Source organism: Ochotona curzoniae, unplaced genomic scaffold (genome assembly GCF_017591425.1).
Source record: "Ochotona curzoniae isolate NIBS_2020 unplaced genomic scaffold, NIBS_Ocur_1.0 contig_2927, whole genome shotgun sequence".
Classification (NCBI taxonomy): domain Eukaryota; kingdom Metazoa; phylum Chordata; class Mammalia; order Lagomorpha; family Ochotonidae; genus Ochotona; species Ochotona curzoniae.
This window is the reverse complement of record NW_024465654.1, coordinates 5,172,674-5,303,927: the sequence shown is the minus strand read 5'-3', so window position 1 is coordinate 5,303,927 and position 131,254 is coordinate 5,172,674. Positions and strand designations below refer to the sequence as shown.

Here is a 131,254-nt window from a genome sequence, read left to right as displayed (position 1 = left end):
CACCAATGAGTATCCTTAATGCATCGTTTAACCTTGAGAGAGATGACTGCAACCCTGTTCCATCAGGAAGCACAAGTAAGCCTGTTATCTACTACTTCTCATTCAATTCTCCATGAATGAGGAAAACTCCTTTCCTAGCTCCAAGAAAATTGATTCTGTATATATTGAAACTTGAAGTTGCTCATGGTTGTTTATTACCAAGGACCCTTTTATGTGAATGAGTAACATTAGAAAAAATATTATGTCAAGGCCCAAAAGTGATCAGAATGGTCACAAAGGTAGCCATTCCAGAAGAATTCTGATGCATTTTCTACAGCCACTGCTTACTGTCTCTTGAATGAGTAGGAACAGGATGAATTCCTAAATTACTTACTAGAATTCATTTTTTCAAATAATGAATCTAAAATGCTAAAGAAACCCCAATTAAATTTGTAAGGATTGTCAAAATTAAAAAAAAATGCTAAAGAAGACACACTCTATTTTACTCAAATTCCATTAAAATGCTATTTATTTTCTTACTCATGACATAGTTTCAAACACACATCGGGGTGCTAAACTTCAATAGTTAGAGAAGCACTTTAGAAATGCACACGAGAATAGCAGTATCAAGGGCGGGAAACCAATCGTCCACAGCACATTTTCAGATTGTGTGAGGGGTATGGGCCGTGGGGGGTGTTCAAACACACAAAGTAAGAAATCAAATTACCTGGAGTACTGAAGGTTCCAGACGCAGCGTGTTCTGATGAGCTTGTAACACCTAAAACGGAGCATGATTAGCCTGTTGGCTGCATGTCATCTTACTTGATAAAGTTTGGCACTTTCAAATCTGATAGATTGAGCCTCTTACAACAGTGCTCATACTAGCCGACTCGGATCATGAGAAGCTTGGAGAGAAAAACACAACAGCAGCTGTACGACCTGCTGGAGTGACCTGGATAGGAGGCCTCTACACCACATTTGGGTCTGAGAAGCATTTTAAATTGTCAATTTCCACAGTAAAAAAAAAAAAATCATAAAAATAGTTTATCAACATAGTAATAACAGAAAAATATTAGAAAGTTAAAGTGGCCAGAAAAATAATTTAATTGAATGCAACCATCTTTGCCAAAGCTCTCCACTCTCACAAGCCCTGGAATTCACACCTTACCAGTCTCCACCACGGAGACCATGGGCGACAAACCAAACAGGGATCATTGCAAATGAAGGAGAGGCACTTGCTTCCTGCAAGTCTGTCTTCTGTACCTGTACCTGCGGTGGTGTCTGAATTCTCAGCATCACGACGTTTTCTGGGCCGGCCTTCATCTCCACTCAAGTCTGACGACGAACCAGAAAGAGACTTCTTTCTTTGAATGGAGCCACCAAGTAGCGGATCACTCAAGAAAAAGCCATCTAGGGTGAACAACGGAATACTGCATTCCACGCAGCATCTCCACACAGACGAGACGACTGCTCTGCTGACAATACTAGTCCAGGTCCACTCAGGCCTGCTTTCTAAGTTCTGCCACTTCGGCAGCTGTTGGGACAACACCCACCACTGGCTGCCATAATCACCACACTCAAGCCTCTCAAGACCTCAAGGCAGAAAAGAGCAGAGAGCTGGGAAGATTCGCAGAGGACGTGGACTGGCACCTCCTCCCAAGGACACAGCAGGAACACCCAGCACTGCCTCCTTCCCATCAGTGAGTTCTGGCCAGCCCCTCCCCACACCACTGAAACAGCACACTGTCCTTGGCTGTTCCACCTGAGGCAGGATTAAAATGAAGGTGTCATACCTGAATCGCCTTTTGACAGTTCTGCAAAGAAGAGAGGAAAATCAGGTATAGCATTCAGTTCCTTAGCATAACTGTTAAGGGTGTATTTGAAACATTTAAAATCGTAAGCCTGGTGTTGGCATTGTGACACAGCAGGTTAAATTGCTTCCTGTGAAGCCAGAACCTCATAGGAGGACTTGCCTGAATCCCAGATACTTCCCTTCCAATCCAACTCTGTACTAATGCACCTGGAGAAGCAGCAGACAGTCTGAGCACTGGAGTTCCTGCCGCCCATGCAGGAGACCTCAGTGGTGCTCCAGCCTGAGGCTTGGGCATGGCCCAGCCTTAACCACCATGACCAGTTGAGGAATAAATCAGAGGAGGATGGAAGATGTCCATTTTTCTCTTTATGTGCCTCTCTTTATTTCTACTTTTCAAACAAACTAAATCATTGATAAACCAAAAGTGAAATCTCATTCCATCTTAATCTTGAATAAGATTGGACTAGGATTGTTAGGACTAGGATTGATTGTAAATTACACAGACCACTAAAGAATTAATCTTGGAATATAAAAATCAAAGTATGGGCCTGGCGCGGTAGCCTAGCAACTAAAGTTCTTGTCTTCTATGTGTTGGGATTCCATATGGATGCTGGTTCTAATCCCAGCAGCCCTGTTTCCCATCCAGCTCCCTGCTTGTGGCCTGGGAAGGCAGTCGAAGACGGCCCAAAGCCTTGGGACCCTGTACCCAATTGGGAGACACAGAAGAAGCTCCTGGCTCCTGGCTTTGGATTGGCTCAGCTCGGGCTGTTGCAGCCCCTTGGGGAGTGAATCATCATACGGAAAATCTTCCTCTCTGTCTCTCCTCTCTGTATATCTGATTTTCCAATAAAAATAAAATAAGTATTTTTTAAGAATCAAAGTATGTTCTGCTGACACACATGTACCTCAAGTACACACATGCATTTTTCCTAAAAGTTCAAGAAGTTTTGCAAGAGCAAATAACCAGGACTGCTTTCCCATTTCTGATCTTACCACCCTCAAACACTGAGGGAAGATTCAAGTCTTTGCTTTGGACCTTACAAGGATGCCTGTTTGTGAGAGCAACGGGGCTTAGGTTTTCACGATCTCGAAGACTCGAGCAGAGTGACCCAAAGTGGAACACTGTTGGCCTGTTGTTTTCACATATAAACAACCCAAGAGAAGTTGTAAACAACCCAAGAAGACCAAGTGTGGCTTTACTTACCTGGTCTTCGCTCTGCTGTTTTACCACCTGAAGAAAGAAACAACCACGGTTACAAGCGTGCTTTACTTCATAATCCTCCATATCATACAAAGGCGATGAGAACACTGTTCTTTTTGTTCCCATCCTTCCTTAAAATTCAATATAAGCAATCCACTTCTAGTGTATGACAACTGGAAAAACTGAAGAATAGGTTTTATTTAGGAAAATCCTTTTTCTATTTAGTAAAACCCTTACAAATGACCTGGGTAATATATTTTCCTGTCAACACACTTAAAATCAGTATTTTTAAAAGGCAATTCAGTCTTGGAAAGCTGTGCGGACAAATGAATTAAACTCACGAGAAAATATTATCCAATACTTTCTTTTTTTTATAATATTTAAGGTATTGAATTATAGTGTACTTTCCTGTATAAATCTTTGCCTAAATCTTTTCTGGAGAGCGTTCCTAAGCAGTGAGCCATACGAAAGTGGGAATAAGACATGGGAAGACCACTAACTGCACAGATTGTACTCCAGCAGCACAGAATAACCTGGGCAAGTGTGAATAATGTGATTACACATACTGAAGATCTTCATCTTTTACAAGATTTTTCTTTTTCCACTCATCTGGGAAATTTTCTTATGTGCTGTACAGTTACAATCAATAAAATACATATTTTCCTGCTGACTATGGACATGCACTTCAATTTGATTCTAACAATCTCCAGCCCCCAATTTTACCACCCTGTAACCTTCTAAAAATGAATGAGGTTCACATTACAGCATAAATCTCACTGAACAAGGTCAACAAAACCTCAGGTATACTTACGCACTGAAAAATTCCACACCCAGCAGTACTGCAGGGGTACCCCCTAATTCCCACCAGGATCCCATGGACGTATACAAAAAGCTTTGGAGTCTTCCTGAAGCTTCACACCCTATGTCAAGTCTATCCTCTAACTCACTCTCTATCCTAACCAAGAATTCACTTTAGAAACACTGCCGAGTCCTAGGCTGACTGAGTTGAACGAAGTGACTTTCTTTTCTAGACTCTTTGCCTTGTGTTCAAATGATGTTATTTTTCCTGCCCTTTTCAGAAACAGAACTAAAGGATATGACATGCATTTATTTCTACAATTTTTTTCATTTTGCTCAATTTCAAATTTTATCAGAATCAGTGAAGTTATTTATCAATTAACTTCAAAAATGTCTCAGAAAACTGTTAGCTTCAAAGTGTTTTCTGTACGAAATTCTCTTGCAATGCTCTATCTGACTTTCCATTGGTGATCGGCTCATGATTTGTAAAGAACAGTTATCAGGTGGGTCTTCAGTGTCAGTGGGACATGCGCTTCATGTGCAGTCATCAAAGCAAAAACTGACCAAACCAAGTGCGTGTGCGTGACAGCAGAATAGGAACCTGTATAAACTGTTGGCTGATATTTCTATGCCTCCATAAAACATAAAGAAACTCACACACACACACACACACACACACACACATACAGTCTCACAGACACACAAAGTAACACCGAGGCTCATACAGAAACACAAAGTAACACAGAAATACAAAGACACATATACACAGAAACACACACACACAAAGTAATACAGACAGATGCACACAGAGCCTGTCTTCCCTCTCCACAGGTACTCCTTGCACAGCTTCACCAACCACAAATGGGGAATTTCTAAAAAGAAAATGTACTGAACAAGGTCTGACTTCTTCCCCCCATCACCTTGTCCCATAATTACAAAATGCGAGAACATTTACAGAACATTTACATTGCATCAAGTATTATAAGACTTCTACGCATGCTTTACGGCATATGCCATTTAATACAAGGAATTTGAGTATCTGCGAATTTGGGGATCCTCAAGTGTCCTGGAGCCAACACCTGCTGGAGGTTAAGGAGGACTGCACCAACAGCCTTGAGCTTACTGAGGATACAGTCATCCTAAGTATGATGAAAACCCACATTTTCTACTCTGAACTGGAAGGAGTATTACCCAGGGAGAAAATGTTTGAAAGACCTAACAAATACAGGTCCATGGCATTTGAAAGGATGCATTTTACAAGTGCTTTACCTTCACCAAGGACCCAAAGAGCCACAAGCAAGTACAGCAGGATCAATTTCATGGTGGTGAGCTGGGACCTAGAGACAGAGAACGGTCATCCTGGAGAGGGAGCAGGTCCGCTGGCCTTCTTGTTTGCCGCACTTTTATACCCACCCAGAGCAAGGCCTCCCATTATGGCCCACGTGTGGTCTGTGTGGTGAAGACAGGGTGAGCGAAAGTAAACACCGCAGCATGCCACAGGTGAGGTCTGCTCCAGCCCAGCCCAGGTCCCTTTGCTGTGACTTCTTCTCTCTGGGACCAAGGCCAGCTCACACCCAACCCAGGTCTGGCCATTTGGCCACCCTCAGCAAACAATAAAGGCAGGAAGCAGAAGCTCCAGGATTAAAAACCAAATGCACGAGTGATGCACATTTATCTGTACCTCAGTAAACATGCACAAGTCTTAATGCCTCGAGAAACTCAAACACTGAGGTCAAATATTGTAACTGTCTCACCCTCAAAGACAAAAATGTGTTTTTAACATTTACATTTCTGGAAACAAAGAATGCTTTATGTATCTGTATATTAGCAGTCACTTCCTTAGGAAAAATACTTAATAGTAGACTGTACTTTAAAAAGTTAATGGAAATGGAATTATTAGGTATGGTTATTTTTATGCAAAAATGTAGAAATCCAGGCAAAAAGAGTGTTCAAAAGTTTATGGAAATCTCTATTACCAATAAACTGCATACATTTACATTTTGTACCAAACTAAACTTTGCCTTTAATTCTGTTTTTGCACACTCTTTTGAACTCTCCTTATATCACTATCAAACAAGAAAGGGGAGCAAAACAACGGGACATGTACATGCCAAGCACAGTAGAAACTTTGTTACTCACAAGAACACAGGTTATTCTATTTTTACCATGAACTTTAGAATCAGACCTCTAAGTTGAAGATGTAAAAAAACAACCACTTAGAAGAAGAATGTTTGGAAAACAAAAGCAAAATGAAGAGAAAATATTCTTGACTGAGTTACATACCTTGATATTCTGGCATGGAGGAGGAAGTTCATGTCAGGATGGAAGTTATCTGTCTGTGCTAAGCAGGGTAGAGAAACCTAAAGGGGTCACTGGTGCTAGCCAGACCTAAAAATGATTTTCATGTCACTGGTTTCTAATTTTCTCCGAACTGCCATCAAAACAAAAACAAAAGCAGAAACAAACAAACAAACAAAAACCCAATCAGAAAAGATTCAGCTGCTGACGGGACAAAACTCCTTAGTTGATATTCCCCATAAAAGCATAAGAAACCCAAGGGAAAAGGGAAAGCATCAAGCACCATACTCGCCCACACCCGCCTTTTCAGGACTAATCTGAAGGCCGTAAACGATGCCAGCCTGCTGAGGAGGCCTCACTGTTACACCGTGACGTGTTCACACACATTCTGCCTGCATTTGCTCAGTCTCCTTGCCAAGTTCTTAAATTATTTTGAAAGAGAACAGATTCTAACAGATGTAAATGTTTTAAGTGAATCTTCCTATCCAAGGCAGCACATCCAGTGAATGCCAGTCAATGTGGAATCTGACATCAGCAAAAAGCACGCAGGGCTTTCCTGTGGGCCAGGGATTTGGAAGGGAGGCAAGCAGGTCCCACAGGCTCAGGGAGGCAGTTCCTGCCACTGTGGACCAAGAGCAGGCTTCCCACAGAGAGGAGAGAGAGAGAAGAGGCAGAACACCCACACAGGACAGAGCATTTCAACAAGCAGGCTTCAGGTGCAGAGCCTTGGAAGCTTGAAGAACTTGAAGAAGGTGAGATTTATTCTTGTTTAGGAGAACCAGGGAAAGTGTCATGGGAAGAATAGTTTCAAGTCTGGGTCAGGCAAAGCTCAAAGGACTTGGACATGCAGAATGAAGGAGAGATTCCAGGTATAAAAAAAAAAATGCACTGTGAACAAAATCAGATGCAATTACACACAGTCCGAGACTTATCAGGCTCCTTCCTTTCCAGATAACTTCCATCACATAGCTCTAGCAATCTACCAACTCCCTGGGGGACCTATAATCCTCCCATTGTCGCTCCAACCCCTCATCAAGGCAACACCTATTACCTAGTCAACTGCTCCCATCAGTCATGAGCCTGAATCCCTTGAGTGAGTCCTCAAACTCTTTTAACTTTTTCTAAACTTGCTTGCAAAACTCCAATCATGGTATAAGTCAAGCTCCTTCTTTCCAGTATGTACATGATGGGGTAAAATCATGGAGTAAAAATACTGCATCATAACGACTTGCTTCTCTTGATGATATCATCTCACAACTTAAGGCAGCAAAGGGATCATGTCTCAGTAGCTTTGAGTTGAAGTTTTCCATTTAATTTCTCTTCAACACTCTCAGCTAATGGAATTATTTCTAATTTACTGGAGAAAACAAATTTTCTCAGAAATACTCTTCAAGTGTCCAAATCGACAGATACCCACCTACTTGAATTTATGTACAAATACCACCTGCTTTCTTCTAACAGGGATGAACTCTATGCTACCATCTAAGTTTGAGCCTTGCATCTATATACTGGATTCCACCCAAAGACTCCATGCCAGCAAGGACACCATCAAGGTATTCTTCCCCTTCTGGGTTATTTTCAACAGCACAAATACATGTTGTTATTTTCTCCAACTCCAAATTAACAAAAGTTGTACTACATGAATTATACCTCAGTAAAGCCGTAGTTTTAAAAGGCGTTCTGCTCACTTCCCTTCCAGTTCTATTCCCTTTGATGGTGGAACTTCCTGGCTGTCTCTCATGAACTTCCCATATTCTGTCAGGTCTTCACTCCATCACTCCTCACACTGTGCTCTTGTCAAAGACCCTAGTGATGTCTTCAGCCTCAACCTACTAACCTCTCAACAGCATTGAACACAGTTGTTCTATCCCTCCTTCTGGCATACATTGACTTCTGAGGTTGTCATTTCTTTCCTGTTTCATTTACCACTCTTAACTACCTATGTTCAATAAAGATGAGCATCCTAAGATTCAAGTTTGGGCTCCTTTTCAAATTCACTTCCTTGGGGACTGTTTAAATCTTTAAATCTTTATTTAATTTGACAGGCAACATTACGGGGAAGGTGAGGGGAAACAGAGAGAGAGAAAAAGAGAGAGGAAGGAAGGAAGGTAGGTAGGTTTGGAGGGGAGAGGAAAAGGGAGAGAGAAAGTGGAAGGATGAGAGAAGAGAACTGAGGTGGAGAGGGAGGGACGGCGGGTATGAAGGAAAAAGGGACAGAGAGAGAGACCTTCCATCTGCTGGTTCACTTCCCAAATGCTCGTAGCATTCATGGCTAGGCTGGACTGAAGCCAGAAGCTTCCTCCAGGTCTCCTACATGGGTGCAGAGACCCAAGTACTTGGACCATCCTCTGCTGCCTTTCCAGGCACAGAAAGAGGGAGCTGGATTAGAAGTAGTGCAACCAGAACTCTTAACAGGCACCCACTTTGGGTGGCAGCATTCCAGGCAGCAGTTCAATTTATTATGCCACAATGACAGCCTAGGATTGCTTAATTTTGTGACTATCTTTTATAAGCTCATGGACTCTAATTTTAAATATCCAGCCTGTGCTCTCCCTAGCCTCCAGGGGAAAGACTAAATGCATTCATTTGAATCTCCACTGGGATGTTCAACTTCAGTGGTCCAACATGAAATGCCAGATCCATTCCTTTCGCACATGATTCTCTCAGACTATTCCATCTCAGCAAATGACTACTCTGTCCTTCCAGTCACCACAAATACAGGGGTATTTGTAAACATCTTTTCTCTTTACATAGCCCCAATCACCCATAAAATCTTGCTCATTCTCACTAGACAACAAATATGTACTGTGTTAAGGCTGTTGCACCATGTGGCCTGGTGGTGGTGACAATGCCAGTTAAGATGCAATGTCCCATGAGAGGACCAGTCTGCATATCCTGCAGACTCCAGGCGCCAGCTTCCTGGTAGTATGAATCCTGAGGGGTAGTCGTGATGGTTCAAGTTAGGTGGGTACGTACCGAGCTCATGGGAAACCTTCCTGGAGCTTCCAGCTCTTATTTTCAGCCTGGTACAGGCTCAGCCATTGAGGGAATGCAGTGAGTCAGCCAGTGGCTGGGCACTCGCTGTCTCTCTCTCATCTGTCTCTCTTTGCCTCTTGAATATATTTTTTTTATTATTATAAGGTTAAAATTGGTAAAGACTTATTAGAAAAGTCACCAGAAGTACAGGCAGTCAAAACCCAAATAAACAAATGGGAATGTATCAACTAAGAAGATTCTGTATAAGAAAGGAAATGATTAACAAAGTGAAAATCAACCAACAAAAGGGGAGAACATCTTTTTGCACTACCGAACAGAGAGGAGACTCATGTCCAGGATTTACAAAGTGCTTCAGACACTCTGTGACAGCAAAACAACCTGTGAAGCAATGGGCAAAGGGAATTAACATACACGTTTCAAAAGGACAAATTCAAATGGCTAATAGGCATTTGAAAAAATGTCCAGGTCCCCTAACTATCAGGGAAATACAAGTAAAAACTACATTGAGGTTCCACCCAAGTCACATTTGGCCTGCAGTTTGACATCTAACAGCACCTGCTGGCAGGGACGTGGGTACAAAGGCAGCCTGCTCTACTGTTTCTGGGAGTATAGGCTAGCATATCCAGCTTTGAGGTCAGTATGGAGAGTGCTAAGACAACTCAAAATGGATCTACCATTATAACCCAGCTATCCCATTTCTGGGAATATATCCAAAGGAAATGAACTCTGCATATGAGAAAGTGACCTGCAATACTATATTTACAGCGACACAATCCAGGATAGCAAAGCTATGGAAACAATGCAGATGCCTGTCAGAAGAGGAGTGGAAAAAGTAACTGTGGTACATTTGCACCGTGGAATACTACTCAGCCATTAAAAAGAGTGAAATTCTATTTGCAATAAAATGGCTCCAACTAGAGACCATTTTACTCAGTGAAATAAGCCAATCCCAAATGGACAAATATCATATGTTCTGATTTAAGGAAACTTTGATGCAAAATACAAAACCAATAGATATATATGTAAATATGTATGCACATATACTCACCTAGAGGAACTGCATAGAGGAAATTAACATACTAGGAAGTAGAGAGAGATTGCAGTATGCATCTCTACTCCTGAATGAAAGAACGACTCCCAATGAAATTATTAAGTATACGCTGACAATACGATGCTGGATTCCCTGTCATTGTCTATGCCTACAAAATCATAAGACGGTTAAGTAGCAGAATGATGATGTGCAAGTTTCTGAAAGACCACACTACTGCAATAATAAGGGGAAAAACAGTTATGGGACGTGGGGAGAGGGAATGTGGAGGATGGGAGGGGAAATCCCTGAGCTTATGGAACTGTATTTTGAGAAATAAGATTACAGTAAGTCTAGGGCAACTTCTCCTCAATACTCTCCCGACGCCCTTCATCCCCATCCTCTGCTGTCCCCCCGACCTTCACAGTGGATGGCTGGCAGTGTCTGCTAATACACTACCCACTGTGATCCATGCTCAGCTTGTCGGCCAAAGTGACCTACACAGACTCAACCATTTCATGTAGCCTTTTTCCACTCAGAACAAAGTTACATATATTATAAACATGAATAACCATAAGAAAAGCTTGGCTTACAGTGGAGACAAAATTCAAGATTACCATAAAATTCAAGTGTGTATATTTAGATTTTTGCCCTTTTGTGACATTTATAAATATTTTCACTCAGAATCCGACAGACTAAACATGAAAACGTTCTACATTTCAAATCCACTATTATTGATGTCATAAGTATGTTTTTTGCACTCACATTTATGTGTATATGCTAAATCGATTTGGCAATTATTTAATAGGATCCTTTAGAAGAAAATGCCTTTTCTCTATAAGGTAGGATTTTTTTCCCAGTACTTATTCTTAGGCAGTTTGTTTTCTTGTAAGGACACTAAACACTTTAACTCTATTGTAATAGTGTGACTGGATAAAGCACGTAGTACGAAAACTCAACACTAAGCACTGTACACAGCTTAAAAGCATACCCACCAGGAAGAACAGCCCCATGTACCTTCTCGATTTAAAAGGATGTGGCTTCGGAGCTGCACACTTAGTGATGTGCTGTCAGAGGAAAGTCAACAGAGCCGAGAACAATAGCTTCAAGGACAAGTGGCTTGCTTTTGTGACAGTGTCCCAGAAGGAAATACAGAAAATGTTAAACATCACTATTGGGAACCGGTAACAAGAACTTCCCTAATCATGCATATATAATAACTGGAAATTATACTTTTAGTTTCACATGAACAAAAGCATATTAAATTCGCTCTAATTTTGCTTCTCTTACCCAACGTGTTTGTAAAAGCCCACCTATTTCTCTTTGTTATTGTCTATGTTCGCTTTGGTGGGTCAGAGCGGAGGACATACTCCTGATGTACAGTGCCACAGGACTTCTTAAGTACGATGGTATCAGCCACAGCTTTGTGCATATTCTTCAAGAAGTTTAAAAACATCTAATCCTAGTTCACTGAGATTTTAATCATGAATGCTGGATTTTGCCAAAATGTCTTAATTTGTAAATGTAATCATCTGATTTTTCTTTAATGTCTTGATTGATGGGTTGGCTTAATTTGTTTTCAAAGTAAGTAAGTAAATCTGACTTGGTTGTGGTTGTAATACTTGCAGCACATTTTATAATTTCATTTGCTGATTTATTTTTTAGGAGTTTTGGACATCTACAGGGAAGCTGAGGGATCTGTGTGAATCCCTTATTGCGTGGGCTTGCACGTAACTTGCCTAGAAATGAGTGTAAAAGGTCACCAAGGTGTAACTTCATCTGTCTCCCATCATCACATTCTCTTTCATCTAGACATCCAGGAATACGAAGGGCTTTCTAAAAGTTCATGAAAATGTCTGCATTTCTAAAAAAAAAGTGCACATTACTTTCCCATGCATTTTGTAAAGCAAAGTTTGATTCGTGCTATTTTTGCTACTTATAGGACTCCTACATTTTTACAGGAGGAGGAGTGAGTTTTCGGGCTATTGCAGTAACTCAGTCAAGTTCACTGAGCTAGCAAATGCTCAACCCGCAGTTTTGACCCAGGTCTCTCCAGTTTCCGGCCTTACAGCTTGGTTCTTTTTCTTTGCTTTTTGAAAGTAACTCTGAAGGTTAGTATAGTAAATTACATCTCTACCATAAAGGCTGGACATCCAAATTGCTCAATAAAACTCAAAACTGAGTTGCAATCTGAAGTTAAAAGGGACCTCACATGATTGTATCAGTCAAAATAAAGGTGCACTAAAAACATTGCATAAACTTGCTTTTCACTGGTGTGCATAAACTGTATAGGAAACTAGAGTTGCATTTCAATCCCCCAAATGCATTATTATGTATTTTCAGATATTCCCAATTCTGAATCCATGCCTTTCAAATAATGCAGGCTCAACCTGCACACACTGCTTAACCCTGTCATGTGTTAGTTATCTGGAATGGTTTCCTAATCCCCTACATAAAGATGGGGAGCACCTCCTGTGACACACAGAATCAGAAATTCATTTTGTGGTTTATTCATCTACAAGACAAACCTGGTACCAAAAGCATCTCTCTCCTTACCAACCTCAGGCCTGTAACAACGCTTTTAATGACCTTGGAGTCTCTCCTTACACAGCAAAATGTGTTATTAGCATGAAAATACACCTTTCTCTGGAACTCTCAGTCATCCAGGAGATGCTGCATGTATTAGGTGGGAGACGCTGTTACACACGCATTTCTGTATGAGAGGAAGCTTGCGAAACGAGCTCGTATTGCCGGGACAGGGCACCGTGTGCAAGTCCTGATTCCAGAAAGTTAATTTCATACTGGAGTTGAGGAATGCCTATTCACTATGAAACAATCTCCTTATCAATTCACTTACAAAGAACCACTTCCAACAGTTTATCACCCTTTAATTTTTAATAATCAGTGGTAACAAGGCCTTGCTGATAGTACTGCTTGGGTAAACATGGTGAAGCCATATCAACAGGTTACACTCCTTCAGATGCAAAGCAGGGTTTTCCAGCATGAGAAAGTTGACTCTTGCAAGGTAAGCAGTGTCGCATGGCCACTTTCTGCCCCCTTTGCTTGTCCTGGGCCGAGACCTCTATAAGCAGAGACCTTGCAGGCAAAGCTGCAAACCAATCTGCCCCGCTCAGGGTGCCAGCCGACTGCACCTTTCCGGTCTGGGGCATCTCTGCTCTGATCTTACAGCCAAGGTGCCAGGAATATCACACATGGCTTGACAAGCTGCAAACACGCAAGTACCTACAGACTTTACAAAGCCACAGTCAGATGGCGTCGTGTACTGCCCTGGCTGGCCACTTTACAAAGCCACAGTCAGATGGCGTCGTGTACTGCCCTGGCTGGCCACTTTACAAAGCCACAGTCAGATGGCGTCGTGTACTGCCCTGGCTGGCCACTTTACAAAGCCGCAGTCAGATGGCGTCGTGTACTGCCCTGGCTGGCCAGCTGGAGAGAATGCAGATAACGCTGTGAAATCTTCCGCTGTAGGATGTTTCCAGATTGCTAGTGAGTCTCCACAAACAGCACCATTTCCTCAATCAGATGCAAAGTCAGATGCTAAGTCACAGGAGTTCTGGGCCCTTCTGGTCTCTGGTACTTCAACACCTGAATATTTACCTTTCGTTTAGAAAAGTCCACATTCTTTGTTGGATTCCGTCAATATATACCTCTGTTTCAAGAATGAGTTGCACTCCAGTTACAACGGTTGACACCTAATAAATGTGGTGCTTGCTGCATTTAGACTCAGAGGTTGTTTCTTGAGATACCCTGCCTGAGCTTCATTTGTACAGACAGCAGAGGAAGACACTTGACTGCACACAGCTGGCAATGAAGTACAACACCAGTCTTCTGCCTTCACGCTGCCAGGTAGAGGCCTGCCTGGGTGCTCAGCACCCCGGGGAGTCAGGGCACCTTTAGGAGCCCCAAGCTAAACGACAGATGGAATTGTTTGTAGCCTGGGCCTCGGCCTTTGACCCTTTGCAAAGTGGGAAAGAGCCTGTTCCCAGAGCCTAGGTGGGTGGTGCCAACAAGTCCACTGAGCGGCCAGCTGGTTGCCGGGGGCACTGTGGGATTAGCTGTCTGGTCTCGACCAGGCTCCTGGCAGCCTCCGGAGTGGCCTCAGAGCCTCAGCAACGCTGGGCTGCATCTGCCCGCGGCCCTGTTGCTGGTGGCTTTCTGTACACAAACATGCCCCCAGGGACTAGGGACACATCCTTTTAAGAGGGGGTTGCATTAAAAAAATTAATTTACTTTTATTTTAAGGCAGATTTATAGAGAGAAGGATAGACAAACATCTTTAGTCTGTTGGTTCACTCCCCAAGGGTCCTCAACAGCCACAGACAAACCAATCTGAAAAAAGAGCTTCTTCTGGGTCTCTCATATAGGTGCAGGGTCTTCCACACAGGTGCAAGTTCTCAAGGCTTTGGGACATTCTCTAATGTTTTCCCAGGTCACAAGCAGGGAGCTGAATGGGAAGTGGAGCAGCTGGGACATGATCCAGTGCCCATAATGAGATCCTGGCTCATTCTGGGCAAGGATTTAGCCACTGAGCCACCACACCGGGCCCAAGATGGCTCCATCTCTGTGGTTAGAGTTCCTGCGTGCCACTTCTGCACCATTTGGGCACTGGTAGTGGGCAGCGTGGTTCCTAGTCCTGTCCATGTCTGCACTGTAACCCACAACTCCAGTCTATTTATCATTGAAAACTCCGCCCCAAGGCAGCCTGCATTAGGTCAAAAGGCCTGTTTTGCTGATGATTAATAACAATTTATCACTATCATCAAGAAAGACTTCCAATGAGTGCACTTATTTTTTGTATACACCATTTATTATAAAGTTATTTTTTGTCTTCACATTCAAGAGCAAACATTACAAAAAATTGTTATGAGAATTAAAAATATGTCATGCCTATCAGACTTCCTCCTGAAGTCCTGGTAATTTTGTATTACAGAAAATATCCCATAAATTTAAATTCAAATATCCTATAAATCCTCAAGAAAAATATTTCTTTGGCACTTTCCTAAAATGCAAATATTCCATACACAAATCAAAGCAAACTTTCAGATGAGCAGGATTACACAGATATGCAAGTAAAACATTACCACCAAGTTGTAAAATGCACAGACATGCTTTTTAAAATGTTTATTTCATTCAAATACAGTGTTGATTTACATATTTTCCACGATTGTCATTGTTTTTAAAAAACCTGCCTATATAATATATATACAAAATAATGAGAGACAAACCAGGAGCAGAAACCTCCATCCCCAATTTGCACTTTTTTCTTGTTAATAATGTAACAAGGCCCAGGTCCCTTTGAAAGTTGGGGCATTTTTCAGGTTTGTGAATTTCATTACTCTTAATATAAAGAAAATTCCAAAATGTCAGTTCTAAGAGTAATAATCTGACTCTTAATCTTATTAATTAGATTAGTTGTCCTATTAATCAGACTGGTAATCTTATCATAGGGAAATGTTTAAAATGATGAATACTGACCAGGACAAAAGGATTTACCAGAAATGTTTTTCTTAAAGCTGAAATGACACTCAAATTATTTTATTAAACAGGGAGTCTGCCTTGATGCTCCTCCTGTGGGAAGATATTTAACCAATGTGGGTATCATTTGGGAGACTAGGTCAGTGTGTGTTTCAACCTATCGCAGCCAAAATCACTTTCTTCTTCAGCAACATGCAGAGTGCTACATAGGACAGTCAAGGACACTTCAAAAAGTTGGTGGGGGGAAAATATCAGAAAAAGTTACATTTATCTGGGAATCAGATATTTAGCCTAGTGGTTGAGCTGCCCGACCTTCCAAACTGGGGTAGTTGGATGACTTCTCAGGTCTAGCCCCTAACTCTTTCCTTTGTAACAACAATCATGGAGCAAAGAAGGCATGGCTCAGGTGGCCTCCCACCATCCATTTGGGGGACCAAGTATCTGGGCCTGGCCCCAGCCGCACCCCAGCTCTCATCACTGCAGACGTTCGGGGAGCATAGATATAAATGGCTATTCTACCTCACTGTGTTTTCACATCTCTGAAAAATATCTGATGCAGAAATGCTTGAACCCATGCATACAAGCAATCTCAAAAATCCACGGGGATACATACTATGGAAAAATATGTATACTTTTAAAAACCTGTCACACTCAAACAAACTTGCCTTTTAATTCCCCGCATACTTTGGGAAGCGTCCTCGCACTTGTCAGGGTTTCTGTGTATGTCATGAAGGGTGTGTAAGGTGATGTGTTCAGAGGAAACGGGAGTAGAAACCAGAGATACACCTGCCGAGAGGGTGCCTTCCCACTGAGAACCTTAGTGAATGAAGCATCCCAGTGCCTTGAGGAAATGAACAGCATACTTACACCAGCCAAGGCTGGAAGTTACATTCTGGTCAGCAGAACCCACTCGTCCCCAGGACAGTGCTTGCCTGATGTTGTCGGAAATCTCGGGTAGCCACCATGCAGCCATGTCTGTCCCACACATCACCAGGAGGATGCTAGGTCATGTTCTTCCATCAGACTTTGGTGACTTCTTTCAGGTACAACCAAGTGCTGTGAGGCGACCTGCTTCATCTGGGAGCAAAGAGAACTGCCATTCCCCCACCAAGGGTTTTATCAGTGCAACTCCACTTGTCTAAGGCAACACATTTAAAAGCAACTGGAGGAAGGATATAGGAAAAACAGCTCTATTTCATTCTACTTTGTAGAATCTTAAGAAAGCAAGCAGGCACCAGTCCTGTCTGAAACCCAGAATTTAAAATAAAATTAGCCTCCATCAAGAAGAGGAAACAGAGCTAACTTTGTAAACTATCCTACGAGTACTGCGAGTATTTCATACATTTCTTTTCATGATTTAACTTACCAAATCAATTAGCATATACAAGACTATATAACACTGGTTTTTTAAATAGTCCCTTAAAACATACTTTCACTAATAACTATTTTTACAAAGATTTAAATAATTAAAAAATCAAAATACTTAAAGGAGTTTGCATAAAAACTGAAATTAAAAGATAATTGACTTTGGCACAAAAAAATTGAAATCCATGCCTTTTTCTTCACCTAACATGTTTCCACGAACTTCCTGGAGACCCCTTGAAAGCACGGATCGCAATTTTCTACAATGACATAAACTTATCTTTTTCCTTCCAGTCTCCACATCCCTTGTGTACACAGACGCTCCTTCCAGGGCGGAATTGCCCTTCTCAGTGTAAACATTTTGAAATCAGTATTTACAGGAGAACCAGAGTTTCTCGTCCTTAGATTCCTTATCTCCCTCTTACTCGACAGATGTTCTTCTCATTTTCTCAGCTAATTCTTTCCTCACTTCAATGTGTTTCTCTAAATTTTGTACTTCGTGCGGAAGATTGGTGTCCCAAATAGACAAGCAAGATTGTATTTCTAGAAGAAAAAAAAGATCACGTTTCAAAAATCCACTGCAAAAAAAGCTGATTAATTTGTACGTTTATATTTAGTTGACTTCAACAAATGTGTATAGCTTGTTTCCTTAAACAGTCATGGAAAATGGGGTAAATCGACAAGATTACTTAGGTGCAAAAGTTTTTGAAATCCATGTACAAAAAGGGTTTTCAAAATGTCCATGGAGAATAGGCGGTATGAAAACAAGTATACGAGGATTTCAAAAAGTTTTCACCAAAATAAATATATAATTGTATTTTTATAAAAACTTTTTGAATTGCCATCATAAATACAGCCATCAATAATATACTAAATTTCTATCACTTACAAAGTGACAAAACAATGGGGAATGCTCATAATACATTATAGAAATGACTAAATTGTAGAAAGAATGTGGTAAGCCAAAGCCTATCACTTGATTTTCTGAAAGGGGAGGAGCTTCCCCAGCACTGGCCACAATTACACCTCTCCTAGAAATAACTAACTTGTAAAGAAAAATGTTCAGATTCAGTTTAAAGTTCAGTTGCTTGTCCTTGTTTAAGGCCTGGTATCCCTACCTCATCTGATGGAACAAATTACCACTGCAACTGAATTCTCCAAGTTTAAATGACATCGTCTATGAAGACATTGTATTGTAAAACTACTGTGTAATGTTAACTTCAAATTCAAACACCCTACAAGTTGTCCTCATTCCTGCCACTGCACCATTTGGCATCCCAGTAAATGCTACTTTTGGGTGACTGCCTACCTTCAGCACTTTTCCGGTTGTATCCCAGGACCAGCATGACATTCTTAAGGCTTCCTTTATCAAAACAAAATACAGAAGCTTTCTGTTAAAAAACATGTAATGAATTTTACTACAAAAAGAAAAACAAAACCACTTGGAACTGAATTTTCAATTTTGTTTTAGCAGATACTTCAAATATATTGAGTAAAAAGTATTCCACAAAGATCACTAGTTGTTTGCTGTTGTTTTTTTTTTTTTTGTAAGAAATCTGGTGATCCATTCCTTACAACAACTTGAAAAAATCTTTTCCTTACATGAATGGCAGAGTTACAGAATAAGGAGGGAGGGGGACAGAGAGAAAAGAGAAAGAAAGAGAGAAGGAAGGAGAGATCGAGGAAAGGAGAGAGGGAGAGAGCTTGGTCTTCCAACATCTGTTCCACTCCTTAAATGGGCTGGGCCAGGATGAAAGCGGGAATAAAGAGCTTTGTGTGAGTCTCCCACACTGATGGCTAGGGTCCAAGCACTTGAACCATCTTCCACCACTTTGCCAGGAACATCAGCAGGGAGCTGGACTGGAAGTGGAATAGCTGGGTCTTGAACTGGCAACCATACGGGATGTCAGCATCTCAACGCAGCTGCTTAACCCACTGCAGATGGCACTTGCTCTGCTGCAATGCTCAATTGCGTGAATTTGAATAAAGCAGCTTAGTATTCCTGATAGACAGATGTAATAACTGTGGTGCTAGAAGGCTCACACCTAGTAAGCACTAGGATGGAGTGTTGATTAGATGCATGTTTGAACTTACTGTCCTTCCAAGTGATTCACTAATTTCAACTTACTGTCCTTCCAAGTGACTCACTAATTTCTTAGACAAATGGTCATTAAACATCTGTGTTCCAAACCCAAGGCTAGAACCTGGGAGTCATGGGGCGGGGGTGTCAACAAAATCACACACAGTCAGCCATCATGGAGTCTGTAAACTAGTGAAAAACCAGAGTGGAAATCAGTCCCCCTGCCCACTACTAATGCACTCCAACTGTGCCCCAAGAGCCCGGGGGTGACTGGACAGCACTGCTGTGACCTCCACCTACTTCTCCGACTATTTGAAAAGCAGAATAATAAAGTAAAACAAAACCTTAAGGGGCTGGCACAGTGACACGGCAATCGAATCCTCCTCCCGCACCACCAGCATCCCATAAGGGCGCCAGTTAGAGTCCAGGCTACTCCACTTCTGATCCAGCTCCCTGCTACAGCCTGGGAGAGCAGTGAGGATGGCTCAAGCCCTTTGGCCCCTGCACCCATGTGTGGGAGACCTGGAAGCTCCTGGCTTCGAATCAGTTCAGCTCTGGCTGTTCTCACCTTTAAGGGAGTGAGTCTGCTGATGGGAAGTCTAGCTCTCATTCTCACCGTAAATCTGCCTTTCAATTAAAAACAAATGCATCTTTTAAAAAAACTTTAAAAAACAGGAAAACTCAAGTAAAAATTCGTAAACAATAAACAAGGTGAAAAATTTGTTTATATGTATATAAACACTAGTTTCTGTGATCAAAAAATGAAATATGCTCAAAATGCCAGGTAATTGTGTTCTTGCCTTAGGTACAAAAGAAAAGCAGCAGGCGATACCCAGAGCGCTGGGTCGCAGCAACCTGCACCACCATGACACGCCCCCCTCCACCAAGATTCACCCCAGTTCTGCGCTTCATCCCAAGACCCTCGAGCTCACTCTGCGAAGAGAAGGCTCACACCGAGCAAACAGGCAGATGTCCAGTCCTAGAAAACAGCAAACCCCACGGAACGGGAAGGCCACTTGCCTAACTGCGCGGTCGTCATGACTCGCACAGAGTCACAGAAGTTGTAGATGATGCGGATCATGCGCCGTGTAGAAAGATCCAGCAGCAGGATGTGGCCGCCGCCGGTGCCTATCCAGAGCGCCGTGTTCTTCTGCAGGCAGAGCGCCTTCACTCGCCCAGAGTACAGCAGTTTGTGCTTCAACTCCTGGTTCACCATCACCACTGCCTCCCTGGAGACACAAAGCAATCATGAAAAAACACTTGTGTAACAATGAAGATAGACCTGCTTCTACATATATGTAAGCACAAGCAACTACTCAGGGACTTCAGAAAGCTCATGAAAAACAAAGTTCATTTTGTTGTAGAAGAATTCCGCAATCTATGCATGTAAGAATTCTTCAAGAAGCATTTGGAAAATGGGGAATGAGATTGAGGTGCCCCAAGTGGACCAGCTACGTGTGAGGCCAGCATTCCACAATGGAGGACCAGTTCACATGCCAGCCATTCTGCTTCTGATCCAGCTGCCTGCTCATGAGAAGGCAGGGGAAGATGGCCCAAGTAGCTGGGCTCCTGCCAGCCAGGGAGCAGGCGTGCGTGGAATCCCAGGTCACTGTGGCCTGGCCCAGCACCGGCTGTTACGGCTACCTGAGGAGTAAGACAGGGAAGGGAAGATTTTGCTTCTTTCTCTCCGTGTCACTGTGTCTTTCACATAATAAATCATAATTTTTAAAGTGAATTATGGGGGGAAAACACAGACTTCAAAATCCTATTGCACCAAAATAAACTTATATTTGAGTTCCACTTTCTGTAAATTCTTTAAGTACTTTAGTGTATAATATTTTAAATTATGAATGCATGGTGCTATTGTGTCACTGGAATTTTGGAGTAATTTTGAAGAATTCCAAAGGCCCACATGACACCACTTGAAGCTTAAATTATCAAAAACAGTAGCTCAACTTCACAAAATTCTGAAACAAGACACTAACTGAATGAAAACTGAATGGCTGTCCAACATAAGAAAAAAATAAGTAGTTCCAAAGGCTTTCCACCATGTTTCCATGTTACAAAAGAAAATGCAGTCACAGCCATTTGTATCTAAATCAGATCATAAATCTGAGTTTTTGTGTGAGCCACTGCACAATCTAATTCATGCCCGAAGCGAGGTGATCCTGAAGAAAAGGAGCCTCTCCAACTCTAACCTTCAGCAAGAAGGAAGGGACCCTTTGACCAAGCAGGACTGCCAGCCATTCAGAACATGGATCTCCTCAGTACCCACAGAAAAACAGACATTCTAGAAGGTAAACTTGGCAACATCCTTTTGTGGACTTCGTAATCTATTACATTCTCCAAGGCACACGGAACCTTCACGCTGAGGTCAAAACTAAACAGAAGTACAAAGTCACTTGACTGATAGGTTTCTGGGCTGCCCTCCCTCCTCCCCAAACCCCTCACCACACACACACACACACACACACACACACACACACACACACACAGGCGCACACACAGGCACGCACAGGCATCAAAGGACGCTGAGTTTGGGATTTGTCTCTCGCCCAATCAGAGGCAGCTCTGTGCAGTCATTCTCTGGCCAGTATCTGCTACCCTGACCTGTAGCACTGAACCTTTGCCCTATTGTCTACATAAGCGTGGAACACTCAACACTGTCACTGCTGTATGCACAGCTGGAACCCAGCCTAGCAGCGAGCGCTGCTTTCCACAAAGCGGAATATTCCAGAAAACATCCTCTGCAACGCCAACAAGAAACCCTACCTACTAGGTCCTTGTTCACTTGCTCTCACCAGATGAAATTTCCTGGTTATCTCAAGTTGGGGCAGACACACACTGACAATTTTGCTTCTGTCTTTGTGGGAGAGGCAGAAAGAAAAATCAAAAGACAGACACACAGTTCCTCCCCAGCCCACCCTGGCCCTGTGAACAGTGAAGACAGCAGCTCTCTCAACAGGAAACAAAGAACCCGGGCGGTACTTTAAGAAGTGCACGCAGTCTATCAGCTCGCACAGTTTTTCCGTTTTCTTATCCCACACTTCCACAACAGGGCTGTTTTTCTTAGCAATGTAGAGAGCCGTGTCCACCGCCACTGCTATGATGTTGGAGTCACCGAAAGCTGCATAAGAAAACCTACAAAGAGACAAGGTGAGGCTCCGTCACTCTACTGACCCATAACAATGACCTCCCATTAGTTCCCCTCACATGGAAAAACTAACAAGATACACAGTGGCACTTTCATGTTCCCTAACCACACTCAGTTGAATATTTACCTCACTTTAACTTTTCTTATCTCTTGCTATTTTATGCTAACTTCTCTCGATAATAAAATAACTTCATGAGTATAAATAATGTTTATTTCTGGCTTTAGTTTTCATGTCAGCCCTATCTCGTTCTTTGTAGAATGGTTACCATGTCTTATCCACCCAAAGGAATGACACGGTAATAGCTTTCACTTCCATGTGGTGCAATAACATCCTTGCTGCCAGGAATATCTGAAAAATTAAGTGCTGGCATTCACTCCTGGAGTTATAAAATATGACATGACCAAATGCATGTTAGCGGTAACACCTTCAAATCCCTAGCATTCACATAAGCCAGTTAATTATCAGGAAAGCAACCAACATCATCTAAACCTAAACACAACAGCAATTGCTGTTTTTCCCCCTTGAACATACAGGAAAACGTCAGCCATCTGCCACTTGGCCAGCCACAGACACGGCACTCTGCATATTCCACATCCAGACTGCCTTCAATGGCAGCTTCTCTTCTACCAGACCTCCACCTCTGCCCTTCTGGCATCATGCTAACGTAGAACTTCTCAAATACAAACTTTCAACTGCTACGAAGCGCTGCTTCTTAAGGACAGGGCTGTCTTTTCTGCCTCATATCTATGGTCCAGGAAAAGGTCCCAAAGGGGTGAGTGTGTGCCATGGCGTGAGCTCCCTGACTGGGACACCCAGATGCCACACTGGAGTTCCTAGATATAATTCCCAAATGGACTTCTCATTCCAGTTTCCTGCCAGTGCACAACTTGGGAGGCAGAAGGGGATGGCTCAAGAACTTGGGTACCTGCCACCTACATGGGAGGTTTGGACTGAGTTTGGGGGCTTGGCTCAGTGCCAGTTATTTAAATATTTATGGTTTTGGGCCCGGTGGTGTGGCCTAGATGCTAAAGTCCTCACCTTGAATGTGCCAGGATCCCATATGGGTGCCAGTTCTAATCCTGGCCACTCCACTTCCCACCCAGCTTCCTGCCTGTGGCCTAGGAAAGCAATTGAGGATGGCTCAAAGCCTTGGGACCCTGCACTCATGTGAGAGACCTGGAAGAGGTTCCTGGTTCCCAGCTTCAGATCGGTGCAGAACCAGCCACTGCAGTCACTTGGGAAGTGAATCATCGGACACAAGATCTTCCTCTCTGTCTCTCCTCCTTTCTGTATATCTGACTTTGTAATAAAAATAAATAAATCTTTAGTAAATAAATAAATAAATATTTAAGGTGAGGACTAGTGAATCAAAGATCTCTCTCTCTTCCTCCCTCTTCAACTAAAAGTGAAACAAAAAAATTAAGAGTGAACACAGATAGGCATGGCTGTGATCCCTTCTCCCGGGAGGTGAAAGGCAGCTTGCTGTCCATGAGAACTGAGACAGTAGTTCTAAAACAGGAGTGGCAAAACAAGAATCTAGCGAGGGACAAGAACAATGACGAAGGGCCTGGCAGACCGTCTGTAGGAGTTTAGACTTCACACAGAAGCAAAGGGATGCCACTTCTGAGCTGCCTGCAGGAACATGGTTCCTGGGGGCTGAGAACTGCACAGACACTGCTATTCACAAGTCAAAGCTAACAATAACCACCACTTAGTGCTTTCCAGGTACTTCCTTGAGATTGTTACATTCCTTACATGAATTCTGCTCTTTCATCTCTCAAACCTTGCTTTGAGACAGAGTATGCACAATCTAAGGAGCAAAGTGCAGATTTGAAAAGTTCTTGCCCAAGTTCACAAAACCAACACACAGAAAGCCAATATTCAAACAATGGTTCATACTCTCACCGTCCTGTGGGGATTTAGAGTGAAGGTCACACTAAAAACCAGCTGATTTGTTTAAAATACAATTGAGAAACTGCAACAACAAAGTGGACTATGTTTGCCTTAGCTGTCTTTCTGTTACTGTAATTGACTATCACTGGCACAGGAAGTGGACTGGAATCCCATGGTGGCACAGGAAGTGGACTAACCCTGTCTGGTCTTGGTTCAGAGTCTCCACGCTCAGAACTACATCTCATTTTAGTTACTTCCCCAAAGCTGTAATCCAAATAACATTCACAAGTGACTTTGGGGATTAAGTCTAACTCATGGGACTTGGTAGATCTATTCATGCTGCAGGAGCTTTATGTTACTTTGTGATTATTTGAGCAACCCTGGTATCTGTGACTTAGAGTTGGTTTCTACATGATTTTCGAATCTAGAAAGTACTTTGTTCATGCACACCATATTCCCTACAATCAATACTTGACGCAAATTAGTCAAAGCTGTAAAATACAGATGTGTGTCTTTCAAATCCATGTTTAACTTGAGATATGATATTTTTTAAAATTTAGACTGATAAAAACTCCTAAGATAACAATGTTTTACACATTTTGTCCCCCAAACTGACAAAGATGTGTAATATTTTACTGCTTCTCTTTCTGAAATTTCTAAATTTCCTATAACAATTATTCCATAAGTGAAATAAAGTAGGCAATTTTAAAGATGTAATTATTCATCAGATTTTAATAATAACACAATTATTAAAAATCAACATCAATAAAATGGCAAATTATAGACAGAGAATAACTTACAATTGATTTGTCTTGGTTTCAATGAGTTTCTGGACGGTGAAATCATGAGACAACGAGAAAATCTTTGTGCCGCATCCTCCCCACACTGTGTTTTTTTCCGTTGAATTCATGGATTCACTCAGACACATCAGTGGGGTGCTCACATTGCCTATGCTGAGTATCTTCAAAGGTGCGGCCCCTTCACACTGGGCCAAAAAGAAGCACAGGACAAGTCAACCATCTGCAGGATGAGACACTATATGACATATACCTGTCAAAATCTACCACAAACATCTTTCAAAGCTATACAAAGATTCATTTAAAGTCATAAACAAAATGTTATCATTATGACAACTCTCCTGTCTTCTGCATGTAAATGTCATCCAAGAAATAATGTGGCGATTGCAGCAGACTTCTCTGCCTCCCTTGAGGTACTAAGCCATTGAGTGCAAAGAGTAGGAAAGGGCAGAAACTCAAAGGATCAGATGGAATCACCCCATGAATGCACAGTTGAAGGCATAAGTATCTTCATCACTAAATGAAATTAGGAAAGCAGGAAAGTGAAATTATTTCTTCCATGTTGAAACATTAGTGCCAGCAAAGAGTTAAAACCTAAGTCGTCGTCATTACTCCCACAGTGTAAGGAATTGCCTTCTGCACTCATGAAGAAATGAGAGTGGCAATCACTCTATTCTTTAGTTTATTCATATAAGATACAGTCCATCAGCATGATTTTTTTCAGAGGAGTTAGCATGCAACACTTTATGAAGTGATAAAAGGATAAACAGAATCTGTGACCCTGGCTTTCCGGGAGCTTATCATCGCACAGGAGGAGACGCATCTCACTGCATCAGGCTCAAAAGAACCTCAGCATTTACCTTCACAGTCTTGTCTTCAAAAATCGCTAGCTTGCCATCAGCAGTTCCCACCAGAAGAAAGTTTTTTTGCCTGCTAAAAGGAAAAAATGTCAAGACTGTAACCAGAAGAATATTTCTATCAATTACAGTGTCTTCAAAGTCCTTCCCTCTCGTCTACACTTCCTTCTCATGTGTGGACCCTGGACCTCCTGCTCCTCAAAATATTGACACTTCTGAAGACTTTCCATCCTACATTTTTTCCTCTGCCCCTCTGAGATTAAATTCTTTTTGCAGGTTCTTTTCAGCTTCAGAATCCAGGAATGCCTCCCTGCCATACCTGGGATCCATCTCTTTGAAAGGCAGGGGCCCCAGCCTCGCAGCTTCTGAGGGTGAAGACAGTGAGCTGCGGGCATACAGGACTCCACTCTCCACCAAGCTCTCCAGGCTTTTCCACCTTCTGTCTCACTGTAATTGAGCTAGCTTCCTCTTCTTTTATGATAACCTTGGATAAAGAGTTCCCTCCCTGTTAACCTGATAAAGTGGAACTCTCCTTTGGTGACAAAGGATTCAAACTCAAAAATTGCCAGTGGGGTTTAAGTCTCAGGTACCAAAGACTGGGGCTTCGCACTTTTCTTACTTTTCCCAGTATTGACTTACAGCAGGGAAGCCTGTGAGACAGAATTCTCTCATCCCTAACCATACAGCAGCTGACCATTGACTGACACCTGAAATTCTGCCACCTCACTAAGCTGCTTTGGGATAAACTCTTGGCATCTGATAAACGCTGAGTCATTCTCACCAATGAATGATTCTGCATTTGTTTGATTCCTTTCCAGTCATGCTGTTAGAAAACTGATATGCTCAAACTTGACACATAAACAGCCATTGATTAGGTAGACAGACAGATACGCAAAGAAATCTTTGAAAAGGCCCTACTACTGTATATTAAAGTGAGAAAAAGAGAGCGAAACAAAAGCAGCAGCAGGCCTGGTGGGCTTAGACAAATGGCTGACATACCTGATCACTGTGTGATTTCACAATTCCATTTAATATAGACAAACCAATAGCAATAGGTTTAATAGGATCAGTTCTGCCTGGAGTTTGCATGAAACTAACACATCTCCCGAGAGTCAAACGCACTACTCTACCTTTGCTTAGGGAAGGCATTGCAGTACAAGCAGGTGACAGAGTCTGTCATCTTCTCCAGGTTGTGTCTCCTCCTCCCATCCTCCGTGCTGATGGCCAGAAGGGTCCCAGACTGAGTTCCACACACAATCCAGCTTTCCTTTTCAACAGGAAGGTAGACCAAGGCCAAGCACAAGACTCTACTGTCAGTAACTTCCTGTGAAGAGAAGGAAATCCGAGCTGAAGGCTTGGGTGTACACAGAACCTAGACTGCGTACTCAAAAGAGCTTGGCAGGAGTCGGGATGAGGGCCAGTGCCACAGCACAGCAGGTAAAGCTGCCATCTGCAGCACCAGCAAACAAATGAGCACCGGTTCAAGTCACTGCTGCCCTACTTCCTGTCTAGATGCTTGCAATGCACCTTGGAATGCAGCAGGAGATGGTCTGAGCCCTTGGGCCTCTTTGCTCACGATTCTGAACTTGGGTCAACCCAGCTGTGGCCACTGGGGTCACTTGTACGGTGAATAGCAAATGGAAAATTCTCATGGTTTCTTTCCTCCCCTCTCTCCATATTTCTGTAACTCTACATTTAAAATAACTTGTTATTTTTTTTAAGTTAGCAGAAAATTCAATGGGAAAATGCGTATTTCAGTGGAAAAAGGTGTGGAAAGCATGATTGTTTTTTCAACACATATATTTCCATGAACTATTTTTGAAGCCCATTCATACCAGGTTTCAAGGCTTTTGTGCTTGGAAATGAGCTTTCTGTTCTATTTTCCCTGAATTTCCCAAAGCTCCTTCTTAGACGAAATTAGAACATTTGGTTAACAACATACTATTTAAAATAGCTTCAACTTCATTAACAATAGATGGGATAACCAGGAATTGTGTTGCGTATCTAGAATTAAAAGGGTGAAAACTACTTTCCACATCAACTCTCATGAAGACCACAAGAGGACTACTGACCTTTGTGAGCAACACTGGCACGTGTTCATGCCATGACAGCTGAAGCAGCATGCTTCTGGCTTAGTCTGGACATGCACATGCACTGTCATTACAGGTTCCTGAGGTGTTGAGGTGACTCGGAGGAACTGTCCTGATCTAGCGTCCTCTCACAGAGCTGTGCCCTTAGCCATGGCTGTCCTGGGTGCGGGAGACTGAGCTGCCCACAGGGCCATGAAGCTGACCGCAGCCCACCATGCAACTTGTACGTTGTCCGGTCCTGGGCAATCCAGGCCCTGCAGCTCCTGTGGGCACTGGCAAGGGGTGGCCTTGCCTGGAGACCCCAGCCCACCTGAGCCTCTTTTCCCCCATACACTTTCCTCTCCTTCAGCACCGTGCCAGATTATCCACCTCAGACGCTGTTTCTGGGGACCCTGACAGAGGACACACACACACACACACACACGATGAAACAAGGCAACAAAGGCATGGCCCAAGTTCCTATGACACCCTCTGCTTTCACGGCAAGTCCACCTAGGAACACCTTCACTGGCTGCTCAGTTCGCCACAGAGCAGAGGGTGGGGGCTCCTAAAGGCCTCCTAACCACAGGGGTGTTGTCTTTACCTCCGTTGTGTGTCCTTCCGTGTTCAAGTCGAGAAACGAGAGCTGTCCCCTGTCAGTGTGGCTGCAGCCCAGCCAGATGCTCGCACTTTTGCTGCCGGGGTTTGAAGCCACCAGGCACTCAACAGTCACACTCTTCGGGATCAGAATGTGTCTCATCAGACAGATCAGCTCAGCTGAATTCAAAATGTCAAAGACCTGAGGAGGCATGCACAGCACAGATCAGTTACAGACACGGTGGACACCCCCTCCAGCCAACGCCAGCTGGCCCTGAGCACCTGACCAGAAGCAGTGACGTTTACATGACGCACGCCACACACTCTCTGTGTATGCCTGTTTCACTTTCTGCTTGGAAAGGAAATCCGCCAAGTTCCAATTGCACAGAATTTTAGCAGAGAAGGGAGTTACTGCGTGGTTGCGTGAGTATGCACATGTTTACGACAGCTTTCCCACATTGCGCTACACAGACTTCTTATATATGAAATACATGTGTGTGTGTGTGCATGGAGGTGTGTGCTGTTCTACGGACAACACGAACACAGTTTGACTCGGGATACCTGGGCAGAAGTAGGCCTTTCTTGAGGATTCTCTCTCAAACATTTTTTAATTAACTTCTCAGCCATGGGCCACGGGGTGCAGCCGTACTCCTTAACTGGATCTGAAACGTGAAAGACGTTTACAAATTACACCATGCTACAACACTCAGCCAGCCAGGTCAGTGCTTCATCTCCTCAAAACGCGTGTTAGCGCCTGAGACATCGTAAAGGAATATGTTGATGTGTGAATTTAATTTTGCTAGCTTGTTCTCCACTAGAGATGTAAAAACAAAATATCTTGATCTGAGTATAGAGGGAGACATGAGCACTCACTGGAAAAAAACAACTGATTTTCCGACCACATGTGAACTTATATACACACTGAAACACACTGCTCATATGCTAAACAGCCTTCCATGGAATTAATTCATTTTTTAAAAATTTATTTATTTATTGGAAAGTCAGATATACAGAGAGGAGGAGAGACAGAGAGGTAGATCTTCCATCCAATGATTCACTCTCCAAGTGACCGCAACGGCTGATGCTATGCCGATCCAAAGCCAGGATCCAGGAATTTGGGTGCAGGGTCCCAAAGCTTTGGGCTGTCCTTGACTGCTTTCCCAGGCCACAAGCAGGGAGCTGGATGGGAAGTGGAGCTGCCGGGATTAGAACCAGTGTCCATATGGGATCCCAGTGTGTTCAAGGCGAGGACTTTAGCCTCTAGGCCACGCCGCTGGGCCCGGAAATAATTGTTAACACTCAAAATAGCAAAGTAGCAAAATAGCTATGGAGAGTCAAGGACCAGCAAAATGTAATGTGTGTGTGTGTGTGTGTGTGAGAGAGAGAGAGAGAGAGAGAGACAGAGAGAGAGAGAGGCATGCCATGCTGCTGGGTGCAGAGCAGACACTGGGCAATCACTGGAATGCCAGCTGGCTGAATAGGGACAATGCCTGCCATGTGTAAAGATGATCCCAATAGAAATAAGTGTCCATTCCTAAGTGTTCCCAGAAAGGGGACATCTGAAGCTCCACGTCCCTGCACCGACACACAGTGTACTCCCAGGCATACTTATACACGAAGGGAAATCAGAAAGCAGGAGGGCGTTGAAACCAATGTGAAAGCATATGGTGCAGTGGCAGCCAAGCTGATGGTGAAGGAAGAGTGCCAACGTGCTATGACTTCTTGGGATCACGAGGTGACAACAGACACTGAGGTTTGAGCTCATTCAATACTCATTTACTAATTCTGACCAATATTTACTAGTACAAACTATGATAAAAATTCAAGACATCATCCCTATGCATAAATTATTGCACTCCCAGAAAATGAAAATATTCCAGACTTGCAGAAACATGGCACCTCTTCACAAGAACCAGAGATATCTAAACGTTCATTCCCAAGATATTTCCTTTCTGAACATTCTTCCAAACATGATACCATATTAATTTGATTTTTTAAAAATCCTTAAGCAGCCACTTTTTTCCATGTGATTTTTAATATAGCACAGAAGTTAAGAACATTCATGCACTACACAAAATTCTCAGCTGCAAAATAAATTGAACAACTCAAAGATGAAGCTACTGACATTACAGAGAAGATGGGACTTACCGGGCAGCTTTCCTTGTATTGCTAATTCATCAAACTCATTGGGAAACTTCAAGCCCTCCACTATCCTACCTCCAGCGGTCAGAATGTCATAAAGCAGCAAACCAAATGAATAAACATCAGCCTGTTGGTTATAAATGACATTTCCTCTGGCAACTTCAGGTGCACGAAACCCTAAAAGCAAGCAGAGAAATCAATGAACACACCTCAATCCTGGGGCCGCACACCCAGCAGGCACATGCTGAGGCCTCCTGCCAAGAAAGTCTGCAAAGGTGCGCTTCAAAGCTCGTCCTGCCCTCTCTACAGAAGAGCGGGACCAAGTCAGCCCACAGGCCTGAGAATCCTGTAGGTAACAACCCCTCAGTCAGCAGGATGAGACCTGAGGGTCTATTACAACGGGTGCCATCTTCACTGAGGCTACTGGGAACAATAATGGGGAAATATTTAGTCACAAGTTATTACACAGAGTTTCATGATTAAAGAAACCAAGTCCAATAGAGATAAAGATATAAATCATTTAATTCAATTCTCGTAATAATTATTCCAAGGAGAGTGATTTATAAAGAGGGAGATTTGGGCCAGCATGGTGGTATAAGGAGAAGCCAGCATCCCACACAGAATACTGGTGCAAATTCTTGCTGCTCCACTTTGACTCCAGCTCACTGACAGCGGTCTCAGAAAAGCAGCAAAGATGGCCTGGGTGTCTGGGCCTCTGGCGCCACGTGGCAGACCCTTGTGGGGCCTCTGGCACCATATAGGAGATCCCTGTGAAGCTGCTGGCTTCAGCCAGCCTGGCACTGGCCACCGCAGACTTCCTGGGGTAAACCAGCTGATGGAAGACTGTTTCTTCCCTCTCTTTCTAACTCTGCCTCTCAAAAAAAGAAGAAAAATCAGGAGTTAATTTCAAACTTGACTCCAGTAACTTGTGCCCGTCTATCATTTCAATGCCCTTCTTTTTCCAGCACTTATGACTCTAAAAAAGTCACAAGTGAAAGCTGCCAAACAAGGTTGAAACTAAAATTCTTTTAAAGCAAAATCTCCTTTCAATGCATAATGAAGTGAAGTTATAGGTATAAAAATATGGAGCATAATGACTAATTATTACCTATGTTTAATAACATTGTGTAGGCTCTAAGATTCTATGAAAGGCCTTCAAAAAGTTCATGAAAAAGTATTTTATGAAAAAAATGCGCATGGATTACACAAGTTTTTGGCACTAAAATAAACTTACATCAACTTGTTATGTCATGTCTGAACAGGATTTCGCTTGAAGCACTACAAAGTCTAAGTCATCAATTTAAAAACAGCCACTATCAGAGCAACTTGAAGTCAGTTCAAACTGAAACAAACATGGAACTTACCATGAAGCTTGGCTAGGCAGACTGAGAGCATTCATGCTTTACAAGACGTTTACAAGGACAACACACCAAATAATAGTTTACAAGTGAGGAACTAATTTCAAGAAGAAATGGGACAACGTGAAGTGTGTCAGCCATCCGCTTCAATGTACATGCCCTCCATGAAAATGACCTGTGATTACAGTACAAACAGTAGGTACTGTAGCTCTGGCTTACACAATTTCACAAAAAATTAAATGGCAGCCAACTTCCTGGGCCATTAGGCATCAATATTCTCATACATCAACTGCAGACATGAACAGAGCTTTCAACAGTGAGACAGTGCACTCAAAATCCTAGAGCATTAGTGCCAGGGATTGGAAATGGAGCTCAAACATCCCTTAGCCAGCACAAATCTCAAGACAAGCTATAATCAAAGCTGCGGTCACCAAGACAGTGAATTAGTTCAGTCAAAGCCAAAGTGGACTGATTGAAAGCAAAGATTTTGGGAGTGCTCGAGGAATTCCGCTTGTTGACTTTCTGGAGGGTCAAACGGAGCTGTTCAAAGCTGCACCAGGAACATACTTGGGACACTTGCCCACAGGCTCAGTCTCCACCTGCTCTTTGCACTTGCCAAACAAGGGCACCTTTATTAAAGTCTCCCCAGAACATCTTCAGGCACCCACCTTACAGTACCAACGGGGCTCCTTTCGGCTTCCATTTCCTACCATAAATAGCTTGGAAAGGCCTGCTGCTTTCTTCATCTAATGAGGTAAAAAAGACTGCACCGATGTGGTAGAATTCCTAGGAATCCAGTGCTTGAGGAATACTGGCCTCTCTGCTTATAAAAGCACCCTGAACTTGATGGAGCATATATTGGGAAACACAGTTTATATTTTTAGCTTTTACTTTTCAACTCAGGTTTCTTTTTTGACAAATGTGTTGAAGCACCTTCATATAATATTCACATTACTTATATATTATACCACACAATGTATTACTTATTAAATTACATGAATGACATTTTACCCATAGGTAAAACTATCTGAGAATAGGGGCATTTTCCTGTATAAGCAGCATATTTCTTGAAGATCCTAAGAATTGTGTAGGTATGAAGACAGTTTTAAGATGGGGTGGCTAGCTGGCCTACCTGGTAAGATACTTCCTGGTTCTAGCTCCTAACTCCCCTCTCTGCCAGCGCAGACCCTTATAGGCAACAGGGGTGGGGCTCCTGCCACCCACCCTGGCAGCCAGAGCACCTGCTGCGTCCTAGCTCCGACCTGGCCCAGGCCTAGCCACTGCAGGCACTTGGGGACAAACTGAGACAGGCACTCCCTGCCTATTGCTGTCTCTTCTTCTTGCTAGTCTCAAGTAAACCAAGACATGGACAAGCTGTTAAATGTTGGCTCTCGAGTATTTTACCAGTGTGTCCATGACATAATAATCCACAGCAGCTCCTAAATCTTGGCAGCTTTAGCTTTCTGCAGACACCTCTTAGACACCGTTAATGCACATGGGAACCCGCAGCGGTAGACAATGAGGCTTCCAATGGCAGGATCCTTTCAGAAATGGTAAGTCTTCCTACAGCCGCACAGATAAGGAACGGTGACCACTCACAGGTCCGTGAGCCATCTTAATCTTAACCATGTTAACCTTCTTAGATTTTATTTACTGTTTGCTCACTATATTGGTTACCGATCTTAGTAAGATTACTACAATGCTCAGCCTATCACTTCCTTGGAAATCTTATTATTAGAAACAGAATTAATAATTGGCAGAGCTGAAAGCTGCAAGACTCAGGTCTAATTTGCAGCTGTCCCCCCCTTCCCACCTCCAAGACCTGTGTCCCTAGTGCTCTGGAAGTTGGTTTTCAGGCTGCACAGAAGGTCGAAGGTTCTTCCACAGCAGGTCAGAGGACACTGAGGAGGGTGATTGTAAAGACGCCAGCTGGAATGCTTACTTCAGTATGAAAATGCTTTTAACCTTCCTATCCTGTCTTCCAGAGAAGTCTTCAATGACATGATCCCAGCATGGGAACATGATATTATTTATATATTCAGGAGGAATCTCAATTATAAAACCTTCTCAATTATAAGACTTTGTTGTTGAAGTCCCCCAGTATCTCCTGCTGCTTCCTGATGAACAGCACTCAGCCATTAGTTACTGGAGCAGCTTACGACTTGGTATGTGTTTGGTAAACTGCTTGCAAATGCATGAATAAATGAATGAAAAATACACATGATTTTTCCCCTTGGAGAATCATAACAACCGCAATGTCAAAATAAAGGAGCAACAGGCTCCAAATTGTCAAAGGGTTATTTTTAGAAGTTTTTCATAAATATTAACGTTTTAATCAGGAATGATTCAACAAAGTCCTCCAGGTCAAAAAAAAAAACCATGATACATTTATGAACTAGATTGGAATTTATGTCACTGAATGCAGCAAAAATATGTATGATCTCCTTTTTCCTTTCAGACACACCTGAGTGGAGGATGCTGCATAAAATCCACTGGAGAGCAGCGTGTGGCCAAGCAGGAACGTTCTGTCTCCCCAGAGATGCCTGCCTTGCCAGTGCATCAGAGTCCAGAAGCACAGCCAGAGCACACCTCAGTCACCCACCGCTGTCACCTGTCACGGCGGTCACCCTCACATCCACCTGACCGAGCTAACACCGAAGCTCCCTGAGTGCTGGATGGTCTCTGGCATCGACCCTTCCCAGCACACAGCCTGCGCCCCAGGCTCTCACCAGACCCCACTGGTGCCTGCCTTTGCTCTCAGACACAGTATCTGCAAACCTCACAGTGATTTGCATGGAGCCTTCCCCACGCTGGACTTCCTGATGAGCACGGGAATTCAAAGCTAAGAGGTCAGCAGGCACGCCATTCCTGTTGGGAATGCTGACTCCTGGGACATCCTGAGAAATGGGTAATTGGAAGAAGGGCCTGCTGTTCTTCTCACCACCTCTAGCCCGAAGGCACTGGCTGCAGCACGCACGTGAGCAGGAGGCAGGACTGAAGGCAGGGCTGACACTTGAAGCCAGCCACTCAGACATGGGAGGCAGACATACAAGGGGTGACGCCACACCAAGCACCTGCCGAAGATTCTGGAAAATGTAACTATATCGGAGGTCCTCTCCTGCTTAGGCTCCATGTTACAAAAGCCAGTTGACTTCAGCGTGTGTGTGGAGGGGGTAACAAAATACACCGATAAAAATCACAGTATGAAGTGATTACCTTATGCACAGTGTCTGCCCACACTGTCACAGGCATCATGTTCCTCTTACTTTCCTGGATTCACGCCTAAGGCCACCAGCTGCCCATCGTGGATACAGCCTTATCCAGCAATCCTTGTTCCCACCTAGGTCCACCCTGCACCCCTGCCCCACACTTGACCTGCCCCATGGGTCCATCCTGCACCCCTGTCCCACACCTGGTATGCCCCCCAGGTGTCCACCTATGCCCTTGTTCTCCCTGCCATTCCCTCAGGGTGTCCAACCTCACTCACTTTCCCCACCTGTCATGTCCTCCAAGTGTCCATCCTGTGCCCTTGTCCCCCACCTTGCATGCCCCCAGGTGTCTACCCTGCACCCCTATTCCAGACATGGCCTGCCACTCAGGTATCAAACTGCGCCCTTGTCCCCCACCTGCCATGCCTTGGGGTGTCCAGCCCTCACTCATTTCCCCCACCTGCCGTGTTCCCAGGTGTCCACCCTTTACCCCTGTCTGCCACCTGCCACGGCCCCTCGTTGTCTACCCTGTACCCCTGCTCCACACATGGCCGCCACGCAGGTATCACCCTGTGCCCTTGTCCCCCACCTGGCATGCCCTTCAGGTGTCCATCCTGGAACACCAAGGTCCAGCACCCTTGTCACCCACCTGGCGTGCCCTCAGAGGTCTTGATGCCCATCCTGCAGCAGTACTGGGAGATGCCATAGTCGGCAATCTTGGCAATGACGGCAGCATTGGGGTACAGGGTGAAGAGAAGAACATTGTGTGGCTTCAGGTCCCGGTAGATGATCATGGCCGAGTGCAGGTACCTGCCAGGAAGTGCAAAGGATGCTTACTGCAGTATGGTTACTCACATGACTATCACTTCAGTCACGATATGCTTGAACCCCCAAAAGTTCACAGAAAGTAGAATTAAAATATCAGCTCATTTTGACACAAAGATTTTTAAGCACATGCAATATTTTTCTTAATATGCATTTTTTGTGACCTTTCCAAAGATCCCTCAAATGCATACATTTCTCCCACCCTCAAAGTGACACCAAAATACACGTAGCTTTCAATTCCATTTTCTAAAATTTTTTTTAAAGATGTATTCTATTTTTATTGGAAAGCCAGATATATAGAGAGGAGGAGAGACAGAGAGGAAGATCTCCCATCCAATGATTCACTCCCTAAGTGGCTGCAATGGCGGGAGCTGAGCCAATCCAAAGCCAGGAGCCAGGAGCCTCCTCCAGTTCCCTACAGGGTCCCAAGGCTTTGGGCCATCCTTGACTGCTTTTCAGACCACAAGCAGGGAGCTGGATGGGAGGCAGGGCTGCCGGGATTAGAATTGGTGCCCATATGGGATCCTGGCACATGCAAGGCGAGGACTTTGGGCACTAGGCTACCGCACCGAGCCCGTTCTCAGAAATTTTTGAGGTCCAACTGCTTCATGCAAAGCATCATTTTCAACCAAGCTTGATGCTCTTGGCTAAGAGGTATTTCAGAAGGAAAACAAAACCTACAATTCCAAATACTACAAAGAAAAAGTTGTAGGAAAAGAGTCAACTCTGACAGAATAACATAAAAGATAAGACTGTCTCGGCAAAGCTTGATTTTCCAGCTTGCTCCCTCTGCAGCAACAATTCCTGAGGAGAACTCTGAACTCGTTGGGTGCACGTACGGATATCACAGGTATTTTTTTATTATTATTTAAACTTAGCAGTTTGTAGTATTCAAGCAAGATTTTACAGAACTTCGTGCATTCAAAATAGTCTGGTAACTCTAACAAGCCATGCATTGACAACTGAAGAGCAGAACAGTCTTAGGCGGGTGAGCGGAGAAATCCCCAGTAACTAGCAAGTGAGCAATAACTGAAGTCTACATCCTCCCTAGTGAGGCCTGGGAAAGGCCAGATCCGGAGCCTGACCAGTAAGGTACAGGCTGAGCTGTCATAGGTCAGCTGACTTTTTCCTGTCTGTTCAAAGCTTTCTATATTAGCCTATCTGAGCTAATTTGGAGCTCCTGAGCGACCCTGACTGTCAGTGCAAGAGAGGCTGGGGAGCCAGAGTGGGAGGTCACAGGTATTCCCCACAGGGCTCTGTTATAACTAACTCCTCCTGGTACAGTTTTCGTTTTCTTCAAACTCTGTAAAAGTTTATCTCAGCTTGAAAATTTCTCTCTACATTAGTCATTTGTTCTCATCAGAATGTTTCCTAAAACTGAGAAGATTTTATACTTTTTCAATGATAACATCAGAATATAAGATTTCTTTATTAACGACTAATTAATCTCTTATTCTCTCAGAAGACACGACTTCCTGTAAGCTCGGTTCTCCCACAAAGTTAACAAAGAACACTCAGATCGAGTTAGAGAGAACAACGTCTTATAAAAGATGATAGGGGCTGAGGCCAACGTTGACCTAGGCAGTCCTAAGCAAACTTAGGGCAAACAACAGAATCTCACTACCAGTAATTACACACTGCACACAACCAAGCTAATCCATTCTGGAAACACAGAGAGCTTGTTGGGGCCCAGTGACCACCCCAAGAGTGTGCTCTTTATACGTCTATAAAGCTTGATGTTTCATAACTCAGTCTTCTCTGTCCCTCAACGCCAACTTACTATGGTCTTCCACGGGATTTCACGGTCGTACCAGGCCCACCTTCAAAGAACAGTTCTGCACAGGACTTAAGGGAAGGTCAAGGCCTGTGTGTGTTTGTGGTTTCTGTCGAGGTTCATGTTCCATGGGTAAATATTGACTCCATTACTGAGTCTCAGTCACTGCCATGAGTCAGGGAACACAGCGGGCTTGCCTGAGCCTCTGCCACAGGTGTCCCCTCCACGGAAGTCCCTTCCAGGATGCAGCTAGCACAGCTGACGTCAGGCCCATTCTTTTCAGCATGCATAGTTCTGGCTGGAACCCAAAACGAACGTCCTAATGAAGTTGACCTTAACGCTAAGTAACGGGCTTAAAAGAAACGTTTGCCGAGGGCTTTACCGAGGAGCTGTTAGCCACTCTTCCTGCAGAAGGGAAAAGCACGGAGATGAAGAACAAAACGCTAAGCCCAGACATCACCAACGGCACCCAGAGCCTTCCTACCACATGCCGCTCTCGATGTATTAACAGAACACAGACCCAGAATATTTTCCAAAAGCTAAAAACCTGTTTGAGTATCATCAGTGAGATGTTATCTAGCCTAGTTAAAACGTTCAACTATAGAATTCAATCTTTAGAAAATGTGGTCTTAATAGCTTTTAACACATATGCAAAATAGCTTTTGAAACACCAATAATTACTATTTCTCTCCTTACTGACAATAATTCAGACATCATTTATGTTTTGTTGACTATAAGTATTGTCAAATATTTTATCAAAATAAATTAGTTTATATTCAGTTAAACAGTCATGATTTAAGTGCAATTATCACAAGAATGATTAAGAAATGTCTTCATAATTCAAATGCTATTTCATCTTAAACAGAATTATGCTAACAGTAGCTGCATTCATCCGTCTAACAAGTATGTCTCAGGCACCTGCGAGCACCAGGCCTGGGGCAACACCCAGCCGGCTTTGCAGAGGTCAGGCGCTCAGAGATGGCTGCGGACATGTCAATGGTCAATCCAGAGCAGCACAGGGGACAACAGCAAAGAGGCAATGGCCGCTTCTTCCTCCCCGGCACTCCGCAAGTACAGGGCCACCTGCACCTGCCTCACTGCTGCACCTCACCCGTGCTGCTTCAGGGAGCAGCCGAGCTTCACCGCTGAGACACATGCAAGTCTCCCAAGGGACCCTCTGTGGGAAGTGAGGAGCACAAATGCCAGGACAGAGACACAGATGGACAGGAAGGCCGAGCCCTCACGGGTGTTGGACATGTAACATGGTGTGGTGTCACCCACAGCACAGACAACAGTCTAAGTACCCCAGCACAGGAAGAGTTGGGGTGGAACAGCCAAGTATACCAGTGTCACATGCCCCAGTGTTCTCTACCAGTGCTCCAGATGGATCCACACTGCCCACAAGTAAAACAACTACACACACACACACGCACACACACACGCACGCACATGTTTGGTGAGCCAAGGAGGCGGGCAGGGGGGCAAGAAGCACTGAGAAAGGCTCTCTCCCTGCAGCCAGCAGGTATTCGTGCAGCCCACAGGAGCAGGACTGCGATTTTAGAAAATCTATTAGATAAGTGCCTGGAGGCAGTGAACAAGGCAACAGGAACAGCGTGGAAATACATGTACTGACTGACAGGATGATGCAGGGCTGGGGCTGGGGTTCAGTTGGTTAAGCCACCACCTGTGACTCCCAACCACGCCACTTAACTTTCTAAAAAAATATGCATTTAATTTTTTAATAGGGAAGGCAGAAAGAGCCGAGCCGATTGGAAGCCAGGGGCATCTTCCTGGTCTTCCATGTAGGTGCAGGGTCCCAAAGCTCTGGGCCATCTTCTGCTGCTTTCCCAGGCCACAAGCTGGGAGCTGGATGGGAAGTGGAGCGGCTCGGACACGAACCGGCATGCTGGTGCATGCAAGGTGAGGATTTAACTGCTGAGCCATCACGCAAGGTCCACAAGCACTCCGCTTGTGACAAGCTCCCTGCCACGGCACCTGGGAGGTAGCAGAAGATGGGTTCCAGGCTCCTGGCTTCAGGAGAGCAACGAACCACTCACACATCAATCCTGCTCATCTCTCTCTTCTCCCCACCCAACTCTGCCTTTCAAGTAAATAAGCACATCTTTGTTTGTTTTGTAAAGATCTCGGAAGGAGGGATCATGTGAAATGCCCCTGTGCATCATGCTGACCCAGCATCCCTTGCAGGACCCCAGGCCTGTTGCCCTCCTGCCTTTATCTACTTCTGTACAACAACCCATCTGGGAAAAGAAATCTTCATGTTCAGTTCTGAAAGTATCCTTAACATTGGCAGGAGACCGAGCTAAAGCAACTCACCCTGCTCTGTGTCCCTAGAGCTCTAAGGTGCTCCACCACTGAGCAAAAGGCAGCTGACCAAACTGGCTTCCAGGAGCCAAAGTAAGTTATTTCACAGGTGAGGCTTTCCAAACAGTGTTGTACAAAAATCAGCAATTCATTAACCTATAAATGAACACTTTAGGGAAGATGGGGAGGAAGGCGGGAAAGCTGAGACCTGGAGACGGTTAAGCTAAGGAAAATGACTCAAAAACACAGCAGACCAGGTTCCACTTTCCGGAGTTAAACCTGATGCGGAGTCCCTCTGGTGGTCAGAATCAGCAAAGCAACCAACCTAAACCACTGCATCCGGCTTCATTTCCTAACCCGCACAGATTCAGTAGTTCCCAGGCTCCTGACTTTACAACATGAAGTATTAGTCGCCACTTACACACAACCATGCGAGATCAGAACCATACAGTCACAGCTCTTAAGTGTGTTGCGCAGGAATTCATTCTGTCCTTCCTGCTGCCAAGAGTACAGCCACATGGCCTGCCCCAGGCTCTACCCAGTGCTGCCCGCTGGGCAGGGTACATCAGGGAGGCCATGAGGAAGAACCCTTGCATCCACCTCAGAAGGCTGAGCAGATGCTTGCCCATTTCGTCCTCTGACCTGTACTTTCAGAGGTCACAGGTCAGTTACCGAGGTAAGACCACACGCTCCGGGCTGACCCATTCAAAGGTAGTATCCGCCCAATACTGTTTGGCAAAGGTCACTGGGATCCCATGGGACTGCCTACCAGGGAGTTTGGTCACTTTGGCGAGAAACCCAGACACAGCACTCAGTTACCTCAAGCCGTCGGCCACGTGGAGGGCGATCCGATGCTGCAGCGTCCTGGTGAGGCTGGCCTTGTCCTGCTGTAGCAGCCGATCCAAGGAGCCCTTGGGAGCCAACTCCATCACCAGCATGCGAGGGCGGATGCCAGCCGCCAGCAGTGAGACCAGGCTGGGGTGGTGCAGGTGGCAGAGCACCACCAGCTCCTGCAAAAGCCCAGAACTGTCAGTCATGGCCCGCTCCTTCTGCAGGTGCACCGGCACGGAGACCCAGAGCTCCCAGGCTGACTGGATGGCAGCAAACTTTCCAGAGCTGCCTTGGGCTTTTTGATGCTTTCCAAGTTTTCAGAGACAAACAGCTACTTTACAACTATTGCTTAAACTGAGTGTTTTCATTTGGATTCCGCTGGCCCTGCTTTCACCAAGGTACTTACTGATCTCCAACCAAGAAGAAGCCATGGAAACTAGGAGATCATGGGGACAACCACGGAAGTGAGAACAAGCCAAGCAGCCCGGGGACACAGGTCACAGTGTGCAGGAGGGAGCCCTCACAAGGCAGGAGACTCCACCCCACAACTGTGAGGTTAACGGAGGAACCCCTGAAGACAGGGCAGAAGCAGGCATTTCCTCTTGAGATGCAGAAAAATAATCAGAAGTCCCTAAGGCAACATTTAAGAGTCGCGATATAATTGAGACTCAAATTAAAGCCCTGTTTTTACAAGCTGCTGATAGACATGTGGCAATAGAGAACTCCAACTGACTTCAGTATCTGGAATATTCCTAATCATGTAGGGGAAAAAGGTTAGTGGGAAAAGGTTTTATTTCCTTATTGAAAACTGAATACTTCATCTCTGTACAAATAATCAATTCTAACTGGCATTTACTGGCTTTTGCTGTTAGAAACAAACTGTTGACCAAATGCGAAGGATTTCATTGTGATTAGAGAATATAAAAGTTGCATGAGAACAGCAGAAGCAATACAGAACTTAATGAAGTTGGTGGGAAGGGAACAAGACAGAATACTGAAAACCTTCCCGTCACACCCAGCCAGAAGTCAGCACCTGCTCATACAAAAGAATATTGAAAATGTAAGTTTCATGCGTTCTTTCAACTCAGGTAGCCGCATTGTGTTGTAAAATAGAGAGCTGTTGCCTGTGACACGGGCATCCCATGTGGGTATCAGTCAAGTCCCAGTTGTCCCAATATCAACCCATATTCCTGCTAAAGGAACACAGTGAAAGATGACCCGAGTGCTTGGGCCCCCACACCCACGTGGGAGCCCTAGAGGAGGCTTCCAACACCCCCATTTAGTCTGGCCACATCCTGGCCACTGTGGACATTAATGGAGTAAACCAGCAGATAAACATCTTTCTCTCCCACTCCCTCTGTAACTTTGCCTTTCCAGTGAACAAGAAAGAAATCTTAGGGAAAATTTTACTTGAAAATGCTACTATATTAGGAAAAGTTAAAAAGCCAAATGACTGACTGTGGGGAGATAAACGTAAGAGAAAGCTTCAGTGTATCATCTTCCCCATCTCTTATAGCAGAAAGCCAGAGGAACTTTTCTAAGTAGACAAACCCAGAAAACAGAAAACAAGCATCTCAGTAAGTGTGTTGCTTCTGACTTCTGACCTCTAATCCAAGCAGCGATGTGAGGTCTCACTTCCCATCGCTCCTCCTACCATTCTGAACACTCAGAAGCCACTCATCTGGGGCCAGTGTTGTGGTGTAGCAAGTAAAGCCTTGGCCTGAAATGTTGGTATCCCATGTGGGCACTGATTCAAGTCCCAGCTGCTCCACATTCCAGCCAGCTTCTTGCTAATGTTCCTAGTAACACAGTGGAGGACGGCCCCAGTGCTCAGGGCCCTGTGACCCACAGAGGACAATCCCAGTGCCCGGGGCCCCTGACCCGCGGAGGACGGCCCCCACTGCTCCGGGCCCCTGACCCACAGAGGACGGCCCCCAGTGCTCGGGGCCCCTGACCCACGGAGGACGGCCCCAGTGCCCGGGGCCCCTGACCCACAGAGGACAGTCCCAGTGCCCGGGGCTCCTGACCCACGGAGGACAGTCCCAGTGCCTGGGGCCGGTGACCCACAGAGGACGGCCCCAGTGCTTGGGGCCCCCCGACCCATGGAGAACAGTCCCAGTGCTCGGGGACCCCCGACCTACAGAGGACGGCCCCCAGTGGTCGGGGCGCCTGACCCACAGAGGACAGCCCCAGTGCCCGGGGCCCCCCGACCCACGGAGGCCGGCTCCCAGTGCTCGGAGCCCCCCGACCCATGGAGTTTGGGCAATGAACCAGTGCATGGAAGAGCTCTATCTCTTGTACTTTCTGTAACTCTGCCCTTTTAAAGAAACAAGAAAATCTAATAATAATAACAATATCATTTTTCTCAGAAAAGAGGGCACACTTAATGCAAAGACAATCGATGCTTTCCACGCAACAGAAGTCCAGGTACCATGTCTAAACTGGGACCCAGTGGCAGGAATTTGCTCGGCCTCAGCTGCTGCAGAGACCAACGCAGCTCCAAATCTGACTGACAGGAAGTAAATACAGAAGCCTCCCATCCTGCATTTCTGACACTGTGGGGTGTGCCCTGGCTGCTGGCAAGCGTTCCTGCCAAGAGGGAGCTGGTGGCTTTCCATACTTGTCACGTCACACATAAGGCTCACAGTGACAGGGCTCAACACTGTCCAACAAGAAAAGCAGCACACAGAGAAGACAAAGCCAGCTTCCTAAGGAAATGCAGGCGCACCGCAAGTTTGCACGGCCTGGGCTGAGGGCAGTCTGTCCTCGGGACACGCACCTGTCTCAGCAGCCGGAGCGACGTGTGCTTGTTGAAAATCTTCACCGCCACTTCTTCTCCCTCGTAGGCCGCCCGGTACACGGATCCGAAACTGCCATCGCCTAGAAGAGACAGAGCTGTGAGGCGAGGCAGGCCCAGCAGAGGGCGCAGTGAATGGCGCCCGCTGGAATCTTCCTACCCACTGAGATCCACCTGCTCCATGCACTCCAGGCTGCTCTCCTGCCTTGCCACTCTCCCAGGACCAAGTCATCAGCACTGGCATGTCTGCATGCGGGGTGGTCTCACCCACGGCCTGAAGCCCTCTCCTGCACACCACCCGACAGCACTCCCTGCTTTGTGCTTCCACTCTCAATCTAAGCCACACTCCTTCCACATCCCGGAAAGCTGATACACACAACTGACAGTCTTCTATGTCACTCCAAGTTGAAGATGATGTGACTCACTCCAGAGACCCACAAACAACTGATGTCCACCCTCTGGGCCCAACGCAGTCCAGACCTCCTCCCATTGCCACAGCCACCTCATCCACTCTGCGTACACATGGGGACCCCCTGGGCTCGTTACCTGTAACTCATTTTCTCCTGTAAAACAAGTCCCCCTGATTCCAATGTAAGACAGCTTTCCTGCCCAGAAACTAATGATCCCACAATGCCTGCCAACCGAAGCCACGCTTGCCCTGTGGCCCTGAATTCCATTTCTAGTTGTCTTGCTCATTCTATTTGTTCAGGAGCAGAAGCTTTCCTCCTGGCCTGGTTGATTAATGTATCTCAGCAGCGTTTTAAAACACCAAGGGACGTGCAGGTGTTTGGCCCAGTAGCTCAGACACTGCCTAGCATGTGCATACTCCTTATCACAGTGCCCAAGTCCAAGTGCCAGCTCAGACACTGCCTAGCATGTTCACACTGCTCATCCGGCGCCCGGTTCAGGTGCCTGGGATGTTCATACTCCCTGCCCCGGGTCTGGGTTCAAGCACCAGCCCAAGATCCCAGCATTCTGCTAACACTCTTCCTGGACGGCAGCAAGCGGTGGTTCAAGTGACCGCACGTCTGTCACCCACAGAGGAGACGTGCAGGGAACTGCCCAAGCCCAGCCCCAACCACTATGGCACCTGGAAAACAAATTAGTGGACGGAAGATCTTTCCCCTTCCGTCTCTATATTGAACTATTCACCTATTCACTTATCAAAAAAAAAAAAACTTTCAACATGTTTATAATCTAGTAGAAAAACTCTTTCAAAAAAGAAAAAAAAAACAAACATGTGAGCATTGTGACAGAGCAAACTGAGCTGCCACCTACAACGCTGGCATATCATACCAGAGCAGTGGTTCGAGTCTTGGCTATTAGTCTTCTATCCCAGCTCCTTGCTAATGTGTCTGAGAAAGACGCAAGAAATGGCCTAAGTACTCCAGCTCCTGGCACCCATGTAGCAGACTGAGAAAGTGTTTTGGGCACCTGGCTTGTGCCTGGCCCAGCACAGGCTATTACATCCATTTGGGACATGAACCAGCAGATAAAGTCCCCTACCCCCACCTCCGGTGTCTGTGTGTTCATCAATATCCCCTTAAAATAAGAAAACAAATCTTTTTGAAAATCCTGTGCAGGCTCAGACTATACACAAGTTGGTGGCCATTGGGGTTTTCTTTAACTCCCATGATGACAGTGACAAACAACCAGGGTGAAGAATTGCTCTACATGAACCAGACTAGACACAGCTTTGGGGACAGGCTATGACCTTCAGGGCTTGCCATGCCACCTTCCCAACATCTGAAGAGCTGACTGAGGCCCTGAGGACTAACACACACAGAGGTGACCACAATCAACCTCACAGTGGTCACTCTGCTATGACGCAAGTCAAATCTGCGTATACAATAGGTTCTAACATGGTGTCTGGGGGGTGTTGCGAGACGCATTAGAGTAATGAACCAAGAAGAGTCTACAAGGAAATGCAGAATGTTAAAATTTGTTGCTTCTAAATGGGAAGCATCTGTCCTCATACTTTTGTTTTTCAAAAATGTCTTCATTTTTATTGCATAGGCAGATCAGATTTATAGAGAAGTATCTTCCATCCACAAATGGCCACACAACTGGAGCAGAACCAATCCAAAGCCAGGACTTTCTTCCAGGTCTCCCACTTGGGTGCAGGATCCCAAGGCTTTGGGCCAACATGTAATACTTTTCCAGGCCATAAGCAAGGAGCTGGACAGGAAGTAGAGCAGTTGGAACATGAACTGGTGTCTATATGGGATCCTGGTGCTTGCTAAGGTGAGGATTTGGCCATTAAGCCACTGTGCCAGGCCCTGTCTTTTTATCTTGAAAACACTCATAATGACCTTAGGTGATCATATGTTATTTTATGCTTAGGCCACTGTCCTAAACAAAAAAACAAAATCATCCTGTGAGTACACTTCGACTACCTCCCTGGTCTGCCTCTCCATGCCTGGCAGCACCATCCAGCACGCCCACAGGAACTCCCACAGTAGTCCTACCCTCACCTCGAACCCAGTCTGAGCATTGCAAATTCTAGAGCTGCAACATGATGTTACTGTAAAAAACAGCAGTTCCAGTAAAACACCAAGGAAGCACTGCACAACAATACCAAGACACCAAACATTTACGAAGCTCGAGAATGATGGTGCACATTTCCGAAATTTCAAGGAGATGAGCTGTGTTCTCGGACCAACACCAACAGGAACTCCTCTTACCTAAGAGGAACTCTGGCGCCTGTTGGAATTCCAGCTCATCGTTATTCAACATAATGTTCCTAGGTAGATCAGCCAGGATCAAGTCGGGGGCAATCTGAGCTATGGGAATGGTGAGTCTGGGTTGGTCAGGATTTACCAGGAGGTCTCCTGAAAAACATACACACGTGATTTCAAAAGAAGAACCCTTTAGGAACATGCATACACTGGCTTCTTTTTTTTTTTCTATTCAAATCATAATCACAGATTTCCTGTCATTTCTTATCATTCCCTTCAGTTTTCTTAACAATATTAGATTGCTTGAGAAAAGCTTAGAGGTTCTCCAGGTATCTGAGTAGAATTCTAGAAACCTGTTCCTAGGCTCATCCACTAGTACTGGGCTCTTGCTCTGCTACTTGTTTTCTGGCAGGGACGTGACCTGTTCTTCACCTGTGCTGCACTCGTGAGGCAGTTATCTTCCAGCAGACACGGCAGGGAGGGCCTCACTGCACTCTCTACTGCAACCCTGCTGAGTTACAACTTCCGTTTCCCTGAAGAGGGCATGCTGCCCCACGAGCCAACATTCGAACCCACAAATCCATGATTTCTGAATACAGGACACAACATCCCATCAAGAATAAACACAAGCACAATCTGTTTTCGGAATTGTGGTATCAAAATCCAACGCAGTCATTTTAGATCCATCCCTCCATTGAAAGAATACATTTGGTGTAATTCAAGCAGTCACTTCACAAACAGCGAAGGGTCACTTTAAGCATGAGTAAGTTGTACCAGAACACACCTTCTTCGGCTTTCTTCATCAAGTCATCCAGCAAGATTCTTTGATGTTCTTCACCATCATTGAAGCTATACAAAGCCCATTTCTTCAGCAGAGTTTCTCCTTCACCACAAATGTCAATCTCCAGCAAGCCAGGAAACCATTCCTCCATGAGAGAATCTATGTGGTCCACGACTTGGCCCAGCAGAATGCAGCCTGGGTAGGGTGCGAAAGGGGTCAGCCTCCTGAATGCCCTCACCCTGCCCCAAAGCAGCAAAGCCCGGGCTTCTGGCCATACCTTTCCTGCATGAAGGCACAGTGATCTGTAAGCAGCTCTCTGGGTGAGAGTCCACGACTTCGGATCCCACGAGGCAGTAAGCTTCCGGAGACCAGTTCAAGTAGATGCCCTGGCGCCAGTACATCCTGTTGGGGCGGAGTGCGCGCTCTGAAAGGGGGTCACATGGATGTGGGGCTCAGTGAGGACTGCACACACCACAGCAGCCTCTGAACATTTGTGTTTGTGTTGAAAGAATCTGGCTTTTCAATGGCATCAATCCTCATCTGTGCCTACTCTCCATCCTCTTACTGTGCAAATGCACTGTAGAATGCCACAGGTAATATTTCTGGTTTATGCTGATATTTAACATGCTTAATAAGGGAGTACAAACAAGCTAATTTTTTTTTAATGTATTGATTTGAAAGGTAGAGACCTGCCTCCAAATAAGAGACATGCAGAGAGAGAGAGAGGGAACCTCCACCAAGCAGCTCATTTGTCAGATGCCCACAAAAGCCAGGGGTTGTCTAGCACTGCCAGGAGGCAGCAGCTCCACCTGGTTCTCCCATGTGCATAGTAAGAGCCTAAGGAGTTGAGCCATCACCCACTACCTGCTCGGCTGCATTAGGAGGGAGCTGGGCTGGAAGCAGAGCAACCAAGCCAGGACTCAAGCTGGTACTCCCTGTGGGATAGTCATGCTGCCAGGGGCAGCTTAACCCACTCTACTGCATCAACTTATCCCATCATTTTTAGAAAAGATGTTTTAATAATCACACTAAAACCAAAAGTTCCTCAGCTTTTAGTGGTGTGTAACTACGTATATGTGAATGCATTCTCAGCAATATAAAGCTTATTTTTCAGAAACCAATACTACTTTCCTAAAGCTGATTTTCACATACAAAAGTGGAATTTTCCCTTTGGTGCACTAAGATGTATCTTTAAAAAAAGAAAGAGAGCTAATTTCACAAAAGTTTTTGTTCATTTTCTGTGAATCACTTAAGGATAATATCACAGAACTGAGAAATTACAGTTCCTACACTTGTGGCCAGAACCTGTTAGGTTTTCTAAGCAAAACTCCCTGACTATGCAGGGACCAGTTTATTTCTGTGTTTCGTTGTTGTTTTCTACAATGATTGTGTAACGGGATGTGTATGTGTAAACCGGGGACTCCAACTAACCCCACCTATTAAAATCACTGTTCACAAGATGTTAATGTTGTTTGGGAGTGTGCCTAAAACACGTGAGGCAGTTAGCTTCCAGCAGACACGGCAGGGAGGGGCTCACTGCACTCTCTGCTTCAACCCTGCTGAGTTAGAACTTCCATTTGCCTGAAGAGGGCATGATGGTGTGTGGGCCCCAGGAAAGCTGTGCCTGACACATCAGAGAAGTCTGAATTTGCACTGGCCAAACGCGGCTGCTGGAGCTCCTCTCCCTCAGTCCGGCGACCTTCCAAAGAAGCAAACTAGGAAAACAGGCACAGTAGATTCAGTACGCTTTGTCCCTGTTTTTCCTAAATATTTTCCTCTAAATACATACCTCTTCCTGAAAGCATGTAAGGTGAAATCTCAAGCAACCGGTTGATTAACCTTGACCAAAATCCCATCGGGAAATAAGGCATTTCATAGAGTCGGATGATGATCTCGGAGTTCTCGCAGTGCGGAAGCTCGATGACTGGCCGGTGGTCAGACAGACTACAGGGAAGAGGACACTACCTTTAGGAAGCTTCACAAGCAGCCAGCCATGTGACCCAGGCGCCTCACAGCTACAAGTCCAGGCAGGCGACCACTGCAAGCATGCCCACGTGCTCTGGAAGAGCCTTCACCCCGTGTTCTGTGTCAAACACTCAACGGATCAGTTTTCAAAACAGATGCACAACTTTGTATCCAAATAAATCACCATAGTTTTTTGTTCTTTATTCATATACAAACAGTGGTATTTCATAAAACTTAAAAAAAATGTTTTGGAAAATAGTATCTAGATTTAGCATGACGGGGCTGCCACCCATCAATGTAATTCCCACCTTTCAATATCAGATCACGTAATCATCTTTCCAAGCTGCTCATAAAGCTTTGAGGAAAACATCTACAACACAGGAGTACAATCTAGAATTCCCCGGTGCTAGCTTGCATTATCTCAAACCTTGCTGAACTTTTCCAATACAGCAAGACTCTAAGCACCGTGTAAGCAGGGACACACACACAAAAAAAATCATCTTTGGCATTTACCCTTAAGTAACTGAAGCAATAATAAACCAACTATTATATAATTAAGAAGCCATTTTCTATGTCTTTGAACTGCCAAACACGCTGCTTTAAGCAAAAAAAAAAAAGAGTAATATATCTATTAGAAACCAATTATATCTGACCATTAAAACAATACAGTGTATCAATACAGTGTGTCATGCTTACAGTATGACAATGGTGAGGTGTACCTTACCTGCTTGGAACCAGCAAATACTCTTCTCCTATTGGCAAGGCAATCTGGAATTTTTCTAGGAGTTTAACATACTGTGTCATGTAGTTCTTTGGAAATCTCCTTTTCTTCGAAAGAAATTTCTCCACGTCTCTACGTGTAATAATTCCCTTAGGATGTTTAGGATAGCCTTCCACTTTCACCGTCAAAATCTGAAGGATTTCAAAACACAAATATCAGTCACTAGCATTCACTTAGTGAAATGTTTCAAATTTAAAGTGACATGATTTGCTAAATTTTTAAAGAAGGTCTTGAAACTAAACAACACTAAACCAGTCAGGTTTTCCTTACCGAATACTGTGCAGGAGCAAACCACATCTGTTATAAAAGTCCACAATATGAAAGTCAAGTCATGAAGTAGCTTCCCTTGTCATTGGTTAGCAAATGTTCAAACCATCATGCATTCACTAACACAATGCACATCACCTTGTCCAGTGCAGGTAATCAGAATAATTTAAGTACAGCATGGGACCTAGCAGCCCTATAGGACTTGAAGCCAAGTAGGACATCCATCCCTCCCCAATTTTTTTAAATTAAGAGCGGGATTTCAGATTCCTCTGAAGCTCAGGACTTCCCTGGCTCTGAGTTACAGATCAGCTCAACATGCCGCACTTGTACTGTGGCCTTGTCTGTAACAGTTCTGTTGGTGCTACAGGTTTGCACAGAGATCACTTCAGGGCTACCTACTAGGCAGCGGTTTCTGTGCAGGGACCAGGACACAGAGTGGAACAGCCAATAAGTCTGCACCTTGCTGGAGCCAGCTCCCACAGTTTGGGTCAGTAATAAGAGTGGGCTGAGGACTAGGAATCCACTGTTGCACAAAGGCACCTGGACAGTTCTAACACAGACTGCAGTAGGAGCTTGGACCACTGTCACAGAACTTCAGACTTCATGACTGTAAAAGGGAGAGTTTTTCTTAGAAGGCTTGGGGTAGGCTTCGGACATGACCCCAAATTCACCCTGTATGTGCTGGCAGGCCTCTTCTCCTTCAGGTACCTGGCCAGTGCCGGGAGGAGAACAAAGTCTGTATATTTTGAGAAAAAGTTAAGACACTGGCACACATCCTCACCCAGCTCCTTGGCCTGGACCCGGGCGAGGTCACACCGCCAGTGAGGTATGTAACTTTGGGCTTTATTAACCTTTGTCTGAATTCGCCTAAAAGTCCCTCAGCCATGCAGTAAGAGAGCCCTCTCTCTCTTTCTTGGGAGGCTGTCATGGTTGCAGACAACGACTGAAACGACCCCATGATGTCGAAGGGGATGATGTGTTGAGTCCTCCCCTTCACTCTGGTGATGTATAGAATGCCTTCTGCTCTTGCATTCTGCTCCGGTGATGTGTGGTATGCTTGAGAACCTTTGCTCTCGCTCCTCTACATTTACTTTTCGCCATTCTTTTGTGCTTGATGTTTATTAAACATTTAACTTTATAGGTACTGGAACAGCTCATGGACGTTTCTCCTCTAACGAATCCGACCCTCAAAACATTAGACCGTGCACGGCTCCAGCCAAAATTATGTTGCTGGGACAATGACTACATTCTGGAGCCATTGCTGTGCTGCAGTGGGGTCAGCCCCTGCCTCTGCCACTGCATCCCCCAGGACTACCGGTTGTAGGGTTGGCTGCGCCCCTGCCAAGCCAATTCCCTACCTGGGAAGGCATCAGAAGATGGCCCAAACTCATGGGACCCACCACTCACACTCACACAGGAGACCTGGTGAAGCTCCTGCCTGGGGCAGCCATTTGGAGGGCACCAGCAGAGGGAAGATCTCTCCATCCCTCCAGTAACTGCCTTCTAAATAAATAAATAAGGAAGAGGGAAAAGTGGAGGAGGGGGCAAAAGGAAGAGGGGCTGGGGGAAAGAGGAGGACTGCAGATGGTTGGGGGACACCCAGGTGGAACCTGACTCGTGGGCCGGGCCTGCGCTGCCACCTGAAGAATGGCACAGCAGCTGGAACCTCTCCCACGGAGATCAAGGTGTAGTCTCCCTCTCCATCAAATGAGATGAAAAAGCAGAATTGGCCATTAATTCATGAAAATCATGGTCTAGGACTCCTCCCGCACTGCGGACTCTACGGAAGACGCAGTTGGCATAAGCACCTTCCGAGGTGAGCAGTATCATTGGCTGTCTGGGTGTTAAGTGCTAAGACGTTCTCTGACAATTCACTTCCTGTCTCCAGCTACACTTTGTTCTCTTTGTTGTTCTCCAGACCAGCAGCTTTAGTCATTTCCCCACATTTGGAGGCTACTCCCTCAAGGGAACGGACTTTGTTCTGTCCACGGCCACAGTCCAGCACCGCAACAACATGAACGTGACATATGCTAAAAAAAAAATATTGTAGGATGAATGGATTCTGAGAAATGAGATTTGGGGCATTTTACCCTAGTTCACAGACACTCAAGTCAATCCACTAACTCTTCTTGAAAATGTAGCTTTGGATAAATTATTTAATGCCTCTGCCCATCAATTTCCTCATCTCCCTGCTATGAGAAGTAAATAAAAAAATCTTTGAAAAGTGTATAGGCACACCTTGAATGTTAGCCATTTCTACCTGTTATTCTAATGTATTGTACTCAGACAAGTTCAATCTGTGCTGAATTATTCCTACCCGATCTATATAGGATGCTACCACTGTTGAGAGCGGTCTCCAAGAGTCCCCTCTTCTCCCCTTTGAAGCTGAGCTGGCCTGCAGGCCCCTCTGGTCACTGAGAGGATCTGGCAGAATGGACGTTTTGTCAGCTCTGGCCGTAGACTTTAAGATGATTGTCCACTTGCACTTCACCTAATTACCTGAAGTCCAAACTCGCCACCAGAGGGGCACCAATACCCATCAATAAAGGACAGACTTCCAGGCCTTCCAGCCCAGCTCAATAAATGAAGGCCAAGGAAACCGCCTGGGCCCAAACCCTCACAGCACAGAAGCAGCCTGCGGAGTCTACTCAACCCAGAGAATGGTGAGAAATAATAAACTATTGCCATCCTTAAGTCCTTAAGCTGTGGGGTGCCTTATTATATAGCAATTACACCTGCAATACTACCTTGATCATATTACCTTCAAAAGGTTCCATAGTCCTTTGCCTGGTAACTTGAATGGCTGGTTTACACCCTTACTCAAGGAAAGAGAAGGTCCCAAATTCCTGTCCGTTCCATGTATTTTGTTTTTTAACGCAAGTTTGTTAATGCTCCACTTAATTCAGTAAGCCCATTTCCTATCTCTCTTATCCAACTTTCTCCTGTGTGGACCACAGCATCTCTAATAAGTTGCAGAGCTCTCAGCTCAGGGCAGATATGGGGAGAGTGGGTGTGGCCCTAGAGCTCCCAGTCCAGCTTCACTCCCAGAGCCACAGACCCCGTTTATTTCTGCTGGTATGGGACAAGCGGCTCTTGTTCTCCCTTGACTAGAATTCTCATTTCCTACAAAGCTGGGTGGAAAATGATACTGCATTTCAACTTACCAGCATAAATACAAACTACTGCATTTATTTTTAAGCTCATGAGAAATATAAAGTGTCATTTCTCTTGATATTTTAAATCTGTCTTTCAAAACAACTTTGAGCTATTCAAATCCTTGACATAATTTTGACCTAAGTTAGCATGATATGCTAATGAGAAGAAACTTAATTACCCCACATGATCTGAAGGAATTCCATTGTGGTCACAGCAGGGATCTGCATTTGTTTAAAAAAAAATGATTTTTGACAAAAATGTCTTCCTCATTCTATTATCATAGACATGCTCACCCTCATAATACTCACATGCACGCAGCTTGAAATGCTTCCGAGCCCTGAGACATCTCTGCTGGGGGCACTGCAGCCCCTCGGCCCCGAGCTTAGTGCCTTCCTGACAGCTAGGGTGTGCCAGCCAAGACACCACCGGCTGCTGTGGCGTGAACTCCCTTGGGCCTACTTAGACATATGTTTTATCTGCCTCCGTGACTGACACTCTTTCCAAAATTAAAAAAAAATCCTAGTGTGTTTTCAAGATTTAATTTTCATTTCCTAAAACACTGTGGCTTACTTTACAAAATAGGTCAAATATAAAATTAGATACAGATTACTGCTCACTTGTAGTGAACCAGAAAGGCAACAGAGAAGACACAAAGAAACAAAGGCATCAAAAGCATGAAGCCACACCAGAAGGCCAGGAAGTAGTTACAGTCTTCAGAAACAGGTCAAGCTGAGCTCCCGAGAGCATGAGCGCTTAACCATGCTGTAGCACTGGCTGTCACCACTTGAGATGAGAAAAATCACATTTTAATCCTTGAGTGAGTCTAATGTCTCTCCATGTTAACTAGATGGAGGCTGCACAGGCTCTGGAACCCCATCTTCTTACATGCATTTGCCCAAGGATTCTCAGGATGCCTTCACCCAACAGGGCACTGAGAAGAGCAGCAGGGGGTGGAACTGCAGAAGCCTCTGCTTGTGACTTGACAACAAAGGCTTGACAGTGAGCCAAAGATGACGACCTCCCTAAGCTCCTGCTTCATGCTGCCCTCCACATTTTCCAATCCTGACTGCTGTCCGTGCAATCCAGTATGTACTCTCAAAGGTCCCGGGCCCTGGGTACCAAGTGCTCGCTCTGCAATCACAGCCACCACATCAGGAACATGCCAGTCACCTACCTGGGCCATGACTTTGCAGAGCCATTTGGGTTCCACAAAATACAAGTCACTCAACTGCAGTGCCGGGTCTTGGAAATGAAGAAGGACGCCTGGAGAGAAAAAGCCACTCAATCCATTCAATAATAAGACATGGCACGCAGAAGGCGCAAACGCCACAGAACTTCAGACAAAACAGAGGTCAGCCTCCTTATCTTCCCAATGAGAGGACTTCCAAATAGCTAGTAGTCAAGCTGGGACTAGAAGCCATGCAGCCTTGTTCTCAAGCCCTAAAGTCTCCACACTGAAAAGAAGCCTTTTGACCCGCATACATCATCAGAGGTAAGCACCGGCACGCATGGAAGAACATGCATTGGATAGACTTAGCACTCTCCTTAGGGCTTCTACATGTCCAAGCATCAGACAAACCATATGTAAACACAGCCCCTCTACCCGAGGACAAAGAGAAAAGGGGACAGCTTTTCATCCATGTCGAACGCTGGCGCTCATCAGAGTACTGGGATTTAGCCTGTTTCCCAGACACACACTCTCACAGTATAAACAGGCGCCCACATTTCCAGCCAGGCAGCACTCACCAGGGACACAGCCCTCCGTGATTTCAGGTGGGCATCTGTCCTCCAGGGTGGCAGGGGAAGCAGGTGCAGCCCTGCAGACACACAGCCACCCCAGGGGCAATTCTCCACGCAGTAAACAAATAGCTACAGACACACACACTCTAAACCACTCAGAGGCTGTGAGAGCTAACACACAGCTAGCTCTAGAACCCACAGTGCTCGCCTCCTGCTCAGCGACCACTCCTTTCTCTTTACACGATTCCTCAACTTCTGTCCTTATGAAACGATCGTCTTTCAGTGGCCTATTAAAGTACCTCATATTCTCTTAAATGTTTAAGTACATATATGTATACAAGCAAGTTGTTATTATAACTTAGTACAGCCAGGATCTAGAAGCAAAAACAGGAGCCTAACTGGCATACAGACCTGATTCATTGAGGAAATGGATGGCGTGAGGAAGCTCGTTTTCGTCCAACTGCAGCTGACTCTCTTTCACCAGCTGTAATAATCGTTTCCGGTCAATTACAGGAAATTCGCTTGGCACATTTTTACGTTCGGATAAAATGATTTTCTCAAGTTCGACGTAGCAATCTGGAATCAGCTGCCCAACAACAGGCTGATCTCGGATCTATTAAATTACAAATGACAAGTTGTAAAAATCTGTTTTAATTATGTATGTGTCAGGCGGCTGGTGAATTTAGCGCGAGCTATGTGTACAGAGCTGTGTGCGTCATCCTGGAGTGTATTTTTGGATCAGTCAGAATGTGATGTTAACCTAATTAAATTGCAAGACCAAAAATAAAGAAGATGAAATTCAAACTAAAAAAAAACTATGGACAAAGATGACAATTTGGAGGGGAGGGGAACCTATCCAACAAAATACAAAGGAAATTCTGACTCAGGACTCCAGGACAGTTCATGACGGACACCAGCACACACCAATTAGGCCAAAGGAAGGATTTTTGGATTCCTAAGTCATTAAACGTAATATGCAATAGACAAATTAGCACAAGAAAGCAGTAAGTATTGCATCAGCTCTCAGATACTAGTTAGTAAACAAAAACACACCCGAACGTTACACACTGCATTTTGTGGCTGCCATCTGCAGAAGGCCACAAGGGTGGAATGACAAGCGGCACCAGAGGCCTGCAGACACCAAGTCCGCCCACCTAGGCTGTCTTCTTCGGGGGCCCTGCGCTGAGGGAAATGCCCAATCATGACCAGCCCAGGGGCTGACCGAAAGGGAAGATCATCAGACCCTACAGCTAGAACCTTCACACTCCTAGAGGTACATCCATCCAGAAGAGCTCAAGAGGTCCTCAAGATGTCAACTAACCTCCAAACCATTTGTTCTTGAAAATCTGATGCTAACCAGTTGCCGCAATGCCTGCCAGAGCCACCAGATGGCCCACTCTCCCCATTTCTGAGCCCGTGAAAACCAACATGGTTTTCCTCTGACCACATTTGTCAAAATTTGTATTTAAATTCTCATACTTATTTCAAGCAAACATATTTTACCCATCCCAAAGATAAAAATGTAACTTAGTCTTTTTCTAGTTTTACCTACAACCCTGATTGCTGTAGTCAAACATTACAGCCATTTTTACCTGAAAAGCATCATTTCAAAGATTGCTTTTGTGCATTCTTCATCACAGAAAATTAAGTAGAATTCTACTAAGCTCTACTTTGCATATTCCTTCTCCCCATTATTTATAAACTGACATGAAATGTAACTTCAAGTTGAAACTTGTATGTTTTAATTCAAGGAAGGAAACTTGTATGTTTTAATTTAATACGCAAGGTCCTACTGCACACAAACCAAGCACAGAGCAAGACACAGGGGAGGTCGCAGGGCCACAGGGGCTCACCCTTTGTTAACCGAGTACCCCAGACTGAAAGGAACAGGACAAAAGCTTGCTTTTAGACCAGATCAGTCAAGCCAAACATGAAAAAGGCGACGTGCAAGGTGAAGCAACTCAAGAAAAAAAAGGTGTTCGTGCTGCGTCCGGCTGTCGGGTCCAGGGCAAGGATAAGGCTTCCTGCCCCTGAGCATCTGTCGGAGTTTTCAACCAACATGCTGGAACGGTGCACAGATGAGCGAGTCCTACCTCTCCTTAGAGGACAATGCCGGTCCGCAAAGCCTTGTATTAACCTGTGTGGAGCGTCATTCATTCAAAGTGTTGGCGGGGGGAACTGGCCTGCCCGCTGATGGTGCTAGCTTGCTTTCAGACAATAGCAGTGTTAATTTAGCTAGATGATCGTCCTAGCTATAGAAGTGGCTTTAACTAAATTCAGGCTTTTTCAAAAATAGGTAAATTCTGACAGCAAGTGATAAAAAGCTAAGAAAATATCCTAATAACAGATGATACAGCTATACACCCCAGAAGAAAAACCACCTGATACAGAGATGAACTCGATGACCAAATTTAGCAGCCATTTCACTCTGTAACCACATACTCCACCAGAAAGTAATCTGCAAATAACATGAAATTCTTACAGATATATGGACACATCCATGTCACTCATCCTTGCAGTAACCACACAACACACAAACTGTCTCTGTGGGCATCAGAGCACAGCTCAGCAAGCCGGGTCTGCGAACGGCAGCGATGAGCGAGCCAGCCAACATAGAGAAGACGACGATGACCACAGAATCCAGCACTCTAGCCATGGCATTTTTAGGAACAGAGGGGAGTTTCATCACCACCGTCCCTGGCCTCTGCAGGCCAGCTGGGACACAAGATGCTAAGTCATGACCTCTTTAGCCAAGTGCTGCTCAGCCTGCCCGAGCTACCCTGCGTGAGTCCCTCAAGAGTTCACTGACACTGGTGCGCATGACAACCGATTTATTTACATTTTATCATATCCTGTTGAACAGGAGACAACTCTGGAAATTGAAAACTTAAGTCCTATAGTGGAAAACCCAGTTTGTATCAAGCAAGCATGGTAGACACTGCTGTAAACCAAATGAATGATCCTGACTGCTCAATGAGTGCATTGTCTCACAATGTTGAGGGGGGAAAATTACCGCCAGAATGACAGTGACAAGGAGACACATGCAGGGGCAACACGGACCAAGATGGGCGTAAGGCAGATCGGTGAGAAAAGGGCAGAGCGAGGTACCAGCCCGTGAGCAGAGTGAGGTACCAGCCCGCGAGCAGAGCAGACACGCGTCCAAGGCACCCTGACCTCCCTAAGCTGCACAGGGACTGACGGGCCACTTTCACACACCAGCCCACAGGGCGGCACCCCCTCGACCTTAAAGTTCAGGCTCTCGTTGACGATGGTCTTCCGGAGTTTGGCCAGAGCGTCGGATTCCTCGGTGGCGTTGACGAAGTGGTAGTCCCGGATGGCGGGGAATCCTCGCTTATTCAGGAGCTCCTTGGTGATTTTGCCAATGCAGGCCTTGCGCTGCTTCTCGTCCGAAACGTCCAAGTGTGTGCCCACGAGGATCACCGGTGAAGACGACGCTCGTGCCTGTGGGGAACGCACCAAATCAGATACTCCTCCGCTTCTGCTGGCGCGCACCTTCTGGGAAGCCTAAGGCCCACCGGAGAGGGCTGAGCCACTCTGCCGGAAGAGACCCTGAGCCGGAGAATGCCCCGAGGCAACAGCGCTGAGGCCCGAACTTCCAGAAGCAGCAGGCCCTCGTGAAGGCCCAAGGCTGGCAGCACAGGAGGGGAATGAGGTCTGGGGAGGAGGTCCTGATCAGGATGGGCCAGACCCAGACCCTGCCCTGCCTTCCCAGCTGCAGGCTCCTGCCCTCAGCCAGGAGATGTCAGTAAGAACGGCCTGTCCTCGTGCTGGCCTCTTGAAAAGAACAAAATGAGTCCACTTGTAAACTGCCCAGTACAGGGTGAGTGCGGCAGAGAAGGAAAGATACGTCCTTGCTCTTCAGAGTAAATGTACCAGTGAGGCTCTGAAAATCATTTTAAGCCCCTTCTTAACGCAGTTCTTACAGGGGTTCATGTAACTGGTAGAGCAGTTTTCCCTCCGTTTTACTGTCACGCTTCAAAAAGCACTGTGTGTGTGTGTGTGTGTGTGTGTGTGTGTGTGTGTGTGTACACCTCTCAAGGAAACAAGCATGCAATAAATCCCAAATGGTATCAGAGTTCCATAATGCAGTTTATGTTTTCTCTTCCTTCTCTCTCAATTTGATTTCCAGAATCCATTCTGAACTCATTCAATTTGGAGTCTAAATGAAAGGAATGAAAGCCACTAATGCAGTTTCATTGTTACTGCAATATCTGCTCACACACATAGCCATCACAAAGTCAAGAACAGAGGAGTTCCCAGACAGATGCTAGGCGTGGCGGTTAAAACGCCCTGTGGGATGACCCCAGCCCATCTCACAGTGCCGGGTTCTAGTGCTAGCATCACTCCCAATCCAGCTTCCTGCTAATACACACGCTTGGATGCAGCAGTGACGGCTCGAGTGCTGAGTCCCTGCCGCCCACATCGGAGAAAGAGTGAATTCCTGACTCCCAGATCTGGCCTGGCCCAGCCCTGCCTTAAAGGAAAGAGAAGAGAAAGGAAAAGAAAGGAAAGAAAGGAGGGAGGGAGGAAAGAAGGGAGGAAGGAAAGAAGGAAGGAAGGAAGGGAGGAAAGAAGGGAGGAAAGAAAGGAGGAAAGAAGGGAGGAAAGAAAGGAGGAAAGAAGGGAGGGAGGAAAAAATAAAGTGCAGTAGAGGCCTGAGCAGCCCAGTTGGAGAAGCACCATCACGGCAGGAAGCTGTGTACGGACTCCATGCACACACTAGTGCATCCCTCCAGTGCACTGGCCCTTGTGCTGCCCCAGCTCTGAAAGCAGGTGCAAGAGTGTGGCAGCCTGGGCCACAGGCACAGGGGAACAGCTGAGAGAGGACTGTGGACCTGCTCAAGGGGTGGGGTACGAAGGACCTCATAAAATCTGCCACTGTGGACAGAACTGTGGAGGCACAGATCACTGTTCCTTGTCATGGTTTATGGCAAATTAAGAGTATATTCTGTTTGTGATCAAAGAGAGGCCAATCAACATATTTCCAAGTTTGACAGTATAAAGGGGTTTCATGTATCAGTCACATTCACCAATATAGAACACATTTTAGTTTCTAAATTCAATTTAAGACAAAGAAAGACAGAGATACACACACAGACACACAGACACACAGACACAGAGTTTGAGAGAGAAAAACAAGAAGAAAGAAAAAGGGAGGGGAAGAAGGAAAGAGAAAATTCTGATCCATTGGCTTACTTCCCAAACATGCTGCATCGAGGACTGGGTCATGCCAAAGCCCACGGCCGGTCGTCGCCCACTCTGGTGCCAAGGCCCCTCCTGAACCAGCCCTGCTGCCTCTCATGATGTGTGTTGGCACAAAGCTCGAGTTGAAGCTGCAGCATCAATCCCAGCACCCCAGCACAGCATTCAGTGCTACCTTAACCACTTGGCCAAACAGCTGGCCAGGAACACACTCCTTCCATGTTATGACTTAATGGATTTGAAATTCACACAACACATTTTAGTGCTTCTTTCTTTTCAAATCCATTTGAGGAGAAGCAACTTTATGGCCAAAACAAATCACCACACGCATGCACGTGCACACACACAGACACGCACTTCAATTTTCAGAGGATCAGATCACCTTTATGTTGAAGAGCCAGGGTTTCATGGCATCAACTTCAGCCTGTCCCTTGCTGAGGTCATAGACAGCAAGATACAGTGCACGCTGTGTCATAAAGTGGGGGTGCGTGCTGTAGAACTCCTCTCGCCCTAAGGAGAGACGGAAGACAATTTTTAATCTTTCAGACAATAGACCAGAACCTTTTTCATAGAAGAGATTTGGAGACATAATGCTGTGTACAGCCAAGAGGCCACACACAGAGGACAGCCATGGGTCCTCCTAGAGAGTGCCAACCTTCAGCAGCTGAGCTGGCCACCAGCCAAGCACCCAGCTTCAGCTGCCACCCACTATGTTCTAACATTTCCCTCCATGACGTCTGCACTCTGGTGGCAAGGGCAAGATCGGTGGGGGCGGGAGGGGAGGGAATGGCTTCAGAATAATTCCAGAAGACCCATGAATCCCTTGCTGTGTGGGAACTAAAAACTCAGCTTTCAGATCCATTCCGAATAAAACGCCAGTGAACGGCCCCCTGAGACAGACACCTGCGAAGTCCCAGACGTTCAGCACAAGGTCCCTTCTCCCTCTGCCCCTGATCTGAATGTGCCAGTCCTTCACGTCGATGCCGACAGTGGCGCCTTGCATGCCAACGTCCGCTCGCTTGGCTCTCATCAACTGCTGCAGCAACGTGGTTTTGCCACTCCCAGTGTTGCCCACGATCATGAGCTTCATTCGGTTGTAGGGCACGGCCTTTTTTAGCCGCTGTTGGAGAAACCTGGTTTGTGAAAGACAAACACCACACTGCTTCAGAGGCTACTGTGAGAGTGAGGAGAGTTTCTGTGAACGGCAGACTTTCCAACCTCAGACTGCCGCAAAATACAGCACACAAAAGTGCACCTTGCTCATAATAAATAATACACACAACCCAGGCAGCACCTGTGCTTGTAATTTTAATTTAGTTGATGATGTTGGGAAGCATGACCAAATACTCTAGCACACAGCTGCCTTCCCAATGCACTAGCATGTCATCTTATCAGGAGACAATGCAAACGCCAAAGAACATCTTTGATGTTCACTAGAGTGTGATATACATATATATATACATATACACGAATTGTGTGTATGTGTTACATACAAATGGATTTTTAAAGAGTATGAACAAAATCCTAAAAATTACAGAACACAAAATTTTACAAAGTCCATATGCCAGGGAATTAAGGTAGAGTGTGTACATGCTGTCATACTAAAGTTTGATAATGGTTTGAAATCGAGATCCTGCAGGTTACCTATGTGTGTGCACAAGCCACACACATACACGCATATATGTAACATATGCATAGAGGGTATGGATACCGAGAGGCTGGTTTCATCATAAACACTGCTACACTGCCATCGATACCACATGCTATCTCTAACATGTTGAAAGCATCAAGATACTTTTAATAATAAGTAGTATAAAAAACATTTTAGAATTGCAAATGCTGCTGGAAGCTAAACAAAGCCACTTTTAATATAATAGGTTTTAATTGTTGTTAATAATATATCAGATACAGAAAGACATTTTAAACTATGTAAAAGTGTTTTCACAGCTTAAGATCAGATAAGTAAACTAAATCCTGAGGGTATTTTAGGGAACGTTAATTGATCCATTCTTTTTCTAAAAAGTATCTCTATGTAGACACAGACATATCTACATAGATACTTTTTCTTAACAGTATATATATATGTATATATATATATACTGATTTGAAGTCAAGAGACAGGGGCTTCTTGCATGTCTCCCACATGAGTGCAGAGGCCCAAAGGCTTGAGTCATCTTCCACTACTTTCCCAGGCTAGAACCAAGGAGCTAGACCAGAAGTGGAGCGGCTGGGACCTGAACCAGCATTTGTTATAGGATGCTGACTCTGTGGGCAGAGGATTAGCCTGTTTTGCCACTGCACTAGTCCCCAACTAATCCATTCTTAAATCGTTGGATTCTTGTAACACGACCAAAATGCCACAAAACACTTCCCAATTTATTTAGTTAACAAGAAATCATCTTTATTTTTTTTAAAAAAAACAGCCGTTCTTAGAAAGCAAAGCAACTGTGGTGGATATTTTTCCTTTTCTAAAACCGTTAAGCACATACAAAAATGTTTCATTTGCTCAGTGAATTGTTACCTGCATAACTCACTAAAAACAGTTCTACAAGATGTTTAGTAAGAATGTAGCTGATTCTTATTACATGAACACCTCCAGCTTCCTGAGGGAAACTCAAAGGAAACAAAGGCACCTGGCCCGCTCAGCACAGAGCACTAACTCTCACCCTCCCACCTTCAGTCAAGTCGGGAGTCTCGATAAGTCCTCCCAAAATGAGCAAGGTGCTAAACGGGAGGACTGGGCTAGGCATGATTCACTGGGAACGCCACAGCTCCACCCTGCCTGCTGGGCTGTGTGTGAGGTGGGCAGGGCCCCTCTCAACGGCCTCCATCACGGACACACAGGGCTTGGGAAGTGATGACCAGCCTGTGAAACAAGCTGAGCAACTCTGCGGGTAGGGAAGGAGTTGATGAATAGGGAACAGGAAGACTGACACGTTGCGGTGCACCCCAAAGGGCTTACAGTCAGTCATCAAAGACATAAGCTGACCAGGGAGAAACAGCACCTTCCAGGGGAAGCGGAAGCTGAGGTCCAGGGGAGTCGTGCCTGGGTAGACGGACACAGGCTGGCTGACTGCTATGGGAAATGCAGGGTTGCCGACTCCTATGCTCTTCAGACACTTGCACCCTTTAGACTTTATTTATACGGAGCAGAATGATAAAGACACCATGGACTCCAGATTAGCATTGTCAGAATGAGAAGCTGTGGCAGCATACAAGTGGATACAGGAAAAGAAAGGGCACGGAGGGTGTCAAAGTCACAGAGAAAATCCAAAACAGATTTAGTAAGAACAAGTGAAAATTAAATGATCTAACCTGATGATGTCTTTGGCTTTGCATCCTATATGTTTGAAATCAAAATTAAGACGCAGTTCATCCAGAGGGAGATCCCATATTTTGCTCAACTTCCCCATTTCGTTGGGAAAGGATCTGAGTTCCGAGTTGTAGCTGACATCCAGGGAGGTGAGGTTTTCCAGATAGCCAATCTCAGGAGGAAGCTTAGGGAGACAGAAAGGGAGAACCTGTCGGTGGGAAGCAAGAGCCACGTGCTGCCAAGAGACCAACTGCAACAGGAGACAGAGACGAGGCGGGCTCAGGAACTCTGCAGCCTTCCCACGCAGCTCTCACACTTCCCAATGCCATAACCTCCCAGGACACAAGTTCAGAACCGAAAAACATTCCTACAAAAAACTTATTTGTACTTTCTAGAAGCTCAGTATGCTCATGAGGAACAGCATCACGTCATCCCTTCATAGCACTGACTGAAGGTGGGAGGTAACCCAATCCTGTACCTGCAGCACCCTTGGGTCCCTCAAGCTGCTGTGTCCTTGAGCACACTCCCAGGCATGTGGGCAACAACAGCGAGGGGTTGTTTCCAAACACAACCAGGCATGCATATTGCAGCTGGCATCCCACCCCAACTGGAATTTCTTGGTTCCAAATGTTTAAGCAATGTACATGTTTATCACAGAAAATATGCAAATATGTAAACCATTAAATATTCCAAATATATCCCCAAAATATTCACAGCTATTGTGAACTTCATAGTATCGGGTTGGTTGGTAGTTTTTATAGGCACTAGCCTTAAATTGGGGGTAAAAAAGCATTTCCTGAGATAAATGGATCATCAACTCCATCTCTGACACAGGGACTGGAAGGCTCATGTGTCTGGGTGAACGCATCATGGTGATGGAAGGGACAAACACAACGGAAAACTTCACATGTCACATAGACATACATTCACAATGAAATACATGTGCACATCATGAATTTATACACTAAATACGTACTTTATCATATTTATAAAGATGGTGGGGATTCTTTTGGAGATGAGAGAATGAAGGCATGTGAGTACATCACAGAGTGGGATTATAACTGATTTAAAATGTGAGAAACGCACTGAACAGATTCTAAAGCAGGCACGCAGGACACACGAGTTACGAAGCACACTTTAAAACCAGCAATACGCCTGGACAGAAACAGACGGCCTCTCACCTCTTTCAGTTTATTCTGGGACAGGTGCAGCTTCTCCACTCTGGACCAGGCTTGCGCCTTTTCACTCAGGTCCAAGACGCTGATCTGGTTAGAGCTAAACAATAGTTCCCTTAAGTTGGAGGACGCCCAGTGTGCAGGGCCTGGCAGGTGCTGAATCTGATTGCTGCTCATGTCCAGGGACCGCAAGCTGCAACAGAATGTCAACACCGTCACTGCAAAGCTGCAGGAGCTTTTGCAAAGCACACTGAGAGCATCCTGGGTCGCTTTCAGCACACTGAGAGCTGGATGTAACTTCAAAACTCACATTCCATACACCAAGACATATGCAAGTGTGAGCACACATGTATGTCTAGAAGTCTGGGGGAGGGGGGAGGGGGAGGCCCATCTCAAGGGGACTCAAGCTAAAGCAAAGGCAGAGCACTATAAAGTAAATGTATGCCTTATTTCCCTACTGCAAGTACTTAAAAATGCCCAATCCTCAGAGACAAAGACCCAACATCCTCAGATGTTGACATGGACAAGAAGTCACAGGCAGCAAATGCAGAGTCATGAGAAGTCCTGCCTCTTCTACGAGACTGACGGGTGGGCAGCTCCCACTTTGCTCGCCAGTCAAGTCGCTCCTTTGCTGAGGGGGGTCTGTGGAGGCAGCTCACACTGTCTGAAAGCACACCTGCCCATCTCAACCTCCTCAGCACCGCACCCCTGAGCAGGAGGCCTGCCTGTCGGGGGCCCTAGGTGTAAAATGAGGGCTTTCATGCAGGACTGAGCTACCCCAAATTCTTAGGAAGTAAGACACGTCACACATGGACATTAGGGCAGTCGGCGAATGTCATATCTGATTACCTGATGGCTACACACCAACCACTTTTGTCCAGTGCACCTGAAGTTTGCGGAATTGATACTAAGCTCCAGCACTCTAGTGGGTTAGACTGAAATGCTGGTTTTGCACAGCAAATGTCTACGCTCCTGCTCTGAAGTGGCAATAGACTGAACTACTCTTGTAGAAACCCATGGGGAACAAGGTCGTTGACTTGACCATATTAGAGGCTGCAGCATGTATGGCAAGCTACCATTGCTAGCTTTTCCAAGAGCAATGCCACGTAAGCCTGAGCCAGGACTTAACATTGGCAAGCGCAGGCTCTTTTAGGAAACACAAGAAAACTTGAGAAATTCCTGAGGCTGGCGTCTGACACTAAATGTCCTTGGAGTGTGAATACTGTTCAACTCTTGGGGAAGAAACCTTCTTTCTGACACGTTTTCTTCTTGTCAACTGTATTTGGCTGTCAGTCGCATTTGGCTCTCAATCATGAGGATGAAGCAGGGGCCACATCTACTCCACAGGGACTCAGATGGAGATGTGGATGGGCCACAGCAGAATGACCAACGTTTAAGAACCGTGACCCGGGACAAGTGACTTCACGTCTGTCCTGAGCAACAACCTCACTTCCCAGGATGGGTAAAAGCAGAAGTGCTCTCACAGGGTGACTAGGGAGAGGTAACCCTAACTTCCTATAGGCAACCTCAATAGGATTTCTGAATTATTAGTATTTTAGTACCCCATCAACTTCTGACAACTATTGATTTTTTAAAAAGTGCAAGTGATAGGCATAAACTGATACAATTGTAACAATACAGCAATCAAACAATCATAAATTATTTCAGGACAACAGCCCATTAAAATAAAAAGTAAGAAGTTTGGACTCCTAGGGCTGATTTTAAAATAAAATAGACAATAAACTTACTGTGGAAGATTTAAGATTGCTTCTGGAACACTTGTAAATTTGTTCTGAGATAACTTGATGCTTGTCACAGAGGAAGGCAAGAAAGGCATATCGGCTACAAGAACGTTGAACAAAGAAAATGCAGATTTTAAGAAGCAGCTACCAATGAGCTGTTGCTTAATTTCCATTCTTACACCGACAATAACAAATCTCCCTGTAAAAATAACGCTGATGGGCCCATGTGGTAGTGCTGCGTCTTAATCTTCCACCTGCAGCTCCAGCATCCCATGCGGACGCCTGTCCCAGTCCCAGCTGCTCCACTGTTGATCTAGTTCTCTACTAATCACCTGGAAAAGCACTGAGGGATGGCCCAAAACCTTGGGCCCCTGTACCCATGTGAAAGCCCCCTGGGGAATTCCTGGGTCCCAGCTTCAGACAGCCCAGTTCCAGATGCTGCAGTCAGTTGGGAAGTGAACCAGCAGATGGAAAATCTCTCCCTCTCTTTCTCCACCCCTCCCCCATAACTCTGTCAAACAAAATACATAAATCTTAAAATACATATATGTATAAATTAAAAACTAACACTGTGACTAAACAATAAAACAATTTATCATACTTAACAGGATCTTTTTAATCTGAAAGATGAAGCAACTGTCTAAATTCATCTGACATTTGTTCCAAGTAGAATAAAAGCCAATCTCAAATTACATGTCACAAATTACTAGATCATAAAGTAAACTAAATTGCACTTCTGTAACTAACAAAATATTTTCGAATACTCTATTACTATACAACACAGCATAGGGATAAAAATTTGTCATTTCCATCTAGTAAGGTGTGTTTTGTGAAAAAAAACAGTGATAGTCACTCAGTAAAAGTATTCCTTCAATGTATGATCTTGAGAGATTATGCAGGGGCTGGCACGGTGGCTCAGGAAGCTACTCATCCAGCTGTGGTGCCAGCATCTCTTATGAGCACTGGTTCGAATACTGGCTGCTCCACTTTCAATCAGCTCTCTACTCATGGCCTAGGAAAACAGTGCAGGATGGCTACAGTCCTTGGGCCCCTGTACCTGCATGGCAAGAAGCTCCTGGCTCTGCATTGGTTCAGCTCTAGCTCTGCAGCCATTTGTGGAGTGAACTCATGGATGGAAGAGCTCTCTCCTCTCTGTAAATCTGCCTTTCAAATTAAAATTAAAAACCCTAAAAAATTGCTATACTTAATTGACTAGTGTTAATTTTTTTTAAAGGACTACAACATCAGTCAAAAGAATGAGAATACTATGTCTATTTCATGAATGTTTACGACGGACATCCAGGGTGAGACATGTGCAAGAGACAAACATCTGTGTAACACAGTTTGAGAAACCTGCTTTCTCATGTGTCCAACACACAGCCATGTCAGATGAACTCTAGAGATGCACTCCTCTCCCACAATGTGAAAACGGCTGTAAAATGACCTCTTGGCATCCTGATAGCTAAAAACATGGGCTATGCTTTGTCTAGAAGATCCTGATGGGTCCCAGTGTTTGAGAACACAACTAGAGAAGCTGTGCTCTGAGAACGAGCCAAGAGGGTGAGTGGAGCTGACTCCCACTTAGCAATCCAAACACTGCATGAAACACACTCATGGAATCAGAGAGGCAAAACTCCCTGGCCCAGGGATGATCTATCTGCAGGAGTCAGGATCCTTTTCACAATACGCCCTTGTTCCAAACCACTAAGGCAAACGAGAGACTCGGCTCAATGCTGTCCCCTCCTTGGTTACTCAGGTGCATTTCACACCTACTTTGTCCCACACATGGACCTTCCCAAACCCCAGGGGCCTCAACAGCATCTTCAGCATCACAGAGCCAGCAGGCCGACTGAGAGGATCCCAGCCACGCACCCTTGTGGCACTCTGAATCTTTGCACATCACTTGGCACAGCATCCTTTTAAGCATGCCCTCACCTCTCTGCTTAACTTAACCACAAATCCCTACAGAATGGAGACTAGGCTTGTGTAGCAAGCATACCTCTCTATCTCTGGTCTCAGAGTCAGGATGATATCAGGGTTGGTGTTCAGGGAGCTGGGGCTCAGGGAGTGGGCAAGGGAAGAAATTCCTATGCAAATTCCCATGCTTTTTATATCAACACTATGACTTTCTGAAGTGCCTGACAAATAGCCGCTTTGAAGTAAATGGTCAAACTGTATTCTGCCACTTAACAATATTACACTGGGCTAGTGTTGTGAGGCAGCACACGGCACTGCTACAAGCAAAGCCAGCATCCCCTGTGGGTGCTGATTCAAGTCTAACCTGCCCCACTTCTGATCCAGCCCTCTGTTCATGGCCCGGAAAGGCAGCAGAACAAGAGCCCTGGCACGCAGCCCCCTGCCACATGTGGGAGGTCTGGATAAGTGCCTGGTTCCTGGCTTTGCCTGTCCAGCTGCTGAGGGTACCTGGGGCATGCAGCAGATGGACGATCTCCATCTCTCCGTGTCCTCTCTGTAGTCATAACGTCCAAATAAGTAAGTCTACTGAAAAAAGTCAATTTATGTATATATATGTGTGTACACACACACACACCATTTTGCTGAGTCAGGTACAGAGTAACCATCTGAATAGGAGGGTGGATGTGGTCTCTACGAAGATAAAATGTGGAGAGGGTACCTGTTTATTGCCATAAAGTATCTATTTCCTTCAGACCAGAATGTCCAGACAGACTGTAAATGGGTTTATTCCTGGTTTCTCTCACATGCTAATAGAATTTAGGCAAATTTGTGTTTTTTCAAAATAAGTGATTATGTATTATTGCAATATCCTGCCAGAGCAGGAGCTGAATGAACAGAAACTTGCAAATTTGACAACTGTTCAATTTACATTTTTTTCTAACACTACCATCAAAAGTAAATGTACTTATAATATAAAAAAAATGCTACTAAAACTTAGGGTTGAAACTCACTTTCTCAGTTCGGGCACTCAAGTGGTTGTAGTTGACTAAATTAACAACCAATCCCAGTCTGAGTACTATCTGTAGAAGAAACAACTGTTGTTTTAACCCATGAGCATAGCAACCTGCTCATTATTTTTTAATTATGAGCCCTTTTTGGAGTAGCTTTAGGTTTATTCCAAAATTGCACAGAAAGCAGGAGTTTCCTCTCACTACCAGCTCCCCACATACTCTCCTGATACAAATAACTTGCACCAGCTAGCCCACAACCTTTCTTTAAACACCAAGGAACCAATACTGAGGCATCATGAAAGCTCAAACTCTTTGGTCCTCATCGGGGGGGATACTTTGTGTTCCATACTCAGTGAGTCTGGACAAATGTATCCCGACTTGTATCCATCTTGATAGAACCTCAGGGAATAGCACCACTACCCCAGAAATCCTCTGTGCCTTGTCCATTCATCCTCCCCTGCCCCTCCCCGCTGCCTTCAACCACTCATGTTTGCACTGTCCCCACACTTGGTCTTTCTCAGACTAAGAGCTGGGATTCAACAGCTGGTGGCTGGTTCTGGTAAGTTCTTCTCTGCATATGCTAATGTTGCTAACATTGGCTGTGTCTGTTCCCAGCGGGGTGGCTCATCTTGTGTTGCCAACAGAGGTAACTATTTTGGAAACTCCAGTTTCAAGTGCTAATATTCTCTTCCTATGCCCATCCTCTGTGTGCCCACGTGACTCTACTCCACTGCCCATCCCACCACAAGAGACTCAGAAGGCCAGTATAGAACAGACGACACAAAATGCTCACCAAGGAAATTCATTCTGGCACTGAAACTCTCCACTTTAGGACAAGCCTCCAGAAAGTTCTCTGGGAGGGATGAAATGAGGTTTTTACTGAGGTTTAAAATCTTCAGCTCCTTCAGGCTCAATGGAGAACACCTGCCTGCTATTTTATTTCTAGTCAGAGACAAAAAAAGGAGACAAAAACGAGGATTAGATCCTATCAATTCACATGCTTTCAATAAGACAAAACTTTGTCCTCAAAGAATGCACCAGAATAATTTTAAAATTAGTGTGGAAATTTCAATCAATTGGCAGAAGCTGCAACACATTTTACCTCAATATTCTATTATTACATTTTTGTTGAAAATTTGTGACTGCAGCAATGTCAGCATTTTCTCAACCCTAGAAAGCCGAACGTAAGGCATCCCTTATTTAGCAAACTCTCTCCCTACTCACCCTTCTAAGATGAGCTGCTCCAATCTCTCCGCCACCTCCGGGAGGCTCTCCGGGATAGCTGACAGCTGGTTATAGGACAGATTCAGCTGCCGCAGCGTCAAACACCTCACCGTGGGATCCAAGACTATGGAGGGCCCAATCTCATTGCGAGAGACGTCGAGGTTGGAGATGCAGCTCATTTTCAACAAGTAAGGGGGAAATGACGTAAATTTATTACTGTGCAAGTCCAAGTGTGTCAAACACTTCAGGGTCTGAAAAGACAGTATTTGAAGAATCTAAAATGAACCAGCTGAGAAACTGAAGTTCAGGAAATATTTTTGCAGTCCTAGCTCTGGAGTTTCTAGCCATCAAGAATTCCCCCCAAAACCTGAAAATGTAATCCACACTAGAATTTCAGGATCTGGACTAGCCCAGCTACCTCTGCTAGAATATAGGTAACACCAAGAAAATACAAGAGGTAGTCTGCCAAGAGCAGGTTCACAAAAACAGTACTTAGAGTTTAATGCACCTTTTTATGGTAAGCAGTGTCTGTAAACAGCAAAATAAATCCAAACAATCCCCCACAAACATGTGAAGCGGTACTCATTTAACAAGCAGTGCAACGCTGAGAATAGGCTTTTCTCAATACTGGCCTTTAGAAACAGTTACACATGTTTTTAAGACTTATCTTGTTATTTATGTGTAAAGTAGTCTGGTTTAAAGAAAGGGAGAGACTGGGCCCAGCGCGGTGGTGCAGTGGTTAAGGTCCTCGCCTTGCATGCCCGGGATCCCATATGGGCACCGGTTCTATCCCAGCAGCCCCGCTTCCCTTCCAGCTCCCTGCCTGTGGCCCAGGAAAGCAGCCGAGGACGGCTCAAAGCTTTGGGACCCTGCACCCGTGTGGGAGACCCGGAAGAGGCTCCTGGCTTTGGATCGGCATAGCATCGGCCATTGCGCTCACTTGGGGAGTGAATCATCGGATGGAAGATCTTCCTCTCTGTCTCTCCTCTCTGTATACCCGCCTTTCCAATGAAAAAATAATAAAAATAAATCTAAAAAAAAAAAGAAAGGGAGAGACTGAACCACAGCATGAGATCATCCCTGCCGTGGTTCACTTCCTACAGGCCGCCACAGCCAGGGCTGGGCAAGAAAGCCAAAGCCAACAGCCCCACTGGAGTTTCCCACATGGGTGGCAGGATGCAGGGACCTGAGCTGCCACAAGTTTGAGTCAGCTGCTCCACTTCTGACCCAGCTCCCTGCCTGTGGCCTGGAAAAGCAGTGCAGGATGGCCCAAAGCCTTGGGACCTTGCTCCTAAATGAGAGATCAAAAAAATCTCCTGACTTTTGGTTGGCTCAGCAACCAGACATGGCAGCTGTTTGAGGAGTGAAGCAGCAGACAGAAGATCTGTTTCTCCTCTGTAAAAACCTGCCTTTCCAAAAAGAAAAAATAAATCTGAAAGAAAAATTCTTGAAGAGCACATGGAATCCATGTTACAAATAACTTTCACCCTTCACTGTGACATAGCAGTTAAAAGCCACCACCTGCAATGCCTGCATCCCAGAGTGCCTGGTTCAAGCCCTAGGTGCTCCACTTCAGAGCCATCTCCCTGCTAACAAACCTGATGGAGAAGCAGTGTGAGGTGGGCTAAGTTCATAGACTCTTGGCAACTATGTGGGAGACCCAGATGAAGCACCAGGCCCCTGGTTCTGGCCTTGCCTAGCTATGGCTGTTCTGACTCTGGGTAGTGAAGCTGTGGATGGAAGATCTTTTTCTCTCTTCCTTCTCCCTCCTCACGGCTTTCAAATTAACACACAAATCTTTGAAACAAGTCATCATGATGTAAGTTTTGCTGGACCTCTGAATTTAGAGCGCAGGAAATGAAGGCTTGGAACACGCAAGCAACAGTCCTCGCCGTCAGTTACTCCCACTCAGAGGACCTGAAGCGCTGTAAGTCAGCCACCCTGGGACCTGCAGGTAGCCCTGCTGGACGCCGACACACACCCTGCGTTACCAGGACATAATCCAGAATCCCCTCACAACCACGTTTATTTCGTGGGAGTGGAAGGTTGTCTCAGCCCAGGGCCCAGTCTACAACCCAGGGAACACGGGGCTCCTTGTGGCCCTTCACGGAGCCCCAAGAGGGGCCGCCACGCGTACCTCACAGAGCGGCTGGGGGAAGCTGGCGAGTGCATTCTGCTGCAGCTCCAGCCTCTCCAGGTGCTCCAGGTGGGTGCTCAGGCAGCCCCTGTGGCTGAGGGCGTCCACGTCCCGGAGCTCGTTGGCCGAGAGGTCAAGAGACGTGATGTACTCCCTCTCGGACACCAGGGAAGACGTGCTCTCTGACTGCCTCACGTGGGGCTGGAGCCTGGTGGACCCTTTATTCCAAAGCAAACAGCACAAATGTGAGCAAAGGATTCCAATCCACCAGGTAAACGCTACCCATGAACCTCTCTTCTGGGCCCTGGAGATGCAGTAGAAATGCATCTGGGGACATCTCCAGCCAGCGGAGACCGAATAAATACAAAATACTGCGTCAGCTGGTGCGTTATACAATAGCAGCAATAGAGAATGGAAAAGGGGGACCCAGCACAGCGGCCTAGCAGTTAAAGTCCTCGCCTTGAAGGCGCCAGGATCCCATATGGGAACTAGTTCTAATCCCAGCAGCCCCACTTCCCATCCAGCTTCCTGCTTGTGGCCTGGGAAAGCAGTCAAGGATGGCCCAAAGCCTTGGGACCCTGTGCCCACATAGGAGATCCAGAAGAAGCTCCTGGCTCCTGACTTCGGATCAGCTTAACTCGAGCCATTGCGGTCACTTGAGGAGTGAATCATCGGATGGAAGATCTTCCTGTCTCTCCTCCTCTCTGTATATCTGACTTTGCAAGAAAAATAAATAAATCTTAAAAAAAAAAATAATGGAAATGAAAAGAAGGCAATGGAGAAAGACACTCTTGGGCCTGTTACCTGCATTTCAGGTAACTTACAGAATAATGGCTGATAATGTGTATGAATGGTATGTTTGTAACCTGGAACTAAATTTCATGTTTCTATAGCCTGTGGAGTCACAAGGAACACAGATGGAACATTATACAATGAGATTACCATCAATAAGATTTGGACAAGCACTGTGCTCTGCTCAAAACGCTGACTTTCTGTAGGTAACTCCTAAATACTTACTGGACGATTCATCGGACGACCAGATTTTTTTCCGCCTCTGTACATCTTCCTGATCAAAAAAGGGTCCCTGTTAAACAATGAACAATGGACTTTAAAAAGCTGCTGTCATTTGTTTTTCAAGAGAGAACATTGTTAGGTGGAAACAATCAGGAGATTGTAGAGGTAATAAACGGTATTCCAAAGCATGGGGTAAAAACAGACAAGTATACCCAATGACTAATCATGAGAGAAAACTTTTACAGTTCCAAATTGACCACAGAACGCATCCACTTTTCCTTCTTTAAATCAAACACAGCACAACTGGAAAGCAGGGGGTCGAAATCAAAGAGGTCCAGTTGTAGTATCTCATCCACCACCCCACTGTTCTAAACTGAGCTGCTCTTGTAAACTTGAACTGCATGCACTGTGGACAGAGGGCTCAAACACCGCCATGCATCTGAGGATCTGGAATTAGTATCAAACAGTAGCTCAATTTTGATCAACATCAGAGCATAGGCTAACATTTCCATGAGTGTCCAATACAAGCGTGGAAACACAGTGGTCCCCACAATGAACCAACTTAGAACAATCAAATTCCCCTTGTCTTATATGACATTCATTCAGCTCTTCCACAGCTACTACACAGAAGGGAGGTGGAAGTAATGGTTCTAAGAAAAAGTGATTCTCAGTATACCAAAGACTGTTTTGATCAACAGCAACATCACGCGTTCCACCTTTCTCAGTGTCTTCAGGCTCCTGTTTGGCTTCTTAGAAACCACACGATGACTCCTAGCTACTAAGGGTACGAGGTACATGAGCACACAGGACAGGCCCACCCTGGGGTCCACAGACTTGGAGCTTTGGGAAGAGAAGGGTAGGAAGCCTTGCTTTTGATGTAGTGGTTAAGACAGTGATTGGGACACCTACAACCCATATCCAAGTGCCTGGGTCCAAATGCAGGCTACACTCCACACCGCAGCTTCCTACTAAGGCAGTCTCCAAGCAGTGATGGCTAAGGGGTCGGACCCCAGCCACTCACACGGAAGACCCAGCCCAATCCCTTTGCACACTAGAACGTGGCTTGCACATTAGAACGGCTGTTGTGCTCGCTCTCACTGTTGTCCTTCTCACCTCCCCCGCTTTCTCTCCCTCCCTCCTTCCCTCTATCTTCTTCTCTTTTGCAATTTTTCCAAAAAAAAAAAAACCAAAGGTAAAACCATTTAAACATGTTTTCACTCAGTACATATATACCCCAATAAACTCACACCGTATGAGCTCAAAAGTTCCCAGGTGTAAGTTTAATATGACTAACTTCTATTTTTTTTTTATATTCTGCACACAATTTTTACATCAGGGAATTCCTCCTAATTGCTCCTGGCTTAGGTACAAGCTATTAACAGAATGCCATCCACAAAAGACACAGTCACAATCTCACTCACCAGTGAACTGGAATGCCTGGGCAGATTCGGGGAGCAGCGTTGCAATCCAGGATCCCGGCAAAACTCTCCCACACTAATTGAATTTGATTTCTTTTTCATAAGAAGTGAGCCCTCACTTCCTGTTTTGAGACAGTAAAATAGCATGAGGGTGAGGAAGACAAGTGGGCTCCATCATAAAGTTGTACATAGTTGAACACATCCATAAGGGAAACTTCCCAGCCCATTCCCTTTGTAATGTCTTTACAATGATATGGCACACTAGTATTTCTTTCAAGCTGAGCTGCATCTCTCCTCTTCCATAAATAATTAGTGTCTAGTCTGTGACAACCATTCCCTAAGTACTGGATAATGAAGATCTGCAGGTGCAAAGTACATCCATGCCTCAGAAGATCTCAGCGGCCACAGAAGCCCCCGCTCTAGCAAAACCATCTGATCACCGTGACCTCTGTCTCTCTGAAGTCTTCTTTAAAATGTTTTAAGTCCTGCTGCAAACACCAGAATCATATCTGAAATTGCCTGATTGAACATCTCTATTCCATTTCACATACCATGGTTTCTCTTACAGAAAAGCATAGAGATAAACAGGAGTTGCCAAGAATTGCTTTATGAAAGAAGGGGACAACTTTTAAAATATGAGTTTTCAAGAAGCTGAATATGTAAAAGCTTATTATTAAAGCTAAATCATATGGAAATATTTTTAAAAATAATTTTAAGACTTACAATATGTTTTTTAATTGGAAAGTCAGATCCACAGAGAAGGAGAGACAGAAAGATCTTGCAGATACTGGTTCCTTCCCCAAGTGGCTGCAACAGCCTCAGCTGAGCTGATCTGAATCAGGAGACAGAAGTTTCCTCTGGGTCTCCCTCTGAGTGCTGGGTCCCAAGGACTCGTATTGTCCTCTACTGCTTTCCCAGGCCACGAGCGGGTGGGGCAAGAATAATATGGGATCTCTGAGCACGTGAGGTGAGAATTTAGCCGCTAGGCTATCATGCCAGGCCCAAGATTTACAGTTCTACCACTTTTTCTTTTGCAAACAGAGCATTGATTTCAAATGTCTAAAACAAATTATACAATCAACATTAAAAAAATGACAAAATTCAAGATAAGTTTTGACACACAAAAAAATCCTTTCCTGGTTCATTATTAAAATTTAACTGGTTCTGTGATTTATTTTTATGTTTAAATATTCTAATAAAATCAGTTCTTATATTTATATATCTTAACATTAGTTTTTATAATTATTTTATGCTTATGAAATATCCACAAGCATATTATAAAAAGAACATTATGTATTTTATAATTTTTTCATGTTAACATGTCTGTTTTCCTTCATTTAAAATATTCAAAGAGAACCATTTCAAACATTTTGGAGTAATACGCATGAATGTATTCTCATAAGAAAAGAAACAAGAAAACTACAAATCACTCTAAACTACTGGGTGCAGGCCCTGGGGGAGAGACAGTGCAGAAGTGTGAAGGTTCCAGCAGAGGGAAAGTGGCCACAGAAGCCTACAATCGCCTGGCCTTCTGCCTGGTGGCAGTTCAAGGGCTGAAGGCACAAGCAAAGGAATTGAGAGAGAGCCTGCACCAACCACGGAGGCTGAGGTCGCTGTGCTCCCAGAACAGGGTTCAGCCAGAGCTCCTGTCACCTGCCCCAGGGTTCCGGCCAGCTGCAGGAAGAAGAAACGCAAAAGAGAACCACTCACAGGAGGGAGGAAACGATACTAACCACAACCTGTGTTAATACCAAGGGGTTACTACGTCATCACACACACACACACACACACACACACAAGAATCCTCAAAGATTTTACTCAAAAACAATCAAAATATGCAAAGCATAAACTGCTAAAACTACAAGACTTTATACATCCATAATACAAAGTCAACATGTCTTCCTTAATTACAAGTCAGAAGAACTATCAGTCCAAATACAGAAGACGTGAAAAACACTGCAGTTTCACCCCCACTGACCCAACCCCAACTGCGGATCACTTGCTTGTAACTACACACACCAAGTGTTTGATACGTAGCTCAGTTTATTTCCATAAAACTGAAAGGGCAGGGCTTGTCTGGACTGGTTCTCTTACATTACACTGAAATCAGTAGCAAAAAAACTACCCAGACAACTCCTCAATATTTGGAAAATCCCCCAGTCTTCTAATTAACCCATAAGTCAATGAAGTTGTAAATGAAATGTTAAAACTGAATGAAAACACGGCAAAGTTTTAGGACGCAGCTGGTGATGCTCGGTGGCACATGCATGCACAGCCACGAACATAATGGCCTAAAAATCAGTGTCACCAACTTTATCGTTGAGCATTCATAAAAAGAACAGCCAACTGATAAAAATAAGCAAAATTCTTGCAAAATTAATAAGAAGTCACAGAAAATGAAGTCAATGCAGCAAAATCTGATTCCTTGAAAACATTAATGAAGTTGATAGCTGAGCTAGAATTAATAAGGAAAAAGGAAAAGCTACAAGTAAGCAATGTCGAGAGTGAAAAATCAGATGTCTCTATAGATGCTACAAATGCTGGAGGTTAAAAACAGAATTACTTTAATGAACATAAATAATATAAATCAGGCAATGTGTGAAAATGATTCATTCATTGAAAATCACTAACAACCTGATGGGATAAATCACAGGAACCATAAACACAATAAAGTTACTAAATTTGCTATTAAAATTTCCTTCTCCCAAACCCCAAACCTAGACGGTCTTCACTGGCTCATTCTATCAGACATTTCAGAAGGAAATGCTGCTGCTTCACAAAGTCCTCATGAAACAATGGAGCCAGGAACTCCTCAAGCTTATTTTACAGTCCAGATACTCTTAATAAAGAAGCCATTCATAACAGTTGCAAAATTCTCTTAAACATTTTTGGAAAATAAACTGTAATGGTACATTAAAAACTATAATATTCTATAACAAATGGGATTTATCCCAAGAAATCAGATTTAAAGAAAAATCAACATTGTTGAGCACATTAGTAGATTAAAGGTTGAAAATAGGAGCTTTTCAACAGATACAGCCAAGCATCCTCCAATACCCACTAGTGACAGAGAAGACTAGGACACTATCCTGAGCAAGCAGGTTCCACAGCGCATGACAGCGTCCGTGGAAATGCAGACGCTGTAGCCTGGCAGGCTGAATCTCTGGCTCTGCACGTGGGAACCAAGGAGGGACATCCTGGCTCAGCACCTCCACTCCACACAGTGTCCGAGGTCTCAGCACAGCCGCAGCAGAGGCCGTGAGGAGTGGAGATCAGGAAGTGAGACGTCACCCCATCCTAGCTACCAGCAAGTGTTACAGCAGCGAACACAGAAAATCCTACAGAATCTAAGGAGCTGCTTGAAGTCATAAATGAGCTTGGCAAATCCACACAATAAAATGCTAACACAAAAATCAATCTGATGTACTTCTTTTAAAAATCTATTGGTTTACATTTCCCATTCCATTTGTTTTTTCATTTTATTCATTTTTAAATTTAATTTTATTCATTTGAACGGTAGAGAGTCTCATGACTTGTATGAAGAATATACAAAGAATTTTTTTTTACAACAAAACGAATGAAATGCAAAACATTTGGACAATTGACCAAGGAAATACATGAACTGCCTAGTGGAAAATCTCCTCAGTATCATTAATCCTGTGGGACATGACAGCAAACTCCATATGAGCCAGAACTTAGCTGCACTGGAAGAGCTAGCGTTAGATTACCTGACAACACGAGTATTAAGGACATAGAACAATTCTAAATCTTGGGCATTAATGGTGGGCATACAGCAGGGCACAGCCACTTGGGAAAGTAGCCAGACACACCAGAGTACCCCCTGGATAATCCATCTAGATGAAACTGAGGGAACATTCCTTTCTCTCAATGGTGAAGGTAAAGTGGGTCAGTGGTGGTCAAGGCCATGGGCAGAGGGGCACAAAGGCTCCCAGATGAAAGACACACTGCACAAACTGACAGCTGACCACAGGAATACCTAAGTTGTCAAGATTCACAAATACTTAAAATGAATGTATCTGATTCATTAGAAATTGTTTCTCAATAGAGCTGAGTGTTAAACATACTGAGATGGGCTTTAGGCACAGCAGTCACAATATCTGACAGTCTATCAGCATGCCTGCGTTCCAGGCTTGGCCTATTCCTCATTCCACCTTCCTGCTGGTGAGCAGCCTGGGAGGCAGTGGCTAGCCTGGCTCCCTGATACTCATGTGTGGGACCAGACAGGGTTCCCAATTGCTGGCCTCAGTCTGACCCTCCTTGCTTTAGCTGTTATAGGTAACTGGGGCGTAAATCAATAGATGGAAAATCCTTTCTCGAAATAAATAAATAGATGAGATTCAAAGTACTACACTCCTTGGAGTTCGGCAGCAGAATTTTGGAATGGCTTTGCTTTGTCGCTCCTTTAGCTGGTTGTCAGGGTCTTTCGTCATATTACACTAATAATGAAGTTCTGCATGCAATTTCCATCCCAAACAGAGCTCTACCACCTGTCAGCCTTAACCATTGTCATTAGGTATCTTTAACAACACTCTCTCTTAAATATTTTCTCAAGTGATCAATGAAAAATTTTAACTTTAATAAAGGTGAAACATATGTTCACTAACCACTTTCTACACGTGATAGTGTCCCAGGTACCTAACCTACGTGCTCTTCTCTAAACACTGCTGGCCAAGCCTCACTTCCCAAGTCTCAGCAGGGCCATGTGCCTCTCATGGCCTCAGAACTCTGACACTGGCAGAACATAGAACCCAGTTCCAGCCTGCCCGAGTGAGGGTTGTCATGGCAAATGGCATCACCAGTACCCAGCAGCTGCAGTCACATTTTCTTGGGGTGCTGCTTCAACGGAGTCAGTGAGCATCGCAGCTTCTGACTACGCACAGATGCTTTCCTTGGGTTGTTCAGGTAAATCAAATCAGGTTTCCACCTGAGTCCTCACTGCTCATTGCTCATGTGTGCATACATGAAATGGAAATAAACGATTTTGTGAAAAAAATACCTTCACTGTCCAGATCGTCACTCTGACCAAACACACTGTCCATCGAGGAGTCGGGAATGAAAGCCCACTCATCGAACTTGTCCAGGACACTCTCAGAAAAGTTTTCCTCACCGCCTGGGGAGGCTCCCTCCTCCACCGTACTTTTCATCTGGTATCGCAGAACCATTCTCGCTAGTACAGCTCCTATATCTAAATATTAGGAGACATTGCAGCAGTTAGAAATCAACCATTAGAAACAGCCTAGATCACACCAAGCTTCCTCAGAAACTGAGAGCTTTTTCCTGATCCTCCGCCTGTATAAAGGCTTAATTAGGTCTGTAAACAGAAATACTTATACACATTGATAATGTCTGCCAAGATGGACTCCCAATGATTACTGTTGGGTCAAAAAGGTGTGTGTACACATGAAAAATATCAACTGATACTTCCAATTTGTTATTTTTGTAACATTTTATTTCTGAGTAGTATGTTTTAACATTTATTTTTGTTGGATGGGCAAATAAATATACAAACAGGAGGAGACACAGGATGAAAGATCTTCCATCTGTTCGTTCACTCCCCAAGTGGCAACAGCTTCTGCAACTGAGCCAATCCAAAGCCCAAAGCTTTGGGCCATCCTCCACTGCTTTCCCAGGCCACAAGCAGGAAACTGGATGGAAAATGGAGCTAGCCAGGACATAAACCAATGCCCACAAAGGATCCTGGCATTGAAGGGGGAGGGTCAGCCAATTGAACCATTGTGCCAGGCCTTTTGAATAGTGCTGGCACTATGCTTTACTGGATTGAGCTGCTGCCCGCAGTGCCAGCTCCTGTAAGTATGTTTATTCAAGTTCTAGTTGCTCCATTTCTAATCCAGTTCCCTGCTAACATGCCTAGGAAAACAGTAGAGGGTGACCCAAGTGCCTGGGCTCCTGTACCCATGTGGTAAGCCAGGAACAAACTCCTGCCTTCTGGCTTTATGCCATTGTAATCATTTGTGGAGTGACCCAGTAGATCAAAGATCTGTCTGTCTCTCTCTGAAATTCTGTCTTTCAAATAATCTTTTTTTAAAAGCCCAAAGTTTAAATTTATTAAAGAAAAACTGAAGTAGTAGTTCAAAGAACTCAAAAATATCCTTCAACCTACTTCCCCATTAGTACATTGAGGGCAATTCAAATTTACAACAACCAACCACGTATGAAATTTTTGTTTTCGCACATGGTTAGTCACACAAGTTATTACCAAGTTTTGCCAATACTTTAACTATCTAACCACTGCAGGCCGTGTATAGAGCAGTGCCTGAGCTAAGACTCTGCACTGGCAGGAACTGACCCTGACTTCACAATGTTTATAATCTCCCAGAGGAAAAAATGACACATGTGTTTCAGGAGCAGGGAGAAGAACCATCCATCCACACTTCATGGGGTCTGAAACATGTCCCTATACAAAAGCAGCAGGTGTGAGGAGACAAGAAGAATGAGAGGACGGCCAGGGCAAGGCAGACTCTGGAGTAGGAAAGGATACAGACACTGGGATTAAAAACCACCACTAAAAGAAGAATTGTACAAGATATCCTTGCTAAACTTACTTGTCTGCTTCCTTAAGTTAGACGTCTTATCTGGAAACAGAGGAACAAGCCAAGAAGGCTCAATCTTGCCGATGCCAAATCCCCCAAGGCAGATGCTGTTGTTAGCCAGATCCAGGGCCAGCCTCTTCAAGAGCAGGCTGATGACCTGGCTGTCGCCCTTCCGGATGCTGATGGCCAGTGCCCTGCGCACATCCTGCTCCCGGGACCCGCTGTTGAGCAGCAGCTCCACCAGTCTGGGACTGCTCTCTTTCTCACAGACCTGTTCCGAAAGGCAAAGAAACAGATCACGTGCTTGGGAGTCTTCCCTGTGGGGTGACCTTCTACCACACATCTCAAAGCTTAGTGGAAACAAACCAGAAGGACGCAAAAGGCACCTTGGGAACAGATGGAGAACACTGAATGAGGTTAATGCTAGAAATGTGAGATTAGTGTAAATCAAGTAATCTCTCATGGAAGAAGTGGCTAAGAGGGGACAGAATCCAAGGGTCACCACTGAGACCGAGTCATGCCCAGGCTCCAGACGCTACATGTACTGTCCACACATTCCACAGCTCCTGTGACTTAATGGGAAATCAGCATGCTACAGTGGTCAGTGCAGTGCCCAGCCTGCCCTGGAGGCATCAAATAACCGAATGAAACAACAACAATGGAACCCTCACAGCCACAGGCAAGGACATTGCCAGGTTTCCAGTGCCTGGGCTCCTGAGGTCCCATGTGAATCTCCACAGATGCTCTTGTCTGAGCATGGTGCTCACACAGCTGGGGCTCAGGGAGGGTACCCATGGCGAGGGCTGCCAAGACTTCAGGGGCCTCAACACAGGACAGAACAAGACCCACCGTGTGCCTGGGCCACTGCAGACTGGCTTCAGAAGCATGATGGGACGGGATGCTTTAGGAACTAGGAGACTGTAGAGACACTGCATGCCCGGCACTGGGCAAAATGTTTACACACAAGTTGGGGAGATGATGACCTCAGGGCCGACCTTTCCCTGGAATTGAGGTGTTTCTAAGGGATGTGAAGCGACAGTGCTGTGTTGGAACCGCACACTATCTCCCCAATCACCCACCCTGATGAGAAACAAGCGCATGAAGTCCAGAATTTGAGAAGAAGATCAAGTGTCATCCATAGGAGGATTTGAACAGATTAAGATGATTTCTGAGGAGTTAGTGCTACTGCACTGAAATGCTTCAGTATGCTCATTTCTAATGAGAAACTAGAAACTTAGCACCTCTAACTAGCATGTAGTGTTTTTCACACAAAAAATATACAATAAAAATAAATTACTGAGGTGACTGACTTGATTATATTTAATAAGAGAGAAGTGACTCTTTTCAATGTCACTTGCTTACAAGAAATGTGACTAAATTGAAATAATTTGAATATCTGATTTGAATACATAAATATAGTGAGGCATGAACTAAGTTATATGCTCTGTTAGTTTCATGTTGATTGCTAATTAGCACTGCTAATCTTATAGTTGACAAATCAACTGAAATCCATGGGCAAGTGTGAAATTAAATAAAGTAAGGTTTTAAAATTAAATCATTTGAAGACATAGTACCCTGCTTATTAATTCTAATAGATGTTGGATCACTGTACAACTGCTTGGTTGAAATGTCATTTCATGTCTAGAAAATATAGATAGAGCTACTCTGAAATTCATGCAACTTAGAAAACTTCTAGCACAGGTAGCACATTTGACAAAGTACTTGTCAGCTACATCCTGGATGCAAAGCAGCGGAGGAGGAACAAGGACTGACATAGATGAACATTGCGTATTTCTGCTTACACACAGTCAACCCAGAGTATTTGGGAGGTGCACACATCCAATCACAGACTTGCAGAAGGGAATTCTGTGTATGAAGGCTTGCATGTGTAGGAGGACTTTGTAGAAAAAAGTGAAGACGGAGCAAGGTTTGAAGGAGTAGCACAGCTGATAGATGTAAGCATGCGCACAGATCAGGATGGAAGGAGAACAAAAGGACAATTTACGACATCATACACATTTAGGGGTTGGCGACAACACAGGGTCTCTGCTCCTGCACCTCCAGGTACAATGTACAATCACAAACACCAGCCCTTGGAGGAATTTACAGGCAGAGAACCTAAACACACAGTGGAAAATGCCAGAAAACAATCAACTCCCTGGAAGTGTGGATGGCGTACAGTATGGCTGGAGAGCAAGCCGGAGATGAAGAGTAAGGGACAGAGCCACCACTTCTCAACCTGACAGGCAGGCAGACAAGTCCAAAGCAGGGCACGTCTGGACACTCTAAAATTCTGCCAACGTGAACCACAAGCCACCTGCCAAATTGTGCAGTGCAGACTACTGCAATGCACAAAACAGTCATTTCTCAAAAGAACACAGGAACATGGCCAACATGAATATGAAAAAATGCTCAAGATCGGTAGTCATCAAAGGAATGCAGATGGAAAGTAACAAAAGATACTGAGGTGTTGGTGAGGAGATGAAGAAAAGGGAACACTTGGCATTGTTCTGGGGGAGCATAGGTTAGTGCAGCCAAATGGGAAACAGCAAGGAAGCTCCTTAATATATTAAAAAGAGGACAACCACATGATCCAGCAGTCCCACTAATGGACACTTATATTTAAGAGAATTGAAGTCTGGGCAAAAGACATCAACATTCCTATGTTTATTGCACTGCCACTTACACCAGCTAAAACATGTCATCAAACCAAGTGTCCATCAACTGAAGAATGGGTAAACAAAATGTGGTATCCAAACACAGTGGAATATTACATAAGAATGAAAAAGTCCTATTGTTTATGACAACCTGACGAACCCGGACAGCACTATGTAATGTGAGATGAGCCAGACACAGAAAGACAAACAACACATGACCTCACACACATATGGAAACTGAAAGAGCTGATCCTACATAGGTGGGGTACTGGTTACCACAGTGGCTGGCCGGGAGGACAGGACACGGAGATGTTGGCCAGACAGTACATGATTACAGTTAACACAGGGAGTTTTTCTAAATGCTTACAATAGGCAAATATAGAGACACAGAAAATACACAGGTGACAGTTTGGGAAAAGGAGGTAAACTACACTTGAGAAAGAAGAAACAAGGAATAAAGGAGGGTCTTTGCACATGATGAAACTGTTCCAAAGCTGTGACGATGGCCACACAACTCATGGTCATAATTACATTCCATGACACAGTTTTGTAGGTCCAGTGCTTCCCCAGTCGTTTTCCCTCCCATCATCTTCCCCCATAATACCACAGTAGCACAGTCCTTTAAGTTTAACTTTCTGAACTCTGTAAACTACAAACTACTGGGCTGTATAACAGTTGGATGCTCTATATAGTTTGTGAAGATTATAATTTATCTCAGGCTTCTTAAAACAGGAGACTAGGACGTTTGTAAGAGCATCCTAGTAACAGAGGCCAAGTAACAGAGAAGAGACAGAAGCAAGGCCTTTGGTATTTACCTGGCAGATTAAGGAAGTGCCCTCCTTGGTTTGGTTGGCGTCCGCTCCCAGGAGCAGCAGGCACTCCACCATGACACTGCTGTTCTGGTCGCAGGCCCGCTGCAGCATTGCTCCCTTCAGCTCATCATCCAGGGCTAACTTGGCAAAACTCTTGCAACAGAGGTTCAGGAGCTAGCCAGAAGGGAAAAGGACATGAGAACCAGCTACACGCACAAGCCTGAGCTTACGGCTGGAACAAGGTCCTACCTGTTGGTCCTTTTGTTCTGTAATACTGGAAGACATCTGATGGAATATCACGGAATCAAATGAATGGTGGACCAACAACTTGGAAAAAGACACTGACAGTTCAAGTATTGCCAAGATGGCCAGGAACCCCTAAAAATGGAACCCAAAGTTATAAAAAGAAATCACATAAACAATCATGATCAAAAAAGAAAAGGAGTAATACAAAACTGAAGCTGCTTGTGGTACTTAATTACCACTACATTTACTTAATTACGCATTCATACATGTTGCCTTTGTATTTTGTCCCCTAAGCCTTCCAACAATCCTACAAATACCCCTTACTTTCTTACTCTTAAGAAATACAGCAGATACTGGGACACAAAATTAAGCTGCTGCCTGTGACCTTGGCACCTCACATGGATGACGGTTCATGTTCTGCATGTTCAACTTCTGAGCCAGGTCACTGATAATGGCCTGAGGAATCAGCAGAAGATGGTGCCTGGACCCTCTAACGGCAGGGGAGGCTCTTGGCTTCAGCCTGACACAACCGTGGCCACTGCAAGCTCTGGAAGAGTCAATCAGTGAACGGGAGATTGCTCTCTCTCACCATCTCTTAAATAAACCTTTATTAGAAAAAAGAAAGTCCTGCAGGTACACAGAGAACAGAAGGAGGCCATCACAGGAGGTCTTCCTGTAACTCAATCTGCAGGAATAACCCTGCTTACATCTGCCCCTCAGCTTGTCAGCCTTTCTCCCACAAGGCTGCTGTTGACTGCAGTTTCCCAGTTTCTTGGCAACATCTCCAATGCCTGCAGCAGGATGTTGTCTTTTGATGTGGGGATGATACTGTGGACCCTGCAAGCATAGGGGCACAGGAGGCCTGGTGGGGCATGGGGTCTGTCAACTACCCATTAGGAGGATTCCTGGTTTTCATTTTTGTCTCACAACCAGCCTTCCTGCATTGCCATGTCTTCACATTTCTGTTGAGCAGCCAGTCTTCTCCTGTGAGCCTCTGGAAATTCTGAGACACTGGGTAAGCATGCGGATACGCCTTGTTCTCCAGAAAGTTCATGCAGAAAGCAAGCACGGGATGACAACTCTGCCTTCTCCTCCCAGAACCTCCCTGGTTGTTCTTGCTGGGGCCCAGAGTTACCTGGCACCTGTCCATCTCCCATCTTCTTGACACCATCGATGTGGAGAACTAAACACCCCAAAAAGCCATCAAAGCTGAAGCCATACATTACTACTTTTATATTCATTTGTTTATTTAAAAGCAGAGAGGCACAGAGACAGATCTCTCAACCACTGGTACACTTTGCAAATGCCTGCAGCAGCCAGGATTGGACTAGGCCCAACAAAGGAACCGAGAACTCAATCCAGTTCCCTCACACAGGTGGCAGGAAACCAGATGCTCAAGCCACCACCCACCCTTGCAGATGTTCATTTGCAGGAAGCCAGAATCACTAGAAATGACATTCAAACCCAGGCATTCCCATGCGGGGCGTCAGCATGGCCAGCAGTCTCCTAGCTGTCAGCCACACATCTGCTCTGTTGCTTCTCGTAACCACCTGTAGCACATCCCAAGAGGGAGCTGCCCTATCTGCTCACAGCAAAGTTAAAGTTTGAATCCATAGAGTACCATTTATTTAGGGCAAACTTGCCAAAGGGCATCATATTTTATTTGTTTTGCTTTTACTATTTTAGCTCTTCTAATACAATGTATTCATGAAACCTCCTAAATGCTGAAATGGCTATTTTGAGCTCATAAGAGGGCAGGTTTCTGCAACTGTTCACTAAGACCCACTAGCCAGAGTGATCAAAGGCTGTGTGCTTGCCCAGCTCAGTGCAGAGCTGCCTGCAAACTCGAATATGGCAGCAGAGAGGTGAAGCACATATGTCCTAGGTATACAATTAATTATGACTTTCTAAAGAAACTATGACATCCCAACTACAGCATCGAGACCCTCCAGTGGACGCTCCAGGCCGCACACATTCAGCTGCCTTCCTCCTGCTCAGCTCTGCCTCTGTGCTTCAGCCTAGCCTGAGGCAGGCTGCAGAAAGTTTACAATACCCATTGTTGCTTTCAACTGGAGAATGTTGCGTGCTCAGCAGTTTATAACTTTGTTTAAAAAAATCTTTACATCATCTCAACTTACTGATAATTTCTGTGCAAAGGGTACAAGCCTAGATATTTTTATTCCTGGTCGAAGCTGTCATTTAGAAAATACTTGCTGAGTGTGGTTTCTGAAAGATGCCAACTCTGTTATTAGGAAAACCACAACCATGGCAGAAACTCTTAGAGAAGCTCTTTCTTTTGTTAACATACAATAAAAGCCAATAGAATCCAATTCTTAACCTCCCCTGCACTTAAACCTAGCTCGATATCTTGGAATCCTTACAAAAACATTTCTTATGCCCATGTTTTAAATGCTGTTTGGTGAAGACACTTAATATATTATTTTGCTGCAAGTGAAACAAAAAGAGCAAGAAGCATAATCACAAGAGGTAAGCATAGCACCACAGAGCAGAGCAACACTGGACTACACACAGCCTCTTTATCTAAACCCTAAGAAAAGCCAGCAATTAAGAAATCAGCTGAGAGTCCTTCAAGTTGCACATCCAATGGATAATGAAGATACTATGAAGGACAGATGGTTTCTGGTTCACTGCAATGCCCATGAATGCAAACCAAAAATTGAGCAAGCTTCTGTATCCAAAACCCAAGGCCCGGAGTCCCAGCAAGGGCACGGCACTGACCTTCACCTGCACCTCAGGAACATCCTTAAATCGCTGTAAACTGGAAACAAGAATTTTTGCCAGTTGATGCCCAGCTCCTGTGCACACATTCTTCTTGGTCATCAAGCATCCTATGAGACTTAAACCAAGACACTGAATTTCTAGAAGAAAATACAAATACACACAAAAAATTCATTGTTTTATATCTTAAAACTAAACAAAGACATTAAAGACATCCAACCAACAGCTGGTGGTCTCTGAAGAAGTGTTCCAAAACCTGAGCTCAAAGGCACTGACCTTGGTCATCCGGGTACATCTGCAGCGTGTGGAGCACCGAGTCAATGGCCCCATCCAGGGACAGCACCTCCAGGGCATCAGGTACGTGTGCTATTGAAGCTATTACTTTCAATCCACATTTCTGAATCCCAGGATTCCCAATGAACTGAAATCAGAAAGGAGGTAAGGCCTCTTGCCATCCTGAGTTAAAATTGGGCAGAACCAGTCAAGCACAAATCAAGCAACCCCAACACAAACCAATACAATTTACTTTGTCTACCATGTTACTATGTACTTGTATGGATCATGAAAGACAAGAAATAACAAGGGAACACAGCAGGCGCTGTGATCAACACTTCACAGGCATTTCTTCCCCACACAAGCACCACTGCCAGCAGAGCCTGAGTTCAACCAGAGCACAAGGACTGAGTGGTGATTCCCAAAGCCAGACCGACTGCAAATGCCCGCCATGAGAGCATCAAGTCACAGCACAGCCACAGATCTGACCACCTCTGCGTAGGTGCCCAGGTGCCCAGGAACTGCCATGCTTCCTCTCTCCCCAGCCGACCTCCTCTCTCCTTGGACAAACATTCACCCCTTTCCCAATCCAGTCATTTGATGCTACTCATGGGTCCTGACTCAGTTTCCCTATGCTGTGCCCTGCTCCTCACCCCATGGCTGCCTAGCATGGATGCCACCTGACCTAGCAGATGAACAAGGCTTGTGCACTCTGGCCCACCCTGGGGTCTCTTTCTTGTCACTCTTTCCACAAAATGGACTTCCTGAGGAGTGAAAGTACAGCCATGCCACAGTCACTTCTCAGGGTCACAGACCTGAGACCCAGGTTGACTCACCTCAAAGGAGGAGCTAACAGGGCTCCCATCTAGTTCCCTGCTTGTGGCCTGGGAAAGTAGCAGAGGACAGCCCTAGGCCTCCAGGGCTGTACACATGCAGGAGACCCAGAAGAAGCTCCTGGAAACAGACTGGCTCAGCTTCAGCCATTTTGGCCAACTGGGGGAGCGAATAAGCAGACAGAGGATCTTTCCATGTCTCTCTCTCTCTCTAAATCTGCCTTTCCAAAAAAATTTAATTAAAATGAAGCTTAAAAAAACACATTGAGGGCCTGGTGCAATAGCCTAGAGCCTAAAGTCCTCACCTTGCACATGCTGGGATCCCATATGGGCACCAGTTCTAATCCCAGCAGTCCCGCTTCCCATCCAGCTCCCTGCTTGTGGCCTAGGAAAGCAGTCAAGGACAGCCCAAAGCCTTGGGACCTTGTACCTGCGTGGGAGACCCGGGGGAGGCTCCAGGCTCCTGGCTCCTGATCAGCGCAGCTCCAGCCAGTCTTTAACAAATATATATTTTTACTCAAAATGTAGAGTGAGAGGGAGAGAGAGTCTCCATCCAGCATACTCCCTTAGAATAGACAATAATCTGTGCAGCTCCAGGCCAAAGCCAGCAGCATGCAACTCCATCCAGGTTTCCCATGTGGTTGACAGCAACATTAACAGGAAGTGCTAAATGGTAAAAATATTTACAGACCGGAACATTACGAAGAAATTCAGATAAGCAAAAGATGAGTGAAAAACTATACCAAAAGGACTTGAGTATATAACAAAAGGACAGTCTGTGTAGCTACAGGAAAAATATGAAGACAAGCTGAGGAAGTACTCACAGAGCTGTAAAATAGAAACCAAACACTATATACCCAGCCCACGTACACATGCAATAACCCATAAAGATATGTACATTGCCTAACGGCAGTCTGTACAAGAAACGGCAACAGAAAACTCGTATTCTCATCCTTCACACCCAGAGTCAGAAAATCCCTTCCCATCTAAAGCTCATCAAATTAACCATGCCCTCAACAGTGGGTTAACCACAGCCTACACCACAGACAACTCACTGGAGCACCAGTTCAAGTTCCTGCTGTTCCACTTCCAACCCACCTCCCTGCTACTGTTCCTGGGAAAGCACCAGAAGATGTCCCAAATCCCCAGGCCCCTGTATACAAAGAAGGAGACACAGATAAACTCACAGCTTCAGGCTGGCCCAGCCGTGGTCATCACAGCCACTTGGGGAGTGAATCAATGGATGGAAGGCTATAGTTCTCCATTCTCGTTATAACTCTGCCTTTCAAATACAACTTCCACTTAAAAAATTAACTGGAATGTATTGTTTATTATTATTTTATTTTGGTGCTCTTTACATAATTAGGGCACAAAGGGTCAAGGGCTACAGGAATATGAATAAGACCACTGCTTCCACATTCTCTTTTTCTTTTCTGTATCTCGGGGAAAGGGGGAAATAAAGGGAGAAGCCCCACCCAGCCTCCCAACCATCCCAAGGTCCCTGACGTGGGGCATGCTCCAAGGACATTGCTCAAGTGGTTTTGATAGTTCAACAGTTCTGAATTGCTGCCAATCGTGCCACTCCAATCACGATGAAATCTTTCCAGAATCTACTGTTGACATGGAATACATCCTATGTTGTCAGGCACTGTACTGACACCTTAACATGAACAATATCGTAGATCTTCCTAATAATTCTAACTGAAAAAATCATCTCTTATCACAACAAAACTGACATTAAGTAGCTTGTGGAGGATGCAATGACTGCCCATGTTTACTCGAGTCTCTTCCTGAACCATCTCCACGTACCACTGACCCACCTGCTCCAGTGCCGCAGTCACCCCATTCCACTGCCTGAAGTCTTAAGGTACATTTGCTTTTCTGGTGGAGCCAGAGAACAGACTATATCTTTCCACATTTGTCCTTAGTTATTCATGCATATTCACTTTTTTCATTCAAATTTGACATTAGTTTATCAAGTTTCAGCTATTTTTAACCAAAGCTTCATAGAGACAAATCAATTTTTATTTTCAAAAATATCAGTAAATGTATTTTTTCCTGCCTTCACTTTGTCTTTTGTGCTTTAGTTTACCCTTTCTGTGGTCCTGTTGGTGTCTAACTTCCCTCACAGTTCCTTGTAGTTTTGCTGCTGCTCCTGCAAATGACCTCTTTTACTGCACGGGATTTACAACTGAAATAAACACCTCCAATATTTAAACAAGTGTCTTGTGAGGCTCTCAAGTTCTTGTCCTGTGTCTACTTCTTTGATACAGCATGAATGCAGTAGAGAATGTTCCAGAGATTTCACAGCAGCCTCACTGTTGATGTACTGCCTGTACCTAGCACTGATTCACTTCACTAAATATATCTTGGTCCCCGATTGCTGTGGTTTCAATGCTGAATGCCCCCAACCAGGCCCCCTGCATGAAGGATTTGTCCCCCAGATAATGCTACAGGGAACAGTGACAGGGGTTTGGTGGGGAACAGTGGGCCTGGGAGGGAGGGCCTGGGGTCACGGAGGGTATTATCTGCTCCCTGGTCACCAGGTGAGCCTTCCTTCCCGGGTGCTCTGCCTTTCTCCACGGGCCTCTTGCCAGATCCACAGCTTGGGCCACACCATGTGGACTCTGAACCCTCAAGACTGTGAGCTGAACAAACCTCTCCTTCTCGCGTGCACAGCTTATCTCGGGCATTTTACTGCAGTGAGGCAAAACTGACTCACAGGAATTTGCATTTCTTATTTTGAATTCTGATCTCCAAGAGCATACTTTTTCCCCTATTGTCCACTGCTTCTACAACATTAGGACATTACATCTCTGATGCTTTGCAATCACAGAACGCTGGCACTAGCGAAATCATTCTCATCTTCTAAAGCAATTTTCTCAGCCACAGTAAGTGTTTTGAAATGTCCCCAGGGTCAACATGACTCGGGAAGCCTATAGCCCATCTCCGAGGGCCACCCCTGCTGATCCCAGCTGCCTGCACACAAGCACCTTAGGGGACACTGGCAATGGCTCGCATCTGTCACATACAGGGGAAGTCCAGACTGAGCTCCAGTTCCCAGTGGCTGCTCTCATCTGGAGACTGAACCACAGGATGAAAGCCTGACTCCTCCCCTCCTTCTATTTCATTTTTAGTCCGCCTTTCAAACAAGTATATAAAATGCCAGCACATCTCTTATCCCACAACCTGTATGACAGTCACCATGTAGTTTGAAGTCTCGTGTCAAGGCTTGGGTGGTGGCATGGGGACACAAGGAGGCAGTTTTCAATCAGTTCTCCTGGATGTAGTCAGAGCAAGCTAAACAACCCTCTTACGGCAATTGGCCTTACAGCTGTGTCTAGCCTGCAGCACACCCTAGGCCACACTGCCACACAGCACTTCAGCAAAGGCTAGCCAATGGAGCCAGTCTTCCAGGAGGCTCTGCTGGAACCTCTTCTTATCAGTACGCACTTTGACTAAAATTCTACTACCTCCTCCTTGATCTGAGAACATGTTCCCACACCCCCTGCAGCTCCCGAGTGCTAAGGGGGTATGGTTGACACCATGCAAGTGTGTGACTCCCCAGCCAGGTCATGAAACAAGACAGAAGGTGCAATCACACCAGTTATGTTCCCATCATTGCCCACCTAGTTCCTCCAACATCCTTACTTCAACAGGTATTTCCAGAATTAAAGATGACCCATTCTAATAAGCATTTTCCTATACTCAAAAATCACATGAAGGGTTGAATACAAATGACTTATGCAGATCAGAGATAATTACATTCCAAAATTCAATTTAAATTGAGACATCTCAGAGATCTCTTTGGAGACTATCCTAATTAATTCATGACATCTATCAAAGTACTCTAAATCACAAGGAATCATTTCAATTAATTATTTCAGATATGCATTTCCTTCCATGAAAACATTAACCCTAGCCATTCTTCCCACCTTTTATCCTTGTCTCTTTTATAAAGCCAATTTATCTTAGGTTAACTTAATTCCATTGCACAATCTGACCTCCTTCCTCTTCTTTGTTCACACTTAGCATGATTTAGTGATCCTTTTGCTATGATGCTCACAGAGCCGTAAATGCCTAGGAAATGGGAAGAAACTGGGACAGCAAGCAAGCAGACCCAAAGACAACTTTGGTGTTACTTTCTATGTTCATAGACTGATCCTGTTAGCAGAAAGCCAGAGGGGTAAAACAGAAAGAAAGATCAGCAGGCTAGACAATGGTTTGCTGGTTTAGTTCTGATCCAGCTCCCTGCTAACATACCCAGAAGGATGGCTCAAGTGTGTGAGTCCCTCCAGTGCTACACCACTTGGGCAATGAGCCAGGAATTGAAACTTGCTTGCTAGTGTGCTCTCTCTCTCAAAAATTACCTTTCAAATGAACAAATTTTTTAAGAAGAGGAGAGGAAGAAAAGTAAAGAAAGCAGCAGGTTGAGACACACATCCAGCTCCCAGGTGGGTTCATGTTTCTAGCCAGCACCAATGGTGGTGCTCTGCTTGAGGCTCAGCCACCTCGGCCAGCACACACTCCTACACTGCTTGACACATCACTCCAGGTCTCAGGCCCGCAACACAACTTCCTCCAAGCCTGGTAAACATAACCCAGAAAAGCTCCCTAGTTTCTCTAATGTGCTAAAGAACCATATAAAGGCACGGAACCTGTATTCTACGTACCCTGTTCAAAGCTGCCAGAACCAATTTGTGGATGTCACTCCTGAAACACTGCCTTCTCACCACATTTAGGTTCCGCTGACATTCCGTCTCCTCTCTGGAGTCTTCCGGTATGCCTACACACAAAAGCACACAGGCAAATAAACAGATGCGTGCTTTCTCATGAGGACTGAAGCTGAGCACACAGCCACTTGCTAGAAATCATCATTATGAACAACGCAGTGATGCGCGGCTCCATTTTGAGGGAAATACCACTGATTTTAAGCAATCGGCAAAGGTACTTTATCAGCAAATACCAAAGAAACAACACTGTATGGATGTTTATCACATTTAAAGTAGCAAGATGTTACCACAAGGCAGGGACTTCTGCACCAAGCAATCTCTCCTGCGTGAGTACACCATGCCTTAAGAAACCAGAATGTTTCCTATAACAGTGGCCAACCAGAGAAAGTCCAAATGCAAAAGGCAGGCAAAGAACAGCCAGAAAAAGTGTAGGAAACATTACAATCATGTCTTCTATTATTCTATTAGATGTGCATTAGTGCTATGATAACTAAGTTTAAAGGAAAAAAAAATTGTTACCAGGCCAAGTGTGTTGAAAAAGCAAGTGTGTGATTGAATGTAATAGATGAGTGAACTTTTATTGAAGCAATGTTTCCTAAATCTGAGACAACATAAATGATAAGAAACATTCATAACCCTTCATTATAGTCATTTGTACAACAGTAACTATACATTGGCTGTGATGGCTTTTCCAGGATTTGAATGACCACAGCCCACCAAGGGCTTTACCTCTTGCCATGAACACAGGGCAGCGGCACACTGGACTTCCACCTCCAGGCCTTCCCCTCAGCTCTACTGCTAGTCTGCGCCCACATGCCCCTTGAGGAGCCCAATGGCAGCAGGCCTGCTAAGCAGCACAGGCCTCCAGCCCCAAGTGCAGGGTCTCTGGGTTTTCTGAAGCAAACTTCATGTGGTCTTTGGCACATGGTTGAATGTCCATTATTCAGAGCATATAGTTTCCTTCCCACAAAACTCCCCTACACTGTGTGCACTGCAAATCCACAGTCCCACCATATTCAGATCTCAAGGGTCCCAAGCACTGCGTATTACACACATGCTCAACAAATGCACGGAAAGTACCTTCTCTACAATGAGGCTGCACAGGCATAAAAGCCAGCTCTATTATACAAGATTGGCTTTAAAAGCCTTCACAACCCTGTTACTCAGTTTCCACATTTGTAAAGGACTTCACACTATTAGGTACTAACACTGTTATTAGTTACAAATGAGTAATTAGCATTTTTAAGCACCAAGTTGAATCCTCTGTAGAAAATATTTTCCTTTCCTTTTACAACTCTCAGAGGAGTTTTATAATCTTCCTCTTCATTTTCTGTTTCCAAATGGTCTATGTCTCTTAAAAACTTTTACATGATTTCATCTACAGCTAAACTAAGTCAAGCAATAACCTACTAAAATAACTGCACTTCATTACTGATTTATAAAAGCAACCAGTTTGGGGGCCCGGCGGCATGGCCTAATGGATAAAGTCCTCGCCTTGAACACGCTGGGATTCCATATGGGCAGCTCCACTTCCCATCCAGCTCCCTGCTTGTGGCCTGGGAAAGCAGTCGAGGACGGCCCAAAGCTTTGGGACCCTGCACCCATGTGGGAGACCCAAAAAAATTTCATGGTTCCCAGTTTTGGATTGGCACAGCACCGGCCGTTGTGCTCACTTGGGGAGTGAATCATTGGATGGAAGATCTTCCTCTGTATCTCTCCTCCTCTCTGTACATCTGACTTTGTAACAAAAAAAAAAAACAAAAAAAAAACAACAACAAAAAAAAACAGTTCATCACTTTAGCATGCTATTTTAAAAAGAGGAAATAGCAGCACTAGATCCAAAGAAACTAAAGAAATATGACACCATATGTAATGCTAATCTTAACCAGATACCAAATTATGCAAGCTTTCTGTAGCAAACATCATTATATCTAAATATCATTTGATCCACACTTATGCCTGGATATCTTGTAAGAATCTCAAATTGTTCAAATAAAAATTAGTCTCCCGACTCCTGGGGTACTGACTGCACAGCTATTCATTAAATATGGAGAGCACATCATATTATGCTATGGTATGACACAAGTGGTACACTATGCTACTGTACAGTACAATGTGCCATGCCATGTTGTGCCATGCCATGTTGTGCCACATGGCTGTAGTTGTGTATGGTGTAGTAGCAGGCTATGATAACCAAAAGGTGAACAGATGATTAAGCCTTTACTTAACCCAGAAATGTAGTTATTCACTGATGTTTATAACATTTGTCTAGTAATATATACTTGCACACACAAGCAACAGGCCTATAGTAGTTATTTCCAAGATCATTCCTAGTGCATTTAATTGATCAACTCAGGGTTGCTCCAAGGTTAGTTAAAAAATAGAAGAAATACTATATACAAAATTTACTTTTGTATTAATTGAGTTTGTCTTACAAACTAAAAGACTTGGTCATGAATGTCTTTTGGCTATCTTTATAACTCAAATTCACCCTCAAAATAACAGGGCTGACATCTTTAAAGATAATCTAAAAAGTTTGCTATTTCTGCTATCGTTTTATGTAACCTACAAAGAAAATTAAAACACAGTGTTATAAGGCAAGGTTGTATCCGCTATATTTCAAAATTTAACTAAGAACTACGAATGGAACACCATTATTCAACTAAACAAAACATTGACTGAATATTTATCATTCCTCAAGGTATTAGGGAAAGCAATCTATCCAAACAAATATTCCTTTATGTTTAGAGAAATAAATTACCTACATAACCATAGAAAATGGTAGCTTTCATTAAAAGATGGGACTTCCAAAGAACTGGGAATTTTACAAAAAAAAAAAAAACTTCCTTCCTATTTAGTGTCACAAAGTCACAGGTCAAACAGGTCTGGAGAACCCACATGTACACAGGTCTGGAGTATCTCCCTGACCACCAGGGGCCTCCTGCCATCGTCCTGTCTGGAGTCTCTCCTAGCAGCGCTCGTTATAAACTGAAGATCTGGAGGTGAGCCCACAAGTTGTAAACAACTTTTAATAAATGTGCACTGCTTTTCCCAAGAAAGCTCACTGCTCAGTGCTGCCTCCCACCGCAGGGACACAACCACTAGTTAGGAGCACTCTCCACTTCTCTCCCCAGACCGGCCCTCCTCCACCTGCCATCTCAGCATCACCAGCTCAGCCTACCACTCTGAATACATTATTGTTGTCTCCACTGACACAAGATTTTGATGAGTATAAAAAGTTTGGGACTTAAAGGCAAGTTTGTTTATGGTGCAAAAAAACTTGAAATCCATGATTCTGGACATATATGTGTAGCCCTCAGTGCCTGTAACAGTACAGCCATGCTGTACTGTCGCTTATCTTTCAAAATGCATAACGATTACAACATAAGAGGCACCTAATAAAAATGTGTTGAATGATTAGAGCAGCTGGTAATTCAAACGTGCTTCAGGGATCAGGTAAGGTCACAGTAAAAGGGACAGGAGAGTAGAAGCCACTGAGGTTGGTAAGAGGTATGTGGTTATATGGCAGAAAAACTAAAACAGCGTGAGAAGGAGTGGGATAAAGCAAGAGAGTAAGTATGGAAACGAACTATCACTTCACTTCAGGAGAGACAGATAATCTTCAACGAAAATCAGGTGGCACCCACAAAAACACAATTACCAGTCAGATGTCGCCCTTAGAGGTAAAAGCTGTACAGTTGGGGCACACATTTCGTCTGCCAGTTGATATTCTGTTTTTAAAATGTACTTATTTGAAAGTATAGAGAGAGAAATCAACTTTCCACCCACTGGTTCACTTCTCAGTTGGCAACAATGGCCAGGGATGGTGTCACAGACTGAAGTCAGGAGCTTGATGCAGGTCTTTCATGTAGCCTGCAGGGGCCCAAGCACTTGGGCTCTTACCCACTGCTTTTCCCAGGGCTTTAGCAGGAAGCTAGATTCAAAGTAGAACAGCTTGGACAAGAACTTGTGTCGATATGGCATGCTGGTGTCACAGGCAGCAACTTAATGTGCTATACTCCAACAGTGGTCCAAGTTGATTCCTGAGACACCACACACCCCAGCTCCTGATTCTGGCTGACACACAGCCAGGGGAAGCAGGGGGCAGCTGTCTCATCTCAGCAGTTGGGTCACTGCCATCCACGCTGGATACCTGGATTGAATCCCAGTGTTTTGTTCCCAGTCCCCGTGGGTCTGCGAGTAATAAGCCAGCAGATGGGAGCTTGCTGTTCTGTTCTTTCATTGTGCGCATGTGTCTAGGTCTCTCAAATTAGTTTTTAAGATAAAGTCAGGAAGCTCCTCATCGTACATATTAGCTATTTCCTATGTAGCAAGTTATTAAATTCTCTCATGTGGCTTGTTATAAATTAATCAAAGGAACTCTTACAGCATTATGTACCCTCTAATTTTATTTTTTAGTTTAGCACAAAGGTTTGCCTTTGGCTGGTAGAGGCCAACCCTTTAATTCCTGTGCAGAAGGTGGATATCACTGAAAACTCCAAAGTCCATGCTCCCTGCTATCTCTTCCTGCTGTCAGTTACATGACTTACCTGGCATTATAAAATGTAAAATAGCTCGAAGTGCCTCCAGCTGCACGGGTGATGATGGCTCATGGCTTCTCATAACTGTGATGATTTTGGGGACCACCGCTGACATTGTATCCAGGGAAATATTACTGCAGGAATAAAATCGGCATGCTTATTAAAAACACATTCTAATTGTACACATACCACATTGCAATAGACGCAAGAGAACAAATCTATTTTAATTGGAAAGGCTGCAGGAAAAAATGTTAGAATTTGATGGTAAAAGCATATTACTGGTTAATTAAACTTCCACCTCAAGCTTAAGAATTCACAGAAAAATGGAAATGATTTAGTTTCATAAAACTAGCACTTCCTTCTGATCCATGAGTGTAACTGACCCATAGTTAGGGGACTCACACCATCACTTTCCAGATGAAGGACTTGGGAAGATTGAGCTCAAACCCCAAAGTCAAAGGAAGTATCAGAGTCAAGGCTGACACACCAACCACCAAGGCCAGGGCCCTGGGCAATCTATCAACCTGATCAACTCCCCAAGCCTTCTAATGAGACTTTTAATAATATCTACTTTGCATAAAGTCATGGTTCCTCCAAGGTCTGAAAGCTCTTTACATTCGAGCAACCATCGCTGGCCTGGATTTCAGCAACCGCCTAGGCTGGAATAGAGTCAGTTATGCTTGGCACTGTGCATTGCGATGAAACTGGACCTTGCACACATCCCAGCCGAGTCAGAGCTCTGCACGTGTTCCCTGAGGTGAGGCTTCACTGCCTGCAATCTGCTGTTTACACAGGAAGCACAGTCCTTGCTGGGAGTCTCCCCTCTGGTCAGCCCAGCTGGGTCACTCTGGGTAACTCTTTCTCACAAACACTGACTTTGGGGGGGGAATCATGCTGGATGTGAAGTGATCTGTTTGCATATCAGTCTCTCCACTGAGACAGGGAGTATGGGTGGGGGGCAGCAGCAGGAGGTGCTTTGTCAACTGTAATCTCCTTGACTAGAAGCATGCACATTTCACACACACAGCAACAGCCAGGAAGCAGCTGTGCCTGTCTGACTCCCAAAGAAACGGCCAGAAACTTTATACTCCTTGGCCATGGTTTACTGCTGCATTTATCAAGGATTCTGGCTCATTTGCAAAGGTTTACCAGTTTCTAGCTCCATAAAAACAAACAGCTGAGACGAGGTGTTCTAAAGCAACCTTTACATACAAGCAAATGACTTGGAAAGGCAAGGCGTGTAAACATGGCTAGAACCGGACTGACAACAGCGGAGCCCACTCTTCACGGAGAGCCGGGCTACACACAATGCACCATGCCACAGGCAAGTCACTCTCTTCCAGCAGCTCCATTCACAAGATTTGCTGAGTGCTTCAGAGGCAACAGGTATTATCCAAGGGGCTTTATAAACTTAAATTTTTACGTGATAAAGTCACAACATGATTTTTAAAATAAGATGTTTTTGAGATGCAATGTTTTAAATTTGTGTTTCATTCAAAGGCTTTTTGGCCCCACTCTTGTTCAATGAATAAAAAGCAAAAAAAAAAACAGCAATTCAGCAGGAAAATAGGCAAGGGCTATGATTGATAGTAACAATCAGCTCATGCATACGGACCGTAAAATAGCCACAAAAGTCATTAGAGTGGCACCTAAATCATATCATTTCACTGGACAAATATTTAAAACAAAGTTTGCCAAAACACTTTATTTAAAGCAGCCAAACTGATACAGACAGGCATTTCCTTCCTTCCTTTTCTAATTTTAGCTCCCCACACATACAGGAGAAAACATACTCAACTGTTACTCCTTTTTCACAGATGAGGAAGCTGAAGCTGAGCACCCAAGTGCTGGCTCTTACAGGGAAGAACAAGGTTCCCCTCAACCGCCAAGCCTCTTGTGTGTGCTCGTGTGTGCACCAGTTCCCATATGGCCTCCAGGTGTGGATGGACTCAGACAAAGCTCCCTCACAAAACAGGAGATGGCACCGAACATGTACTGCTGGAAGTATCACCTGCATGTCATTTGGCTTTGCATTTTCGGGAAGTGGGGGTGATCAATATTTTGGACCCTGTCATTGTCCAGCCCCTGGGCTGGGCACAAGTGTGCCTAGAAGTCCCCGTGTTGAGGCCTGAGCCCCGGAGGACAGTCAACTCACAGGAATAAATAATGACCAACCTTTGCTGTAAGAAAGCAGCCATTACAACCTGTTCCCTGGTTTTGTCTCACACCTTCCTGCTTACGCAATCGCTGGTGTTGTGACCACATCATCGCATCCCATGCACAAAGGAGAGAAGCCAATCTTGAGTGTGGATCTGACGAGCTCTGCCGTTCCTGTCAATGCCCATGGAGAGCAATGCTGTGACGCCAGTGACAGGAGATCACACTGCCACAGGTGCAAGTCTTGGTGGCCTAGTGCCTCGCTCTTGCAAGAACAAAGCTGACAGTCACATTGCATCTGGACCTCTATTTCTGCCTGAGTACGTGAGTTTGTCTTACCTGCCTTCAAACAGGTGGTTGAGCATCTTGCAGCCACTCTCAGCCACTTCTGGAGAATGTGCATGCCTCTGCATCAAGTCCAGAACATTGAGGTAGATCCCTTTGGACAGTAGTATCTTTCTGAAATTAACTGCAAGATCGGCTGCATGTTACTTGTAGGAAGGGAAACCCATTCCTCTAATTTTGCAATAGACATGGATGCTTAAGACCATCCACGTTCACAGAAAGCAAGTGCAACAACATACAAAATACATGGTTCATTGACAACCTAAAAATATGTACCACATTCCATTTTTTCACATTAACTCTACTAAGATTTGGGTTTCACCCATGGAGTAAGCTGACTCCACTGCAATCACAGTTCAGGGTACATAAAAGCAGAAAAAAACTAAAATAAAAGGTGCTTAAATTACACTTTGCAAATAAAAAAATCAAACTAACCATATTCTAATATCTAAAAGGGGTCCACAAAATAGCTGCATTTATTTATTTATTTATTCGTGAGACATTAGAGAATGGGAAGCCAGTCACAGGCATGTGGAGAGAGTGGACATCCATTCAGGTCTTAGAGGGAAGGACAATGAAGGACTGGAGCAGGGGCATGTTCACGGTCCTGAGGGACTCTGTGTACTGGCCCTGGGCACTGCACCAACACCATCAGCTTCATGTCCACCCTCAGACACACAGGGATGGGTGATCTGGAACTGCATTTACTTCACAAAGCAATCCCACAGCTAAGTACACACAGATGCACCCCATGGCCCCATCTACACCAGAGGTACAAAAACCATATTCCAGCAATGGGAATGGCAGAATAGCTCTCCTCTTCACAGCAGACTTCTGTCACTGAACAAGTCTGCTGCCTCGATGCTTGCACATAAATGTCAAACCCCGTGAAGCCTCTACTTAAGTATCAATCCCAAAGCTACAGTGTGCACTTTGGAATGCAATGACAAATTGACAGAAAAATTAGAAAAGTTAACTTAAACACTGGTTATTAAACAAATTGTGAGTACTCGCTTCGGTAGCACATACACTAAAATCGGAACAATAGAGAAGATTAGCATGGCTCCTGCACAAAGATGACACACAAACTTGTGAAGCATTCCATATTTTCTAAATAAAACAAAAACATAAGCAACCAAGAAATAAATTGTGAAAGCTGCCAGCATTCCTTACAGCACCAGTGAGTGTTGGGGTTGCTCCGCTTCCAATTCAAATCTGTGATAACAGCCTGCAAAAGCAGCGCAAGATGGTCCAAGGGCTTAGGCCCCTGAAACTTATATGGGATACCAGATGAAGCTCCTGGTGCCTAGCTTCACCCTGGCTTAACCCTGGTTGCAGCCCTGAAAACTGCCTTGAACACATTCAGAACATTACACATGAAGTTAGGTTAAGACATCCATACCATCGGAGCAGTTGGGATGGCCACATCTCACATCAGAGAACCTGGATTGACCCTCCTGTGGTCCCTGACCATGGCTTTCTGCTAATACAGACCCTGTCAGCCAGCCGTCATGACTCAAGCAATGGGGACTCGTACAGAAACCCGGGACTGAGTTCCTGACTTACAGTGTGCCTCTATCAATCTATTTCTCTCTTTTCCCTTCCTCCTTCTCTCAACAGATTTGATCACTTTTAAGAAGATATAATAAGAAGCTGGGTACTTTGGCCAATCATGTAATAAAATTCTAATGACCGTTTTTCTATGTGGTGTCTTCTAAACAACAAAAACTTTAGAACACAGGAGTTATTTATAAAACATGGGTAGACATCACTAACATCTGAAAAGCTTGTAGACTGCACACTGCTGGGTCCCTACTCAGTTTATGCTTCGGGTTTCTTGAGAGCCCTGGAATTCGCAGTTTTAGTCAAGTTCCAGGCAGTACTGCTGGTCTAGGGAGCGTACTGCAAGATCTGCCATCCTAGTCAATGAACCAATGCGTGATTCAAACACTGTAACACCCAAATCTGGGAGAAGACACTTCATCAGGAAGTACTTTAAACTTTGCAGAACATCCTTTAACCATTGTCTCATTCACTAGCTACCTACACAATTGCTTTTGGCCTCATTCACTCTCCATTTTAGCTGGAAAGTGATTGCTTTAACAGGTAAATAACAATATACAACTTGTACAAATTTTGACTACATCAACAGTCATCTTTCCTGGTTGCCCACTCACAATGTCATCTCCTGACTCATACAACAGCAAATCCTCCTTTCCTGAGTTACTTTTTTTCCTTAGCAACTTCACCAGTCACGTATTTAATGAGTCTCTCCCTCTACCCTAGCAGAGGTCAAACTCTAGGAGCCTAGGATTTCTTCTTATACAACATATCCCAGGTCTCTGGGCAGGGTAAAGAATGCTTGGTCACAAGTCATGCAAGCGCCATGAACTGCTGTGAACTGGCCACGCCAACACAACTACAGGCAATACTCAAAATCCCATCAACCTAGAGCAGTCTAACTTTAACACTGATGTTCTCGTATGGCCCATGAGGGACGTTACAATGGTCCTAGGCAGAAAACTGTTCCCCGGTCCCAAGTCCATAGGACTGTCCACCTCATAGTAAGTCTCAGTAAACACTAACTGAATGCAATGAAGGAAACAGCACAGGGACATCTGAGCCTTGGCCTGTAAACCTCCAGTTTCCACAATGCAGTTCCTCTGGCTGCCAACGCAGTTGATTTTCACAAACACCAGGCTTAGCTCTGTACACCCAAATGGCTCCCAGTGAGCAGCAGCCCAACGAGGCAGGTGAATGAGTTACTCAGGTCTTTAATGCTCCACTAAGGCAGACTCCAAGGAGATTGGTCCTGGGGCCTGGCCAGGATCCAAGGAGTGGGGATTCAGAGAAAGAAAAACAAAAAAAAACAAAAAAAAAACCACCTCTGGACAGGCTGGCTGGCTCTGGATGTCACTCCTCAGACACCCCAACAAGGAGCCACATCGCACATCAGAGCCAGGGTTCCGGGTTGAGTTGTTTGTGTATCAGAACAGCTCCAACTCCAGCTTGTTGGTTCACACAGAAGTCTATCTCCTCTCTGGCAGATCCACAAAGCAGCAGCCAAAACCAGACTCCATCTTCTGGAGGTCAAAGCCCAGCCCGGAACCCAGGAGACTCATCCACAGTGAAGCGCTCTCCCACCCCTCCCACACTGACTCATCTCCCGGGGCAGGCTGCCCACTTGCCTAGTGTCCTTGTCCTGCCAAGTCGTGTATTGAACTGGCGTCAGAGGAGGACAGAAAGGACACAAGGGAAGAAGTGACAACTTTCGTCCTAACTGGACTTAGACAAGAAACGTGTGTGCGGGGGCCTCCTTATTCTTACTCTTTGCTCACACTATTCCTGCCTCCGCTGTCAGTGTTTTATTTTCTCCATTCTTATCCCTCTAAAAATACACTGCCAGAGCTGTCATGTCTCAACACCACTCTGATGCATTTTCTCCCTGAGTCTTCTGGCTAGATTTCCTGTTTATAGGATCAAGATTCTCAGCAGTCTGAGCCATGATCCTTCCAAAGGATCCTTCCAAAGGATTAGAAGCCATTTCTCTGTTCTTAATTTTACTAAGCTGTAACCCAGGAATTCTGTAAAAAAAAAAAAAAAAAAAATCGAGAAAAACTAAGTTATCTAATTTTTGTAAGGGGGCAGGTCTTTGTGGTGCAGTGGGCTAAGCCACCACATGGAGTACCCACACCCCACCTCCACGTGCCTGCAGTCAAGCCTCAGCTCTGTTTCCAATCTGGCTGCCTGCTGACACACTTGCAAGGCAGCAGTGATGACAAAAGGGCAGAGGTCCCTCCCTGCCCCACGAGACTCCCATTTCCAGCCTGGCCCAGCTACTCAGAGTGCATGTGGAGAGTGAGTCACTGGATGAAAGATCTCGCCCCCTTTCTCTCTCTCCCTGTGTTGCGCTGTCTTTCAAATAATAATCAAAACAAACTAACAACTGAAAAATTTTAAATAGTTTGTGATAAATCATCTTATTAAACTTTAAGATGGGTGAGCACCTCTCTACCCAGTTATATTTCTATAAGGATTTTCTAAAACAATAACCTGTATTCAAAGAAAAATGAAGTGGGTAAACATAACCCTTTGCTATTTATTATGGATTCCAAAAGCTTTCCATGATACAAGCTAGCAGCTCATCAATAAGAGACTACTCATAGAGGCCACAAGCATCAAAAATTAAAACAGCTATTAACAGTGACCTACGGATATTCATAGATCAATTGAAAAATATAGCATTTAGTTATAAGAGTATCTTATGATTCCATAAAAACTACGAAACTGTCACGTGTGGGGACATAGAAGCCCAGAATACAGGAGAAACTTCGACTTCTTACTGCTTACCTATATCTTAACCTATCCACCCACCACACACTAAGCTGTTCAATGGCAAATACCACAACTCATGATTCCCTGTAGGATGACCTGGATGCACAGCTCACCGTTCTGCTCTAAGAGGGTCGAGAGTGCGTTTGCAGATGCCTGGAACACTTCCTTTGATGAGGAGTGCATCAGCATGCACAGCATCACCTCCCTGTGCGCTGGGAGCCTGCACAAATGAAGCACAGAATGAACCAGACCTCACTAGGAATAAAGTCTCACTCACCACAGTCAGGACTCCAGCAACAGACAATAGCATAGAAATAACTATCGGTGCACCGCCATTTACAAGAATGTAAAATAGCTCAACCATTTCACAGGCAAGAGCCACATTCAAGTCCATTAAACACCAATGAAATTGCTTTTCATTTCTTCCAAAGTTTGTAAGCAGACAGAGAAAAGAAACCTCAGCAGGTGCATGAAGAGTCTTCAAAAGTTCAAGGAAGGATTGGTCTAGTGGCGCAGCACATTAAGCCACTGCCTGTGAAACCAGGATCCCATCAGGGTGCTTATTCAAGATTTGGCTGCCTCACTAGCTCCCCGCTAATGGCCTGGGAAAAACAGAAGATGGTCCAAGTATTTGGGTCCCTGCACTCATACGGGGTTCTTGCCTTCTGGTTTCAGCCTGGCTCAGCCCCTGGCATTTGAGGTCACTTGGGAAGTGAACCAGTAAATGGGGTATCAATATTCCCTCTCTCTCTCTCTCTTTCTGTATGTGTGCATTCTTGTTCATGCAACTCTGGCATTCAAACAATTCAAACAAATTGGTTAAAGAGTTGGCTCTGAGGTCCTGTTCCCCAGAACTGGCACTACTCACTGGCCATCCTCATCGCCTATCTTCTCATGCAGGCTGCTGTGGTACATCAAAAGGTTGTTCAGGGCCCAGCACGCCGCCTCCTGTGTCGGGGAGGGACACAATGGAGCTGTTAGAGGGAATACCACTAACACTGGATTTTGCATGAGGGTCCCATCCCCGGGTCCCCACCTGCACATGTTTGTTCTTCCTGTGCCCTGTGAGTGCTTTGTAACAGGCTTCCAGCCAGAACAGCTTGTCTTCCTCCTCCTCCTCCTCGCCATTTTGAGTCTCACTCTTATCCTCTAGGTCTTGATTTAAAAAAATCGTCTCAGCTTGAAAACATTAAAAAAAAATTAGTAACTACATGTGTAGTATTTCACACACAGGTGCATGCATGTGGGGAGGGCACTTTAAAACAGAATTACATAAATCTATCTTGATACAAGAGAAAAACATGTAAAAAGCTCAGGTCAGAGTTGTGGCGTAGCAAGCAAAGCCACCAAGTGTGGAGCCAGCATCTCACTAGGTGCCAGTTCAGTCCTTGGCTGCTTCACTTCCAAGCCAGTCCCCACCCAGTGCAACTAGGAAACCAGCGGAAGACAGCCCAAGTGCTTGGGCCCCTCACCCATGTGGGAGATCGGGTGAAGCCCCTAGATTCAGCCTGACTCAGTGATGGCAACTGTAGCTATCTGGGGTGTAATACAGCGGATGGAAGATGAGCCTCCTCTCTCCAGCTCTGACTTTCCAAATAATTTTTTTAAAAATAAATTTAAAAAAAAATTTGAAATCCATATACATCATCAACATTTCTCATGAGTCTTTTAAAGATCTTCCGTGTATTTGATGTCCAGGTGTGAATGACCCACCTGAAGTCCCTGTGTTTAAATGTTGCTGATCAAGTGATGCTTCTGCAGCAGCAGCTCAACTCGTTACCAATCTCAGTTAATGCAATGAACACCTCATTCCACAGACATCTTGTACATCTTGTAAGATGGAGATAGATAGATAGATAGATAGATACCCTAACAACTGCAGGAGGATTGCATGAAGAGCTGAGTGCCCAAGCTGACTCAAGCACCCAAAGCAAAATCCTGCACATCCTGGGGAAGGTGTGCCCGGCACACTGCCAGTGTCCTGGAAAGCACTGTCTTTTGGACAATGGACTGCATGGGAACAGCAAGGCGGCCTAATGCTCCCGTCCCTACATGTGCTCCCTCTTGATGACATCAGACGCATGGGGAGGGGGCAAGGTCACTCACTGAGCAGTGCGAGGCAGCCAAGGGCCGAGATCTGCAGCGTCGCGTTCTGGGGATACCGCCGCACGGCTCTCACCACAAACGTGTGCACCTCGTTTAACACCAGGATGTTGAAAAAATTGCCTGAAAGGTAAGCGAGATGTCAGCTGAATCCTCAGACATGGAGCTAGAATCACCTTGGCATCAACACACTCAAGAAGTGTTGCAGTTCTGTGTCCCTTCTCGTGTGCATTCAAGCTTCGGAGAATCAACATCTGAAGTCCCATGTCTATGAAAAAAGGCTTTATCAGTGATATTCTAAAAATACATGTCTGCTTCCACTTGGCTAACATGCTACACCAGAGTTCCTTCTAGAAGCATGCACGAAACTACTTATCTGTAAATGGAACACCTTGAGCCTGGAGACACAAGAGCAGAAGCAGAAGAAAACTAATGGCACAGAAAGCCTGGAGACCAAGCTTTTGTTGTTGTTGTTGTTGTTGTCTTTTTATTTCCAAAGAAGAGCTTTGGAATAACTTAAATAGGATATGATCATGCCTATGGCTCTTCAATCTCAGTAGTGTGTCTTTATACACATCAGGTGGTCTGGTGCCATCTCCTTCACATAGAAAACAAGATCACTTCTTACTCAGGTTCATTTCAAGGGACTGAAATGAATCCAAGCTTGCAATGTGACTTGTGCATGCTGCAACTTCATTACAGAGAATTACAAACATGGGACACAACTATCCTTTGACACGCTGGTCCAGTAGCTACAACTAAGGAATCAGCTTGTGAATTAGCTTGGTAAGATCTCCCATGTCAGCTAGGGTGCATGACTGCGTCCTCCTTTGGGAAGATACTGCAGTTCAGTGACGCCTGACAGAGATGTGTCATCAGCTAACTACTGCACTTGAGCCTCACGATTTATGGGTACACCGTCTGAACCACTAAAAGGTAGACAAAATTCATGAGCAGAATTACACACAATTCAGAAATATAAATTAAGTTTTTTCAGAGTAACAACAAAAAATGTTATCTGCAAATAACAAAGATGTGAAAACTGGCATGGATGGAATTATAACGCAAGATGTCACTTCTTAAATTGAACCACACATTTTTGCGCAAGTCCAGCTGACTTACAATAGAGTTTTCAAGCAAAATGACAATTCTAAAATTTGTGTACAGTAGTAAAAACCCAAGAGGAAAAAAACAAGCTCCCCAAGGAGTGAATGAGGCCAGTGTTGTGGTGAAGCACATTAAGCAACCACTCACAATGCCCCATTCCATACTGGAGCTCCGGTTCGAGTTAGCTTGCTCCCCTTCCAGTCCAGTTCCCTGCTAACATGCCCCAGCAAGCAGCAGAACATGTAAAGTGCCTGACTTCCCTACCCCCGTGAGGGACCCAGCTGGAATTCCCAACTCCTGCCTTTAGCTTGACCCACTCCTGGCTGTTGCAGCCACTTAGGGAGTGAAATGGAGGATGGAAGGCCTGCTTCTCTGTCACTTGCCTTTCAATTAAAAAATAAATCCTACCCAAAATGGAGTAGAATATACGATGACTTGAGCTATTAATTTCTCAGACACAAGGGCTTACAGAGCTGTCACAAGTTAAACAGTACAGCACTGATTCAGGCAAACAAAATTCATCACTACCACAGAAGAGCAGGAGCAGAAGCATCCTACGAAGAGGGCGGGAGGGCGGGGAGGTTCCTGCCCCACTAAAGTAGCTTAACAGGAAATTGACTATTATACAAAGACACCATGAAGATGGTAAAAAGTCAGGCCACAAGTTAAGACTCTTTTTAATGCTTCACATTATCCAGAATCTCTAAATCAACTCTAAAAGAACAGCCAATGGGAAAATGGATGATGACAGATCATCTATTTCCCAAAGCAGAAAGGGCCAAAGGAGAAAATTTGACAAAAAAGAAAAAAATCTTTTTTTTTTTTGTAGCAATACAGATAATAGTTGCCTAAAGTGAGAAAGAAGATAAACCTCAATGAAGAGTATAACCTTTTCATCTGTACACCCAGGAAACACCACACTCCGAATGCACAATTTACTGACAACCCTCATAAACCCAGTGCTGAATTTATGATCTGCAGAGCGGCCCAGTGGAGAAGCCAAAGGAAGCACACAGTAGCAGCTTTGTTCAGGACCCGAGATGCACAAATGCTGAAGTGGGCACACAGCAAGGCAGGGAGGAGCCCCAGGGGAGCCTGCCCCTGCAGACCAAGGCCTTGACCTGGGGTGAGGGCGGGCAAGTGCTTTGCCTTAAGCTTCATATTCCCTTCCTTAGTTATAGATCAACTCCAGAATTCTACTCTAAACACAGGTCCAGAGAATTCTCTCTTCAAACACGAAGATGAAGACATCTACATTTCGCTCTCTGTTTTCATCAGTCATTTTAAAATTCCAGCCGGGCATTTTAGCGACATTTACTCCTTTCCAACAGTGCATCTGAAGGCGGCAGCACTGCCTATCTGTCCATCAGCAGGCAGTATGCATGGGCATGTCACCGACTTACATCCTGTAGAGGGTGATAACCAAGACCCCAGAAGCGCCACTACTCACCTAGTGTCAACCTGTGGAGTAAGCAGCAACTCACTTCTTGAATCTTCTCACTGAGAGGGAATGCTTCCATGGCTTCCACCACAATGTTGTAACACCTGACATTGCCGCTCATGAGAACTTCCACGTTGTTGCCTAAAATTAAAGAAACCATACCCATCACTAAGACTGTCACGTTCTCCTTCCACTACAAACACATCCTTCACGGATTAGGTGATATGGGTATGTTTCTAAAATATAATTTCTGCCTAGTAGCTATAAATTACATGCTTTTTGTAACTTATAAAATGCTAACTCAATGGAATTAAGATTTAGAAAAAAATTGCATATTTCTTGGGTTGGAAACTTAAGACCAGGGACCTGACTCTACAGCACAGTGAGTACATTCAGCACTTGTAGCACCAGCAGCCAGTAGGGGCACCAGTTCAAGTCCCAGCTGTTCCATTTCCAATCAGCTTACCTGCCAAAGTATCAGGGAAAGGCAGTAATAATTAGGTCAAGTGCTTGGGCCCCTGCACATATGTGGGAGACCTAGAAGCAGTTCCTAGTGTGTTGGACCAGACCAGTTCCAACCACTGCTGCCAAGCAAGAAGTGAACCAGTAGAGAGAATATTGATTCATATTTCCTCCCCTTCCTCTCTGTGTCTCCCTGTAAGACTTTGAAATAAAATGAATTCTTATTGTAAATAGAAAACAAAAATTCAGATTCTTGTATAATGTCTTAAAATAGAATGTCTTGACCATGTTTTTAATAAATTAATTTGGAAGCCCCCAGTCATTGTATAGCGTTACATGGTTCCTCCGCCTCACACCAGCACACCAGTAAAACCAAGCTTATGTCACCTCACAGAGCAGCTGGCAGCAGCTCTTGTCTTTTTCCCTATCCCAGGAGGAAAGCCAGGGCAAGGGACAAGACCAACTTTGTGAAGGTGCTCAGACTCATGGGGGATGCCAAGGGGAATTGGCAGGAAAGAGGTTTTACACTAAAGCCTGGGGACAGACAGGAGAGGAACAAAGATGAGGGAAGGAGTCTCCTGGGAATTGCCACTAACCCAGAAGGACAGCGAGTTGTGCATCTATGTTAAGGAAACACAACTCAGAACAAAATGGGGACTATTTAAAAACAAAATAGCCTGCAAAACCTCTCTTAGTCCAGCTGAAACCATTTTCTTCAAAACACACTGAACAGCATAAACTGTGTGTGTGCGCGCACACACACACACACACACACACAACCACATTACAATGCAAGGAAATGGCCCTTCATGAGAATTCTCCACTCTGACTCAGCACGAAGGAAGTGATTTGCTATAGGCTGAAGGGCGAACAGCCAGTCAGCATCAGTGATGGATGCTGGATTTCTCGAATTTTAGCTGTTAACTGTCTTTGACCTTGGCATTTTGAATCACACATTATAACTGGAATTATGGCAGGCGCGGGTGGAAAACAATGAGTGCCACGAACAGACAGCTCAAAGAAAATGCATAAATGAATAACTATAGCTGAGGGAAAGCATGGGAGGAACACAGGCAGCTGGCAGGGCTGACTCAGACATGTGGGAGGCACGGCCACTCTCGGCTTCTGCTCAGCCCATCCACCTTCGACAGCCTCATTTCCTGCAGGGAAGAAATGTGATTTCTAAGCTGCCAGGAACGGGCAGGTGGTCACAGGGGCATGGGCTGTCAGCCCGCCTCCCTCGTCTCACATCTTCAGGATGCTCCATGGCATTCCACATCTGAAACCACGTATGCATGCCACAGCCATTCAGATTCCAGAAAACGAAATGTATGTTCTTCAAGTATTCGCAAATGTAATCCATGACTTACACACAAAATCTCACAAACACGTAGTAATACTGTCAATGTGTGAGGAGAAAAGGCTCCTGCCAATGCCTTACTGTGTCCTCACTCCCTCAGATAACATGAGAAACCCAACAGAGAGACATCCACCAGCTCATACAAAGCAGGATCCAGGTCTGTGCTATTATCTCAACGTATTTGCAATCAATAGCAGCAAACATGGCAAAATGACTTTTCATTTTTTTATGAAAAAAAAAGTGTCTGGATTACTAAGCATCAAATGCTAGCCAAGAATCAACAACAAATTGCAACGTGTTTCATGTGGCTTGTCACACCTATTGTGACCTCACCCTGTGTTTCCAGTCTCATCCCCAGACCCTTCCTCCATCAAAGAAACACACGCAGCTCCTTGGGGAGAGACACACACACCTGCGCCGCCACACACGTACACTGCATACATGTGAATCACAAGCACATGTTACGCACATACACACAAAGTCACTGTTTACTGAGCTCCTTCTACCCAGCTGAATGCTCCCAACATCTCTTTGCTCACAATGCTCACACTGGACACATCCACTGCATGTCCCCCTCACCCCGCACTAGGGTTCCTGCCAGGCTATCCTTCTTCAGCCCCCACCTGATCTCCCTGGGCACTTCTGCCAGGCTGTGTTGGCATACACCGTAGTTGCCCAGGCACTCATTGGCCCTTATGTCCCAGTGTACAAAGAGGTCCCAAAAGGCAGGAACGCCTTTATACTTTCCACTACTGTTTTCCCAGCACCAAGCCTGTGCAGACAGCTGCAGGAGCAGCTCGATGAACACAGATTAATCCAAAGAATGAATGAGTTTAGCACCTACACATTTGTAAAAACAAACAATAAATCCAAAACACACTCAAGGAGACATAGGGTTGCTTTTCACTTAGAGAAAAATGAATCATGCACACAGGCTACTCACAGGGAATGGCCAGCGAGTGTAGACAGTGCAATGCATGCAGGACAATTTCCTCTTCGTCGTGAAAGCTTTTTAATGTGCTAAGCAGCACCATGTAGTCTTTGTTCTCAACAAACTCAGTGAGCTGTTCCTCAGAGACTAAAAGATGAAACACAAACATGCTGAATATGCGTCAAGTGATATCAAAGTTTAATTAGTAAAATTCTTAAGAGTGCTGAGGGATGCAAGAAAGACAACAGACTTAAGCAAAAATATCCTCCTGTAAAAAGCCCTTGCAACGAATTTTGTAAAAAGAAAACATAATTCCAGTTTTTGTAAGTTAAGTTTGAGTAACCAAAAGCTCTGATAAATGCAGTTACCTGAACAGATCGTGGGGGAAACTTCAGGACAGTGGCTGACAGAAGACTTCAAACGGCAACATGGCTCTGCTGGCCCGACAGCTGTGCATGTGGCCAATGGTGAGTAATTACATGCCATCCGCATTATTTTCCAGACACCAAAAACTACTATTTTCATAACTAGAGTCTTCTCATCAAGCCAAAAGCCCCATTCAGAGTGATTTCACGAGATAGGAAGCTCAATAATATGAATTACACACACAGTAGCCCAAGAATATAGTACTCCCCCAAAAGTCAGAAAAAGCAATACTCTCTGACCTGCATTAGTTTCGTGGGGGTTTTTTTTTGCTTCGTTTTTTTGCATTTTTTTTGTACTAAAGTGTCCACATCCTACAGTGTAAAATTGCTCAGGTTCTTGTGGCATACACGTCATGCCACAGAACTTTCTCCTTTCATGGAGGAGTTGGCCACAGCCCACTTGCAAATCTTAAAAACTAGTGAAAAACTGTCCCTGCACCTGGGGAGAACTTAAATCCCATCACCCCAGCCCTCAGAGAAAGCAGCAAGTTCCCCATTCCAGATCCAGAGCCATGGTGTTCAACTGGGATGATTGTGGCGCTCACAGTGTTGGAGTGATGTGGCTCCCCTTGCTTCAGTTAACAAGTGCACCTAAGCTGGGACGCAGAGACTTCAGGCCCTTAGGGTAACAGAAGCACATGCTCTTTCCTGGCCTGTTCCCAAGGCTTGGCTACAGAGGGCAATCTGTCAGACCCCACTCTCTTTCACAGCTGACCTACAGTCTCCCAAGAGCTGGCCCAGGCCTCTGCCATTCTGACAAGTGGTGGGGTCCCTGCACTAAAACAGACTTTCTATTCCTACGCTCACACTAAATCAGTAAATCTGTGCTAGCATTATTTCAGATCCCACAGGAAACCCATGGCATTTACCTCTTTACCAAACAGGCAAACATGTAGATTCATATCATTTTCCCTTCACCCATGTTCTCATCCACTATTTTCTCTAATATCTTAACACTCAAGTATTCAAAGTCCTTATGGAACGACAAGGGAATAAACAGCAACAAATGATCGATTCTGTTCTTGCAGCTGACAGAGTGGTAAACACTAAAACCAGGACATACACCCAATCGTTCCTACCCAAACCCACAGCATAGGTGGTTATGAGGATGACACAAAGGGACTATCACACCCCAGTGACACTGACCTGTACAAGCTAGTCTCAGACAAGCTGCTCCTGCCTCTGACCCATTTCCTCATCACACCATTATAAAGACTGCATCAAGACTGCAATGAGCTCCAACATGACCTGAAAGCCTCTGTTGCCAATCGCAGTGCTGGGCTGTGAAACAAATCAACCTTCTCACCAATGCATAATCTCGACAGTTTCCTCATTCTTGACATGAAGCCTTTCGCAATCTCTAAGATCACTGGTGATGAATCAACATCATAAACCTAGCTTCACCTAGGCCTAGCTTCATGGTTTATTTGTTCTTTCCTCACAGCCACAGAATTGGGTGCTCAAAGTCAACCTCAGGCCTTGCTAAGGAGTGGCAGCAGTCAACAACGACCGTGTGCTCTGCAAGCCACAGATTAAATCTGCTGCACAAAAACAAGGGTATTTCTGATTTAACCCTCCAACCAAGCCCTTGACAGACAGCTCACACTTAATTAACAGTATGACTTCAGAGAGTCTTCTTGGAATGATATTCTACTTGAACCCGCTTCCTACGTCAACTCCCAAGTGCAGACTCCGGCGTCTGTGCGTACCTCTCTCAAACAGCACGTGCAGCGCTTTGCAGCCAAGCTTCTGGATCTCATCATTGGCTGGGAATGTGCGCATAGCATCAAATATCAACAGGAAAATGTCGCTCTCTTCCTCCAGGATCAGCAAAGTGATTTTACCTACAAGAAGAAGAACACACCCTTAGTAAGTGGCTGTCTTCGCACGTTGTGTGTTGATTACAATGTGCGGGCAATGAATGGTGGGCTTTTCTTCTTGTAAACCACTGAATTGTCCCAGATGCCGACCCTATCAGGCTCTAAGGTCTCTGAATAAATTCCCATTGCACCTTCCTGCGACCACCGAAGTCCCGATTGTTTACTCTATGCTACACTCCAGCGTGTCTCCCTCTGAAGCAGCAGCATCTTGACTTCCCATGGGCCCTGCACACCCAGAGCAGTCCCTCTTGCTGTCCTCAATGACACCACCACCCAGAAGAGAAAGACAGATGCTACGGAGTCATCTGTCGTATTCTGCCTCCCTGTCTTCTCATCTCACGTTTAACCAACCAAGACCAAGCCCTCAGGTATGCTAACAGGCAGCCCAAAACACTCCTTTACAACAAGGACCTTCCACTCCCATCATGTTCAGAGCCTCAGCACCTTGTACCTACAACATGTGAACACATTGCTTAGTTGCTGTGTTTTGCATAAACTTTTACCCAACTAGTTTACATCCTGGATTATGTTGTTAAAACATGTGGCCCTGTATCTTGCTACAGCCTTCCAAGACCTTCTCCATCCCCTTCACGTTACTGACATGATCCCGTACAAACTGACTCTCCATCTCTCACCAGCCCCATGTCATGCCATGAAGCCTGTTCCCCGTGGGTTGCACTCCTTGCTCAGTGCTACACATGAGCTGTGCACCTGTGTTCTCAGCTGCTATAGAACCCGAGGACAGGTGAGTCAGAGTCCTACAGTACAGTGACTTGCCATCCTGTGCACTGCCTTTGCCATGTGACATCACAGCTCACAGCAGCCCTGTGAGTCTCCTTGTTTATGCCATGTGATGTCAAAGCTCAAAGTCACACAGGACTCTTCCTTGGGATGGTGTTGCTCATAGCCACGTGTGAGTGTAAACATTTGGCCTGTGCAAAACTGAATTATTACTTTCATTTTATGGAATTTCAATTTAACCAAAAGGAACTACATGATTAGTCGCTCCTGAATTGGACAGCACAACACAGAGAAGTATTTAGAGAAATAATTGAAATTTAATGAAAGGTACTATAACAGAGAAATGAAAACCATCAAAGGAAAAGAGTAGCTAAACTCACTTGGAAGTTAAGAGCACACACATGAACTGCCTATGCTATGATGATGATCATCATCAGAGAGATAGTCAGAAATACTCATGAAATCAATCAATAGGCCATAAAAACAACTCACAAATAAACCTTTGATAAGTATTAACAATGAGTTTTAACACACATATATGCAACTTCATGATGGCTAAAAATTCTAACTACTGCATGGGAGAAATTTACCTTTTGGAAACCTATGTTCATCTCCAAATTCCCTGCATGCTAGAGATTTCCCAATATTTCTAGGATGGGGCAGTTTTCAGATCCATAAACCCTCGTCCTCCCACCTACTGCCAACTGGAGAAGAAACTACCCCAAAACAAAATCCTCCCCGAGGATAAGATCCAGATAAGCCCTAGCTGAGACCTGTTAGTCCTCACCATTAAGCCCCTGAGTCAAAGACTGTGAAGTAGTGAGCTCCTGCTGGGCTGTCCTGTCTCCCCTTCTTCCCACATCTCACTTTCTCCTGCAGGGTCTCGTTTGCAGAGGCCAAGGAGGGGTCCCCCAAGTCCCCCCAACCCCACATGCACTGGACTGCAGGTCATGTTGACTTAAAACACCCTCCATGCAGTCCAGGTCAGCCCTGCTGCTCAGAACTCCCCCACACAGCAAATGTCCAGCACATCTACACACTCCACTCTGCCCCCCACAGCCTCCAGGTAGCACGCGACCAGGGCAGCAGACCTGATGGGGCCCAGCAGATCTGGCACAACCCTCGGTCAGTGGCTGAGGCAACAGCACTGCATGTCTGTCTGCATCACCCAGAAAATTCAGACCAAAGATCCATTTCATGACCAGTTGGGGAAAGGGGAATTAGGGGTACCATTTGTAAAAGCCTGTGACACATCTGGCACATGGAGCTTGGCACTTGGCAAGCAGTCACACTGACGGGATGATGACAGTCACCACGAGACACATTTTAAAGATACATATGGAAAAAGATGCAGCCATGATCGGCAAGGATGTGAACAGCCACAGAGCCAGTGGGAATGCACACTGTGGCCCAGATGGTAGGAGCAACACTGACGATGAGAGAAGATGCAGAATTTTGGAAGTCACCCAGTTTTCAGTGACATTATGTCAGGACCCTAAAAAACTTAAAATTAATTCAACAAAGACTCAAATTTTGAAAAATTTGTATCAACATGAAAAAAGCACATGGGTATTACCTGAAGTCAGGAGGAGCTCCAAGGCCTTGAGCCCCACTGTCAGGAGGCGGACACTAGCATTGTGCACCGTGAGCATTCTCAGAATCAGCCTGCAGGTAGAAGGGGACAGGACACAGTCAGAGGTGCCCCTGCACATCACGTCTTCCATTCACCCGGGTTTAATTGTGTGTATCATTGTATTGAATTATGTGGGGTGTTTTTCTTCCCATAAACCTGAGCCAGGCTTATACAAATTAATGGGGAACTTTGGTTCACTTGATTAGTAAATAGTTCACAACATACACATAAATGAGATTGAGGTGTCTATCTTAACCCAAAGTAATTTCAATTGTCAAGTAAATGTCAATAAAGTAGAGAAAACTTAATAAGGAACTGCTAGAATCTTCAGAGAAAAGTGATAAACACTGCTTACTTTGCTCTAAATATTCAAACTCCACTGTCAACCATTTTTACCAATTCCAACTACAAAATACCATGAGTAGCTATACACATCGAGAACAAGTTCATTTTTTCCTGCCATGCCAACTTCTAATTCTACATGTTAGAATTTTAAACATGGCAAGATTAAGATTGTGTATAAATTACAAGTTATTTTGGATATTTATATCACTTTAAACCACAGGTTTTTTTTTTTTCTGAGAGAGAGAATGAACCCGGGGTGGCCATTCAGCCTTGCCATGAAGATCTGCATGGGGCACTCACATCCTGCTACAGAGTGCTTATTTGGAGTCCACCCCAGGTCCTAATTTCCTGCTAATGTGTACCTAGGAGGCAGCAGAGGCGAGCTCACGGGGTAGGGGCCCTGTCACTCACATGGTCGGAATTGGGTTCCCAGCTCCTGCCTCGGCATGTGAAGAGTGAACCTACGGATGTCTCTCTCCCTAGTTAACTAAATCTAAAAAGAAAGTCAACCTAGTACATCTACAGTATTTAATTAGCTCACATTCACAAGATTTTGCTTCCCAAAATATCAGTTCCAACATCTGATTTTGGTTTACACTGGCCTGCTGCCGTCTGGGTTTCCGTTCTTGGAGGAAGGCCAAGTTGACGGCATCCACAGCCTCGTGGAAACCCAAGACACTGCCCATCTGGTCTCTAGTCGGTAAGGAGAGGCAGAGGGACCCCTTCACTCCAGCCTCTGCAGCTATTCCCCGAGCACCCCGCCCAACCTCTACCTGTGCCCTGAAAACGAGGAAAAAAGCTTTACAGTAAACCTGTCCGTCTTGCTCAGGATTTCATTGCTTTGAGGCCAGAGTAGGGGATGCAATGAGGATTTGGCGAATGTAACAGGAACCAATGAATGAGTGAATGAATACATGAATGCTATTTCCTGTGTAAATATGGATGTCATTTAATACGAACAGTTGGTTTACACTGAAATATGACTAGATGAGCTCCCAATGGTCCCTGAGGTTATTAACTGGCTCATCTTGGGGCGGGGAGGGGAGGGCCTTAAAGTGCAACAGTAAAAATTACAGTTTTGCAAAATCCTGTGCCTCTCCAGTAACACATCATTACTGCTGAGGCAAAGTGACATTCACCACTTCCTTCCATGCAGTCAAGAAAAATCACATCAGGCATAAAGAAAAACTAATGACTGGAGATACTTTCTAAATGTGAAGAAACAGTTACCAAAAAACGACTTTCCAAATAATATATTCTTTGCAGAACATTTTTTCCCTAGCTAATTGTGGCTGAGTAAGTGGTCTCATGTGTGAAATCTGACGCTGCCACTATAAAGCTGAACTTCTCAGCTAACCATTAGGGTCCCCTCCACATGTGCCGAGAGCCACCGCTGAAATCAGAAAATACCCACGTGTGAGTGTGTGTGTGTGTGTGTGTGTGTGTGTGTGTGTGTGTGTGTGCATGCATCAATGCACTATTCACAGGCAGTAAAGCAGAACTGTTCACATGACCTTCAGGGTCCCTTGTACACGTCAAGAGCCATCCCTGAAACTCACAAAATACCCACATGTGAGGTGAGTGTGTGTGCACTATTCACCGGCAGTAAAGCATAAACTTGCAAATTACCACTGAGGAAACTAATCTTTCAGTTTCCACATTTTTTTTCAATAAGTAATTTCTACCAGTATCACTTGGGAGTATAAAACTCCTCATTTTAATTCTTGAGTAGTCACTACAGCTTAACTAATTCTACGGAACTATGAGATTATGTTCCTGTAGCATCCCCTGAGATGTTGCCACGGTGTGAAGCACCCCACAGCTCTCAATCACCGACTCAAGCAACAACATCTGTGATTCAAGGAGTTTTTTCAGAGCTGCCTTGAAAAGCCAGTCTACCAAGGAGAGGGCTGCCATTCACCTAAACACTCCGTGCAACCTGTCCCGCACGCCCGCCATACTTACTGATGAACTCCGAGCACCTCCCAATCATTGCCAACATCCTGGGGCCCCATCAAGCTTTGCATTGTATCTGGACAGACTTCAATTAGTTTGCACAGAAGTGACCAACCCACCTGGAAGAGAAAAAGGCAAATAGGGACTTTTTTGAAAACGACACTAATATAATATATTCAAGCAGAAGTCTCTTCATTTTTACTATAACAGGGAATTACATGATTTTAAGCAATCATCTTGAAACAATTTTGTGAAACACATACAGGCCATTTACCTAGAATACTATTTGAAAAGTCATGCTTAGAAGGGCATAAAAATATCTCAACATTTCTGAATGATGAAGAAAGCCGACACTCCTATTATTCCAATAAAATTACAAATGGTTTTAGTGGGCATTTCAGGATTGTTAGATTTTTTTGAATGCAAGAATGACTATCTTATTACTTTGTAAATCAAATTTGTGGGATTCATTTCCCATTTTTCTGAATTCTAATTCCAGGAGACATGCCGCGGTGCATCAGTTAAGATGCTGCGTGCGACAGCCCCACCCCACGTGAGCACCTGGTGTGAGTCCCTGCTCCACTTCCGGCCCAGCCTCCTGCTAATGTGCACCGAGCAAGCAGTTCTTACCTCCAGTCCAGGTCTCCCTGGACTCCACTTCAGCCCCGCCCTGCCTGCTATGTTCTTTATCTGACTTTCAAAGAAAATGAAAATTAAAAAAAAAAATCTGAAGTGGTTTGAATGGAAGAGGGGAAGCTGGAGCTGCTGCTGCTAAAAGGAGCTGGAGTGCCAACGGGAAAACGGCACTGTCAGGTGACTGACCCCTCAACTGTTACAGGGAGCAGAGAAGGGGTGGCACAGGAACACAGAGGGCACGGGACTCCTTCAGGACCCTTGAGATCTCTTTAGAACTTCTCAACCTCAACTGTGGACGCTTGCGAATGATAAGCGCTGTGCTCTCCCCCTTGCCCGGCATGATGAAACTGCCGACACGATGGAAACACACCTGCACCCAATGCACTTCCATCCAAGACCAACGGGAATCAGCTGCTCCGTACTTCTGAACAAGAACAGAAGGTTCTTGTTCCAAATTGAAGATTAAATTTAATGTGCTTGTCCTGCCAGAGCCCTCTCTAAAGTTAAAGGATCGTCACTTCTTATGTTAGGAAGAACTTGACTTGATGTGGTCAGAAAAATAAAAAAAAACAGAAAGTGCACTGGCCAGAGTAAGGCCAAATTGAAGCCAGGAGCCCAGAACTCAATCTGGATATCCCACTAAGCAAGCAGGAGCCATCACCTGCTCCCTTGCAGAACACACATTAGTAGAAGCTGGCATTGAGAGCAGAGACAGGCCTTTAGCCAGGCACTCTCAGGGATGTGGGCGGCCCAGGCAGCATCTCAACCACTGCACCAAGCATCCATCCTGCCAACAGCCAATTTTACCTGTATTTCAGTAGCACCTCCTCCTCCGTGTAAGCTGAGCAGGCATCAGCAATCTAGCTGTCATAGAAACCAGCTATTTTTGCACTTTCATAAAGCAAGACTCTCCAAGTATTTAAGAAAATACATTTGGAATAACACCCAGTGGGAAATTTTTAAAAACAAACAAACAAAAAAACCCACAGGGGATGCTAACCTTTGTGTCTCTACCTGCCTGGCTGTCCAGAGAAAACCTGCTTTGTTTTCACTGTTGTAACTGCAGCATCAGTAACTGCTCTGCAGAAACATTCAGCTGAGCGTGCAGTGCCTCCACAGAGCTTCTGTGATTAAAGGGAGTCTGCGCCGGCCGTGAAGCCAAGGTAACAATTGATGCATTCATCTAGTCAATTAGAAGCTTATCTTGCAAAGAAGGCTCCCTTCTGCACAGCCCCCACACAATGCAGTCAGCTGCTTCAGTTCATTTGGAAGATTCTACAGACTCAAGCATCGCACCCATGCACAATAGGAAAAAAGTCAAGCCACTTTCCTTCACTCTGGCCCATTCTCAATCGGAAAACTGTGTAGAAAAAGGGAATGTAATTGAGGAGCCCAGAAAGAAAACGGTGGGCAAGGAAAGCGGAAGGTCCGTGGGCTGACTAGCCCAACAGTGGCAGCAACTTGGAGCCCCGAGAGCACACAAAGATCCTGAAGCACCGCAGTCAGGAATAGCGTACAGAACAATTCTGAAACAGCTCTGTTGAAAAACAACTTGCCCTAACTCTTCACATTCCGCCAGTTTTTCTTCTCCTTCCAGCTACCTCTGCACATGGAGACAGCCCACACTACGCTGTCCTGTGGAGTCTGCCAGTATCAGCGGAGGTGCCCCTTTCCACACCGCTCTCCAAAGACCCAGTGTCACCGAAATGCGGGCCCCTTACCACGCAGAGCCACACTCCCGTATACTGAGCCGTTGTGTGTGCGCCTTGAATGCACTCAGCAGCTCATTCTGAAGGTGTGGGAATTGAGCCCCCAGCCCCTCAGTCTCACTCCGAGTTCCTCCAAAAGCAAAATACCCAACAAGATTTCTCAGAGCACTGAGCGACAAGTTACAAATTGTATCCTACACTCCCTGCAAAACATATGTACACATGGGCAGAGACCAAGCACTCTGTTCCCCCAAATCATCAACCAGATGACCCTTACTGACCGCCAGGCTGTGCCTCTGCTACTCCCTGGGCGAGGACACTGAGCAACATGCACACTACCCCCAAGCAAGTGTACCCAGCCCTGGGCAGTTCCCAGAAGTTGGAATGAGCGAGCATGTTCCAGGCTCCCTTGGTTTCCAAGAGTAGCACTAACTCCACTGGACCCAATATCCCCAATTTGGACAGGCTCCCAAGACCCCAAGGTGTACCAACCAGGGGCTTGTGGGCAGAGTGGCTGCCAGAACATGCAGCAATTGCTGGCAGAAGGCTGGTGTGAGTGACAGCAACCACTCAGCCAGCGTCTCAGGAAGCCTCAAATCCCAGGACAAAGCTCAAGTTAAAAGAGGCACCTATCTAAGACCAGGCCTCCGTCTTCCCCACTTGGTCTGCCAGCAGCCAGAACACCTACTGTCAAGTGGAAAGACTTCACGGGGGAAAGAGACATCAGCATACTTATTCAGCTGCCTGTGTGCCTAAGTCAAGGCAGCCAGACTCCTGGGTCCCACACACTCCATCTGGCCAGGACCAAGCCAGGCAACCTGGGTGAAGGAGTGGGGTCAACCTGCAAGTCCCTTCCCCCAGCGACAGAGACCAGAAAGGGCTCTCAGTTCCCCAAATCTCATGGGCTGCAAAGGAAGTGAGCACCTTGGGGAGTAACCGCAGGCGGGTAAGTCACTCCTGGTCACGCTGGCTCCTCTGGCTCCCGTCACCAGGCCTGCCGGGCCTGCCTGCTTCTAAAAGTTTCACTTCTACATGACTTTCAGCTGACAAAGGTGAACAAGCTCAACCCAAACAGGTGAGGGCAATATTAAGGTCTCCCGGTGTTGTGTTTAGAGTCTACGAAGCACAAGGAAACTCTGGGAGATGAAGAAGCCGGCTGCTGATTAGAATCACAAGCAGCTGAGATCCAGGGAGCCTGTTGCCTACCTGGCTCTAATGACTGCTAATTGCTCCCCTTGCCATGCCTTCGCAGCAGGTGCTTTTCCGGAAGGCTGCCTGCAAGCCGGGACGTTTTCCCGGTGGGTCCATCCTGATCCTGGGGACCTCCTCTAGCTGACAACAGAACCCACAGCCACCCACGTCTGCCAGCCAGCTTTATGCAGTGGCCTGGAAAAGCCAGATGGGGACGCGTCGGCCCTGGCCCCCTCAAGTCTAGTTCAGGATCTGACAAAGCTACCAGCCTCCGCCCCACCAGCTAAGGGCCAAATCTGGGCCACCCCAGCGCAGCGAGCAGCCGCCTCAGGGATGCGGCACCCCCTTCCCTCCCAGAGGAAGGCGGGAAGTGCCCCGTGTCCTGCAGCACCGGCGGTCCCTTACCTGCTGCACGCTCGCGACCCTCATGTACGAGTCCAGCACGATCAGGAGCGGCACGTGGAAGCTTTTGCCGGCAAACAACTTGGCGGCTACAAGAGAAGGGGGTGAGGGAGGCGAGGCTAAGTCACCGCGGCAGGACGTGCACAGGGGCAGGGCGGGCAAGGGCGAGCCAGAGAGCGCAGGAGCCGGGTCTCAGCTGGGTCTGGGCCGGGGCAAACTTGGCGGGGACCGTGGCCGAGTGCCGCGCTGGGGGCTTACCGCGCTCCGAGTACGTGAACACCAGTAGGTCCTCCAGGATCTGCACCAGCGTCTCGATCTGTTTGCCCTCCTGAACGTTGTTTAGCCTGACCAGCAACTTCTTCAGACTTTCCTCGTCCTCATCGTCGCTCCCTTGACTGCTGCCACTGCCACTGGCCATGGTGGCGCCGGTAGCCGGCCGTCACCCTGGGAACCCCGAGGCCTCGGGTGTCCCAGGCCAGCCCCGCGCCCCGCCGCCCTGCAAGGCCTCCTGCGCCCCTAGCCAGCCCCGTGCCCCGGCCGCCCGCGAGCCAGCGCGCGCCGCCCACGGGGCAGCCGGCCCCGCCCGGCGCGGCCCTGCCTCTCCCAGGCCCGCCCCTGCCGGACGCGGGCCGCGGCCTGCGTGGGGACTCAGCCCGAGCGGCAGCCCGACCGGGCCTGCGGGATGGGCCTGGGCGGCGCCGGATCCTGCAGGCGGTGGTGGGCGGCGCGAGCCGAGGCTCCGCGGAGCCCGGGACGAGCCCACCGTGCCCCGCCCGAGGTCTGAGTCTTGGGAAAAGGAAAACCGAAAGCCGCCGGCCCGCGGACCTAAGAATAGAAGCACCAGGCACGGAGCAGAGAGGCCGCCGGGGTCTGGATGGCTGTGCTCAGCGTTCCCCGTGTAGGGGATGCGCGGTCACCCCGGCCCGGCCACCCTGGTCCCCAGAGCCACGGCCCTGCCGTTAGCCGAAGCGTGGGGGTGGAGGACCCGCAGGCAGGAAAGGAACTGACGGGACCCTGGGAGTGGTGGAGTGCTCGGTGAGGACCGAGAGGAGAAGTTAAAGGTGCAGAAGAACCGAAGCCACACGCTGTGTTCTCGGAGTGACTGGGGGCCTGTGCGTGTGAGACGCAGAGTTGGAGGAAAACGGAGCTGGAGAGGGGCGGCAAGTTAGTGCTCCACACTTCCACATCCCCTCCCTGCCCCATCCTGATGACAGTTCCTGGCACTGGGATTCCGCCTTTTTTTTTTTTTTTTTAATGCTCTGATCCATGGGAAAGCATTTACAGAAATGCCAAGGCACTGAGTCAGGAATCGTCAGTGGTGGGGAAAGGCTGACACCAGGGGGCATGGAGGCGTTGATCCAGTTGGGGTAAGTGAAGAGTTCCTGTGTTCTGCTGTTCTCTTCTCCCTGTGTAAGATTGTCCACGGGAGACAACGCTCTGTGATCCCAGCTTCAGTTTAGACTTGTTCCAAGCAGTGTCTAACTTGTCTAAACTTGTGACCACTAACGGCATAACCTGCGATGTTCCTAAGAACTGTCCCTCCGTACCTCCTTCCTAATACCTGTGTACCCCTCACTCCCTTCCCAGTCCACTGGCTTAGCACTTGTAAGAAACTGAAGTCTGCCTCCCATCCCAAGAAAAACAAATTTCAGCCAAAAGGTATCTCCTAAAATTTCCCCGTTTGGTCCATCCACCTGTCACCAGTGTGTGGGCCACTCCATCAGCCAGCCCATGAGTAAGCCAACGGTGAGAAGTCACTTCTCTTAGGAGACTTCTCCCAAGGATCACTGCCGTGGCAGGCGGAGTCCCCTCAGCTTTGTTGTTAACATTTATTCATTTGAAAGGCAAATTAGAAAGACAGACCTCCCATTCGCTGGCTCAGTCCCCAAACAGGTGCAAAGACCAGGCTAAGGCCAGGTTGAAGCCAAGAGCTTCTTGCTCATCTCCCGTGCGAGTGCAAGGGCCCATTACTCAGGCAGTCCTCTGCTACTTTCCTAAGTGCATTAGCAGGGAGCTGATCCAGAAGTGGGGCAGCTGTGAGCAGCTCGGGCTCCCACTGGTAGGGCACTAAAACCAATCTCTCCCTCCAGCTTTTGAAAATGCTACATTGGTTCACTGAAATCCCAAGCCTGATTTCAGCATCAAGTGGTTAAGTAGATGAACATCGAGGCTAGAGGCACAAGCTCCAGATGGAAGCGACCTTCAGAGCGGCTGACTTTCTGGAAGGAAACAGCAAACTGACAGCCTCAGCACAAGCTTGAGGTGGAGTACCAAGTCACATAAAAGGAGCTCTCCAAAGAAAATATACACTAATAGCTGTTTAATCCTGGTATGAGGAAGCCAGAGCAAAGAAATCACACAAGAACGATACGTGTGATTCCGTAAGATTTTAATCTTTCCTAGTGAAAGGGAAAATAACCATGAATGACACTAAAAGACCACTGGAAAACTGAAAAACACGGGGCAGGAAACAATTAGATTTAATGTTTGAAAAGTGCTCCTAAATCGTTTTTGTGGGAGGAATTACTTCATGGTACGCAAGCAGAAAACCGGATTTAATTTTGAACAGGAAATTAACAGTAGTTAAGAAATCTATGTTCATCGTTATATAAAACCTGTGTTTGTAGATGTTGGTGACACAGTTGTAAAAGGTTGAGTGTTTGTGTCTGAGCAACAAGGAAGAGAGAAAACTAATAGAATCATGAGGAGTATTACCAGGCTTCAGTAGAAGGACACACAAGTAGCTATACTAATTAGCGGAAAGCAAAACTGTAGAACTGGCATCTTTAATATAATAAAAAAAATAATGCAAGTGCAATATATTTCCTAGCAAGATTTATACAGGTTTCAGTAAGATCAATCCACATATCCCAAGCCCAAAACTATACCTTTAGAAAACAATATTCCATAGTACATAATTCATGAATAATTTTATTTACTGCTTATGAAAATCAGACACTTTTGAAACAGGAGATCCATCTGCTTTTATGATTCTGACTTTTAAAAGGTAGCAAGCAGGTGACCACAGGAAAAGCACATGTGTTAGGGAAAAGAGGAGGAATTGGACTCTTTTTTTAAACTAACCCACTCTGCATTAATTGATTCATGAGGATCATTGATTATTACCCTGGATGCCCCTGGATGGCCCACCACCTCTCAATACCATTGACCTGGGAATCAAACCAGCACAGGAGCTTCTGTGGACACAGACTCTACATAGCATACTCAAAAAACAAATTTCTCACAGACTGAACATTTTTGTCACACATACACAAAGGAAGTAGAAAGCACTTGAAAAAAACATATAGGAAACTGTTTCTCACCTTAAGGTAGTGACAGCTGGGACAGAAAACAAAAATCACAGTGCACGGCCAAGCATTTTCATCAGAAGTAAAGGTACAGGTGGGGGTGGGCTTCTGTCTTGGCTTCCGCTGCTCGGTTCAGCTTCCTACCAATTGGGTCCTGGGAGCAGCCGTGATGGCTGACGGAGGTGGGTCCCTGCCACCCATGGATGGAGATCTAGGCTCCTGGCTGCAGGTATTTGGGGTGGGGGACAAATCAATGGGCAATATCTAGCTTCCTTTCCTTCTCTCCCTCTTCTCAATTCAAAATTAGAAACATCACTGTCCAGAAAAGACTATTAGAGACACTAAAGTTTGCAACAATGTAGACAAGACTCAAACAAAAGCCCACAAGTTAGAAGATGATTGTTGCTCTAGACAGCACAATACCAATAGCCTAGTGTTAGTGTGTGCAAGAGGCAATTTACAGAAGAAGCAATGTCCAGAATTCCAAAACCTACCAAAAGATGCCCACCTTCTAGCTATGACATTAACCACTAGAAATCAGGGAAATGTAAATTCAACTACAATAAAATTTCACATCCCAGGCACTAACCAACACAACCAAAAATCGGCCTTTCTAATAAAAATTTAAAAATTTAAAATAAAAATTTAAATTTAAAAATAAAAATAAAAATTTAAAATAAATTAAGTTTTAGAAGTTATGCACGGGAATACTACTATCAAGTCTGGTTACTCATTACTTCTGAGGAGAGGAAATCAGCACTAAATCCAAGAATGATATATTGGGAACAATTACAACCTTTTCTCCTTAAGCTTTCTGCTGGGTGCATAACTGTATTATCTATACTCTACTTATGATTTATTTCATAAGAAATAATTAGGCATGTTTTCCACCTCATCAGTGATCAAAACAACTTTTTACCCACTAACGTAGCAAAGAAGTCTATGAAATTTGTGATTCTATTATGAGGAAATAAAAAATTATTACAGCATATGAAGCAAATATGTGTCATTCAGTTCCAGAAAGCTTATCCAAGATTTGCAAAAGCAACACCAAAGTGTAATGAAACTATTGAAAGTAGATTTGCACATGCAGTGATTTTTTTGGTTGGGTAACAGAATATGGAGTGATTTCTACGATTTTTTTTTTTTGTATTTTCAAGTATTCCATAGCCAGCACATTTTATATTAAAGTATAAACTAAAGGAAATGCAGAAGTATGAAGTTAACCTTGAGATTGGCATCTCCTTGGTGTATATGACTATAATAGCATACCACACTAATAAACCTAGGGTGACATAGTTCATGAGACAGACACAAGAGCAAACATGGCTGTGAATTCCAGTCATCCCAGTGTCCAGCGGAGACACATGCCAACGTCCATAGAGCCACAAACTCGACCCCGAGTATAACAGCCCAGTCTGACCGAAAACTCCACTGGGACAACTCAGCTTAGTTCCACACACTCCCAGACAAGGCCCAGTACTCAGTGCCATCCTGGGTGAGCACTTACTGGGTGAACAACCCCCTGAGTGGACAGATGACAGACCTGTTCGCGTGCTGGCCTCACTCTGTCCCGGCTTCCCATCACGTGCTTATTCTCAGGTGTTTCATTAAGCCCAGAAACACTGTCTGACCACTAACCCTTTGTCCGCTGTGTCTTATGTATACTGCAAGCAACTTTGATCTGAACAAGAGATAAAAGCTGTAGCTGCCTTGAGGTATGACATTCTCATATTAACTGAAATAATCTTTCATTACAGTCAAGTCCAAGTTACTCATAGGTTAGAGCAGCCCAATATCCGCTGAACTTATGCTTGGTTCCTTGGAAGAACAACCTCTCTAAATTATATGTCAGTATTTCGTTCTGCTTTAAGATTTTTAGCATATATTACAAGCATCACACAGAAGCAAAATGGTCCAAAACCAAGCTAGTCTTTCTCACTCTGAATTGAGCATTGGGTTTATATTGCTGGACATATTTCAGGTGATCAAGAACACTCCTTGGTTAAATTAAGTGAAATTACTACTCATGATGTTTGATACCCACTGATAAAAGAATTATGGCGTAGCATATTAAGCTGCTGCTTGAGTCGCCAGCATCCACACCAGAGCACCTTCTGGGTACTCTGATTCTGGTCCAGCCTCCCGACACTGTATCTAGGAAAACAGTGTGAGATGGTGCAGGTGCTTGGGCAATCAAAGCTCCCAGTAAAGACTTGGATGGAGTTTGTGACTCCTGGATTCCCAAATCTAGGTTTTGCAGCCAACTGGGAAATGAACCAACCAACAAAAGATATTTCTCTTCCTTTTCTTTCCAATCCCTTCTCCTTCCTCCCCTTCTCTTCTCATCTTTCTCTACTCTCCACCTCCCCCCACACACAATCTGCCTGTAAAACAAATAATTTAAAAAATCATAACAATAAGATAATAACCCTCTCTACTGCATTCTTTTATAGGCCATAAAATAACGTAAAATCAAATTTTAGTCAAAGCTCTGTCTGAACACAAAAGATATCTCCCTGCTCTCTTTCCCTCCTCTCCCTCCCCCCTCTCCCTTCCCCCCCTCCCTCCTCTCCCTCTCTCTCTCCCTCCCTCTCTCCCTCTCTTCCCCCCACCTCCACACTCTCCACTGCCCAGTGCTGTCAGGAGGAGTGGCAGGAGACAGGACAGAAGACAGCAGGACAGCACAGGGGTCTCAACCATCAGCCTGCTGCTGACAATTTTCTTCTATGACTCAATCCAACTGCTGAATAAAGAAATTAATGAACAAATCCTGTACTACATTTAAAATAGCAAACAATAGGATGGTACCAAAGAATCTCTCCAAATGGAAACTGTGCTTTGTAGAGAGAAGTAAAAATATCTTGAAGTCGAGTGATGACATCCAAAACTACTCCCTTTATTTCACAGTTTGAAGAAACAGAGGAGGAAAGAAAATTTAAATAATAAATTAACACAAACATCTGGAGTAGGATTCTACCATCAAAATGTGTTACATCTTTAGGAATACTACATCAAGGTCTCTAGAACCTAAATTTAAAAAAAAAAATACTACAAAGCAAGTCATGGAGGAATATACTATTAAAATACTCACTTCACCATGTCCTACGTAGAGCTCTGGCAAGAAAAACAGAGAAGATAAAAGAGACCACAGAAATCCTGCTGAGAATGACGCTAAATCTTCTTTATTGCTGTGCACTCTACATGCTCACAGACACAAGCACATGCTCATGCTCTCTGCAAACAGTTCCCGAAAGCGGTAAGCACTTTCTAAAAGGCTAGGACCTGGTTGCCCGGAGTCCTCGCTGCAACAGGAGAAAAGGGAGAGAGAGCAGGTTTACAGGTGTAGGGGCGACCATGCCCTCTTTCTCTGGTGGCTGACAGGCCTTCTGACTCTAGACTGTTGAAAAACACTGAGTAAAGCATAGCACCATTTGTCACAGTGTTTTGTCACAGTTCCAAGGCTCAGCAAAGGTCTTCTTGCTATGGTTAGATAACAGGCAATAACAAGGCAGGGGAAGGGAGGACAGTGGAAATATTTTAAGCATCTAAAGACTTTAAGAAGTTGTAGAAAATGGAACTAAAAAAAATGCAAAATGTAAACCTTATTTCTCCACATCAGCTCCATCAAGTTCAAGACACTTTTCTAAGCTCTGATACCAGCCTTGAGGCTATCGTTGAAGAAGTCAGGCCCTCGGAGCTCAGGTCAGTCAACAGCCTTTTTCCACTAATAACTGAAGAAAACTGAGACCCATGTAACATTTTTAAGGCTGGAAAACATGAAACCAAAAGGAGCCAAAGCAGGACTGTAAGGAAGATGGATGTTGGTTTCCTTCTGAAACTCTTACAAACTTCCCTGGTTTAATGCAGAAGGGCAGGCGTGTGGTCACGGTGGAGAAGGACTCTCCGGAGAAGCTTTCCTGAGAATCTTTCTGCAAAAACCTTTGGCTGGTTTTCTCAAAACAGTTTCCAAACTAGCAGACTTTACTGTTTGTCCTCCAGAGAGTCAAAAAGCAAAATGCCTTCAGCAACCCCTAAAGCTGCTGCCACAACCTTTGGGGACTACCAGGCAGGAAGTTAGCTCAGTGTAAACTGGAAAATTGCAAACTGGAAATGGGTATTTAGCCTAGCAGTTAAGATACCCACTTCCCACATCAGGCTCG

The 131,254-nt window shown here is 45.1% G+C and overlaps 1 protein-coding gene and 1 non-coding gene across 4 annotated transcripts; one reads left to right on the top strand and one right to left on the bottom strand.

The window, feature by feature from the left end:
- Positions 1–14,929: 14,929 nt before the first annotated feature.
- LRRK2 (leucine rich repeat kinase 2) lies at positions 14,930–124,295 on the bottom strand. 3 transcript variants are annotated; one of them, XM_040978886.1, is made up of 51 exons: positions 124,042–124,295; positions 123,787–123,872; positions 119,855–119,964; positions 117,488–117,576; positions 115,000–115,134; positions 112,878–113,012; positions 110,122–110,253; positions 107,568–107,687; positions 106,498–106,640; positions 106,330–106,409; positions 105,575–105,681; positions 101,121–101,250; positions 98,634–98,758; positions 94,024–94,136; positions 88,521–88,665; positions 88,245–88,384; positions 85,509–85,637; positions 85,263–85,433; positions 81,803–82,061; positions 80,236–80,424; positions 75,222–75,340; positions 73,804–73,870; positions 72,787–73,004; positions 70,650–70,900; positions 70,219–70,367; positions 66,505–66,598; positions 64,763–64,949; positions 63,584–63,765; positions 61,172–61,401; positions 60,651–60,778; positions 58,289–58,507; positions 55,457–55,658; positions 54,480–54,568; positions 49,826–50,013; positions 48,926–49,080; positions 47,414–47,560; positions 47,140–47,331; positions 46,362–46,508; positions 43,660–43,760; positions 40,869–41,059; positions 35,778–35,938; positions 30,568–30,738; positions 28,981–29,081; positions 28,427–28,621; positions 26,884–27,077; positions 25,757–25,829; positions 24,900–25,084; positions 22,040–22,192; positions 20,068–20,280; positions 18,263–18,330; positions 14,930–17,514 (listed from the first exon to the last, which is right to left on the bottom strand). In XM_040978886.1, the coding sequence occupies exons 1-51, from the start codon at positions 124,199–124,201 to the stop codon at positions 17,393–17,395; spliced, it is 7,590 nt and encodes a 2,529-aa protein (XP_040834820.1). In that variant the 5' UTR covers positions 124,202–124,295; the 3' UTR covers positions 14,930–17,392. The 3 variants fall into 3 exon arrangements, with proteins under 3 accessions (XP_040834820.1, XP_040834819.1, XP_040834818.1); XM_040978885.1 differs by having other exon boundaries at positions 18,281–18,334; positions 20,072–20,280; positions 25,757–25,826; XM_040978884.1 differs by having other exon boundaries at positions 18,281–18,334; positions 20,072–20,280; positions 124,042–124,294.
- Positions 102,133–102,237, top strand: LOC121155614. Its single transcript, XR_005883690.1, has one exon. It is a non-coding gene; the product is annotated as a U6 spliceosomal RNA (small nuclear RNA).
- Positions 124,296–131,254: the final 6,959 nt, after the last annotated feature.

Bases quoted from the DNA above. Each gene is read 5' to 3' on its own strand.
- LRRK2 (XM_040978886.1), bottom strand. From the start codon at position 124,201: ATGGCCAGTGGCAGTGGCAGCAGTCAAGGGAGCGACGATGAGGACGAG. The intron at 94,137-98,633 runs GTAAGTCATGTA...TTTTGTGTGTAG, and splicing joins TTTACATTTTATAATGCCAG to GCATACCGGAAGACTCCAGA. The intron at 27,078-28,426 runs GTAAAGACAACA...TTCTCTTCACAG, and splicing joins CGGAAGGACACACAACGGAG to GAAGTTACTGACAGTAGAGT.